At 41.7% G+C, this 101,461-nt stretch overlaps 4 protein-coding genes across 15 annotated transcripts; 3 read left to right on the top strand and 1 right to left on the bottom strand.

Moving 5' to 3' along the window:
- Positions 1 to 10,179: 10,179 nt before the first annotated feature.
- On the top strand, positions 10,180 to 16,653 carry LOC115158105 (interleukin-6 receptor subunit beta). Of its 5 annotated transcripts, XM_029706648.1 has the most exons (16): positions 10,180 to 10,491; positions 11,446 to 11,569; positions 11,972 to 12,144; positions 12,297 to 12,383; positions 12,524 to 12,576; positions 12,680 to 12,707; positions 12,884 to 13,006; positions 13,284 to 13,363; positions 13,496 to 13,721; positions 13,840 to 14,001; positions 14,154 to 14,252; positions 14,362 to 14,532; positions 14,644 to 14,802; positions 15,051 to 15,120; positions 15,283 to 15,358; positions 15,967 to 16,653. In XM_029706648.1, exons 1-16 carry the CDS (start codon positions 10,428 to 10,430, stop codon positions 16,285 to 16,287), a joined length of 2,016 nt encoding a protein of 671 aa, XP_029562508.1. In that variant the 5' UTR covers positions 10,180 to 10,427; the 3' UTR covers positions 16,288 to 16,653. The 5 variants fall into 5 exon arrangements, with proteins under 5 accessions (XP_029562508.1, XP_029562506.1, XP_029562507.1 ...); XM_029706646.1 differs by lacking the exon at positions 10,180 to 10,491 and having other exon boundaries at positions 11,240 to 12,144; XM_029706647.1 differs by lacking the exon at positions 10,180 to 10,491 and having other exon boundaries at positions 11,240 to 12,144; positions 12,683 to 12,707.
- Positions 16,654 to 28,181: 11,528 nt separating this feature from the next.
- LOC115158106 (kelch-like protein 26) lies at positions 28,182 to 33,501 on the top strand. Of its 4 annotated transcripts, none has more exons than XM_029706652.1 (3): positions 28,182 to 28,566; positions 31,155 to 31,337; positions 31,864 to 33,501. In XM_029706652.1, exons 2-3 carry the CDS (start codon positions 31,156 to 31,158, stop codon positions 33,443 to 33,445), a joined length of 1,764 nt encoding a protein of 587 aa, XP_029562512.1. In that variant the 5' UTR covers positions 28,182 to 28,566; position 31,155; the 3' UTR covers positions 33,446 to 33,501. The 4 variants fall into 4 exon arrangements, with proteins under 4 accessions (XP_029562512.1, XP_029562511.1, XP_029562515.1 ...); XM_029706651.1 differs by having other exon boundaries at positions 28,182 to 28,451; XM_029706655.1 differs by lacking the exon at positions 31,155 to 31,337 and having other exon boundaries at positions 28,182 to 28,451.
- Positions 33,502 to 43,594: 10,093 nt separating this feature from the next.
- On the top strand, positions 43,595 to 72,639 carry LOC115158107 (CREB-regulated transcription coactivator 1). 5 transcript variants are annotated; one of them, XM_029706657.1, is made up of 15 exons: positions 43,595 to 43,672; positions 43,799 to 44,009; positions 54,463 to 54,579; positions 55,115 to 55,240; positions 55,467 to 55,528; positions 55,785 to 55,879; positions 56,453 to 56,529; positions 56,611 to 56,654; positions 56,968 to 57,191; positions 58,554 to 58,702; positions 67,844 to 68,068; positions 68,639 to 68,737; positions 71,695 to 71,781; positions 71,928 to 72,102; positions 72,395 to 72,639. In XM_029706657.1, exons 2-15 carry the CDS (start codon positions 43,884 to 43,886, stop codon positions 72,604 to 72,606), a joined length of 1,818 nt encoding a protein of 605 aa, XP_029562517.1. In that variant the 5' UTR covers positions 43,595 to 43,672; positions 43,799 to 43,883; the 3' UTR covers positions 72,607 to 72,639. The 5 variants fall into 5 exon arrangements, with proteins under 5 accessions (XP_029562517.1, XP_029562518.1, XP_029562516.1 ...); XM_029706658.1 differs by lacking the exon at positions 43,595 to 43,672 and having other exon boundaries at positions 43,710 to 44,009; positions 72,458 to 72,639; XM_029706656.1 differs by lacking the exon at positions 43,595 to 43,672 and having other exon boundaries at positions 43,711 to 44,009.
- An 8,006-nt stretch (positions 72,640 to 80,645) lies between these two features.
- On the bottom strand, positions 80,646 to 101,180 carry LOC115158108 (thrombospondin-4-like). The gene is made up of 19 exons (XM_029706661.1): positions 100,972 to 101,180; positions 99,294 to 99,367; positions 99,141 to 99,192; positions 96,982 to 97,127; positions 95,189 to 95,326; positions 91,927 to 92,004; positions 91,643 to 91,795; positions 91,321 to 91,425; positions 91,090 to 91,197; positions 90,817 to 90,976; positions 90,608 to 90,726; positions 90,437 to 90,489; positions 90,047 to 90,240; positions 89,747 to 89,925; positions 88,889 to 88,937; positions 88,586 to 88,782; positions 87,524 to 87,696; positions 86,482 to 86,621; positions 80,646 to 81,684 (listed from the first exon to the last, which is right to left on the bottom strand). The coding sequence occupies exons 1-19, from the start codon at positions 101,036 to 101,038 to the stop codon at positions 81,626 to 81,628; spliced, it is 2,244 nt and encodes a 747-aa protein (XP_029562521.1). The 5' UTR covers positions 101,039 to 101,180; the 3' UTR covers positions 80,646 to 81,625.
- Between the last annotated feature and the right edge of the window lie 281 nt (positions 101,181 to 101,461).

Below are 101,461 nucleotides of genomic sequence, written 5' to 3' on the forward strand. Positions count from 1 at the left end.
CATCTGGCATTTGCCAGCACACGGTGCGAGGGTAATGGTGACGGTGTCATTTGTGGCACGAACCAATGCAAGTCAATGGTAAGTTAACTATATTAGATTTTTTTACACTTCATGTCCAAATCATCTATAGTAACTTAATTGAGTTAGCATACACAATACATTTTTAGACGCTTTAGGGTGATTTGGACATGAAGCACTAATATACAGTAGGTACCATTGTCATTCATTGGATTTGTGTCACAAATGCTATAAAGGTTACCATTTAAAAAAAAATGTGGTCAGCTAAACAAAACCAAAGCATGGATTTCTGTCATACCTTGATAAAAGGGTTCCAAAAGGGTTCTTAGGCTGTCCCAAGAAGAACCATTTTGGGGTTCCATATAGAACCCTCTCTGGAACTAAAAAGGGTTATTCAAAAGGTTCTCCTATGGGAACAGTCGGAAAACAGTTTTAGGTTCTAGATAGCACCTAAGAGTGTAGACTGTTTACAGGGTAAGGAAACCAATGACATATTGACATTTGAGTGAACTATCCCTTTAAGTCTATTTGAACTGATAAAAATCCGGCTAAATCAATGACGGTGTGCAATCTGAAATAACATGCAAATTGATGTGCATAATTATAGCCCGGGATAGCCGTCAGTAGGCAATTTACTGACGCACCGACAACATAATCACAAGCTGTTGCTCAAGATGAGGACTGTTGGTAGCCTATCCCAAAGCTGTTCCAGGAATTCCTCTCAGTCTACTATGCTATCACCAGAACCAGATCTACTCTGTATATTAGTCTCTATAAGATTTTTGTGTGTGTGTGTGTGCATGTGTGTGCATGTGTGTGCGTGTGTGTGTGTGTGTGTGTGCGTGTGCTCTTGTGTGCCCTTGTGTGCAGCGTATGTTTGTGTGTGTGCGTGTGTGCTGTGCATGTTTGTGTGTGTGTGCTGTAGATGTTTGCACGTGTGCGTGAGTGTGCATGCGAGCATGCATGTGTGTGCATGTTTGCATAAGTGTGTGTCTGGGCATGTGCGTATCTGTACTAATTAGGTTTAACGCTTATATCTTATTCTACAAAAATGTAGACAACATTGGTTACTAAGGCAGCACATGGTTACTGGTGGTTGCTAGGAGCCTGCGCATACTCCAGATTTGACCCTGTGATATTCAAAGCTTGCTTGGAAATGCACATTTTGGAATACCACCCTTAAACTCCCCCTCCGCTGAACATCCCCCCTGTATTCTATTAATCAAACCACAACTCTCTCTCAAAAGCACAATGTATTAAAGCATTGTCACATTAACTAATGGGATATTTAGTGTGAAACATTGACATTAGAAGGAAGAACAGGAGATCCTATGTTCACAGAGGACATAAGTGAAAATGGAGGACATAAATGAAAATGGAGGACACAAGTGGAGGTTTCCTGTTAATGCTTTTCTCTTGTTTTGAGAAGCTTGGTGCTTGGAACAGCTAAAGAGAACAGGTTCCCCTGTTACCATGGTGACAAGGGCTATACCTCCGCCTCACTCTTTTCTAACTATCTCTTCCCCATCCGGATGGACATTTAGGCAGAACAGAAAGCAGAGTGCAATAAGTGAGCCACAGCTAACGTTGTTTTCATATTTAGTAATGAATTCAATTGAACTTTACTGTCAAGATTTTTGAATAAAACAGCCATTAAAACAGCATTTCAAAAGACACAGGAGCATGATTCCTCTGGATTTTGAGTTTGCTTCATGTTTGGATTAATTCAATTCAGGTCCTAATATTATATGTCACAATTAGCAAAAAAGAAAACAGATTTGTGATCCGGTCTTTAATCAGAGTGATTCCAACAAAAGTAAGTACTGAGAATATCTTCACGATTGTGTCATATAATCTGAAAAGGCAGTTTTTCTTTAATGAAAATAATCAAATGAGTCAGCAATGATATACAGTCGGGCACAAAATTATTGGCATCCCTGATGAACATTAGCCAAAAAGACTGTATAAAATAAATAATACAAATACTCAGCTATATTGTATGCATAAAATATAATTTTTACTCATAAAACTGAAAACAAAATATTGATTTAACTAGTAAAAAAAAAAATCTAAAAAAGAAAGGGGTCAAAACTATTTTCAATACCTTTCAATATCTCACATTGCGAGGACAACGGGACTGAACTTTTTTCTAAAATGTTTTATGAGATTAGAGATCACATTGGGAGGGATCTTAGACCATTCCTCCATACACACTTAGAAAGAAAGATGCTGTCTAGAACCTGAAAGGGTTCTTCGGCTGTCTCCATAGGAGAACCTTCTGAAGAACCCTTTTTGGTTGCAGGTAAAACCCTTTTGGTTCCAGGTAGAACTATTTTGGATTCCACAGAGGATTCTACATGGAACCCTAAAGGGTTCTACCTGGAACAAAAAACTATTCTACCTGGAACCAAAAATGGTTCTCCTATGGGGACAGCCGAAGAACCCTTTTGGAACCCATTTTTCTAAGAGTGTACGGAATCTTTTCATATCCTTGATATCATTCAACTGCCCTCTTCAATTAATAACCACAGGTTTTCAATGGGAGACTGAGATGAGATGATTTTGTGGTAAATTAACAATTTCTTTGTGGATTTCGATGTGTGCTTGGGGATATTGTCTTGTTGGAATATCCACTTACGGCCAAGTTTCAGCCTCCAGGTAGAGGCAACCAGGTTTTAATTGACCACAAAATCTGAGATGTCTGCCAGGCATGCAGAGATGTGTGCTGCCACCTGGTTGCCAGAAGAGGGAAGGAGAAAAGTAGTTGAGTGTCATCCGCATAGCAATTATAGGAGAGGGGGCCTCCCGAATGGCGCAGTGGTCTAAGGCAATGCATTGCAGTGCTAGCTGTGCCACTAGATATCCTGGTTCAAATCCAGGCTCTGTTGCAGCCGGCCGCGATGGGAGACCAATGGGGTGGCACACAATTGGCCCAGCGTCATCCGGGTTAGGGGAGGGTTTGGCCGGCAGGGATGTTCTTGTCCCATCGAGAACTAGCAACTCCTGTGGAGGGCTGGGCACAGTGCACGCTGACACGGTCACCAGGTGTACGGTGTTTCCTTCGACACATTGGTGCGGCTGGCTTCCGGGTTAAGCGGGCATTGTGTCAAGAAGCAGTGCGGCTTGGCTGGGTTGTGTTTCGGAGGACGCACGGCTCTTGACCTTCACCTCTCCTGATTCCTTCGGGAGTTGCAGCGATGGATACCACAAAATTGGGGACAAAAAGTGGTCAAATAATAAAAAAAGCTACAATCGGAGAGACCATGTGAGGATATGACAGAGCCGAGTGACTCAGTATATAGATAAAAGAGGAGAGTGCCTAGAATCGAGCCCTGGGGGACACCAGTAGTGACAGCACGTGGTGCAGACACAGATCCTCTCCACGTCACCTGGTAGAAGCTGCCTGCCAGTTAGGATGCAATCCAAGAGTGCGCAGCGCCTGAGACATCCAGCGCTGAGAGGGTGGAGAGGAGGATCTGATGGTTCACAGTGTCGAAGGCAGTGGATAGATCTAGGAGGATGAGAACACTGGAGAGCTTTGGCAGAGCAGAGAGCCTCTGTGAAAGTGGTGAGGCTAGTGGTGAGTGAAGTGAGGAATAGGAGAAGGTTTCCGGAGATGGTCTGGAGGAGGGAAGAGGGGATGGGGTCAAGCAGGCAGGTTGTTTGGTGGCTAGTCCTCACTAGACACAGGATTTCATCTGGAGAGAGAAGGGAGAAAGAGGTAAAGGGTAGTTCTGTGTGAGTTGGACCAGTGAACAGGCTGAGTGAGTAAGGAGCTGAACTTTTTTCTAAATGGTTGATTCGTCTGCAGAGAGGGAGGAGGGAGGGGGAGGAGGTGGAGGATTAAGGGGGGAGGAAAAGGTGGAAAAGGGTTTCTTAGGGTTAGAGGCAAAAGCTTGATATTTAGAGTGATAGAAAGTGGCTTTAGCAACGGATGCAGAAGAAGCACAACCATGAAAATCTTTCAAACTTGTCACTGAAGCAGAGGAAAAATGTTGTGATATATTTCTCAAACATGGGATTTTTAAAAGCATGGGATTTCTTTAAAATTTAGAAAAATATCATAAAATGTACAAAATCAAATGAAAAAACCCTATCGACAGGAAGAAGTATTGTATTTCCCAAAATAAGATGACTTAAACTAATACACACACACACACACACACACTAGGGTTGAATGGCGAGAACCCGGTTACCGAAATTTACCGCCAAAAACCACTCCCTTTTCCCAGGATAAACAACTGAGAGAAACCGGTAAATTATAACAGCAAGACGTGAGGCCTTTTCTCTGCTCTCTGCATTATCAATCATCAATGCTCATGGTGGGGACGGACAGCCCACCTCAGTATGGAGTGCAGTTCACAATGCATCTCATTATGGTAACTTTTTTCTTGTGACAGGTAGGACCTACATTTGATGCAGCATAGCCTATGCTAAAGTAATATAAGGACCGTGTGTCTACCTTACACATCTCCATCTGGCTTTTGGAGGTCACCATATTTTTTTATTGTAATGATGTATTTTATTTTACTGCAGCTGCAGAGTTTTGAAACAGGCTATCACTCAAATATCGTTGTTTTAAATCAGAGCACGTGTGAGCAGTTTCTCTCTCTCCATCAATTTCATTCAAATTGCATCCAAAATACATAATCCTGTTCAAGATATACAGTATATATGTCCAAGCCTACCTCTTTCATGTAATAAAATCAATGCAGTATTAGCCTTATGTTTAGCTAATTAATGATAGCTTATGCATAATAAGCTTCTAACTTACCATTCAAAAGAAATGTCCTTGTTTTTGAAAGAAAAGCAAATTTTTTGTAAATTAAAATTACATCAAATTGATCAGAAATACAGTGTAGACATTGTTAATGTTGTAAATGACTATTGTAGCTGGAATCGGCAGATTTGTAAAGGAATATCGACATAGGCGTAGAGAGGCCCATTATCAGCAACCATCACTCCTGTGTTCCAATGGCACGTTGTGTTAGCTAATCCAAGTTGATCATTTTAAACGGCTAATTGATCATTAGAAAACCCTTTTGCAATTATGTTAGCACAGCTGAAAACTGTTGTGCTAATTAAAGAAGCAATTAAACTGGCCTTCTTTAGACTATTTGAGTATCTGGAGCATCAGCATTTGTGGGTTTGATTACAGGCTCAAAATGGCAATAAAGAAAGAACTTTCTTCTGAAACTCGTCAGTCTATTCTTGTTCTGAGAAATGAAGGCTATTCCATGCAAGAAAATGGGTTTCCATGACAGAGGAGCCGCACACAAGTCTGCGCAATGCCAAGCGTCGCCTGGAGTGGTGTAAAGCTCACCATCATTGGACTCTGGAGCAGTAGAAACACGTTCACATTCTTTGGAGTGATGAATTGCACTTTACCATCTGGCTGCTCCACGGACGAATCTGGGTTTGGCGAATGCCAGGAGAATGCATAGTGCCAACTGTAAAGTTTGGTGGATGAGGAATAATGGTCTGGGGCTGTTTTCATGGTTCAGGCTAGGCCCCTTAGTTCCAATGAAGGGAAATATTAACACTACAGCATACAATGACATTCTAGAAGATTCTGGGCTTTGTCGTGGAAAATTACATAATTAGTCATGCTATCCCGTGTTTTACTGCTTAAAGAATAGTCTCTTGTTATATGCTCGTGTTTTTTCTAACCTGATACAAACTTGACTTTGTGGGACAGAAAGACACATGTATAGAAACTTGCAGAAAGGAGCACATTATAGTGTTTGCTGAATGCAGTTAGATGGTTGAGCCCTTGGGCTAGCAACCTCGTGCTATGTTAAAATCTGCACAGACAACTAATTGCCTTTTACACACTATCTGCTGACTGCCACTCATACAAAAAATATGTATTTTTCTATAAAAGTAGAGATCCGACTATGTTTGTTAAGCTTTCAACTCTTAAGCATTCTTGGTGATGGTTGATTGCTTCATTTTTGCAAATCTTGTAAAATTGTTGTTTGAAAGAATCTCCAGTCTCTCTCTTCCTATAGAATTGCTTCCAACTTTTTGGCAACAGTTTGGGGAAGGCTCTTTCCCGTTTCAGCATGATAATGCCCCCGTGCGCAAAGCGAAGTGCAAACAGAATTGGTTTGTCAAGATCAGTGTGGAAGAACATGAATGGCCTGCACAGAGCCCTGACCTCAACCCCATCTAACACCCTTTGGATGAATTGGAAAGCCGGGCCTAATCGCCCAACATCAGTGCCCGACCTCACTAATGCTCTTGTGGCTGAATGGAAGCAAGTCCCCACAGCAATATTCCAACATCTAGTGGAAAGCCTTCCTGAAAGAGTGGAGGCTGTTATAGCAGCACAGTGGGGACCAACTCCATTTTAATGCCTATGACGTTGGAATGAGATGTTCGACAAGCATGTAGTGCATTTCTTCTTATACTTCTGAGGACTTTTTGGGGACCAATAATTGATTCCCAATTATAATCCTTTTTTCCCTAACCCCTAACCCTAACCCTAAACCTGACTTAGAGTAACTGGGTTGTGAACTCTACTGTAGATCTACCATGCAGACCTGATGGCCATGGACTTCATGGGAGTGAAAGGAATTGTATAATATCTGTCACATCTGCTCTGGTGTTCATCCGGTGTTCTCTTGACCTGCAGTTACTCCCCCTGTACACTCTCTCTCTCTCCCTCTCTGTGTGATTGTGTGGTTGGAGACAGGTGTGCTGGAGTCAGAGCAGATCCCTACCAGCTGCAACTCGTTCCATAATCAAGACCTGTACAAATACTCAGTCCTGCCACTTCCACTCTGCCAGATCATAATCTTGTTATATAATCAGGACAGCGGAGTCAATCACCACCTTCCGGAGACACCTGAAACCCCACCTCTTTAAGGAATACCTGGGATAGGATAAAGTAATCCTTCTAACCCCCCCCCCTTTAAAGGATTTAGATGCACTATTGTAAAGTGTTTGTTCTACTGGATATTATAGGTGAATGCACCAATTTGTAAGTCGCTCTGGATAAGAGCGTCTGCTAAATGACTTAAATGTAAATGTAATAATCTCTCCTCAGTCAGTTCATGATTCTAGCCATTTATGATTATTCAAGATCCTGTTACGCTGCTGTGCCTGTTTCCCTGCCTGACACAGTTTTTCCTCTCATTGCAGTTACCGCTCTGTCTCTGGCTCCTGTTCCACATCTCACTACCCAATTGCCTTGCTCTGGATTTTGCTCACCACCACTATCTTGGATTCCCCTCAGGACCTGTTTACCCTGTTCTACTCAGCTAACTCCAACCTCAGTCTCCACATCTGGTTTTTCTGCAACTCATCTGAGCTTCCCCAGATCTGCACTCCATATCTCCCTGTGTAACAATAAATATTTTGGTTCATTCATCCCTGTTTCCTCATCTGAGGCTCTTGGGTTCCCCAGTGTCGCTCCGCTTAACAAATATCTGTACATTGGAACACCTGTAATTACAAAAGTAAAATGATTCATGTTTTGCTTGAGATTAAGAGTCAGTGGTAGACACTTTGTAAGTGCATGAAGAGATCAATTGTACAAAAGCCATACAAATGCCTGTTTGAAACTATACTTTCAGTTTCTGTTGATACTATGTTCCAGTCTTACTTCTGATAGCACATGATAGCAATAGGAAGAAGGATTGGGAAACTAACTGCAAATAACAAACGGAACTCTGCCTAGCAGAAATATCTTTGTGTTAGCAGCTTTTAATTATGAGCTTATATGGTATTCAAGTTAAGGGGCGTCACCCTGGGCAGGGTGAACCTCAGTAGCATAGAGTTAAATAGGATCAAAACAAGCAAGTGTTAATAAGAGTTAAAGTTGAATCAACTCTGGAAATGTAACACTTGGTGAAGAGTTAATTTTACACTCTGTGTGGAGTGGGACCATGTTATCTGAGACAGTGTTACATGTGTGTCGTTCCATGAAATGAATGCCCTTTGTGTCCCTTATTTTAAGTAGAAATTGTGCACCAATATTGAATTTGTCACATTTGTTATAAGAATGAGCGGACCAAAGCACAGCGTGAGTAGAGTTCCACATATTTATTGAGGTGAAACTTCAAACAACAAATAAATAAACGCGCAGTTCATAGAACACATAGCACTAAACACAAACAATATCCCACAACGCAGGTGGGAAAAGGACCACACTAAGTATGATCCCCAATTAGAAGCAACGATCATCATCCGCCTCCAATTAGGAACCATACTCACACCAACATAGAAATGAAAGACTGGAACACCCCCTAGTCACACCCTGACCTAAAACACCATAGAGAACCCCGAGGGCTCTCTGGTCAGGGCGTGACAGAATTTTAAAAGACCTATATTCAATGAAGTGCCCTTTAATATAAACCACATGGGAAATTAAATAAATCCCTCTGTGACTTCCAGGAAGATTTTAACCCACTTAACCCCAACATTTCTCCAAGTTTTCACCATCATTGGAGTTATTTTGTTCCTTTGACAAAGTCATTTCTGAAGATTATTATTGTTCAAGATAGCATGCACAGGTCATCGCAGGTCTGTGGAGATCTTTACAATTGCTGTAATAACGAATAGAATCTCGAACGGCATTGATCTCTTGCACCATGTACTTTCAATGTAATCTCAATTGCAATCCAGGACATTTGGTGATTGTATTAGATGAAGCAGAGGGATAACACATTCATCTCTTGTATAAATAAATAAAATATCTGACATTGTATTCCAATTTGAAGTTTGCTGTGATTTAAAATTGTTGAAAGCGCAGTGATAGACATTTGGGGGAGATCTAAACCAAAAATCAGTAATTGAAATAAATTCATTAGGCCCAAAACTATAGATTTCATATGACTGGGAATACATATATGCATCTGTTGGTCAAAGATACCTTAAAAAAAGGTAAGGGCCTGGATCCGAAAATCAGTCAGTTTCTGGTGTGACCATTTGCCTCATGCAGCGCGACACATCTCCTTCACATAGAGTTGATCAGGCTGCTGACTGTGGCTGTGCGAAGTTTCTGGATATTGGCATAAAATGGAACATGCTGTCGTACACGTTGATCCAGAGTATCCCAAACATGCTCAATGGGTGACATGTCTGGTGAGTATGCAGGCCATGGAAGAACTGGGACATTTTCAGCTTCCAGGAATTGTGTACAGATCCCTGCAACATGGGGCCATGCATTATCATGCTGAAACATGAGGTGATGGCGGCGGATGAATGGCACGACAATGGGCCTCAGGATCTCATCACGATATCTCTGTGCATTCAAATTGCCATCGATAAAATGCAATTGTGTTCGTTGTCCATAGCTTATGCCTGCCCACACCATAAACCCACCGCCACCATGGGACACGCAAATGCAAATCAATTTATAACATTTTTGACATGCGTTTTTCTGGATATTTTTGTTGTTATTTTGTCTCTCACTGTTCAAATAAACCTACCATTAAAATTATAGACTGATCCTTTCTTTATCAGTGGGCAAACGTACAAAATCAGCAGGGGATCAAATACTTTTTCCCCCCACTGTACTGTAGGTTGTAATGTCATTGATCAACGTCTCAACCAAATATTACCCAGTTATCCACGTTGAAATGACGTGGTGTGCGCTGTGGAATTTGCACATAGAAATCTAACGGAATGCACCTTTAATGTGGAATAGGTACAAAGTGAGGTATAAAGTGACTAAGCTAATGTTAAAGAAATGTAGTCATTTCAGAGAAAATGGAAATCCAATTTGAGGATGTAAGAGATGAGACATTTCTCAAAATTTGCCCACGCCTTCAGCTGATTGCCTGAAAAGTCCTACCAAAGTGTCTTCATTCAGATTGGTTGAGCAAACCGTTGCAAAGCAATTTTTCTAAACCTCAGTGATGAGTGATGCTTTTAATATAAAAGAGTCCATCAAAGCCTAAGCTGCATGGCAGGGTTAGCTTGGGAGTGGTGTGTAAAGTACTTAGTGGATTCTTAGCCTGTATTTTACACAGAATAACACAATAGAATATAGATTATGCTTCTGAATGTGGGAAAGGTAAAGTAGGTCATTTTTTGTCACTGCAGATGATTGCAGTGGCCAACATCCTCTCTGAAACATTAAGTCAAGGTGGGGTTTCTTTTTTTAACCTGCCAACAGTCAGCACGCTTCCCTCCCCAACATTATGGTTTGTGGTTAAGAGACAACATGTTCTGCCCTTTTATCTGAAAAAGAACAAGGGCATGCAGACATTTCTCGCCCCAACAGTTTCATTTACAAGAGTAACTGAAACAGGTTTGAGGAGCTGTCGACGGCTGCATGGAACTGTGTTAACAGTCTAGCAAACCCAAGTCTCTTTGGTCATACGCAAGCTGATCAACCCTGGATTTGTCACCTGTTAGGAGACTTTACACACTAACTCCGTCAAGGGGTTGTTGAGGTGATGGATGCAAAGGAACACTGGTTCTTGCAAGGATTTCTGGTTCTTGCTATGGTAATAGCTCAAGGTATGAATCTTTCTCTCTACTCAGTCTCAGGGGTTTTCAAGTGGCTCTTGGCCCAGCGTCAATTCTGTTCAGCTTATCTCTGTAGTGATACAATTATCATACCACCAGAACCATAAAAGACAAATAAGAAGCATTTACTGTGATCAAAGTTTGACGTGAGGCTGAAGATTATGGTTAGCTTATCAGGGCAGCATGGTTTTCGCAAACAAGAATTTGTGGCAGGGCTGCTACTGTAAATGAACTGTGGAGAAATACAGATGAAAGATAAGCTAATTATATATTACACACTGATAGTTACAATTAGTAGTATTTCAATCAAACTTTTGTAATACCCATTTGTAATTTGGGGATGATTTTGCAAAGTAACATGTAATATAATAATGTATAGAATATATTCTATTCATAATATCTATTAAATTAACTTGACCCTCTCTGGTGAAAGCAAAGAAGTTGTACGGTGGGGTCTGAAATTATTATACTCCAAAATGACACAATACATTATTTACCATTCATTTCTATTGGGCACAAAATAATTTGAAACACAACCAAAACAAACTGTACATGCATCCAACCAGTTTGTAGAGTCACAAGCTTGATTTAGTCATTATGTGCTAGGAATATGGGACCAAATACTTAACTTTTGACTATAATTATAAAAATCTTTTAGGGGTGTCAATTGTTTTTTTAATTTTTTTAACAAAAATTACTTGTTAAACAAAATCTCTTTCTCTGAACAATTGTATTAGTATAAAATAATACAATTTCCCAAATGTTTTGCATACAATAATATACCTCAGTATTTTAATAATTTATTTTATACAGTCATTATTGCTCATCTTTAACAAGGGTGTCAATAATTTCAGACCCCATGTATACATACTACCGAACAGGACAGCAACTCACTGAATTGTTTTATATTTTTATTTAAACACTTTTTAAATTTCCTTTATAAAGGGGCAACTAGTAAATGTCCTTCTAGTCCTCTGTGCTACAAAAAAACTGAAAGTGCTACCATCTATACATGTGAATGGGAGACGTCTGAGTCTATGAAGAATGCAACCTACGAGCTTTTTTACAGGTAAGTTAACTAGCTATGCATGCTTGGGGACTTTCCATAAGTTACAGAGACAGTGATAGTTTATTATGACACCGGAAACCCAGCAAGTGCTGGGTATGCAGGGGCTAAACAATGTATGAGAAAATGAAGAACTCCTAAATAAAGAGCTACCTGTATATACATTGTAACAATTGTATTATAGCAAACAAAAAGGAAATAGGGTTGTGATATGCGAGCGCGTGCACGTTACGTTCACTGGCAGATAAAGCAAGACGGAGAGTTTGACAGTAGGAAGACAGTTCATTCTCAAGCACAAGGCAGTACTATCAACCTTAGTAGATCCCCAGGTAATAACATTTTTGATCGTACAAATATCTGTTCAGTGTGTGAACCAAATGTTGCTCTCATCCTTAATGTTTTTAGCCGCTCCAATTCCACTGAAAGTAGAACATCATTGGGCAGTAGTAGGAAGAGCTATATCTGTGTGCAAGACAATACAGTGCTCAACAAAGCGCTGGTGGATATATGGGTGGTCGCTTACATGGGCAACTGCAGCTGCCAGTCACTCAATACCACTGTTACACTTTCTGAAAGAGGTAAATCATTTTTAAAAACTGTTATTCTGTGTAAAATGCAGGCTAAGAATCCACTAAGTGCTTTACACAACTGACCACGGTATGATTTGAATCCCAAGATTCATATTGTAATCTTAGTTTTTTGTTTAACATTATTTGCTTTCTCCCTGCAGTTAAGTATGAAGCTCCCCAAAGTATGTCTATGGCAAGATCCTCCAGCAATCTTACCCTCAGCTGGGATAACAAGAACGGTAATAAAGGTAATCAGGGCCTTGCACAGACCTCTGGGAGATTAGCTAGTTTTATGTGTTGCAAGTAACGAGACTTAAGTTTACATTTTTTGGTTTGCAAACACAACCAATCTGAAAAAGCAATTTCTCATATGTGCACGTGCCTGAAGATGCTGTCATAGAGGTCAAGTTCAGAAGACTAGAGGAAACCTCAAGGACATGGGTGAGACCTCTTCTCTTCCTTGCAGCAATGCTCTCATTCATTCTTTTCTGATTCGTTTAGTATTTTTGCCTCAATTCATTTGACCTTGTCTCTGTTGGTCTAGAAGACATTAAAGAAAGAAGTCAAACAAGGTGAGCTCCTTTCAGTTTCATTTTAAGATCTTTTGAAATATAAGCAGCCACATTATTGTAATGTTTATTTAGTTATTTTACTGCAGTGTGGGTCTCAATAAAATGGAGTATTTGAAAAGTGCAAAGCTATCACAACTAGAGTGAGACTTGCAGTAAACCTGTGCTTGTCTGTACAGCCATGGTCACTCTGGAGAATCTCCAGAACCAATCTGCGTACCAACTACAGGTCAGACAAATGTCCAAGCATGTCAAACATCCCCTGTGGAGCGACTGGACTCCAATCCTGGACGTTCCCACTGGTGAGCAATGGATATTTAAATAGTCTGTGCAGCAGCCTACAGTGAAACTCACCAGGGTTGATGGCAATTCTATTCGAAATCAGTCAATTCTGTTCACATAGAGATGATGATTGGAAACAGTGGCAAGTTTTAAATTCATGAATTGAATTTCAATCTTCTGTATTGTCAGAATTTTTTATTGACTCTATGTCCCGAGATGAAGACATGTTCCTGGCTTTGCCCTTCTAGAATTGCAGAGGATGTACCATTTCTGGTTGTAACTGTGATTTTGCTGCAGAAATACCAAATCCCCCAGAGGTCGACTGGACAGTAGAGGATTTTAACAATGGTACTCGACTACTCAAGCTGACTTGGGGTGTAAGTTACAAAATGCTACAAAACATTGAAAATTAAGTAACATTCTAGACTCTGCTGGTTACAATTAGGCTCAAATTGTGTTTCAAAGAGTGTCATCACTTAATTCTATTTGTGTACCCTTGTGTCTTCCAGACACCACCTTATCCAGTCTCTATGCAGGTGAATTACAACCTCTCTCTCCATATTTGGCCTTGCCTACTAAAGCGAAAGAACTTCACCAGTGTCACTACCACTGAGATCAGTGTTTATGTGACTTACTCTGCTGTCAGTGGTGACATTAATGCCTTTAATAAAGTGGGAAAGTCATCCCCGACACATATCCTTGTCCCAGCAAAACATCTTACATTTCCCAGCAAGTGTAAGTATGTGTGTGTGTGTGTGTGTGTGTGTGTGTGCGCGCTTATGCTTCATTTACCTCTACACAATGATGTTAATTCCTTAAATCAAAATGTTGTTATTTCATTTCCAATTATTAGCTTGGCCTAATGACAGACTCATCCCACTCAATTATGCGCATGGCTTTATGAAATCCTGCCTGGAGTGGTACAAGTTAACAGACGGAGAAACGCGACCAGAAAAAGTGAATAGATCAAAACTAAATGGAACCGTGGAGAAAAAACTAAAACATATCAGAGAAAGTAAGGGGGGAACTTCGCCCCCAACATTTTGGGGGGAAGAATAGGACATTTCTGTGTTCGTTTTACTGTGCTTTACCAAGTGTGATATATCAAGATATACAGGTGGTATGTCTCGCAAACTGAGATAATAAACACGTCTGGTTTTGTTTCAGAGATGGACGACTATGTACGTTACTATTACCTCGTTCACAAACAAACTGATGGAAAGCCACACTCAACAGAGATGTGTCTCATGTATAAAAAGGAGGGTGGTAAGCTAAGCTCATATAAAACAAATCTGACTGTCACAGCAATGCTTGTATGCAGTTCTTTCCTACATAATAATGTATACATTATCTAACACGGATGTCTTGTTTTCAGCACCCAGTAAGGCACCTGATCATTTCACTGCTCCTATTCTTAATGTTACAACCAATTCTGCAATGCTGCATTGGAAACCTATTCCTGTGCCAGACCAGCGAGGTTTCCTTACGCACTATGAAGTCTGCTACACGAGGAGAGGCCCAAAAAACGAGTCACACATTGAAACTGGTAAAGTCCTCCTCCTAACGAAATGAGTCGATGCCCTGTGATAAACGTGTCATTTATGTAATTGTGTAATTAATGTATATAGATGAATATCGCATTTTTGTCTCTTATCAGAGTGTCACAACAGCTTTGCATCAAAAACAGAGTATCTTGTTCAAAAGCTGACACCTGGGTCCATCTACGACATCCATCTCGCTGGAGCAACAGCTGCCGGTTCAGGACCAACGACAACTATCAAAATCGCGACAAAGCCTCTACCCCAGTCCATTATTGGTAGGAATTAGGAATGTATTATTTTTATGGCACAGACTAGACCAGAGAACCAGCAAAAATGTTAAACTATTTTGAAATTATGAGAGTCCACATTCATGTTGTAATTGACTTTATCACTCGTGATTTTCACTTTTCAAATGAGTGATATGTGGATGCTGCCTGCATTGTTTTTCCCTACAGACTCAAGATGCTTATCGAACTCAACAACATAAAATGTAATAATTATCTCCTTTATCTTTTCCAATAAGGTTGGATCATAGCTGGCATAATTGTTTTAATTGCAATATTAATAACAGTTTGCTTGTTCATCATCAAGAGGTAAGCTGAAAATATATACTTTTTAATAACATCCGATCTTCAGGATTAGCAAGAAAGCCTAGTCTTTCAGGGATTAATATTTATTGTTCATTTTTCAATGACTTCGAAAACATTTCACACATCATTCTAAACAGCATCTATAACTTTTGTTCTAATTCTAAGACATAAAAGAAAGATCTTCCCACCAATACCACGTCCTGTGGTCGTAGAGTCGGTGAATTATCGAGCGAGGAATCAGGTCAGATCCTTTTAACAATTGACATATTTAGGATTGTGTTCAGACTTTACTGTGTAGAACCCTGCATTTTCCCTAAATGCCCTGCTTTGTAAGAAGTTAGACATGTATTTCAAGTCAGAATGCACGCAGCACATGATTGAACTGAAACCGAATTGAAAGTAGACATCATGTGACATGCTTTGATCTTTTACACTAAATCACAAATGATAAAGTACCATAGACATGATTGAGCCCTGTCAGGCTGCCATCATAAAAGGTAGGGTTAGTTATTGTGTCTACAGAGGAGCTCAGGTCTATATGAATACATTGGTGGGAGGAAAGCACAAACATGGTGAGAAGAATCTTCCCTTGGCACTCAGTCGCCACAAACCTTCCATACATTCCACAAACAATAATGCACCCCAAACTTATTAAATAGCTGGTTTACCAACTCAACTTTTTACAAAACATGTGAAACTGATGCGTTATAGGTGTAAAGCATAAATATCTGGTGCACGACTTTATGCGTGTGCTTAACTTGAACCTTTGTCCAAGTCATGTATTGATGCTGACATCATTGAGACATTGGCATGATTTGATCCTGAATGGGTATCCCTTTGTCCCAACAGAACATGTATGAGAAGGAAGAGGTGCATGAGCTGCAGCTACATGACAACTGCAGCCAAGAGCCCAACCCTGAGGAAGACGCTGTCCTGGAGGTGTCTGAGACACACGAGTGTGAAGACACAGACGAGAAGTGCCTGGGAGAATCCAGCACCCCAGTCAGTGACCTGCTGAGCCCTGATTACAAGGGCCCGGTGCTACGTCTAGAAACCCCTAATTCAAGCCAAGGAGAGATTGACTGTATGGTCACCATGTTGATGTACAGGAACGGTCTGGTCTTTGATATGAAAGCATACTCCACCGAGGATGTCGGGATCCCACTTTAGAGATCACTGCTGTAGCACTCGCTTGAAGCCTGTAATTATAATGTATGACCCCATTATTATGGTGTATTGTCACTTTCTATTGGTCCTGACTAAATAACAGCCATTTTGAGTCCGTTGAGAGAATTGACATATTATAAGCCTTATACATTGTAAAGGTTTATTCTTGTTTCTAACAAGTGCATCCTTTAAGTACAGTGTTAGCAACACTGGCAGAGTGTGGTGACAGTGGCCTGGCTGGGCCATTTAGCACTTTGTCTGTTCAAATGTTCAGGCTAGTTCATTAACAGATAATTATTCTATTATTGTGGACATGAAACTTATTTTTATTTTTTATTATTATAAAACATTTTACCCCCTTTTTCATGGTATCCAATTGTTAGTAGTTACTGTCTTGTCTAATCGCTACAACTCCCGCACGGACTCGGGAGAGGCGAAGGCACTCTCACAGCACGCATCCAACGTGTCGGAGGAAACACCGTACACTTAGCAACCTGGTCAGCATGCACTGCACCTGGCCCGCCACAGGAGTCGCTAGTGCGCGATGAGACAAGGATATCCCTGCCGGCCAAACCCTCCCTAACCTGGACGACACTAGGCCAATTGTGCCCCGCCCCATGGGCCTCCCGGTCGCGGCCGGCTGCAACAGAGCCTGGGCTCGAACCCAGAGTCTCTGGTGACACAGCTAACACTGCGATGCAGTGCCTTAGACCACTGCACCACCTGGGAGGCCCGCTAAACTTATTTTCTTGACAATAAGCAAAAACAACATGGAGAAAAACAACAGACAACTTAATTTACATACATTTCCACAAACATGAATGGCATCACACTTGCTCAGAGTTGAAACATACACAAACTCAAAAACATCTCCCAAAAACCCAGGTGGAAAAAAACCCTACTTAAGTATGATCTCCAATTAGAGACAACGAGGACCAGCTGCCTCTAATTGAGATCATCCCAAACAAAACCCCAACATAGAATTACAAAACTAGAACCTGAACATAGAAATAGAAAACATAGAAGAAAAAAACCCTGTCACGCCCTGACCTACTCTACCATAGAAAAGAACATCTTTCTATGGTCAGGACGTGACCGTACCCCCCCCAAAGGTGCGGACTCCGACCGCACCTAAACAAAACAACAACAAAAACCCCCCAAAAAGAAAAAAAAGAAAAGGGAGGGCAGGGTGGGTAACTATTGTCTATGGCGGCTCTGGTGCAGTACACATAACCTTCTCATCCCGCGGATCCTCCCACAGAGGAGGCGGCTCAGGTTTGGGGCGTAACCCCCGCTCTGCCCGCTGATCCCTCTGCTTCTGTGCCACCGGACCGGGATCGTCATCGGAGGAACCGGACTGTAGATCATCGCCGGAGGCTCTGTACTGCAGACCGCCGCTGGAGACTCTGGGCTGCAGACCGCCGCTGGAGGTTCTGGGCTGCAGGCCGTCGCTCAGGCCGTCGCTGGAGACTCTGGGCTGCAGGCCGTCGCTGGAGACTCTGGGCGGCAGGCCGTCGCTGTAGACTCTGGGCTGCAGGCCGTCGCTGGAGACTCTGGGCTGCAGGCCGTCGCTGGAGGGTCCGGACTGGGGAATGTCACTGGAGGGTCCGGACTGTGGGCCGTCTCAGGAGGTTCCGGACTGTGGGCCGTCTCAGGAGGTTCCGGACTGTGGCCCGTCTCACGAGGTTCCGGACTGTGGGCCGTCTCACGAGGTTCCGGACTGTGGGCCGTCTCAGGAGGTTCCCGACTGTGGGCCGTCTCAGGAGGTTCCGGACTGTGGGCCATCTCAGGAGGTTCCGGACTGTAAAACGTCGCCGGAAGCTCTGGACTGGGAACTGTCGCCGGAAGCTCTGGACTGGGAACTGTCGCCGGAAGCTCTGGACTGGGAACAGTCGCCGGAAGCTCTGGACTGGGAACAGTCGCCGGAAGCTCTGGACTGGGAACAGTCGCCGGAAGCTCTGGACTGGGAACAGTCGCCGGAAGCTCTGGACTGGGAACAGTCGCCGGAAGCTCTGGACTGGGAACTGTCGCCGGAAGCTCTGGACTGGGAACTGTTGCCGGAAGCTCTGAACTGGGAATGCGCACTGGAGGCCTGATGCGTGGGGCTGGCACAGGTGGCACCAGACTAGTAACACGCACCTCAGGGCGAGTGCGGGGAGTAGGAACAGGACATCCCGGACTGGGCAGGTGTACTGGAAGCCTGATGCGTGGGGCTGGCACAGGTGGCGTCAGACTGGTAACACGCACCTCAGGGCAAGTGCGAGGAGAAGGCACAGGGCGTACCAGGCTGAATAGACTCACTGGAGGCCGGGTACGTGGGGCAGGCACAGGATATACTGGGCCGTGGAGGCGCACTGGAGATCTTGAGCGTAGAGCTGGCACAACCCGTTCTGGTTGGATGCTCAACCTAGCTCGACAAATGCGGGGCGCTGGCACAGATCGCACCGGCCTGTGAATAACACGGTGCTTGCTTCGTCACTCGCTCCCCACGGTAAGCACGGGGAATTGGCTCAGGTCTCCAACCTGACTCTGCCAATCTCCCCGTGTACCCCCCAAAAAAATTATTTGGGGCTGCCTCTCGCACTTGCCTCGTGGTTGGTACAGTGCCACGTAATATCGCCGCTCCGCTCTCGCTGCCTCAATTTCCTCTTTAGGACGGCGATACTCCCCAGCCTGCCTCCAGGGTCCTTTCCCGTCCAATATCTCCTCTCAAGTCCATTTGTCCTGCTGACCACGCTGCTTGGTCCTTTGGTGGTGGGAGAGTCTGTCACGGTTGTCGTAAAGAGAAGCGGACCAAAGTGCAGCGTGTGTGTCATTCTACATTTTATTTTCACTGTGAAACTTTGCAATACATACATAAATAAATTGAACAAACAAAACAACAAACCGTGACGCAGAGTAGAAACATACACTAACTCAGAAATATCTCCCACAAACCCAGGTGGAAAAAAAAACCTACTTAAGTATGATCTCCAATTAGAGACAACGAGGACCAGCTGCCTCTAATTGGAGATCATCCCAAACAAAACCCCAACATAGAAATACAAAACTAGAACCTCAACATAGAAATAGAAAACATAGAGAGAGAAAAAACCCTGTCACGCCCTGACCTACTCTACCATAGAAAATAACATCTTTCTATGGTCAGGACGTGACAGTGCGGCTGCTTGGCCATGGAAAAACATTTTATTAAGCTCCTGATGAACAATCCCACGTGTGCCACCCTATGGGATTCCAGTTGTGATACAGCCTGGGATCAAACCCAGGTCTGTATTGACACCTCTAGCACTGCGATGCAGTGCCTAAGATCGCTGTGCCACTCGGGAGGCCGTACAGACGAATTTTATGCGTTACATTCTTTAGCACTCGCCGGTCCCGTTCTGTGAGCTTGTGTGGCCTGCCACTTTGAGGCTGAGCCCTGGTTGCTCCTAGGCGTTTCCACTTCACAATAACAGCACTTACAGTTGTCCGGGGCAGCTCTAGCAAGGCAGAAATTTGACTAACTGACTTATTGGAAAAGTGGCATCCTATGACGGTGCCACGTTGAAAGTCACTGAACTCTTCCGTAAGGCCATTCTAATTACAATGTTTGTCTATGGAGATTGCATGGCGGTGTGCTCGATTTTATACACATGTCAGCAAAGGGTGAGGCTGAAATAGCCGAATCCACTAATTTGGGGAACAGTGTTTCAACATACTTTTGTATATATTGTGGAAGTTTTTACATGTCTGGTGAGCCTATTAACAGTAGGGGCTGTAACTCTGAGCTAGATGCTGGATGTGACATCCAGTATAGAATCTGGCTCAGAGTTACATCCAGCATCCAGCATCTGGCTCAGAGTTACATCCAGCATCCTGCACAGAGTTACATCCAGCATCCGGCTCAGAATTACATCCAGCATCCGGGCACAGAGTTACATCTGGCATCTGGCTCAGAGTTACATCCAGCATCCGCCATAGAGTTACATCTAGCATCCGGCATAGAGTTACATTCAGCATCTGGCTCAGAGTTACCTCCAGCATCCGGCACAGAGTTACATTCAGCATCCGGCTCAGAGTTACATCCAGCATCCAGCATCCGGCTTACAGTTGCATCAAGCATCCAACTATGAGCTGAATGCAACACACTTCAAAATAAGAGTTATGCATATGTCATGCCAAAATAAAAATTCTGTGACTTCCAATTTCAAAATAAGAGTCCCCCAATTAGTCATGTATGTTTTTAATGTATATTTAATTTAATTTCAATAGTAATATAAAACCTCAGTGGAGAATGTCAAACATGTTTACTGCCAAGGCACAGATATAAATTAAACTCAATGTCGCTGTTAACCCACCCCTTTGTTTGTGTTAGCCCAACTCATGTTACGTTGATCCTGAACAGAACAGACGCATCTACGTTTGCATCTATGTCGTATCGATGACTCCTGCTTAAAATGTGACATTGTCTGAAATACATTCCACAAAGTTATTCCAGTCTCAGTCTCTTCCCTGGGTGAAACAGTGTGAGCTCCCACCAGATATGTACTGTATAAACAGGCATAGCTCCCCATGCTCTTGTTTAAACCTGGTCAACACACTTATCCCTCTTTTATTTTTTATTTTTTTTATTTCACCTTTATTTAACCAGGTAGGCTAGTTGAGAACAAGTTCTCATTTACAACTGTGACCTGGCCAAGATAAAGCACGGCAGATTGACACATACAACAACACAGAGTTACACATGGAATAAACAAACATACAGTCAATAATACAGTAGAATTTTAAAAAGAAAGTCTATATACAGTGCATGCAAATGAGGTAAGATAAGGGAGGTAAGGCAATAAATAGGCCATGGTGGCGAAGTAATTACAATATAGCAATTAAACACTGGAATGGTAGATGTGCAGAAGATGACTGTGCAAGTAGAGATACTGGGGTGCAAAGGATCAAGATAAATAAATATGTACAGTATGGGGATGGGGTAGTTGGATGGGCTATTTACAGATGGGCTATGTACAGGTGCAGTGATCTGTGAGCTGCTCTGATAGCTGGTGCTTAAAGCTAGTGAGGGAGATATGAGTCTCCAGCTTCAGTGATTTTGCAGTTCGTTCCAGTCATTGGCAGCAGGGAACTGGAAGGAAAGGCGGCCAAAGGAGGAATTGGCTTTGGGGGTGACCAGTGAGATATACCTGCTGGAGCGCGTGCTACGGGTGGGTGCTGCTATGGTGACTAGTGAGCTGAGATAAGGCGGGGCTTTACCTAGCAGAGATTTGTAGATGACCTGGAGTCAGTGGGTTTGGCGACGGGTATGAAGCGAGGGCTCAGGAACATTCACCGTCTTTTTGGTAAGCAACTCTTGTCACGTCCTGACCAGTAATAGGGGTTATTTGTTATTATAGTTTGGTCAGGACATGGCAGGGGTGTTTGTTTTATGTGGTTCAGGGTGTGTTTTGTGTATGTGTTTAGGTAGATGGGGTGTTTGGTTTATGTGGTCCGGGGTTTGTTAGTCTATGTTCTATGTTAGTATTTTTCTATGTTCTATCTAGTCTATTGTAGTTCTTTGTTTAGTTTATTGGGGTTGGACCTTCAATTGGAGGCAGCTGGTTATCGTTGCCTCTGATTGAGGGTCCTATATTTGGGAGTTTGTTTTCATGGGATTTTGGTGGAAGATTGTGCTTGTTTAGCTGTGTGCCTGACAAGACTGTCCAGTTCGTTTGTGTTTTGTATACGTTTATTGGGTTTCCCTTCTTCACCAAATAAAAAGAAGATTAGTATATATTTTCCCGCTGCGTCTTGGTCTTTACCCTACGACACCCGTGACAACTCTACAGTGTAGATTTGGAATTGTGTTTTAGGTTATTGTCCTGATGAAAGGTGAATTCATATCCCAATGTCTGGTGGAAAGCAGATTGAAACTCTAGGATTTTTCATGTGCTTAGCTCCATTCCGTTTCTTTTTTTGTCCTGAAAAACTCCTGTCCTTAATGATTACAAGCATTACAAACATAGCACGATGCAGCCACCACTATGCTTGAAAATATGGTGAGTGGTACTCAGTAATGTGTTGTATTGGATTTTCCCCAAACAAAACACTTTGAATTCGGGAACAAAAAGTGAATTGCTTTGACACATTATTTGCAGTATTACTTTAGTGCCTTGTTGCCAACAGGATGCATGTTTTGGAATGTTTGTATTCTGTAGAGGCTTCCTTCTTTTCACTCTGTCAACTACAGTAGGTTAGTATTGTGGATTAGCTACAATGTTGCTGATCCATCCTCAGTTTAAAAAGTCACATTGGCCTCATGGTGAAATCCCTGAGTGGTTTCCTTACCCTCCGGCAACTGAGTTAGGCAGGGCGCCTGTATCTTTGTAGTGACTGGGTGTATTGATGCAACATCCAAAGTGTAATGAATAACTTCACCATGCTCAAAGGGATATTCAATGTATATATTTTTTCACCCTTCTACCAATAGGTGCACTTCTTTGCGAGGCATTGAAAAACCTCCCTGGTCTTTGTGGTTGAATCTGTGTTTGAAATGCACTGCTTGACTGATGGACCTTAACATATAAGTGTGGGGTACAGAGATAGATAGAGGTAGTCATTCAAAAATCATGTTAAACACTATTATTGCTCACAGAGTGAGTCCACGCAACTTATGTGACTGGTTAAGCACATTTTAACTCCTGAACTTATTTAGGCTTGCCATAAGAAAGGGGTTGAATACTTATTGACTCAAGCATTTCATTTTAAATTAATTTGCCATCATACATTTCTAAAAGCATAATTCCACTTTGACATTATGGGCTATTGTGTGTAGGTCAGTGACCACAAATGTCGAGGAGATACGACACCACGATGGTGTGACAACAGCACCTCCTTCTCCTCTTCCCTCGCCTTTCCTTCCGTGTCCTCCTCGTCGCTGCAGGACGATTCTCAGATCTCTCCAACTGTCAGGAACACCCTTGATTTTGTGGAAATGCACTGCCCCGTTGATTTACATTCAGCTGACTAAGATTTCTCCATAAGAATTCCCATTCAGTTCCTGAACTAAGTGGAATTGTGAGTGTAGAGCTCCCTAGGGGCGCCATCCTTACCTTTACTTGACGAGAACTCAGGCTTAGAGATTCAGTTCACTTCATGGATCTCCTTTCTTGCCAAAAGTGTGACTGGGATTCAGAAAGATTCCACAATTCAGTTATATAGCAATGCCCTAGTCGTTCATGTGTTACTACTGCCACCTAGTGGTGCTTTAGATTAGTCCCTTTATGTGTAGTAAACTGTGCAGTAAATGATGCCTTTACAGTTTATATTGTAAATGGTGTCAAGTAATGTCATTGTATAATTGCTGTATATTATTCCTGATATTATTCCTGGCACTCGCATTCTGCTTCCTCCTATATCTTGCCATCGTTGCGTTCTGACCAACGCCCAGAGGCGAACACACCCAAACCAAACTAGAAACCTACGAATAATACAGTCTTTAGCCTTCCATTACACATAACATTTGTAAACTGACCAGAATTTCCTATAACTATACCACACAAAAGTAAGATGCACAACCCTTACGATTTAAAGTCTGCAAATGACCTCCCTAAACATTGGTCTTTCTTGACTGTCAGGTCATCATTGCAGCTGGCAATATCACCTAGATAGAAAGAATAAAGAAAAGGAAAAGTTAGGAGCAATTACATAGAAGAATCACATAGGACCGAAGGCCAAGGAGGGTCATTGTTGATTTGCTTTCAGTTTCGCAGGAGAGACAGACAGAGACAGCCAGAGAGGCAGACAGCCAGAGAGAGAGAGAGAGAGAGAGAGAGAGAGAGAGAGAGAGAGAGAGAGAGAGAGAGAGAAACATTGATAGGATTAGGCTATTACATGATAATCAAATTTTCCCAATACCTATCATAAGGTTGCTACTTGCTACAACCTAGCCTATGAATGAAAGTTTACAACATAGAGTCGAGAGGTGACAGACATTGACACCTTCAATACCGCCTTGCACAATCTTATCTGCATCTAGCTTATCTAGGGTGTAATCATTAGTCCAACAATTTTAAATGAGAGTTTCTATTGGACAAATTCAGGTATGTTTATCCCCATTTGTTCCGTTTACTTCCGTTAAGAAATGTTTTTCCACAGAATCGGCAAAGAATACACCCCTGATCACATCAAACATAGTTCAGTGTACGTACATACTCCAACCAGAAGCCATGGATTACAGGCAACATTCGCACTGAGCTAAAGGGTAGAGCTGCCGCTTTCAAGATGCGGGACTCTAACCCGGAAGCTTATAAGAAATCCTACTATGCCTTCCGACGAACCATCAAACAGGCAAAGCGTCAATACAGGGCTAAGATTGAATCGTACTGCACCGGCTCTGATGCTCATCTTATGTGGCAGGGCTTGCAAACTATTACAAACTACAAAGGGAAGCACAGCTGCGAGCTGCCCAGTGACACGAGCCTACCAGACGAGCTAAATCACTTCTAAGCTCGCTTCGAGGCAAGCAACACTGAGGCATGCATGAGAGCATCAGCTGTTCTGGACAACTGTGTGATCACGTTCTCCGTAGCCGACGTGAGTAAGACCTTTAAAGTCAACATTCACAAGGCTGCAGGGCCAGATGGATTACCAGGACATGTGCTCCGGGCATGTGCTGGCCAGCTGGCAGGTGTCTTCACTGACATTTTCAACATGTCCTTGACTGAGTCTGTAATACCAACATGTTTCAAGCAGACCACCATAGTCCCTGTGCCCAAGAACACGAAGACAACCTGCCTAAATGACTACAGACCCGTAGCACTCACATCCGTAGCCATGAAGTGCTTTGAAAGGCTGGTAATGGCTCACATCAACACCATTATCCCAGAAACCCTAGACCCACTCCAATTTGCATACCGCCAAAACAGGTCCACAGATGATGCAATCTCTATTGCACTCCACACTGCCCTTTCCCACCTGGACAAAAGGAACACCTATGTGAGAATGCTATTCATTGACAACAGCTCAGCGTTCAACACCATAGTACCCTCAAAGCTCATCACTAAGCTAAGGATCCTGGGACTAAAAACCTCCCTCTGTGTCACGTCCTGACCAGCAGAGGGAGTAATTGTATTATAATTTGGTCAGGACGTGGCAGAAGAGTATTTGTTTTGTATGGTTGGGGTTGTGTGTATTATTAAAGGGGTGTTTGGTTTATGTAGTCTGGGGTTTGAGTATATGTTCTAGTGTTGGTTTTCTATGGTTTTCTAGTCTGTCTATTTCTGTGTGGTTTGTGTGGCTCCCGATCAGGAACAGCTGTACTTCGTTGTTCCTGATTGGGAGTCATATTTAAAATGCTTGTTTTCACCTGTTTAGTTGTGGGTAGTTATCTTTAGCACTGCTGTTACTTTAGCCTGTTAAACTGTCTTCTATCGTTCTTCGTGTTCACGTTATTTAATAAATAATCAAGATGAGCATCCACATTCCTGCTGCGTTTTGGTTGTCCCTGCCAAACGACACCCGTGACACTCTGCAACTGGATACTGGACTTCCTGACGGGCCGCCCCCAGGTGGTGAGGGTAAGTAGCAACACATCTGCCACGCTGATCCTCAACACTGGAGCCCCCCAGGGGTGCGGGCTCAGTCCCCTCCTGTACTCCCTGTTCACCCATGACTGCATGGCCAGGCACGACTCCATCATTAAGTTTGCAGACGACACAACAGTGGTAGGCCTGATCACCGACAATGACATCCTACCCATGCTAGATTACGGAGAATTTATAGATTGGCCGGTAAAGGTGCTCTCGAGCAGCTAGATGTTCTTTACCATTCGGCCCCCAGATTTGCTACCAATGCCCCTTATAGGACACATCATTGCACTCTGTACTCTTTTGTAAACTGGTCATCTCTGTATACCCGTCGCAAGACCCACTTGTTGATGCTTATTTATAAAACCCTCTTAGGCATCACTCCCCCCTATCTGAGATACCTACTGGAGTCCTCATCCTCCACATACAACACCTGTTCTGCCAGTCCCATTCTGTTAAAGGTCCACAAAGCACACACATCCCTGGGTCCCTCCGCTTTTCAGTTCGCTGCAGCTAGCGACTGGAACGAGCTATTGTCTCTACCTTCTTGCCCTTTGCGCTGTTGTCTGTGCCCAATAATGTTTGCACCCTGGTTTGTGCTGCTACCATGTTGTTGCCATGTTGTGTTGCTACCATGCTGTGTTGTCATGTGTTTATGCCATGCTATGTTGTTGTCTTAGGTCTCTCTTTATGTAATGGTGTGGTGTCTCTTTTGCCATGATGTGTGTGTGTGTGGTCCTATATGTACAGTATATCTTTTTTAATCCCAGCCCCCATCCCCGCAGGAAGCCTTTTGCCTTTTGGTTGGTCGTCATTGTAAATAATAATTTGTTCTTAACTGACTTTCCTAGTTAAATAAAGGTTAAAAAAAATACAGTTCATATAAGGAAACCAGTCAATTGAAATAAATTAATTAGGCCCTAATCTATGGATTTTACATGACTGGGAATTCAGATATGCATCTGTAGGTCACTGATACCTTAAAAAAAGGTAGGGGAGTGGATCAGAAAACCAGTCAGTATCTGGTGCGACCACCATTTGCTAATGCAGCGTGACACATCTCCTTCGCCTAGAGTTGATCAGGCTGTTGATTGTGGCCTGTGAAATGTCATTCCACTTCAATGGCTGTCTGAAGTTTCTGAATATTGGTGGTAACTGGAGCACGCTGTCGTACACGTCGATCCAGAGCATCCCAAAAATGCTCAATGGGTGACATTTCTGGTCTGGTGAATACACAGGCCATGGAAGAACTGGGACATTTTCAGCTTCCAGGAATTGTGTATAGATCCTTGCAACATGGGGTCGTGCATTATCATGCTGAAACTTGAGGTGATGGAGGTGTATGAATGGCATGACAATGGGCCTCAGGATCTCGTCACGGTATCTCTGTGTATTCAAATTTCCATCGATAAAATTGTGTTCATTGTCTGTAGTTTATGCCTGCCCATACCATAACCCCAACGCCACCATGGGGCACTCTGTTCACAAAGTTGACATCCGCAAACTGTGAGGCCGGTTGAACATACAGCCAAATTCTCTTAAACAACATTGGAGGTGGCATATGGTAGAGAAATGAATTTTAAATTATCTGGCAACAGGTCTAGTGGACATTCCTGCAGTCAGCATGCCAATTGCACACTCCCTCAAAAGTTAAGACATCTGTGGCATTGTGTTGTGTGACAAAACTGCACATTATAGAGTGGCCTTTTATTGTCCCCAGCACAAGGTTCACCTGTGTAATGTTCATGCTGTTTAATCAGCTTCTTGATATGCCACACCTGTCAGGTGGATGGATTATCTTGGCATACCAGATATGCTCACTACCATTTGAGAGAAATAAGCTTTTGGTGCATATCGTAAATTTCTGGAATCTTTTATTTCAGATCACGAAACATGGGATCAACACTTTAGGTGTTGAGTTTATATTGTTGTGTGTTCAGTGTACATGCCATTCCACATTTATTTTGGGTTATAATCATGTTATAATGCTCATATAATGCTGAATATATGTTCATTCATACCATTGTTATCAATCAACTGCATTACACATTACAATAATTCGAATTCAGATGCTAATCTGGTTGACGACACTAGCTAGCTAACCAAACCATTATGATGGTTATCTAGCATATTAGCTAACCCGACTGCTACATCAGCAATAACAGCCGAGTGTAATCATAACGAATGCCTTAAACAGCAGTCCAAAACTACATATATGCCTGTTTAAATATATATATATATATATATATATATATATATATATATATGAAATGCACAGGCAAATGCAAATCACTGTGGAATCCGTCTAGCTAGCTGATTACACTCCTGTTCCTTGTTATATATGTGCAGTGGTTTTCCCAGACCAAGACGTCCTTGCATTCACAAAAGTACACAGTTGCGCGCGCGCGCTCAGTGCAAACCCGAAAAAAGTCCCAGCACAACAGAACATTTACATCTGGTGCAGAGATCACCATATTTTAGCACGGGGGAAAGTAACATAATTGGCTTATCGATAGGCCAGATGCGTTTATTTTGTTATGTCTTTGACCTACTGCTACATTAGAAAATGGCGGAGTCGGATGGTGGGGATTTCGCCTCGAATCGTCCGCAGAACAGGTGAGGATGACACTCGTGGTGAAATCAATATGGGAAAACTGTATGTAGACCAAAAGGCAGCCAGAGATAAATGGGCATGTGATAGGCCTACATGACATCCAGGAGAACATACCGGGTAAGGAATTAAACATTTTATAAATGTCAAACATTGGGCGAGAGGACGTTCGGGTGGATTTTCAAGGAAAATCCCGAGGATACTGGCCTTTTTGCATGAATTGTCATATCTTTGCAGATTGATTCATTTATTGTACATTGTATCCATGGTAGGCTACATTATAGGCTAAATATTGCCAATGATAAGGTATGAGTAAGAAAGAATGTTAGGCTACCTGTTTGGAATTCTGTCGTAACATTGTTACGTTCATAGTTACAGATCCCGCTCCAGGATAAAGGGATTTAAGGGTGCAGTTGAAATCGGCGAAGGGCTATATATTTTGGGGGTTCTTGTATTTGAATTATATTGAATTCTTCTTATATCACGTTATACCACAATAAACATACATTTCAAATGCAGAGACTCCGAGATCATTGTGTGCTTTTTTTTAAAGTGACAGGTTGGCGCAAAATCTGTAACCTATATCCGCTGCGCGTATCAGCATAAAAGATGGGCCTTCTAGCAGTCGTAAGGACAAATATTCAGCAGGAGGCAGGTAGAAGTGCCAATTAGTGTTGGGTTTATTTACACAGCACTGGTGTTTCAAAGGTGACGGTGATATTTACAAATATCTGAAAATGTCACCATGCAAAATAAAAAGCCTCTCATCAGGCAAAACCTGTCGGAGAAACCGGACACATGCTCTCCAAACAAAGACAATTAAGAAATTGACAGTTAACTGGTACACGCAATTAAATAAATCACAAGTGTTGCGCAGTTTGTGAGCTCTCCAAACAACTTTCCACTTGGAGAATGAGAATGATATTAGGCTATATTTAATGAATTACACACATTTCTGTAACCAAACATTCTAAATTAATGGGGGACTATGTTGTGATTAACATTAACTTCACTGATGAATATATATTTCATGGGGCATTGATAAACATTGACAAACAATGAAATTGAACGTTCAGCTGTCCACTAACCTTTTGGCGATGCGGGGGCACAAACTTCTCCGCATGGACCTTTTTTGATGCAGGTAAGGGAGAATTCTCTCCATGACAACGCACAGTGGACACGGGTTGTCTCCAGACTTCCATGTCACACCCAGGAACATTTTGCGGTGCGGTCATTTTCTCTCCAAGCCCGGGGAAAGGAGGCACACCATTTTCTCTCCAGGTTGCGGAGAGAGCTTGGTCATAATCAGTGTCAGTCAATGTCCGGATGAAAACCTCATACACCCCATCACAGGGCAGACACTCCTGCAGAGCACCCTCCATAGGAACACCAGAGGAGCAGGAAGGAGACAGTCAGGCCTCCAACACTGCATCCTCAACAGGGCCTGACTGGTAACCTTGACCCCGCCCTTGTAAATCAAATATTACAGGCAGAGGCGTATCACGTTATTCACTTAGCCTACCACAGAGATGAGAAGTGTTTTTCCCACTTTCTATGGAAACCCAAAGGATTCACACCTAACTGCCCCCGTGGCTTTCCATAGCCCACCTACACACTCCGCGGTGCACTCTGCCCATTGTGCTGACGCAGCGGAGATACCAATTTTTTTATGCACCAACCTGTCACTCAATCATCTGAACTTTTTAGCTATTTTTATATAGGGACATACAACTAAAACTGAGGGGGCACACGTTTGAACTGAGGGGGCTAAGCTCCCTTTAGCCCCCTCATGCATCTGGATAAGCAAATTTCCTCTGGCAGGTGCAGCACTGCAACACATTGCATAGTCCCTATTTCTTCAGCATCAAATGAAAAATGTTATGGCCTACTGTATTTAATCCGTCACTTATTGATTTTAATGTAGCCTATAGCTAGTTTTTAGTTTGACTTTTCTTTTCTTTCTTTTTTATTACAAATATATAACTTTTCAGTTGTGTCTTGTCAACCAAACCCAATCAAGAATTTGTCTCAAAAGAGCCAAGCAGTCATAATTATCTGATTTCATTAGGTTTAATTGATAAGCTTGAAACATGAAACTGACTAGCCTTCTGCCAGTTACCAGAGGCACAGTCAGTCATACTGTAAGTCACCACAATAATTGACACACCACTTCCCGCATGTAGTCTATATATTGGATAAATATGTAGGCAATTTCATTCTATTTAACAGAATATAATGTTTCAACATAAATTGTGAGTTACAGTTATAATTTACCCCCAGGTATCATAGACAGGCAGCCTATACTACTATTATCCATTGAGAAGGTCATATCCTCACTCAATATCTAGTGAGCTTAAATTGTCCTGAAAGTGGTGAACAATTCAAGATATTCTCTAGTGTTTAAGGGATATACATCACCATTAACACAGGCTTTGTGCTCTGAATACAAAAGAAGGCATTTCTTCAAATGTAGCAGCTGAATAATTGAAAAGAAAAGGGAGTTGAGATGAGGGTGATGATGCAGCTGCTGGGAAAACGGATGGACAAAGTGCAGGAGAGCAAGAGCTCAGCACGGTCACTGATGCTACAACAGGATCAGTAAACTCTGACAAGCATCCTAGAAGCTTAATTGGCAGAAGATACGTGGAAATACTTTTTAAAATACCCTATTCTGATAAACTGATAGTGATAGGCCTTTTCTCTTCCAGTATGGCTAACCAGAATAGCACCCTGCGTTGCACGTTCTCAGCCCCAAGCCATAGCGCCACTCTCCTGCAGGGCTTGTCGGTCCTGCGAGTCCAGGGGCAGCTCCTGGATGTGGTGCTGGCCATCAATGAAGAGCGCTTCCAGGTTCACAAGGCAGTGCTGGCCTCCTGCAGTGACTACTTCAGGTGAGACTGACGCTGTGTCTCCAAAATGGCTTCTGCTACTCGTCTCCTTTCCTTTCATCTGCACTGGACACTGGATGTATTCTCTGACTATAGTGATACACTGACCGGTAAAGAGAGACCCAGGTAAAGAGACGTACAAATCAAATCATTATACAGATGTAGAGGTGAAGGGAAGAGTGTGATTGTGTTGGTGAATTTGGCCTTGGTGTGAAATAATGATACATCAAAAGCTGAGTCAGATGAGAGGCATTAGTGGAGAGAAAGAAAGAGGAATTGGTACAATATGTGGAACTGATAGGAAGGGACATAATAACATTACAGGTGTACAATGTGCAATGTGAATATGTTTAAATGAATAATCTGATGTTGTTGTCCTGATGTTGCATGGCAAGTAGGGGAGTGGTTCCGTGTCTAATTTACCTCAGATTAATATGTTGTTTAGAATGGGGGGGAGGCCAGCACAGGAGGCCAGCACTGCCTTAACATAAAGACAGTTATTTAAATGTCTTTCTCACTTACCTTGCAGAGCCATGTTCACCGGAGGCATGAGGGAGTCAAACAAGGACACCATTGAGCTGAAGGGCTTGTCCGCCCGCGGCCTGAAACACATAATTGACTTTGCTTACAGCGCAGACGTCACACTTGACTTGGACTGCATTCAGGATGTACTGGGAGCAGCTGTCTTTCTCCAGATGGTCCCAGTCGTGGAGCTCTGTGAGGAGTTCCTCAAGTCGGCCATGAGCGTAGAGACCTGCCTGAACATTGGCCAGATGGCCACCACCTTCAACCTGTCCTCCCTCAAAGAGTCTGTGGACACCTTTACCTTCCGCCACTTCCTGCAGATCGCGGAGGAGGAGGACTTCCTGCACATTCCCATGGAGCGCCTGGTCTTCTTCCTGCAGAGCAACAAGCTGAAGAACTGCAGCGAGATCGACCTGTTCCACGCTGCCATCCGCTGGCTGCAGCACGACGAGGCCCGCCGGGCCGGAGCCAACAAAGTGCTCTGCCACGTACGATTCCCCCTCATGCGCTCCTCGGAGCTGGTGGACAGCGTGCAGACGGTGGACATCATGGTAGAGGACGTGCTGTGCAGGCAGTACCTCCTGGAGGCCTTCAACTTCCAGATCCTCCCCTTTCGTCAGCACGAGATGCAGTCCCCTCGGACCATGATCCGCTCCGAAGTAGTTTCGCTCATTACCTTTGGTGGGACACCCTACACTGACAATGATCGTACTGTGAGCAGTAAGGTGTTCTATCTTCCAGACATTGCAGCGCGTCAGTTCAAGGAACTAACGGAGGCGGAGACAGGTTCCAGCCACGCCTGTGTATCGGTGCTGGACAACTTTGTTTACGTAGTAGGCGGGCAGCACCTGCAGTACCGCAGCGGCGAAGGGGCGGTAAACATCTGCTTCCGCTATGACCCGCACCTGAGCCAATGGCTGCGCATCCAGCCGATGCAGGAGGGGCGTATTCAGTTCCAGCTCAACGTTCTTCAAGGACAACTCTACGCCACTGGGGGGCGCAACCGATCTGGAAGTCTGTCGTCCGTAGAGTGCTACTGTCCCAAGAAAAATGAGTGGACCTACGTGGAACCACTGAAACGCAGAATCTGGGGCCATGCGGGAACTCCCTGTGGTGACAAGCTTTACATCTCAGGCGGTTACGGTGTCTCGGTGGACGATAAGAAAGCCCTGCACTGTTATGATCCCACATCTGACCAATGGGACTTCAAATCGCCCATGAACGAGCCCAGAGTGCTTCATGCTATGATCAGCGCCAAAGACCGTGTTTACTGCCTGGGCGGTCGTATGGACCACGTGGACCGCTGCTTTGACGTCCTGGTGGTTGAGTATTATATTCCAGAGAATGACCAGTGGACCACTGTTAGCCCCATGCGAACAGGGCAATCTGAGGCAGGCTGCTGCTTGTTGGACAAAAAGATCTATATCGTTGGAGGGTATAATTGGCATCTAAACAATGTCACAAGCATCGTGCAAGTGTACAACACAGAGGCTGATGAGTGGGAGAGGGACTTGCACTTCCCTGAGTCTTTTGCAGGAATTGCGTGTACGCCGATCATACTTCCACAAACCACCACGCAACGGTAATCCCTCCGCCCAAAGTGACTGTGACAATTTGATTCCATGGGTGATTCCTCATGAAACTGAAAACCAAAAAAAGACCATGATTTGGGGCATTTTCAGTCAATTTAATCCACAGAAGGGTCCTTTGGAAGAAGGATGGATGACACATACAGTGCCTTCAGAAAGTATTCACACCCCTTGACTTTTTCCACAACTTGTTTTGTTACAGCCTGAATTTAAAGTTGATTCAATTTGGATTTTGTGTCACTGGCCTACACACAATACCCTGTAATGTTAAAGTGGAATTATGTTTTTAGAAATGTTTACAAATGAACAAAAACCTGAAATATCTTGAGTCAATAAGTATTCAACCCCTTTGTTATGGCAGTTGCATGTACTCACTCTGTGCGATAATAGTGTTTATCATGATTTTCGAACGACTACCTCATCTCTGTACCCCACACATACAATTATCCATAAGGTTCTTCAGTCGAGCAGTGAATTTCAAACAGAGATTCAACCACAAATGCCAGGGAGGTTTTCCAATGCCTCGCAAAGAAGGGCACCTATTTGTAGGAAAAAAGCAGACATTGAATATCCCTTTCAGTTAGCTCTAAGGCAGACATTGAATATCCCTTTGAGCATGATCAAGTTATTAATTACATTTTGGATGGTGTATTAATACACCCAGTCACTACAAAGATAGAGGGGTCCTTTGTAACTCAGTTGCTGGAGAGGAAGGAACCACTCAGGGGTTTCACCATGTGGCCAATGGTGACTTTAAAACAGTTACAGAGTTAAATGGAGAAAACTGAGGAGGGATCAAAATTGTAGTTACTCCATAATACTAACCTAAATGACAGAGTGAAAAGAAGGAAGTCTGTACAGACTAAAAATATTCCAAAACATAGATCCTGTTTGCAATAAGGCACTAAAGTAAAACTGCCCCCAAAAAATGGCAAATAAATTAACTTTATGTCTTGAATACAAGACAATATTGAATGTTCCTGAGTGGCCTAGTTACAGTTTTGACTTAAATCGACTTGAAAATATATGGCAAGACTTGAAAATGGCTGTCTAGCAACGGTCAACAACCAACTTGACAGCTAGAAGAAGAAAAATATTAATGTTCAAATGTTTTACAATCCAGGTGTGCAAAGTTCTTAGAGACTTACCCAGAAAGACTCACAGCTGTAATCACTACCAAAGGTGATTCTAACATGTATTGACTCAGGGGTGTGAATACTTATGTATGTTTGATATTTCATATTCAATAAATGTGCAAAAAATTCCAAAAACATGTTTTCAATTTGTCATTGTGGGTTATTGTGTGTACATGGGGGAGATTTTTTTATCCATTTTTAAACTCAGGCAGTAACACAACAAAATGTGGAATAAGTCAAGGGGTATGAATAGTTTCTGAAGGTACTGTATTTGACATTTGTATCTTAACACATAATTGAGAAATAATGAATTGAAGTTGGAATATTTGTGACATTTTCGCCTTAACTATGCCTCCTTTAAGACTCCATAATGTTTCATCTGTTAAGATCTGTTAAGATGTTGCTATAATATAGGCCACAGTGTATTACTTCATCTTCCATCCTATGGTTGAGGTCCATATGCTACATTATAATGAACTGTGTTTGAAATGATGTGAAGGCCAGAGCTAGTGTAAATGTATTAGTGGCCTTTTAATGGAAAATAAGTGTTAGCTCTAAGGACAGACTTGCTTTCAAATAGGTAATTATTGACATTTCAATGTAGTTTTGGGTGTTACATAAAATACTTAAAGCACTACCCACAATCAAAAACCTATTAACAGATTTGCAGGATAACATTTCTACATTTGTGCCATGCTTCAAGGAAGCATGTTTCTATTAATTGGCTGGGTAAATACATTGAAATAGTCATTTTGCAGGGTTTAACTTAAAACAAAACAAAAATTACAACAGATTTGATGACAGATTAGACTGCATGGGACCCGTAAGCCTTGTTCACATTGAAGTTACTCAAATTAAATTTTATTGCATATAGCCGATTAGAATCTGTTCTTTTTCCTGCAGTCTGAACAGGCAAAAAGCACATGGAATCGGATATTTCAAGACACATTTAAAACCTTCGTAGGCGGTTTGAAGTCAGATACAAATCTTATTCCTGGCCATGCGACTTGTGTCTGAACCGTCAAATCTGATTTGCCCTTGTGTGGTTTTTAGACTGCTATTTGGCATATCTTGTTGCTTGCTAGCTACTCTGTTGACAGTTTGACAAGAACATGTGGTATCTAACTAGCTTGTTAATTGTATACAAACAAATTAGTGAATGTGCTAGAAAGCTAAACAGCTACCTAGCTAGCTAGTTGACTGCTGTGGCTAGCCAAAAAGGACTTGTTTTGAAAATACTTGTCTTAACCTTTTGAGGCTTAAAAAGTGTTCTTACACTATGATGTTGAACATTCAAATCAACTGGGAAACGTCCATGGGAGGCATTGTTGTCACCTTAGCTTGCTACATAACTTCTGATGCTTCGATCTGCTACCATTTCTCTCAAGCTGTCTACGCATACAATTTGATGCATACGTTCGATAAATCCAAAGTGTCCACCACACAGAATGCACTGCAACTGCTTCTGCAACGCAATGCTGCAAGGCAAACGCAGCGTTCCATTGGAAATTAATGTACAGTACTGGTCAAAAGTTTGGACACACCTACTCATTCAAGGGTTTTTCTTTATTTTTACTATTTTCTACATTGTAGAATAATAGTGAATACATCAAAACTATGAAAAAACACATGGAATCATGTATTAACCAAAAAAGTGTTAAACAAATCAAAATATATTTTAGATTTTAGATTCTTCAAAGTAGCCACCCTTTGCCTTGATGACAGCTTTGCACACTCTTGGTATTCCCTCAACCAGCTTTACCTGGAATGCTTTTTCAACTGTCTTGAAGGAGTTCCTACATATGCTGAGCACTTGTTGGCTGCTTTTCCTTCACGGTCCAACTCATCCCAAACCATCTCAATTGGGTTGAGGTCGGATGATTGTGGAGGCCAGGTCATCTGATGCAGCACTCCATCACTCTCCTTCTTGGTCAAATAGCCCTTACACAGCCTGGAGGTGTGTTTGGTCATTGTCCTGTTGAAAAATAAATGATAGTCTGATAGTCTAAGCGCAAACCAGATGGGATGGTGTATCGCTGCAGAATGCTGTGGTAGCCATGCTAGTTAAGTGTCCTTTGAATTCTAAATAAGTCACCAAGAGTGTCACCAGCAAAGCACCATCTCACCATCACATCTCCTCCTCCATGCTTCATGGTGGGAACCACACAATGCGGAGATCATCCATTCACCTACTCTGCATCTCACAAAGACACAGTGGTTGGAACCATCAGACCAAAGGACAGATTTCCACTGGTATAATGTCCATTGCTTGTGTTTCTTGGCCCAAGCAAATCTCTTCTTGTTATTGGTGTCCTTTAGTAGTGGTTTCTTTGCAGCAATTCAAGCATGAAGGCCTGATTCACTCAGTCTTCTCCGAACAGTTGATGTTGAGATGTGTCTGTTACTTAAACTTCAGGGAACATTTATCTGGGCTACAATTTCTGAGGCTGGTAACTCTAATCAACTTATCCTCTGCAGCAGAGGTAACTCTGGGTCTTCCTTTCCTGTGGCGATCCTCATGAGAGCCAGTTTCATCATAGTGCTTGATGGTTTTTGCAACTGCACTTGAATAAACTTTAAACGTTCTTGAAATGTTCCGTATTGACTGACCTTCATGTCTTAAAGTAATGATGGACTGTCGTTTCTCTTTGCTTATTTGATCTGTTCTTGCCATAATAGGGTCTTGGTCTTTTACCAAATAGGAATATCTTCTATATATAACCCCTACCTTGTCACAACACAACTGATTGGCTCAAACACATTAAGAAGGAAAGAAAATCCACAAATAAACTTTTAACAAGGCACACCTGTTTATTGAAATTCATTCCAGGTGACTACCTGATGAAGCTGGTTGAGAGAATGTCAAGATTGTGCAAAGCTGTCATCAAGGCAAAGGGTGGCTACTTTGAAAAATCACATATATTTTGATTTGTTGAACACTTATTTGGTTACTACATGATTCCATGTGTGTTATTTCATAGTTTTGATGTCTTCACTATTATTCTACAATGTAGAAAATGGAATGAGTAGGTGTGTCCAAACTTTTGACTGGTTACTGTACTTCTTGTGTACCAAAATGCAATGACACTGTCGGTGTGATCGAGGCGTGAGGACACACGAGCACCACCACCAATCAGCCTATACCATTGACAATGTCTGGAGTTAATGGAGCAGGTGTGGATATAGTCCAAGCTATCTTATGAAACACGTATTCCAAACTATCTTATGGCAGCTCAATTGTTTTTGAAGTCCTGTGTGAGTGCATGAGAATATCCGTGGTTAGTGCTCCTTATGTAGGAATTCTGTAGGCTTCTTGCATTTTCTCTAAAATGTTATACTGTGTATAATCAATACTGTAGATCAGAATGAAGTGATTTTGTCTCGTCCAACTCTTGCAGTGTTTAGTTGTGATGAACAAGTGGGGGTGGGAAGGTACTGGTCAAGTGGCCAGATTCGAAGGCCAAGTTACATTTGTGTCACCCCCTTCTCCTAGCTCCTACACAAAAGGACTCCATAGGTGTGAGAAATAGGGTGATGCCTTCACCTATCTTCAAATAGACATAGGCCTACTGCATTCACCTATCCAATCCTGCCAGAACTGTGAAGGCCAAAGAGCTAAAGGCAAGGGGCTGAAATTCATGTAAGGGGACCTCCTGATTTGAAAGAACAAGCACAACACACAAGCAGTGAGGATATGTGATTATTGTCCTGTGTATTTCTCCCTTTAGTATAGTGTATATGATAAAATGTTAGTATAATGAGGAGTAGCCTATTTGTGAGACTTTCAGTATTGTATGCACAACTGATTGTTAATGTATTTTACTCCTTGTAGACTGTGTTGACAGTGGTGAGACAAGCTTATAATGCAAAATCTTATTTGGAAGCACAACATGGCCCTCGTTGAAATATGTTTTGGTTTTGAAAATTTCACCTGTTTGCCTCACCTGTTCTGATGTTTTGTATCATAGTTAGCTTAGTTAGTGCACTTAAAAGCACATAGTTAGCTTTTAAGTGCTTTATAAGTGGAGTCCATTGTTATCCGAGGAGAATGTAGACCTTTTCTGCCATTGAAATCCTTGGGTGGGCCACCTAATTGTTTTTTCCGGGACTCCTAAGTAAAAAAAAAAAATGGGGTAAAAAAAGCATTTTATCCATTTTTTTTAAACATTTATTTTATAAATGGAAAAAAGCTTTCAGTGTAAACTTAAACGATTAAAACCAGATAAGGTATATAGAAAGATAATGGACATATATATTTTTCAATAATATCATATTTGAAAACTAACAATCACCAAAATAAAACTTAGTCAGGGATAATTGGAAATTCTAAAAACTATTAATCTAGCCATATTGATTTTGTTAATATGTTTGAGCAAAAGAACACAGCATTATCCATGGCAAAATGCATAGAATTGCAGGAAATTTGCATTAAAACTGCAAAATTGTCACTCCATCCATGGCAGAATATGTAGAATCGAAGGGAATTAGCTTTAAAATGCAAAAATGTATCTCAGCGGAGATAAATTTCTCCGTGGAGAAATTGGTTTAGAAATGCCTCTACAATGCCTCATAACCTTAAAGCTGAGATCCGCGATAGGCGAAGCAGCTGCCCCTAGATGCATTTGTTATTGTTTTGAGGAAATGAGCATCCAGCTAAAAAATCTATGATGTCCAACGGGGAAAAATCAGTGTCTGTTGTTTGAAGTAATGTCTGTTGTTGTAATATCGCAAACAGATGTGTTCAATTTCACCGCTATGGATTCCAGCTTTAATTAAAGGTGTTACATGAACTGAAAACAGCATTCAGGTGTTGTAAATGAATGTATCATTTTTCAAAGAACAACAAAATCTTCATGGGATGGCAGATTAATGTCAATTGAAGACAAGTGAAACCTTATTCCCAATCGTAGAAAATTCTACTTGACCCATCACTGAAACTGTGAAATACAAGACCATACCATAATGTGTTAAATCTTATGAGCTTTTCCTCTTTCTTATACAGTACTGTAATACAGATGTGATATGTAGATTGTACACATTCTTTTTGTGATCAGCATACTAATCCTTTTGTCATTTGTGTAAGTGTTTTTTACAGAACATTCTATTGAATAAGATGTTGAGAAATGCCCTTGCTCCAGAGCTTCATGCTTTAAAAGTGTGTCAGAGGACAACATGCGCTTATGAGATTATTCATATTTTTGCCTTTCTATACTTGACCATACCCTGTATTTAGCTAAATACTGTGCATTTAAACTCCAGCATCACTGTAAATGTCACAAAGACATGAATCCCAATATTTCCTGTCAGTCAATTATAGGCCTACTGTATCTGGACAACTGATCAATTTGGTATAGTCAATTTCAGTTTATCTCTGTTCATCATGACCCTGATACAATTCCAAGGATTTGATTTATCCATTACTGGTATTTCAACTTTGGTAGAGCAATATCTTTATTTGTACCAAAAAAATGTATGATTAGTAAATATTCAAAAAAGTAGCATGCACATATCTGCCATGTGTCCTTCACACATTCTGTAATCTACTTCAAAGGATACTGTGGCGAATTTGTAATCTCATTGTGTATCTGTGAATTTGCCATCCATGGTTTTGACAGAACAGGTGTGTGTATGTGTGGGGTCCAGCACTTGTGGACCCTATTCCAACTAAACTACTGAAAGAGCTGCTTCCTGTGCTTGGCCCTCCTATGTTGAACATAATAAACTGCTCTCTATCCACCGGATGTGTACCAAACTCACTAAAAGTGGCAGTAATAAAGCCTCTCTTGAAAAAGCCAAACCTTGACCCAGAAAATATAAAAAACTATCGGCCTATATCGAATCTTCCATTCCTCTCAAAGATTTTAGAAAAAGCTGTTGCGCAGCAACTCACTGCCTTCCTGAAGACGAACAATGTATACGAAACGCTTCCGTCTGGTTTTAGACCCTATCATAGCACTGAGACTGCACTTGTGAAGGTGGTAAATGACCTTTTAATGGTGTCAGACCGAGGCTCTGCATCTGTCCTCGTGCTCCTAGATCTTAGTGCTGCTTTTGATACCATCGATCACCACATTTTTTTGGAGAGATTGGAAACCCAAATTGGTCTACACGGACAAGTTCTGGCCTGGTTTAGATCTTATCTGTTGGAAAGATATCAGTTTGTCTCTGTGAATGGTTTGTCCTCTGACAAATCAACTGTAAATTTCGGTGTTCCTCAAGGTTCCGTTTTAGGACCACTATTGTTTTCACTATATATTTTACCTCTTGGGGATGTCATTCGAAAACATAATGTTAAATTTCACTGCTATGCGGATGACACACAGCTGTACATTTCAATGAAACATGGTGAAGCCCCAAAATTGCCCTCGCTAGAAGCCTGTGTTTCAGACATAAGGAAGTGGATGGCTGCAAACTTTCTACTTTTAAACTCGGACAAAACAGAGATGCTTGTTCTAGGTCCCAAGAAACAAAGAGATCTTCTGTTAAATCTGACAATTAATCTTGATGGTTGTACAGTCGTCTCAAATAAAACTGTGAAGGACCTCGGCATTACTCTGGACCCTGATCTCTCTTTGAAGAACATATCAAGACTGTTTCAAGGACAGCTTTTTTCCATCTACGTAACATTGCAAAAATCAGAAACTTTCTGTCCAAAAATTATGCTGAAACATTAATCCATGCTTTTGTACCTTCTAGGTTGGACTACTGCAATGCTCTACTTTCCAGATACCCGGATAAAGCACTAAATAAACTTCAGTTAGTGCTAAATACTGCTGCTAGAATCCTGACTAGAACCAAAAAAATTTTTCATATTACTCCAGTGCTAGCCTTCCTACACTGGCTTCCTGTTAAGGCAAGGGCTGATTTCAAGGTTTTACTGCTAACGTACAAAGTATTACATGGGCTTGCTCCTACCTATCTTTCCGATTTGGTCCTGCCGTACATACCTACACGTACGCTACGGTCACAAGACGCAGGCCTCCTAATTGTCCCTAGAATTTCTAAGCAAACATCTGGAGGCAGGGCTTTCTCCTATGGAGCTCCATTTTTATGGAATGGTCTGCCTACCCATGTGAGAGATGCAGACTTGGTCTCAATCTTTAAGTCTTTACTGAAGACTCATCTCTTCTGTGGGTCCTATGATTGAGTGTAGTCTGGCCCAGGAGTGTGAAGGTGAACGGAAAGGCTCTGGAGCAACGAACCACCCTTGCTGTCTCTGCCTGGCCGGTTCCCCTCTCTCCACTGGGATTCTCTGCCTCTAACCCTATTACAGGGGCTGAGTCACTGGCTTAATGGTGTTCTTCCATGCTGTCCCTAGGAGGGGTTGGTGCCCCCCCCTCCCTGGCTTGTGCCGTGGCGGAGATCTTTGTGGGCTATACTCAACCTTGTCTCAGGATGGTAAGTTGGTGGTTGAAGATATCCCTCTAGTGGTGTGGGGGCTGTGCTTTGGCAAAGTGGGTGGGGTTATATCCTTCCTGTTTGGCCCTGTCCGGGGGTATCATCGGATGGGGCCACAGTGTCTCCTGACCCCTCCTGTCTCAGCCTCCAGCATTTATGCGGCAGTAGTTTATGTGTCGGGGGGCTAGGGTCAGTCTGTTATATCTGGAGTATTTCTCTTGTCTTATCCGGTGTCCTGTGTGAATTTAAGTATGCTCTCTCTAATTCTCGCTTTCTCTCTTTCTTTCTCTCTCTCGGAGGACCTGAGCCCTAGGACCATGCCTCAGGACTACCTGACATGATGCCTCCTTGCTGTCCCCAGTCCACCTGGCCGTGCTGCTGCTCCAGTTTCAACTGTTCTGCCTGCGGCTATGGAACCCTGACCTGTTCACCGGACGTGCTACCTGTCCCAGACCTGCTGTTTTCAACTCTCTAGAGACAGCAGGAGCGGTAGAGATACTCTCAATGATCGGCTATGAAAAGCCAACTGACATTTACTCTTGAGGTGCTGACATGTTGCACCCTCGACAACTACTGTGATTATTATTATTTGACCATGCTGGTCATTTATGAACATTTGAACATCTTGGCCATGTTCTGTTATAATCTCCACTCGGCACAGCCAGCAGAGGACTGGCCACCCATCATGGCCTGGTTCCTCTCTAGGTTTCTTCCTTGGTTTTGGCCTTTCTAGGGAGTTTTTCCTAGCCAACGTGCTTCTATATCTGCATTGCTTGCTGTTTGGGGTTTTAGGCTGGGTTTCTGTACAACACTTTGAGATATCAGCTGATGTAAGAAGGGCTATATAAATACATTTGATTTGATTTGAAATTTGATAGATGTCCCCCTCTGGTGATACCTTGTTCACTCAGTTCATTGTGTCATTCGTATATTGAGTGGCTTTTAATAAAACTTCTTGAAACTTCAAGAAATAGATTGTTTTCCAGTTGTTTTTTTATTTTGTCAACCAAACCATTCCTATAAATCGTCATATGATGCAAAGCATCATCATCATTATCATCGTCGTCACAGTTTTTGCTTACTGAAAGTGCTCTATCTTGTTGAAAACTTGACTGCTGACATTACATGTTTGTTTTTTTTTGGGGGGGGGGGATTGTCCTAATGAACAATTTACTAAAATATAGTTTTTAAGTGAACTATCACTTTAAACATCATTGTCCTTTGACATATTTTTGGGCGTTTCCACACGTAGTTCTGAGCTATAGTTCGAATCTGAGTTCGATTATTTGTTAAATTGTATTTTTTTTTATTTGGTCCAGGTGGTTTCACATTGCCTATCCTGGTATAGCCCTGTCTCCCCCCAATCTACACCCATAAATTCTCTGCTACCCACATAATGTTCAACAGATATCAAGTTATGGTACTGTGTGCAAGTCATCAAATGCTTGCAGTCAAACAATCAATACTGCACGCCCCTGGTTCTTTTCTGGTATTTGGTCCGGACTGCGTTCTCATCTGCAGTGAACCGCACCGAGGTACGAACGGAATCTGACCGAGACCAACCTTTTTGAGCGAACCACGGTGCGCTCGAGTGCGGATAGTGTTCACACCAGTCCAAACGAACCGAACCGCTCCAAACCAATTTGCTGTGAAAGCCCACAGAGCCCAACATACAAATCAAATACACACGGTAAGTCCTGATTTAATGATGTGATAATACTCATCATTAGATTTCCAGGAAATAGAAAATGGTATGCAGTATGCGATATGTTATGTAGCTAGCTAGACATTTACGTTTGTATTTTTCATTTCATAGCATAATTTACAGTACGCGCGTAATGACGACAAACCATCGTATCCAAGCGTTGTGCGTAATGTCCCATTGAGAAGAACAGCAAAAGATGGCGAGCTCAAACAATCCACGTAAATTTAGCGAGAAAATCGCTTTACATAATCAGAAACAGGCGGAGGAGACTGCGGCTTTCGAAGAAGTGATGAAAGACCTAAACATTACTAGAGCTGCACGGGTAAGTGCCTTGTTTTGTTGATTAATTACGGTATGCAGCTTGGCTAGTTAGCCAGTAACGTTAGCACGTTTTTATGACAAGTTGTTTTTAGCCAGCTGGCAGTGGCAAGCAAAAGTGGCCGATTGACTGCATTCGCAGTTAAATATCTGTATTCTGATAACCATTATAGATCGGGGCGTTATTTTGCAAATGTTTTAACCCAGCTAGCTAGCCAGCTAGTGTAGTGAACTGTCTTTGTTGATGTTTGCTAGGTATGGTGGGCAGCCAGGTAGGCTAGCTAACTAGGCTCTATAGTTAGCAAGCACCTGCTCATACATAGTCAAATTGCCATGCATCATAAACATCAAAAGGTTCAAAGTATCAAGCTAGATATCGATACTATCTAGCTAGCTAGTTACCATCTAGAATTTGCAATGAAAACTGAACATGTTTAGCTTGCACAGTTCGACTCACTCAGTAAAACTGGTGTGTATTTGACACTGACAGAACACCGCACTAGCTAGGAGGGTACAGCTAGCTAACTCCAATGTTGACAATGCAATGGAGTTACATCCACCATAGCTAGATCACCACAAGCCATGGTGACAGAATTTCCCCATTCAATTGTTTTCCCATGCATGTCAGGCAATGGGTTTGCATGTTTACAAAGTACCAACCCTCCTTTGACAGTAGCTATATAAAAAAATATCGCCTAGTCGGACCATTATTACTGTTCCAGCTGGCTGGTAGGCGTTATTGTAGGTAGGGAATGTTAAGTGTAGCACAGATAATTTCCTACCAAACTTTAACTGGGATACTTCCTCAATTCCCGACTTGGAAGACGTGTCTTCTAAACGTCCATGTCTAGTTGCAGGGGGTTCGTTTGAATTTAGAAAATGCTAAGACATACACATTACCAGGCAAATATTTTTTGGGGATATTTACAATATGCTGGCCTATGGCCTAAACCCTCCTGCCGAACCATCTATAATTTATTTATAAATGGTTTATCTGGGCTTCTGAAAGGACTGATCTTTATAATACACTAAACAAAAAATATAAACGCAACAAACAACAATTTTAAAAGATTTTACTGAGTTACAGAACATATAAGGAAATCGGTCAATTGAAATAAATTCATTAGGCACTAATCTATGGATTTCGCATGACTGGGAATACAGATGTCTGTGACCAACAGATGCATATTTTAAAAAACAAGTTAGGGGTGTGATCCGAAAACCAGTCATTATCTGGTGTGACCACCATTTGCCTCATGCAGCATAGAGTTGATCAGGCTGTTGATTGTGGCCTGTGGAATGTTGTCCCACTCTTCAAGTTTCTGGATATTGGCGGGAACTGGAACACTCTGTCGTACACGTTGATCCAGACCATCCCAGACATGCTCAATGGGTGACATGTCTGGGGAGTATGCAGGCCATGGAAGAACTGGGACTTTTTCATCTTCCAGGAATTGTGTACAGGTCCTTGTGACATGGGACAGTGTATTATCATGCAGAAACGCGCAATCGCCTCAACAATGTGCCTCAGGATTTCGTCACTGTCACTGTGTGCATTCAAATTGCCATCGATAAAATGTAATTGTGTTCATTGTCCGTAGCTTATGTCTGCCCATACCATGGGGCACATATTCAGCTTCCCTGAGACGGTTTTTGACAGGTTGTGCAAACCCAGAGTTTCATCAGCTGTCCCGCAGGTGAAGAAGCCGGATGTGCAGGTCCTGGGCTGGTGTGGTTACACGTGGTCTGCGGTTGTGATGCCGGTTGGATGCAACATGTAAAGTGTTGGTCCCGTGAATTTGTACACAAACTGTCAAACAGTCTCAGGGAAGCTCATCTGTGTGCTCGTCGTCCTCACCAGGGTCTTGACCTGACTGCAGTTCGGCGTCGTACCCGACTTCAGTGGGCAAATGTTCTAAATCGATGGCCAGTGGCACACTGGAGAAGTGTGCTCTTCATGGATGAATCACGGTTTGAACTATACCGGGTAGATGGCAGACAGCGTGTATGGCGTTGTGTGGGCGAGCAGTTTGCTAATGTCAATGTTGTGAACAGAGTGCCCCATGGTGGCAGTTGGGTTATGGTGTGGGCAGGCATAAGCGACGGACAACGAACAAATGTGCATTTTAACGATGGCAATTTGAATGCACAGAGAGACCGTGACGAGATCCTGAGGCCCATTGTCGTGCCATCACCTCCTGTTTCAGCAGGATAAGGTACGGCCCCATGTCGCAGGGATCTGTACACAATTCCTGGAAGCTGAGAATGTCCTAGTCCTTCCATGGCCTGCATACTCACCAGACATGTGGCCTCTCGAGTGGCGCAGGGGTCTAAGGCACTACATTGCGGTGCTAGCAGCATCACTACAGACCCGGGTTCAATCCCAGGCTGTATCACAACCAACTGTGATCAGGAGTCCCATAGGGCAGCGCACAACACCTGCACAGGATCGGTACAGCCTAACATCACACCTGCGGGACAGGTACAGGATGGCAACAACAGCTACCCGAGTTACACCAGGAACGCACAATCCCTCCATCAGTGCTCAGACTGTCCGCAATAGGCTGAGAGAGGCTGGACTGAGGGCTTGTAGGCCTGTTGTAATGCAGGTCCTCACCAGTCATCACTGGCAACAACGTCGCCTATGGGCACAAACCCACCGTCGATGGACCAGACAGGACTGGCAAAAAGTGCTCTTCACTGACGAGTCGCGGTTTTGTCTCACCGGGGCTGATGGTCGGATTCGCGTTTATCGTCGAAGGAATGAGCGTTTGGGACCTGTTGGATTGGAGGGTGAGTGCTAGGGCCATTCCCCCTAGAAATGTCTGGGAACTTGCAGATGCCTTGGAAGAATGGTAACATCTCACAGCAAGAACTGGCAAATCTGGTGCAGTCCATGAGGAGGAGATGCACTGCAGTACTTAATGCATTTGGTGGCCACACCAGGTACTGTTACTTTTGATTTTGACCCCCCCCCCCTGTTCAGGGATACATTATTCAATTTCTGTTAGTCACATGTCTGTGGAAATTGTTCAGTTTGTCTCAGTTGTTGAATCTTATGTTCATACAAATATTTACACATGTTAAGTTTGCTGAAAATAAACTGTTGACAGTGAGACAATGTTTGTTTATTTTTTTTTGCGGAATATATATATTACACTCTCACACAGACTGAGTGTACACAAAATTAACAACACCTTCCTAATATTGAGGTGTCGAAAGCTTGACCATTCTTGATTTTATTTATTAGGATCCCATTAGCCGATGGTGAAAGCTAGTCTTACTGGGATCCGACACATAACGAAAAGTCTTTACAATTTGCATACAGTACATTTAAAAACATGTAGTGTGCATGTGTGTGCATTTATCAGTTACACATACAGTCATGGCCAAAAGTTTTGGGAATGACACAAATATTAATTTTCACAAAGTCTGCTGCCTCAGTTTGTATGATGGCAATTTGCATATACTCCAGAATGTTACGAAGAGTGATCAGATGAATTGCAATTAATTGCCATGCAAATGAACTGAAACCCCCAAAAAATTCCACTGCATTTCAACCCTGCCACAAAAGGACCAGCTGACATCATGTCAGTGATTCTCTCGTTAACACAGGTGTGAGTGTTGACGAGGACAAGGCTGGAGATCACTCTGTCATGCTGATTGAGTTCGAATAACAGACTGGAAGCATCAAAAGGAGGGTGGTGCTTGGAATCATTGTTCTTCCTCTGTCAAACATGGTTACCTGCAAGGAAACACGTGCCGTCATCATTGCTTTGCACAAAAAGGGCTTCACAGGCAAGGATATTGCTGCCAGTAAGATTGCACCTAAATCAACCATTTATTGGATCATCAAGAACTTCAAGGAGAGCGGTTCAATGGTTGTGAAGAAGGCTTCAGGGCGCCCAAGAAGGTCCAGCAAGCGCCAGGACCGTCTCCTGAAGTTGATTCAGCTGCGGGATCGGGGCACCACCAGTACAGAGCTTGCTCAGGAATGACAGCAGGCAGGTGTGAGTGCATCTGCACGCACAGTGAGGCGATGACTTCTGGAGGATGGCCTGGTGTCAAGAAGGGCAGCAAAGAAGCCACTTCTCTCCAGGAAAAACATCAGGGACAGACTGATATTCTGCAGAAGGTACAGGGACTGGACTGCTGAGGACTGGGGTAAAGTCATTTTCTCTGATGAATCCCCTTTCTGATTGTTTGGGGCATCCGGAAAAAAGCTTGTCTGGAGAAGACAAGGTGAGCACTACCATCAGTCCTGTGTCATGCCAACAGTAAAGCATCCTGAGACCATTCATGTGTGGGGTTGCTTCTCAGCCAAGGGAGTGGGCTCACTCACAATGTTGCCTAAGAACACAGCCATGAATAAAGAATGGTACCAAGACATCCTCCAAGAGCAACTTCTCCCAACCATCCAGGAACAGGTTGGTAACGAACAATGGCTTTTCCAGCATGATGGAGCACCTTGCCATAAGGCAAAAGTGATAACTAAGTGGCTCGGGGAATAAAACATTGATATTTTGGGTCCATGGCCAGGAAACTCCCCAGACCTTAATCCCATTGAACTTGTGGTCAAAAACCCACAAATTCTGACAAACTCCAAGCATTGATTATGCTTGGAGTGGCCCAGAAGTGAATTGACAGCATGCCAGGGCGGATTGCATTGGTGTTGAAAAAGAAGGGTCGACACCGCAAATATTGACTCTTTGCATCAACTTCATGTAATTGTCAATAAAAGCCTTTGACACTTATGAAATGCTTGTAATTATACTTCACTATTCCATAGTAACATCTGACAAAAATATCTAAAGACACTGAAGCAGCAAACTTTGTGGAAATTAATGTCATTCTCAAAACTTTTGGCTACGACTGTACATGTCAGTACATGCACTCAAGGCTTAAAAATCATTCTTTAACTGGTCTCCTCCCCTTAATCTATATGGATTGAAGTGGATTTAACAAGTGACATCAATAACGGATCACAGCATTCACCTGGTCAGTCTGTCATGAAAAAGCAGGTGTTCATAATGTTTTGTACACTGTTCGTGTGTGTGTGTGTATATATACAGTACCAGTCAAAAGTTTGGACACACCTACTCATTCAAGGGTTTTTCTTTATTTCTACTATTTTCTACATTGTAGAATAATAGTGAAGACATCAACTATGAAATAAAACATATGGGAAAATGTCGTAACCAAGAAAGTGTTCAACAAATCAAAATATATTTGCCTTAATGACAGCTTTGCACACTCTTGGCATTCTCTCCACCAGCTTCACCTGGGATGCTTTTCCAACATTCTTGAAGGACTTCCCACATATGCTGAGCACTTGTTGGCTGCTTTTCCTTCACTCTGCGGTCCAACTCATCCCAAACCATCTCAATTGGGTTGAGGTCGAGTGATTGTGGAGGCCAGTTCATCTGATGCAGCACTCTCCTTCTTGGTCAAATAGCCCTTACTCAGCCTGGAGATGTGTTGGGTCATTGTCCTGTTGAAAGATTATAGTCCCACTAAGCCAAAACCAGATGGGATGGCGTATTGTTGCAGAATGCTGTGGTAGCCATGCTGGTTAAGTATGCCTTGAATTCTAAGTTAATTACTGACCGTGTTACCAGCAAAGCACCATCACACCACCTCCTCCATGCTTCACGGTGGGAACCACGCATGCTGAGATCATCTGTTCACCTACTCTGCGTCTCACAAAGACACGGCGGTTAGAACCAAAAATCTAAAATTCGGACTCATCAGACCAAAGGACAGATTTCCACCGATCTATTGTCCATTGCTCGTGTTTCTTTACCCAAGCAAGTCTCTTCTTCTTATGGTGGCCTTTTTAGTAGTGGTTTCTTTGCAGCAATTCGACCACGAAGGCCTGATGTACGCAGTCTCTTCTGAACAGTTGATGTTGAGATGTCTGTTACTTGAACTCTGACACACTTTTGGGGGGCTGTAATCTGAGGCTGGTAACTTTAATGAACTTAGCTCTGCTGCAGAGGATAACTTTGGGTCTTCCTTTCCTGTGGCGATCCTCATGAGAGCCAGTTTCATCATAGCGCTTGATGGTTTTTGCGACTGCACTTGAAGAAACTTTCAAAGTTCTTGAAATGTTAAGTAATGACGGACTCTCGTTTCTCTTTGCTTATTTGAGCTGTTCTTGCCATAATATGGACTTGGTCTTTTACCAAATAGGGCTATCTTCTGTATACCACCCCTCCCTTGTCACAACAAAACTGATTGGCTCAAACGCATTAAGAAGGACAGAAATTCCACAAATTAACTTTTAACAAGGCACACCTGTTAATTGAAATGCATTCCAGATGACTATCTCATGAAACTGGTTTAGAGTGTGCAAAGCAGTCAAGGCAAAGGGTGGCTTTTTCGAAGAATCTGAAATATTATACACTGCTCAAAAAAATAAAGGGAACACTAAAATAACACATCCTAGATCTGAATGAAATAAATAATCTTATTAAATACTATTTTCTTTACATAGTTGAATGTGCTGAAAACAAAATTACACACAAATAATCAATGGAAATCCAATTTATCAACCCATGGAGGTCTGGATTTGGAGTCACACTCAAAATTAAAGTGGAAAACCACACTACAGGCTGATCCAACTTTGATGTAATGTCCTTAAAACAAGTCAAAATGAGGCTCAGTAGTGTGTGTGGCCTCCACGTGCCTGTATGACCTCCCTACAACGCCTGGGCATGCTCCTGATGAGGTGGCGGATGGTCTCCTGAGGGATCTCCTCCCAGACCTGGACTAAAGAACTCCTGGACAGTCTGTGGTGCAACGTGGCGTTGGTGGATGGAGCGAGACATGATGTCCCAGATGTGCTCAATTGGATTCAGGTCTGGGAAACAGGCGGGCCAGTCCATAGCATCAATGCCTTCCTCTTGCAGGAACTGCTGACACACTCCAGCCACATGAGGTCTAGCATTGTCTTGCATTAGGAGGAACCCAGGGCCAACCGCACCAGCATATGGACTCACAAGGGGTCTGAGGATCTCATCTCGGTACCTAATGGCAGTCAGGGTACCTCTGGCGAGCACATGGAGGGCTGTGCGGCCCCCCAAAGAAATGCCACCCCACACCATGACTGACCCACCGCCAAACCGGTCATGCTGGAGGATGTTGCAGGCAGCAGAACGTTCTCCACGGCGTCTCCAGACTCTGTCACGTCTGTCACATGTGCTCAGTGTGAACCTGCTTTCATCTGAAGAGCACAGGGCGCCAGTGGCGAATTTGCCAATCTTGGTGTTCTCTGGCAAATGCCAAACATCTTGCACGGTGTTGGGCTGTAAGCACAACCCCCACCTGTGGACATCGGGCCCTCATACCACTCTCATGGAGTCTGTTTCTGACCATTTGAGCAAAGGCATGCACATTTGTGGCCTGCTGGAGGTCATTTTGCAGGGTTCTGGCAGTGCTCCTCCTGCTCCTCCTTGCACAAAGGCGGAGGTAGCGGTCCTGCTGCTGGGTTGTTGCCCTCCTACGGCCTCCTCCACGTCTCCTGATGTACTGGCCTGTCTCCTGGTAGCGCCTCCATGCTCTGGACACTACGCTGACAGACACAGCAAACCTTCTTGCCACAGCTCGTATTGATGTGCCATCCTGGATGAGCTGCACTACCTGAGCCACTTGTGTGAGTTGTAGACTCCGTCTCATGCTACCACTAGAGTGAAAGCACCGCCAGCATTCAAAAGTGACCAAAACATCAGCCAGGAAGCATAGGAACTGAGAATTGGTCTGTGGTCACCACCTGCAGAACCACTCCTTTATTGGGGGTGTCTTGCTAATTGCCTATAATTTCCACCTGTTGTCTATTCCATTTGCACAACAGCATGTGACATTTATTGTCAATCAGTGTTGCTTCCTAAGTGGACAGTTTGATTTCACAGAAGTGTGATTGACTTGGAGTTACATTGTTGTTTAAGTGTTCCCTTTTATTTTTTTGAGCAGTGTATATTTTGACTTATTTAATCCTTTTTTGGTTCCTATGTGATTACATGTTATTTCATAGTTTTGATGTCTTCCCTGTCATTCAACAATGTAGGAAATAAGAAAGAAAATCCCTTGAATGAGGTGGTGTCACATTTTGACTGGTCCTGTATACATACATACATACATACACACACACACACACACACACACACACACACACACACACACACACACATACATACACGCATACCGTAATTTCCGGACTATTAAGCGCACCTGAATATAAGCCACACCCACTGAATTTTGAACATAAATAAGCCGCACATGTCTATAAGCCGCAGGTGCCTACCGGTACATTGAAACAAATGAACTTTACACAGGCTTTAACGAAACACGGCTTGTAACAAAAATAAATAGGTTTTAACGAAACACGGCTTGTAACAAAAAAAATAAAATAGCAGTAAGCTTTAGTTGTCTCATGCTGCTGTTTCCAACGTCTTATCATTGACTCATTAAGACCAAGCTCCCGTGCAGCAGCTCTATTTCCTTTTCCAACAGCCAGATCAATCGCCTTCAACTTGAAAGCTGCATCATATGCATTTCTCCGTGTCTTTGCCATGATGAGGGTGACAAAATGACTACCGTAATCAGAATGATGGGAAGTTTGAGAGCGCTCGATTTAATCTAAACAGTAAACAAAAAAGTTGTTTGACCTTAACCGGTTCGGCAATTTCATTGGTCTAATGAAAGCTTCATGCCGCCAAAAAAGTGAGCACGTCACAAAGTTTTTTGTTAGAAAAAAAAATTGAAAGCGGGTAAAATCCATATATTAGCCACATCATTGTTTAAGCCGCAAGGTTCAAAGCCTGGGAAAAAAGTTGCGGCTTATAGTCCGGAATTTACGATACATACATACATACATACATACATACATACATACATACATACATACATACATACATACAGTATCAGTCAAAAGTTTGGACACCTACTCATTCAAGGGTTTTCTTTATTTTTACTATTTTCTATACTGTAGAATAATAGTGAAGACATCAAAACTATGGAATCACGTAGTAACCAAAAAAGGATGAAATAATCAAGATATATTTGAGATTCTTCCAAGTAGCCACCCTTTGCCTTGATGACAGCTTTGCACACAGCGGTCTAAGGCACTGCATCTCAGGGCTTGAGGTGTCATTACAGACCCTGGTTTGATCCCGGGGTGTGTCACAACCGGCCGTGATCGGGAGACTCATAGGGCGGCGCACAATTGGCCCAGCATTGTCCTGGTTAGGGGAGGTTTTGGCCGGGGTAGGCCAGTGTAAAATAAGAATTTGTTCTTAACTGACTTGCCTAGTTAGTTAAAATAGTGCTTCATATCATGATGATACTCGTCTCGATCAATGAGAGAAGATTTTAAATAGACAAGATGGCGGCATACACATTTTTGGATTACTTCATGTAGTAAAACATTTTTTTTTTTTTAACTGAGCATTTCCTAAATTCAAACGAATCCTCTGCAACTAGACGTGGAAGTTTAGAAGGCACGTTGTCTTCCAAGTCGGGAATTTGGTCAAATTCTCTGTGCTACGCTTAACTTTACCTACCTAATAACTCCTATCAGCCATCTGGAACAGTAATAACAGTAGGACTATGCTGTATTTTTAATAGCTGCTTTGACAGCACCTAAGAACCTCCTCCCCCTCCCCAGCACCTAGTGTGTGTGTGTGTGTGTGTGTGTGTGTGTGTGTGTGTGTGTGCACGCTGAGGTTTGACAAATTTGCAAGGTTTGAACTTTGATGGCAGATACTGATAACATGGGATGAACTATCCTCTTGTAGACCTTTTAGTAATACGTGCAATGCAAATAATTGACTCGTTTCGGTTGGTTCATGGCAGTCATTCTTGTCAGTCTGATTAAAAAAAAAAAAAACAATGTCCATGTTAGTCTTTATTCATCCCCATAAAATCAGGCCTTTGTTTAATCCATCGTTCATGCAATTCATTAAAGCAATTGGTGATCTTAAACATTTAGTAGTTATTGCCAGGTGTATGGTGGTGAACCTGCCCATTATGAATATCATAAAGGAATGGTTTAGGAGTACAGAATGGATTTATGTTGTGGTTTTACAACATGGCTATTATAAAAAAATAAATCTAATTGAAAAAATAGAAACACCATTTTGACAAATCCAAGTATCCATCATTACACGGCGATGTCTTTCCTTATGAGATTGACACCCTCCAGCTATTAGGCTTAGGCCTACAGACTTTGTCCACACAGTGTTGACATTGCACCAACCTGATACTACCTCGAATCAATTAAGATATGAACAGTTTATGGGCCCATATTAACCTATGTCTTATCTCATCTGGCCTTTTTTAGATGTGGTCTAGTCTATTTTTAGCACTGTGGAACGTTTTCTATCAATATTTTGTGTGTAATCTTTCATGTATCAGTTTACACATCCATTCATGCTTTCATACAATTTTATTTTGCACAGTTGCAGTTACAGAAGACCCAGTATTTGCAACTAGGGCAGAATCGTGGACAGTACTATGGAGGCTCACTGCCCAATGTCAATCAGATTGGAAATAGCAACATTGACCTGCCTTTTCAGGTGAGCTCACAGCTTCTCTATCAGTTGGTAAAATGTTGTTTTTAATTTGCGTGATACAACAATTAAATCTCACCTGAGGGAAATTGTATCTTTCAGAGCTTCCATGATAGGCTAAGATTCACCCTCGCGTTACCCTATATTGTTAACAAGAATCCAATTCAAGAGACTTCTCTAGTATTTTACAATTTTGAAGACTTGTCCTGCCTTATCAGTATCGATCCACTGCATTTGTCTGGAAAACCAAGTCTCAGAAGAAAGCTAAATATGAGCATCAGACACTCTCACCCCATCTTGAAATGTTTAAAAAGATTCCCAAAAAACACATACAAGGAGCCTTTGTCATTGCTTTCTATATCATGGCTTTCCATTTATTTTAAACATTTTTGCTAACTTGAGTATGAGGGCCCATAGCTTGACCCATTTGAAATGAATACATTTGCACCATATTATATCAAGACATTTTAATTTACATTTTTTGTGTGTTTTCAAATGCCCAATTTTTCTTGTATGGTTGATTTTTGCGTATCCTGTCCAGAATTCCGCTTTGGACACCAGTCGGTCGACCAGGCATCACGGGCTGGTGGACCGTGTTTACCGCGATCGGAACCGTATAACCTCGCCCCATCGCCGGCCCCTCTCTGTGGACAAACATGGCCGCCAGATATCCTTTGTGTGCACTCAGTTTATTTTGGATTAGAACAGAATGGTCTTTACTAAACTTTTACTTAAAACAAGTACTAATTAAAACGGCGTGTGTCATTGTCAGATCATGCTCACAGTTAGACTTTGCACTTCAGTAGATGAATGCTGATAGGTAACTTGACCATTCAATTATATAGGTTTGATTTTATATTTCACCACCATTTTCATCCTTAACTGAGGTCCACATTGACAGCTGCCCCTATAGCTCCGTGTACCTCTCACCCCCACCGGATACCAGTTGGAGGAGGTAGGTCATTAATGTCCTCCTATTCAAAAAAAATAATACAAATAAACAAGTGTTTTTAGCAATTTCATCTACATTCAGGGAAAACGCAGTACATGCAACGTCTTTGTAAATTGCAATTTTTCAAATAGAAATGGCATGCTCAATTGAACTGATATTAAGTTTTACCTAGAGTCTGACACAGCATGCCAGATGTGAGGTTTGAGAATTAGGGGCCACAGAGACATTTTGTTGACCTTCATTTGTTCTAATGCCACAGGACAAACTCTGACTCAGCACTACACCAGAACACCATGAACCCTGCGCCCCAGGATGCGTTTGCAGGGGGATCACAAGAGCTCCAGCCTAAACGAGGTAATGGACGATTCAGTCACATGGACAAGGAACAGCTTCTATTTATTCAGGCCTGATTCGATTTATTCATGTATGAATCCACATGTCCATGAAAAGGATAAGCCACTGTGAAATCGTCTGGATAATTTATGACATGAAGGTGTTGTGTTCCACTAACAGTTTTTGTCCTTGTTGGAGCAGCTATTCTCTTTCGGTGAAGCGATCACATTTTGATTTGTGTTCAACCAACCACTGCTTACTGATGAGGGAAAGATTGTTGTAGTATTTTGAATTATGTTGTGCTAAACAAAGTCATTTTCTTGGATATGAGCTTATCTCCTCTGGGAATGGTCTCAATTGAAATTCCTCAAGATGACACGTGAAAATAGAGCTATAAATATGGTCTTCTGAAAACTGGAAGTATCTAGCTACCTGTCATGAAGATCTACCTGTTGTTTTTACTGTCCCCAAAACCATTATGCAGTTTCATTTCACTACAGGAAGAATGCTACACTGAAAATAATGCAATCAGTGTTGATTTGAATTGAGCTTAGTACCTTCAATTGTCATTTATTTGACTCTTTCCCCATTTAGTGCTGCTGCTTACAGTGCCTGGGACTGAGGAGTCTGAATCAGATGCAGACAAGGATACACAGTGGGATAACAAAAAGGTAAAGGAGCGAACATGTAGCCTAGTTGTATCAGTGCTTGCTCAACATTTTAGGGCTTTTAAAAGTGTACTTTCCCTTTAGAATGACTCATCAAGAACCAAGTCCTGCGAAGTCCCTGGGATCAAGTGAGTAATTGCTGCATCGTTCATCTGAATATGGTGCTCCGGCAGGACCAGACCATGTAGAAAGGTGCTTTGTGAGAAAGAGCTGTCCAGGGCATGCTTAGAATGAATTATGTCCAAAGACGAAGAGAACATGGGTCTGTGTGAGAGAGGACCTATGACACCATATGACTAGCAACTGTTATTTTAACACACACAACAACGAGAAATGTCATCATTCATAAAAACCAACAATTAAAAGTCATTTTATAATGGATTTTCTTTTGCCTAGTGCTGTTTTAGGAAATATGTATACCTTTTTCTTTCTCCCCTCTAGTATATTTCCATCACCAGATCAGGAAGTGAACACGTCATTGATCCCGGCCACGCTCAATACGGGAGGCTCCCTGCCTGATCTGACCAACATCCAGTTCCCCCCACCTCTGCCCACTCCGCTGGATCCAGACGACACTGTGGCGTTTCCTTCCCTTAACTCATCCAACAGCACAGGCAACCTGACCACCAACCTCACCCACCTCGGCATCAGTGCTGCCAGCCACGGTAAGTCATCGATGGTGAAATTAATGTGGCAAATTTTGATATTCAGATAAAAATGTAACCAAGGATACTCTACGGATTTTCATAAAAGCACCAAGCAAGTTCTGTAACCACCTGGTATGGCATCTGATTGTAAGGTGCTACAGAGGGTACTGGGCCGTACACACTACATCACTGGGGCCAAGCTTCCTGACATCCAGGACCTATATACTAGCGGTGTCAGAGGAAGGCCCAAAAAATTGTCAACGACTCCAGTCACCCAAGTCATAGACTGTTTTCTCTGCTACCGCACAGCAAGCGGTACCGGAGTGCCAAGTCTAGGACCAAACGGCTCCTTAACAGCTTCTACCCCCAAGCCATAAGATTGCTGAACAATTAATCAAATGGCCACCTGTACTACATACATTGACACCCCCCCCCCCCCCCCCTTTGTTTTTACACTGCTGCTACTCGCTGTTTATTATCTATGCATAGTCACTTTACAAATTACCTCGACTAACCTCTACCCCCGCACATTGACTCTGTACCGGTACCCCCTGTATATAGCCTCGTAATTATTTTTATTTTTTTCACTTTAGTTTATTTATTAAATCATTTCCTAGCTCTATTTCTTGTTCTGCATTGTTGGTTAAGGGCTTGTAAGTAAGCATTTCACGGTAAGGGCACTGCTGTATATGGTGTATGTGACAAATACAATTTGATTTGTTAGGGAGTATTTCTCTTTTGCCAATCTAATCCATCCAAGTGACAGGTTTGGCATATCAAGAAGCTGCTTAAACAGCATGATCATTACACAGGTGCACCTTGTGCTGGGTACAATAAATGTGCAGTTTTGTCACACAACACAATGCCACAGATGTCTCAAGTTTTGAGGGACCGTGCAATTGGTATGCTGACTGCAGGAATGTCCACCAGAGCTGTTTCCAGATAAGCCGCCTCCAACATCGTTTTAGAGAATTTTGCTGTATGTCCAACCGGCCTCATAACCACAGACCACGTGTAACTCAGTAAAATATTATAAATTATTGCATGTAGTGTATTTGAGGAAGAACCATTCATTCAATACTGAAAAGATTTCACAGAATGATTATGCATCAAGTTACAGAAACGGCATTTTCCAAGCTTAGGAAAGCTAGATGGGTGGGTACTTTATTACATAGTGATTGGCATATGTAGACGATTGCCAAAGTCAGATAAACATACAGCACAATTCACTAGAAAATCTGTTCAATGTAGTTGTGAAAATGTTACATAGCATTGCAGAAATGTACATTGCAGAAATGTTAAGTTGCACAGCAGCGCCCAGAATGAAATTAGCTGTAATTCAGAGAAGTCAGTAGTGCCTGTCCTTTTGTGTCTTGGCAGGGATCACTACCACCTCTCAGCCTACCATGACTGTGGCGGCCCAGCGTAGGCAGCCCACCCTGATCCCCCTAACCCTTAACGCAGACCCCCAGCCACAGCAGTCCCCGCAGCAGCTCTCCCCCACGCTGTCGCCCCCTCTCAACATCCAGGTGAGTAGACCCAACGTGACCATGCTATCCAATACCTGGACAGCAGGGCTAAGCATTATTACAGACTAAAACCTAAACGTCCCTTGTTGAATACAATTATATTTTAACTTTGCTCTACCGATTTTGTCCGTGGGGTTGGCTTTTATATAGGGCACATTTTATAATAGTGCTGGAGTTGGCTAAACAACTATGTAGACAGAAATTAAATTATAACTCAACCTTAACTTCAAAAGGAGAACTGGTGGAAGTATTTTTCTCTTACATGGCTAAATCCCAATTGGAGGTGAGCAAGCACTGCCTGGCAGATATGGTTTGGCCTCGTTTCCTGGAATGACTCGGCTAGCAAATATCCCTCGAGTAATTTAGTGCTTTCAATTGCTCTAAGAAGGCATTCAATCACAATGCTCCGAGTGTGAGCTACTTTCAAATGGAAAACAATAATCCTCCTCCGCCCATGGCTCTAGTCTCGACTGTTACCTGTTCTGACCATGACCTAAGAAAATCTTTATACAACATACTAAGCCTTTGTGCCACTGGGCAAAACCTAGATCCTCACAAGATATTCAGCCACTCTTGTAATACTGAGTGTACAAAACATTAAGGACACCTTCCGGATATGGCTTGGAACCTAGGGCTGTGGCGGTCATGAAATTTAGTCAGCCGGTGATTGTCAATCAAATAACTGCCGGTCTGATGGTAATTGACCCTTAATTAACATAAACACATTTAGCATCTCCTGGCTTCCACGCATAGCCTACAAGCCACTGGTGTAGACCTTGGAACATGTACATTTTAAAAAGTCTATTAAATCCATGTAATATAGCCTACAACTTCACAATAATTGTAAAACATTTTTTAGACAGGTCTAAAGAAGCATGATATGAAGAAAATATAGACTATTTCAGAAGAACAGAATCGAATACTCTGAGTTGTCCTTATGTTAGGCCCTGATCTGGCTATGCCATATGGCTGTCGGCTACACTAGTTCATTTAGCAGACAAGATTTGGTTAGAATTCCGTGGCATTATTTTATAGTATGAAGAATACAATTGAACATAGCTGAATTAAATAGAAAATATTATCTCTAAACGATTTGAGGAAGTGCGAACATGAGGCTATTCTGTGTTGAGCAGTTAACAAAGAAATTGCTATAGTTGAAGTCGGAAGTTTACATACACTTAGGTTGGAGTCATTAAAACTCGTTTTTCAACCACTCCACAAATTTCTTGTTAACAAACTATAGATTTGGCAAGTCGGTTAGGACATCTACTTTGTGCATGACACAAGTAATTTTTCCAACAATTGTTTACAGACCGATTATTTCACTTATAATTCACTGTATCGCAATTCCAGTGGGTCAGAAGTTTACATACACAGTTGACTGTGCTTTTAAACAGCTTGGAAAATTCCAGAAAATGAAGTCATGGCTTTAGAAGCTTCTGATAGGCTAATTGACGTCAATTGGAGGTGTACCTGTGGATGTATTTCAAGGCCTACCTTCAAACTCAGTGCCTCTTTGCTTGACATCATGGGAAGATCAAAAGAAATCAGCCAAGACCTCAGAAAAAAATTGTAGACCACAAGTCTGGTTTATCTTTGGGAGCAATTTCCAAACACCTGAAGGATACTGCGTTCATATTTACAAACAATAGTACACAATTATAAACACCATGGGACCACGCAGCTGTCATACCGCTCAGGAAGGAGATGCGTTCTGTCTCCTAGAGATGAACGTGCTTTTGTGCGAAAAGTGCAAATCAATCCCAGTACAACATCAAATGACCTCGTGAAGATGCTGGAGGAAACGGGTACAAAAGTATCTATATCCACAGTAAAACGAGTCCTATATGGACATAACCTGAAAGGCCGCTCAGCAAGGAAGAAGCCACTGCTCCAAAACTGCCATAAAAAAGCCAGACTACGGTTTGTAACTGCACATGGGGACAAAGATCGTACTTTTTGGAGAAATGTCCTCTGATCTGATGAAAGAAAAATAGAACTGTTTGGCCATAATGACCATCATTCTGTTTGGAGGAAAAAGGGGGGAGGCTTGCAAGCCGAAGAACACCATCCCAACCGTGAAGTACGGGGGTGGCAACATCATGTTGTGGGGGTGCTTTGCTGCAGGAGGTGCACTTGACAAAATAGATGGTGACATGAGGAAGGAAAATTATGTGGATATATTGAAACAACATCTCAAGACATCAGTCAGAAAGTTTAAGCTTGGTCGCAAATGGGTCTTCCAAATGAACACTGACCCCAAGCCTACTTCCAAAGTTGTGGTAAAATGGCTTAAGGACAACAAAGTCAAGGTATTGGAGTGGCCATCACAAAGCCCTGACCTCAATCCTATAGCAAATTTGTGGGCAGAACTGAAAAAGCGTGTGCGAGCAAGGAGGCCAACAAACCTGACTCAGTTACACCAGCTCTGTCAGGAGGAATGGGCAAAAATTCACCCAACTTATTGTGGGAAGCTTGTGGAACGCTACTTTGAAGGTTTGACCCAAGTTAAACAATTTAATGGATATGCTACCAAATATTAATTGAGTGTATGTAAACTTCTGACCCACTGGGAATGTGATGAAAGAAATAAAAGCTGAAATAAATAATTCTCTCTACTATTATTCTGACATTTCACATTCTTAAAATAGTGGTGATCCTAACTGACCTAAGACGGGATTTTTACGAGGATTAAATGTCAGGAAATTTTAAAAATTAAGTTAAAATGTTTTTGGCCAAGGTGTATGCAAACTTCTGACTTCAACTGTATATGCTTAATTTAGTTTTTTATGTAACTTTGGTTGTGATACAAATCTTGGGCTATATGTTTTGATTGTTTATACATTCTGCATGATTCGACTCTAAAAAGTATTGTGAAAGGCATGAGCTCTGCTTTGTTTTTTGCCCAGGCTGTACCCACTTCGTCAGTTTCTCATTCGCAATTTGACAAGCACTTGATAATGCCTCGAATTTCCCGACTGCATCCCCTTTGTGTGGCCGTAATGCCCCCTAAAAATATCCATGCCTTTTATGGCCGTTGTGCCCTGGACTGAAATAGTAGTAATTATAATTCCCTTCTCATAGCTGCATGCCGAAGCACCTCTCACTTACGTGGTTCTCCGTCACGTGATCGGGTCTATCCCACAGGCTACAAGTGAAGACAGACACATCAGGGACGCAACTGCGCGTGTCCATATCCAATTCCGAGGCGCATATTGACGATATAGGAAGAACTGTCCACATTTACGTTTCGTCAGGCATCAAGATGAGTAGGCCCAACGAACGGCAAAAGCACTAGCATATGTTAATCTACTATCCCCCATAGTACAAAAGTTGACCTATTCTGTGTGAGAAATAAGTATTACATATATACTGCTCAAAAAAATAAAGGGAACCCTTAAACAACACATCCTAGATCTGAATGAAAGAAATAATCTTATTAAATACTTTTTTCTTTACATAGTTGAATGTGCTGACAACAAAATCACACAAATAATCTATGGAAATCCAATTTATCAACCCATGGAGGTCTGGATTTGGAGTCACACTCAAAATTAAAGTGGAAAACCACACTACAGGCTGATCCAACTTTGATGTAATGTCCTTAAAACAAGTCAAAATGAGGCTCAGTAGTGTGTGTGGCCTCCACGTGCCTGTATGACCTCCCTACAACGCCTGGGCATGCTCCTGATGAGGTGGCGGATGGTCTCCTGAGGGATCTCCTCCCAGACCTGGACTAAAGCATCCGCCAACTCCTGGACAGTCTGTGGTGCAACGTGGCGTTGGTGGATGGAGCGAGACATGATGTCCCAGATGTGCTCAATTGGATTCAGGTCTGGGGAACGGGCGGGCCAGTCCATAGCATCAATGCCTTCCTCTTGCAGGAACTGCTGACACTCCAGCCACATGAGGTCTAGCATTGTCTTGCATTAGGAGGAACCCAGGGCCAAATTCACCAGCATATGGTCTCACAAGGGGTCTGAGAATCTCATCTCGGTACCTAATGGCAGTCAGGCTACCTCTGGCGAGCACATGGAGGGCTGTGCGGCCCCCCAAAGAAATGCCACTCCACACCATGACTGTGCCACCGCCAAACCGGTCATGCTGGAGGATGTTGCAGGCAGCAGAACGTTCTCCACGGCGTCTCCAGACTCTGTCACGTCTGTCACGTGCTCAGTGTGAACCTGCTTTCATCTGTGAAGAGCACAGGGCGCCAGTGGCGAATTTGCCAATTTTGGTGTTCTCTGGCAAATGCCAAACGTCCTGCACGGTGTTGGGCTGTAAGCACAACCCCCACCTGTGGAAGTCGGGCCCTCATACCACCTTCATGGAGTCTGTTTCTGACTGTTTGAGCAGATACATGCACATTTGTGGCCTGCTGGAGATCATTTTGCAGGGCTCTGGCAGTGCTTCTCCTGCTCCTCCTTGCACAAAGGCGGAGGTAGCGGTCCTGCTGCTGGGTTGTTGCCCTCCTACGGCCTCCTCCACGTCTGCTTATGTACTGGCCTGTCTCCTGGTAGCGCCTCCATGCTCTGGACACTACGCTGACAGACACAGCAAACCTTCTTGCCACAGCTCGCATTTGATGTGCCATCCTGGATGAGCTGCACTACCTGAGCCACTTGTGTGGGTTGTAGACTCCGTCTCATGCTACCACTAGAGTAAAAGCACCGCCAGCATTCAAAAGTGACCAAAACATCAGCCAGGAAGCATAGGAACTGAGAAGTGGTCTGTGGTCCCCACCTGCAGAACCACTCCTTTATTGGGGGTGTCTTGCTTATTGCCTATAATTTCCATCTGTTGTCTATTCCATTTGCACAACAGCATGTGAAATGTATTGTCAATCAGTGTTGCTTCCTAAGTGGACAGTTTGATTTCACAGAAGTGTGATTGACTTGGAGTTACATTGTGTTGTTTAAGTGTTCCCTTTATTTTTTTGAGCAGTGTATATAGTCTGGGACAGTTCTGGGATGCAATAGATCCCAAATGAATACAACTAGCATAAAAAAAAAATGTTTTAAGCAATGATCCTGACACAGCAGATGAGAACGTTTCGCTTAAAATGTTGATACACTATTAGGCAATTTCTTCATGTTGTAAGCGCATCAACGCGCCCACGGCAGTAAGCTATAAGCACGACTGTTCCATTAGCAGGGGGAAAAAAACATTCTCAAAAGTGACCATAAATGCCATTATGCATGTAATGCTTTTATTATAAAGGTGCATTTTTATGGTGAAAATGATCTCCCCCAAACTTGAAACGCACTCTGTGTGTGTATGCCAGTTAGGCTCTACACCTGTTCTAAAGTGGAGAAATGTTGGCCAAGTTATTTGGCCACTTTAATGTGATACAAACCTTATCAAAACATATAGGCCTATGGGCTAGGCTACATGAGGTGTGATTTGAAAAGGTTGTGCAAAAAAAGCATGCATGTTTCTTGCCTTAAGCTGAACATCATTCACAAGTGATGGGCTAATATTGTCACCATCACAATATTCCTGATTTAATCTTGTCTTTACATATGCAAAATAATATTTGTTTTGATTGAGAATGGACCATTGTCATGCACTTGTCTGGGAACGGGCAGCGGGAAAAAATATAGGACGCTTTTCCCGTCGTCCATTTTCATGCCAGCCTGGTAGGCTATACTCCTGTTGTAAAGTGAAGCAATGTGCTTAATATTAGGGAAGTTGAGAAATAAATATAGTACAGGCCATCACTCTGTTTTCTCATGCAATTGCATAGCCTATAGAAATGTTGCGCAACATGAGCTCATGGGCTCTCATAAAGTGTTTGATTAGATTTTCAATTACATTTACATTGATGTCAGAGTGATTAGAGGGACAATAGATTGTTGAGTACCAGGCAGTTAGCAAGTTTGGTAGGCTGCTTTTTATTTATTTATTTATTTATTTATTTCACCTTTATTTAACCAGGTAGGCTAGTTGAGAACAAGTTCTCATTTGCAACTGCAACCTGGCCAAGATAAAGCATAGCAATTAGACACATACAACAACACAGAGTTACACATGGAATAAACAAAACATACAGCCAATAATCGGTATCGGCGTTGAAAAATCATAATCGGTCGACCTCTAGTATGTTTGGCAGCATGAGTGAAGGATGCTTTGTTGCGATATAGGAAGCCGATTCTAGATTTAATTTTGTATTGAGATGCTTAATGTGAGTCTGGAAGGAGAGTTTACAGTCTAACCAGACACCTAGGTATTTGTAGTTTTCCACGTATTCTAAGTCGGAGCCGTCCAGAGTAGTGATGGCCATCAGCAGCATCAGAGCTTGGAGAAGCCTAGTTACCGTGACTAAATGATCATGTGGAATTTGGCTGCCATCATGACTAGTGACCGCCAGTGTGGCGATAGTACGGTCACCGTAACAGCCCTAGTTTCACCCCCCCCCCCGCCCTCAGAACAGCCTCAGTTCATCAGGGTTTGGACTCCACAAGGTGTTGAATGTGTTCCACAGGATGCTGGTCCGTGTTGACTCCAGTGCTTCCCACAGTTGTCAAGTTGGCTGGATGTCCTTTGGGTGGTGGACCATTCTTGATACACACGGGAAACTGTTGTGTGGAAAAACTCAGCAGCGTTTCAGTTCTTGACACAAACTACTACCATAACCCATTCAAAGGCACTTCAAATATTTTTCTTGCCTATTCACCCGCTGAATAGCACACATGCTCAATCCATGTCTCAATTGTCCCAAGACTTAAAAACCCTTCTTTAACCTGTCTCCTTCCCTTCATCTACACTGATTTCTATTGGATTTGACAAATGACATCAATAAGGGATTATAGCTTTCACCTGGTCAGTGTATATCATGGAAAGAGCCGGTTTCCTTTAATGTTTTGTACACTCAGTGTATGTTGGAGGAAAATGTAAGCTCAGCAAAAGGTGATTCATATTTTCTTTATTTTTAAGTCTTCATCTGGGTGCTATATACTGCATGAAGATATACAGTAGGTCATGTACAGGTAACTGCCAAAATAATGGAAACACGAGTAAATGAGGGAAGTATATTGAAAGCAGGTGCTTCTGCACAGGTGTGGTTCCTGAGTTATTTAAGCAATTAGCATACCATCATGCTTAGGGTCATGTGTAAAAATGCTGGGAAGACTATTATATTTGGCTCCCATGGCTATGCCCCCGTAGGGTGATAAATCCTCCATTCACAGGGCACAAGTGGTCACTGAATAGTTTGATTAGCATTAAAACTATGTTAACCATGTGCCATGGCCGGCTGTCACCAGATCTCAACTCAACTGAACACTTATGGGAGAATCTGGAGTGGCGCCAGAGACAGCGTTTTCCACCACCATCAACAAAAACACCAAGCGATGGAATTTCTCGTGGAAGAATGGTGTCACATCCCTCCAATAGAGTTCCAGACACTTGTAGAATCTATGCCAAGGTGCATTGAAGCTGTTCTGGCTTGTGGTGGCCCAATGCCATAAGACACTTTGTTGGTGTTTCCTTTTATTTTGGCAGTCACTTGTATGTTAAACCAGTTCGTTTTTACTAATACACTTTGGAAGACTGTCAAAAATGCGTAATTGATTTTTTTTAAGCACAGTGTTTTCCACAAGCACACGGAGTAGCCCCTATAGAAAAAAGTAGCCAGCCAGGATCCCCTGAAAAAATGTATCTCTAAAATAAATAGAAGAGATGCTCAAATAAGTTCTGGGTCCATACATGTTAAGAGAAGAGAGAACGACACCAGTGAAATAATTTTTGCAAGTGTTTGCAACTCCCTTTGTGATTTACAGTACGGTATGTCATTCATTCAAAAAAAATATACTTGTTTAACAACTGACCCACAGAATTCTTCTTAAAGAATCTTGTAAGAGTCTGCTGACTTCCACATGCTTCCATTTTCTCAGCTATCTGCAATACAGGTAGGAGTGAATGAAGCAGGTGTTTATCATGGACTTGGCTACACAGAAAGCAGTAGTTGACTACTCCATCGTAAACGCTGATTAAATAATTTGACCTATGCCGATTGTACAAATTATTATCAATACCTGCTCTTTCCATGACACAGACCATGTGAAAGCTATGATCCCTTATTGATGAAGTGGATTTAACAAGTGACAATCATTGTAGATGAAAGGGAGGAGACAGGTTAAAGTAGGATTTTTAAGGCTTGAGACATGGATTGTGTATGTGTGCCATTCAGAGGGTGATTGGGCAAGAGTTCAACAGTTTCCTGTGTATCAAGAATGGTCCACCACCCAAAGGGCATCCAGACAACATGCCACATGGGCCAGCGTCCCTGTGGAACGCTTTTGAAGCCTTGTAGTCAGTCCATGCCCCGACATATTGAGGCTGCTCTGAGGAAGGTTGTTCCTAATGTTTTGTACACTCCGTGTATAACTACGTTATATGATTTATGCATGACAAGGATATGAGATTGACTTTATTCAGTCAGTGCGACACAATTGCGAATGATAAAAAGTAGCCTTGTTTAATTTAAAGCTGCCGTATGTAACTTTTTGGGTGACCTGACCGAATTCACATTGAAATGTAAGTTATAAAACTGTCATTCTCATTGAAAGCAAGCCTAAGAAGTGGTAGATATTTTCTGTGCGCTATTTCTGTGCATCCCGTTCTTAAGTTTCGTTTTTGCGTCTTTCGGTTTTTTACACCAGTGCCAAACAGCTGAAAATATATTTTTGGTTATGGAAAATATATATCACAACGGTTTAGATGGTACAATAATTCTCTGCGCTATACTTGCTTTTTTTGTCACACATAAACTGAAATAAGGTGAACTATTAGCATTTTTGCAACCAGGAAATGGAGCGATTTCTGCTTAGTGCACCTTTTTTAAGTGGAAAAAGTACGCGGCTGAAATTGTGTGTATAGCCGGCGTTAGTGGAAAACACTGCTAACAAAGAGCGGTGCGTTAGTTACCTAACTGTAAATAAGTTAGTTGTTTCACCTGTTAGTTAGCTAGCTTACTAAAATGAATTGCATTTTAATTTATCAACCGCTCCTACACTATTTTGCTAGATACTGTAACCTTGTCCTAACACTGTCAGATACCTTGTTTTCATTGTTTCACCCCAAAATCTTGGCCTCTTTAGCCTGGTAAAGTTGTTTTTGTTTTTCTGTATCATTTATCAGGCAGTGGCGATGGAGGCCTTGACTCTGGAGCAACAGCTATCCCAGTATGCTTTCTTTAGCCAGCTGACGGTGCAGGCCCAGGCTCAAGTGCTCAATGACCTGCAGCAGCAGGCCCTGCCCCAGGGCATCAGGCTGATCACCCTGGCCACCACCACTGCCCCAACAGCCACCCAGTCCTCCCCGGACAGCCAGATCCAGACACCCGCAAGCGTCAACGTCAACTCGGTGAGTCAAACACTCTGTAGAAAGAGGACACCGGGGGGGGTGTGGGGTGTGTGTGACCTGACAAGTTCCAAGAAAAATAGTGTTGTAGTCCTTGTTTCGTTAAATGTTCTAAAGACTTAATGAACATCTCAGTGCAGACGCCTCTTGCACTAAGATGCAGTGCCTTAGACCGCTGCGACACTCGGGAGCCCTTATAGCCGCTTAACATAAATTAGTTTTATTTTGGAGGACAACAGGTAGAATGACTTAAGATCTGTGAAATTTCTTTACCCAAGTTTCTTCTGTTGAATTGAGTTTCCTGCTTGTCATTACCTTGACTGTTGAACACTTGACTTCCTTACTCATACCCAGTGAAATTCTAGCTTCTACAACCTTTGGTTCACTTCAGCAATGGCTGATTTGCTTTTAGTTTTTGTGTTTTTTCATTGGGAGTGAACTGGTCTGTGGATAGATGGTGTAGTAGTAGTTGCTTAAGACTGAGCCCACCCCAGACTGTCCTTGGGACCTTCTCTGTGTGCTCTTGCTAGTGTTTAGAAATTCTGCACCGGTTAACACTCTTCCCTCCAACAGTACCGCAATCAGACAGGCTCTCCGGCCAATCAGTCTCCAACCTCCCCAGTCTCCAATCAAGGCTTCTCCCCGGGCTTCTCCCCTGGCGGCTCGCCTCAAGTAAGGGCGAAACCACCAAGCTGCCTTGTTGGGGGAGGGTTTTTTGCCTGGAATTGGCTGTAATTGGTCCAGCTGCTACTCATCCCAGCCTCTCGCTCCCATCCATGGTGTCAGCAATCCCACCCCCATTTCCTCTCCTCCAGACCACTGCTCGATGTCTGCTTATCATATTGGCTCAGGTCTTTGAGTGTTGTCGCATAGCAGCTTTTTGTGTTTTTGCTTGAACCAAATGTACACAACATGGCCAAAAGTATGTGGACACCCCTTCAAATTAGTGGATTCGGGCTATTTCGGCCACATCCGTTGCTGACAAGTGTATAATATTGAGCACACAGCCATGCAATCTCCATCGACAAACATTGGAAGTAGAATGGCCTTATTGAAGAGCTCTGTGACTTTCAATGTGGCACCGTCATAGGATCCCACCTTTCCAACAAGTCAGTTCATCAAAATTCTACCCTGCTAGAGCTGCCCCAGTCAACTGTAAGTGCTTTTATTATGAAGTGGAAACGTCTAGGAGCAACAACTGCTCAGCTGTCACGCTTTACCATCTGGCAGTCCGACGGACAAATCTGGGTTTCGCAGATGCCATGAGAACGCTACCTCCCCGAATGCATAGTGCCAACTGTAAAGTTTGGCGGAGGAGGATTAATGGTCTGTGGCTGTTTTTAATTGTTCGGGCTAGGCCCCTTAGTTCCAGTGGAGGGAAATCTTAACCCTACAGCGAACAGTGACATTCTGTACTTCAAAATTTGTGGCAACAGTTTGGGGAAGGCCCTTTCCTGTTTCAGCATGACAATGCCCCCGTGCACAAAGCGAGGTCCGTACAGAAATGGTTTGTTGAGATCGGTGTGGAAGAACTTGACTGGCTTGCACAGAGCCCTGACTTCAACCCCATCGAACACCTTTGGGATGAATTGTAACGCCGACTGCGAGCCAGGCCTAATCGCTCAACATCGATGCCCGACCTCACTACTGCTCTTGTGGCTGAATGGAAGCAAGTCCCCGCAGCAATGTTCCAACATCTAGTGGAAATCCTTCCCAGAAGAGTGGAGGCTGTTATAGCAGCGAGGGGGGGGGGGACCAACTCCATATTAATGCCCATGATTTTGGAATGAGATGTTTGACGAACAGCTGTGCACATACTTTTAGCCATGCAGTGTATGTCCTGTGAATATGTAGCACCTACCTGGAACCTTAATTATGATTATTTTTAGTTTTGGATAGTCCAACCTGTTTGTAGCAGCTTTGGTTGTCTCCTGTTGACATGATTCATTTTTGGGGGAAATGTCCTGTTAACAAGGCTGTTTCAGGTGTGAGAAATGGGTTTAACTCTTTCTATACTGAACAAAAATATAAACGCAACATGTAACGTGTTGGTCCCATGTTTCATGAGCTGAAATAAGATGCCATAAATATTCCATATGCACAAAGCTTTTCTCTCAAATTTTGTGCACAAATTTGTTTATATCCCTGTTAGTGTACATTTCTCCTTTGCCAAGATGATCCATCTACCTGACAGGTGTGGCATATCAAGAAGCTGATTAAACAGCATGATCAGTTCCCAGGTGCACCTTGTGCTGGGGACAAAAGGCCAATCCAAAATGTGCAGTTTTGTCACACAACACAATACCACAGATGTCTCAAGTTTTGAGGGAGCATGCAATTGGCATGCTGACTCCAGGAATGTCCACCAGAGCTATTGCCAGGGAATTTAATGTTAGTTTTAGAGAATTTGGCAGTACGTTCAACTGGCCTCACAACTACAGACCATGTGTAACCTCGCCAGCCCAGGACCTCCACATCCGGCTTCTTCACCTGCGGGATTATCCGAGACCAGCCACCCGGACAGCTGATAAAACTGAGGAGTATTTCTGTCTGTAATGAAGTCCCTTTGTGGGGAGAAGCTCATTCTGATTGTCTGGGCCAGGCTCCCCAGTGGGTGGGCCTCTCCCAGGCCCACCCATGGCTGTGCCCCTGCCCAGTCATGTGAAATCTATTATATTAGTGCCTAATTTATTTGTTTCAATTGACTGATTTCCTTATGAACTGTAACTCGGTAATATAGTTAATTGTTGCATATTGCGTTTATTTTTGTTCAGTGTAGTTCTGTTTGCTGCTGTTCCTGTGAAAGATCCTACCTTTACAGCTGGCTACAGTAATGTGATCTTCCTTGGGAAACTAGCTTTATATACTGTAACTGTATATGTTCCACTTATTGTTTTTTTTGTTTTTTTTCTCAATTCCAAAATTTGTTTTGTTATATTGCCAAACTTTGACTAGTAATTAGGCTTGAAAAGTGGATACGTCACAACATTTGTCAAATGTAAGTATTACTGGCACAAGTCAGTTTTAAAGGCATGAAACTGTGTTACAGTTGCTAGCAGAGAGAAGCTGCAGAAGCTAATTAACTTCACCCCAAAGTTAGCCTAGCTAGTTAGCTAGCAAAAGTCACTTGCATTTGTTTGCAGTCAGTTTGCTAATAGCTACTGCTCCAGCACTGTTTTGCTAGCTCATCCCTCTAAAAATTACAAGATGGCTCATTCTGCAGTTATATTGTGACATTTGTCTTTTCTAAACAAGGGCCTATTGCTCTTGATTTTTTATGTTATTGTTCAGCTGTATCAAATCTTACTGCTGAAACATTTATGTGGATGTGGCTGTTATGAATCATGCATTCTATGGTTCATTTTTAAAACATGGTCTGAATAGGCATAATAAAGTGTTATCAGATGCTAGTGTCTATGCAGTCATGAACAGCCATTTGCTAACGGTGCTTGAATTGACTAGCTTGTGGATTGCCTCATGCTTGTGCTTTTTGTGATGTTTCATGACTTCATGTTCCCTTATATCCCTCAGATACCCAAGAAGAAGGCTGTACTGATTAGCTGTAGGCCTATTAGTTTCCATAACCCATTTTATTTTTACTCTAATCAGTGGTCAAATGTCTCTTTCAGCACATTCCAGTGGTGGGCAGTATATTTGGGGATTCATTCTACGATCCGCAGATAGCATCTCGGCAGACCAATGCTCTCTCCCACCAGGTGACTTAACCCACATCAAACTAGGACATGAATTTCACTGTCTCTATTTTCACTGCAACTCTTATCCATATTAGAAATTGTGCCTGATCTCTATATTCTATTACCTAACATCACTTATTAAATGTATGTTTCTTTCACTTGCCTAGCTCGAGCAGTTCAATATGATTGAAAACCCCATCAGCTCCAATAGCCTATACAGCCAGTGCTCCACCCTCAACTACACACAAGCAGCCATGATGGGCCTTACAGGGAGCAGCCTGCATGACTCCCAGCAGTTGGGCTACAGTAGCCATGGCAACATCCCTAACATCATTCTCACAGGTACTGAGCAGCAGCTGAGTCAATTAGCGAGCCTGTCATGTAATTTAACTTAGTCTAGGCTCTGTACACCTAATAAAGGGATTCGTTCATCCTGGCTTGATTATAGTGAATTGTTTTATGAAGGTTGGCCAGTATGAGGAAAACATGTGTTTTTGTTTAAGTGAATTGTATTTCGTTTTTCTCTTGTTATAGATTCTTTGAGTGAAGACTGTTACTTAAACAATATTGGTAGTTATCTAGCAGCTGCTTTGATTTACAAATGTCAAATGTTTTCCCAAATGTTGCATTTTAGTCACAGGTGAGTCTCCACCCAGCCTCTCTAAGGAGTTAACCAACTCACTGGCTGGTGTTGCAGATGTCAGCTTCGATGCGGACTCTCCCTTCCCGTTGGACGAGCTGAAGATCGACCCTCTCACCCTGGATGGACTGCACATGCTCAATGACCCCGACATGGTTCTGGCTGACCCTGCCACTGAGGACACGTTCAGGATGGACAGGTTGTAATGTAGAATACTGGCTGTGGTCAACAAAAAATAACCCTGGTAAGAAAGGGAAACGAGGCATGGTGGGGGTGAATCATCTCCCCAGTTTCATGGCCATTCAGCTATCTGATCTCACCTCACCCTCAAGTCCTTTCAAATAATATGCCATCAAAAACCATTGTAGAGAAGGACATGCAATGACTTGTTGGGTTTGGGAAGGGCATTGCTGTCATTTCCAATGAGATTGTTGGTTGGTCAGAGCTTTGCTAGCCTGCTGCGTTTTTATATATATATATACATACATACATACATACACACACACACACACACACACACACACACACACACACACACACACACAGTTGAAGTCGGAAGTTTACATACACTTGGGTTGGAGTCATTAAAACTCGTTTTTCCAACCACTCCACAAATTTCTTGTTAACAAACTATAGTTTTGGCAAGTCGGTTAGGACATCTACTTTGTGCATGACACAAGTAATTATTCCAACAATTGTTTACAGACAAATTATTTCACTTATTCACTGTATCACAATTCCAGTGGGTCAGAAGTTTACATACACTAAGTTGACTGTGGCTTTAAACAGCTTGGAAAATTCCAGAAAATTAAGTAATGGCTTTAGAAGCTTCTGAAAGGATAATCGACATAATTTGAGTCAATTGGAGGTGTACCTGTGGATGTATTTCAAGGCCAACCTTCAAACTCAGTGCCTCTTTGCTTGACATGGGGAAATCAAAATAAATCAGCCAAGACCTCAGAAATAAAATTCTAGACCTCCACAAGTCTGGTACATCCTTGGGAGCGATTTCCAAACACCTGAAGGTACCACGTTCATCTGTACAAACAATAGTATGCAAGTGTAAACACCATGGGACAACGCAGCCGGCATACCGCTCAGGAAGGAGACGCGTTCTGTCTCCTAGAGATGAACGTACTTTGGTGCAAAAAGTGAAAATCAATCCCAGAACAGCAAAGGACTCTGTGAAGATGCTGGAGGAAACCAGTAGAACAGTATCAGTAAAATGAGTCCTATATCGACATAACCTGAAAGGCCGCTCAGCAAGGAAGAAGCCACTGCTCCAAAACTGCCATAAAAAAGCCAGACTACGGTTTGCAACTGCACATGGGGACAGAGATTGTACTTTTTGGAGAAATATTCTCTGGTCTGATGAAAGAAAAATAGAACTGTTCGGCCATAATGACCATCGCTCTGTTTGGAGGATAAAGGGGGAGGCTTGCAAGCCGAAGAACACAATCCCAACCGTGAAGCATGGGGGTGGCAGCATCATGTTGTGGGGGTGCTTTGCTGCAGGAGGGACTGGTGCACTTCACAAAATAGATGGCATCATGAGGAACGACAATTATGTGTATATATATTGAAGCAACATCTCAAGACATCAGTGAGGAAGTTAAAGCTTGGTCGCAAATGTGTCTTCCAAATGGACCATGACCCCAAGCATACTTCCAAAGTTGTGGCAAAATCACTTATGACCACAAAGTCAAGATTTTGGAGTGGCCATCACAAAGCCCTGACCTCAATCCTATAGAAAATGTGTGGGCAGAACTGAAAAAGCGTGTGTGAGCAAGGAAGTCAACAAACCTTACTCAGTTACACCAGCTCTGTCAGGAGAAATGGGCCAAAATTCACCCTAATTATTGTGGGAAGCTTGTGGAAGGATACCCTAAACGTTTGACCCAAGTTAAACAATTTAAAGGCAATGCTACCAAGTGCTAATTGAGTGTATGTAAATTTCTGACCCACTGGGAATGTGATGAAAGAAATAAAAGCTGAAATCAATCATTCTCTCTACTATTATTCTGACATTTCACATTCTTAAATAAAATGGTAATCCTAACTGACCTAAAACAGGGAATTTTTACTAGGATTAAATGTCAGGAATTGTGAAAAACTGAGTTTAAATGCTTTTGGCTAAATAAAGTGTATGTAAACTTCCGACTTCAACTGTATATATCTTATTACTTATATCCCACCATGTCACAGCTGAAAAGATTTGATCTCCTTTTGATTTTATTACATTTTTATTTTTTACAACTGCATTTTGTGATTTGAAAAGCAAAAGGAAGGTGAGCTGCACCATACCTATCATGAATACTGTGTACAATATGTACAACATCCAAGTTATTTCTGCCCTATAATTGAAATGGATTCTTTCCCTACCCACCATAACAGCTTTATACTTCACACTCAAAGCTTTATTTTTATTGACAACCGAATGTTAATGTTTGCGTTTATGTGCGTTGGATTGTTGTATATTGAAATATGTATTTATTGAAATATTTATTAATTTAGTTTTAATGTCTTTTTATTATGTTGCATTTCAAAATGTGTTTTGAGTTCGATACCAAAATTGCTCTGTTGTGGTCATGTTGTACATACTGCACTGATGTTATTTATTTATTTTTAACCTACATACTGTATTTAGTAAGGTACTCTGTTAACTTAAGGAGTACAAATCCTCCCCATATTTGCTCATAAGCTCTGAGTGCCAGATGCTAAGACCGCTTGCTAGATAGAATTAGCTGCGGCCTCTTAAAATATAGCATAGGGTCTGCAGGTCTTTTTATCACTTACATGGGCCAGAAATTGTTGGGTTTTGTCTTGTGCCAACTCTGTTGTTTTAAGTTTTGTCATAATTAATGGGAAACATGCACAACAGATCCTTGCATTTAGCAGCTGATAAGGTTAAGCAAATGTGACAATGAAAACACTGTAAAGGCAAATTCCCAAAACAAGATGGCCATATTTTTCCTTTTGCGTGTTGAAAATGGATATCCAGATTGAATGCCTCCTGAAAATCTGAAGGATACAAACTCCTCAGAGACCTATTGAACTTGTCACTGTGAGATCACCTGATTTTTGCCTTACAAATTGAGTATTATACTGTTTAAGTCTTAACTAACGTGACAATGTATTTTCTTAACTTCTCGTAAGGTTTTCTTGTATTTGAGAGGACTTTTAACTCCTAGTCAGTGACTATATTTGTTATGTAGTGTAAAGTTTGACAAATCACTGTACTGTATTTTTTACTGGTACACTTTCTAGCCAAATTCTTGATGATTTTGTAAAAAAAGCAAATGCTGGATTCAAATTTGTGATGGAGAGTGCAAATATGGGTAGGGTTTCTGCTTCTTTAAAGGGAAACTGACAAAAATGCACAATCATTTTGTGCTCCTTACCCCAGATTTTGGTAGAGAATTGTATGAAACAATTACAATATTACTTATATATTATATTTGGTTATTCCCTCCAGATTAGGGCTGGTAGAAAACAAACTGAACATTCAGTTTTATGCACACAGTGAAAGTAGTCCCAAAAAGACATGTAGAACTTCACAAAAGTGGTTAAAGTTGACAGAGATTTTGTCCATACACCAATTTGTAGAGCTGAAATGCTTCTTGCTTTTTATTTTACTCCATCTTTCCCTCCGATTCATATTCAAACATTTTTGTTTTGAAAACTAATATAGTGGTTGGAAGTAAGTCACTAGATTGCAAGTTGGCTAAATTGAGCGTTCTATGGGCTGAGATCGTTTTCATACTCAAGGCGTCATGTCAACTGTTTATTTGTTTGAAGAACACTATCAAATTTATTTTTCAGTTCACCTTTGAAATGTTGATAGCTGTGTGGGATCATGTTTCTATTGTACAATGTATTGTGTGTGTGTATATACAGAAATATGTTAATTTAATTTACCTATGTGGGAAGAGGCATATTGCCCCAAATATAATGTACATATAACAAAAAAAGGAATTATGGAAACAGTTGGTTTACGTCATACCTCAAAGAAATATTGTTCTTGCAGACACGATTTTAAGGGTTCATGTTCATTTTATTCTTCATTGCCTGTTGACTTGTTTATTAATCACAGATTGTTTGGCTTTAATAAGATTTGTGATTCCTATGCAAATCAGAATAAAACATCTGACCATTGCATTAGAATAGGAAATAGATATAGATGATATGTATGTGTGTGTGTGTGTGTGTGTGTGTGTGTGTGTGTGTGTGTATATATATGTATACATATGTATGTGTGTGTATATATATGTATACATATGCATGTATGTATACATATATATATGTGTGTGTGTGTGTGTGTGTGTATCACACAAACTTCACTTTGAGCCAAACTGCAATACGCATGTATGATACTTACAGTGCCATTCAGATTATCTGCAAACAAATGTTTGAGTTCATTTTTCTTTTTCAAGACAATTTTGTACATCCTGTACTGTACATAGGCTATAGCTGAAACAAATCGACTGCATGACAAAAATGAAAGTGAACCTCAGAAAAAGGCCTTAATTTGCTAAGCAGGATGATTTAAATCATGCTCTACAATGTAAAACAGTGAAACGCCCAGTCAAAACGGATGTATGTCAATTGTTCCTAATGATTCACTTAAACAGTTTACTTTTCAGAGGACTGTGTTACCTCCATTTCTGCATAATGCTAGCTCATTGCTGAAATAAGAATGTATTTGTGTAACATAGTCTTGGAATGTGTCTGTTTCACTGATTGACATGAACCAAAAGCATTTTCATTGAGTCCCTTTTCTCACCATCTACTTCTTATTCAGTTGAGTTGGCTGTTACTTGCTTTAGCATCTAGTTCTTCACTGTAGCACCTCACTGTGTGTGAGTCAAATTGGCAGTTGTTCCTATAATGCGAACCTATTGGAAATCCCGTTTTCATAATGCATCAGATGCCAAGGGATCTGTAGACTCTGTCTGAAGATTTCAGACCTCAAAGCTGTCTAATGTTGAGATGAATCTGTTTTTAAAAAAGCGGGCTCATGAGTTTGTGAGAACTTCCGTCAAAGTCGGAATCGACTTTGAATTTCCTGATCCAGAAAGAGTTATAGCCTAATCAAAAACAATGGCAACAAATCCTCCAACTCTAACCGGCTTCCTTGCAGGTAACTCAACTCATATCCTGAACTTGTAAATTCACATCCTTGTCACGTTCTCCTACAAAGATCACATCAACATGATATATGTGGATAAAAGCCCAATAGTTGATGTGATTATAGCATGTATGCTGTAATTAGTTTGATACACTTCCTGTCATCAAATGACTGCCCCAATTACTGGGCTTCAAGTGTAAACTGAGAGCCAAAGACTGCAACCATGATGGAATAAGAGAATATGCATTGTTTCCATTCATTTAAGACTAAAGCCTACTCTGAATATCTGGATCTACAGAACATAAGGCCAGGGGCATGGACTCATTTTGACGTAAGACCACTTTTGAAATGTAGAAACTTCTGTTGATTTTGGAGTGAACTGACACTTTAATGATCTGGCAAGAGTAATAACAGTTTCACGAGCTACTTAAAAATGGCACTTATACAGCTGCGATCAAATATATTGGCACCCTTGAACGATTCCATTTATTCTCATCAGCTGAAAAAGAAGAAAACTGTTGGCGTTAACAAGTATATTTGATTTATAACTGCACAGGACCAAGAAAAGAAACATCCAACAGGGAAATTAAGATGTATTACTTAAAAGTCAAAAATGGCCTGGACTAAATGATTTAAAATTCAAATTAGTTTGGTTGGAGGCAAGTGATTCTTGTTAAGGTTGTAATTTATCTACGTTCTGCTCCATTGTAAAGTGCAAGGGTGCCAGTATATTCAACTGCAACTGTACTCCGTATTGGCGGTAAAACTTGACGGTCGAGAGCTTACTGTCAGTTGTGTGACATGACTGATGTTATAAGTGGTCCCTATTGTTGATGCTGGTTTATTACAAATGATTCAACACTATATCATGTTGACTTCAGCAGTATAAATATGAACTACGGCTGGTCATGTTCCATCGTGACTGCCGAATCAAGTCTAAACTGATATCAGTTACTGTGACTGCATAAGACATATTTTAAGTAAGGTTTATGACAAGTTTTTATGTTGTATGTGTTGTTCTTATTCTGTTGCTTTTGTCACTTTATTTGTGGCCACCTGCCTTGTGAATGTGAACAGTGACTGTTCTGTCAATGCTGACTGTTGTACCCTAGAAAGCATATTATCTTTTTTTATTTATTTTTTTTAAAGCCTGTAACAGTTTGGAAGCATATTCCTCATTCTGTAATGCCAACCCAGAAAGGGCTTATTCCAATGCAGCTTGTTTTCCAATCATGTTAAAAAAGGAATAGCACTCAATGTATATTTATTTGTCAATAGATATACCATACTGCTCTGCATATGCATGGGAAATGGCAATCAAATACGGTGATGTGGACTCCTGTTTTGACAGTAATTATTACAATACACTGACTGAAGTGAGCATGAAAGGAATTCAGCCTTGTGGGAATTGGCGAGCAGTATCTTGATTCTCACTGAGCTTACTGTCACTGCCAGAGTACCTGTCCCCATACATTCTCTCAACTAAAGGTGAAGGAAAGGGATAATTATATTTTCTGTCCCATAATTTGAAATGGATCCATATGAATCTAAATAATTTCCTCCTGTAGAACGGTGCAGTTGAAGTTGGGTACCCTAAAATGCCACTTTTGGCAAGTATTTCCAATTCATAATGTAAAGAAAATCTCTCTTATAGGAATTCCCTGGTCAGCTTTAAGTGGGTATCACATATTTAACTATTGTCCTGTAAATCATATTCTGAGATGTATAGTAATTATTTGTTTCTATGTCAAACTCCTTTTATGTGATCCCTTTGTAAGATAAACTGAATGTGGGAGGCATCTTTTCTCGGTACATAGTCTCGATTTTTTTGCAGAATATATAAATGAAAAATGTCATTTCACCAAGGTTTACTAAGTGTGGACATGCATGATGTTTGAACTATTCTATATTTTATTGTCCTTGTTATGTTATTTATATTTTGTAATCTGTATTTCTGTATGTGTTTTTAAAAGATCATTTTGAATACCTGTGCATGTTTTGTGATTTTCGGTCCCAAACTTTTGATCAGTACTCAAAGCAGTTTCTCATGACTTCACAGTTTCTCTCTAGTTAATGTAGTGAGGAGAAAGTGTAAACCATTTTTTGTTACAGTTTTGACCTAAAAGGTAAGTCCTATATATTCAGTATATGCTAAAGCAAAATAACAATTGTCTGGTTCAACATTTTATTAATTGATCACATGCAATCTAATGCATAGCCCCCCCCCCCCCCCCTCTCATAAAAAAGTTAGTCCGCTCACAATGTAATGCACATTTTCTGGGCACACCCGGATTATTCAGAACACACACAGCTATCTTCACATTTCTATGTTGTTGACAGAGTAGTAGTAGTAGACATAAAGAAAAGTCCCCTGAGAACTGGAATTATTGGGGAGCAAATGTCACAGGAAAATGTTGTCATTGTTGGTGGTGACCAATATGGCAGCCTCCATTTTGCTGAGTCACATCTCACCGGGTCCTTCTAAAAATTATTCAACTATTCAATATGGGCCCAATTCCGACCCGAGTTAAGCGTGCATAAATGGAACGTAATTACAATTTTATGCACTTTTCTCTATGCTTATTGTGACCTTGAACTTAAGCATGAGAATAGCATGCTGTTCACCTGCTATTCGTTTTGGGTGGAGATCAATAAATGATGGTGTGTCTACAGATACGCTGTATTCTGACCTTGACTTAATTCCCTAATAATTCTTCCACCCTTACATATGAGGAAATAATGAATAAGGTCTAGCGAACCTACCGGTTTCAAGTGGAAAAAGCATTACTTAATTTTCTCCGATAGAAATAACACCATTCTCCATGCACTGTAATTTACGACTTGATAAGCGCTAGTTAAATGTGTAATCTGTTTGGATAAGGGAACTATAAATATAAATTACACTTGTTTTAGATATTTTACCTTCCAATTGCTGGAGACAAATGTGAAACCAGTCATATGGCTTCAAACTGAAGCATATCAACTTTCCCAAAGTAAAGTTTATGAAAGGCCGTGCCATTATGCAGAATTTAAATTGTACAGCCTTTTTTGGATAGACTTGCGTAGATGGGCACTCGCATGTCTTAATTATAGGCTACCGCGACTTTCTGTTTCCTATTTCTATCATGTTAAATATTAGCCACTATCAGTATCGACCGTCGGTACATATTCAACTGCCAGTTTACTGTTAGTTCCCTTCAGTTGGTATAGCATACATTATCATTCCATTTAATTACATTGTTTTGTTTACCTGCATTTGCTTCCTCTGTAAACGCTGTCATGGCCATGTGGTTGTTGCCGAGGATCATTAGTAACAGTTAGGCTAATTAAATCATTATGGAGCGGAGTGCAGACCAGGCAGTAACAGTTTGAAGCCTACACATGGTGCAAAACTTGGCTGTCATCACACAGTTCCATGGTTAGTGCAGGCAACAGACAAGGGTATAGTCTACTATTGTACACTATTCTCCCTAATCTTCCAACATTAGCATGGGTTAAATAACAATGTGGCAATTTTCTGAATGAATCAAACCACTGTTTTCTTTTCCGCGTAAAGGCTCTCCAAAACTGTTTTTATGATTCATATATATACTTTCCTAACCCTTAATAATCTACAAGATCAGAGTATTTTTTTGAATCTACCAAATGGTGCTGAAACAGAGAATGATATGCATATATTTAGATGGCTTTCTTTCATTGATCCCTAATATTCAATATATTCTATTGAGTCTGTCAACAAAATTCTAACTAAAAGTTACACCATATTTAAAGAGATGGCTTAAGATAAATGCACTGAAAACCCTATTGAATGAAAAGGGAAGCATGCCTGCAAAGCCCTTTACGTACCTTCATAAGGAAAGTCTGAATACTAACTACTGAGAAGTGTGTATGAAAGGCATGCGTAGGAAATTATGCCTTAAGTCCAAATCGGCCCTATATAGCCTTTAATCAAAAGTAGTGGACTATATAGGAGATAGGGTGCCATTACAGACACAACCATGCACTGTTCAGCTGGGAGCCATGCGTTCCAGAATGTGGGGGTTGTAGATGGAATGTCCTCCCAGTCTTCGTTTGGGCAGAAGTGTGTGCATGCTGTATTAGAACTGCAGCTGAACGGGTTGGACTTGGTATGAGTCAAAGTCGCCGAGGATTGTATCTAAAGGGAGAGGTAGAGAAGTCGATATGGAATCCTTGCATGGCAATAGGCTTACCTACATGAGTCGTAAGTTAGTTGGTGTCTGTAAAGTACATCCAAATGTCTACAATACAATACCAATCATCCAACGGACCAATATAATTAAGACTCAAACTTCTCTCTCGCCTCAAACTAGTCGTATGTGTACCGAGAGGTCATTTAAATGCAGTCTACTGTATATACTGTATGCCTTCAGAAAGTATTCATACCCCTTGACTTATTCCACATTTTGTTTTTCAAAATGGATTTGACTTTTTTCTCTCTCAGCAAGTTTAGTGAAAATGAAATACAGAAATATCTCACTTAAGTATTTACACCCTGTTGCTATGACACTACAAATTGAGCTCAGGTGCATCTAATTTCCATTGACCATTGTTGATGTCACTACAACTTGATTGGAGTCCACCCATGGCCAATTCAATTGTTTGGACATGTGTGGTTCTTTTATAGATTATTTCAAAAGGTCCCACAGTTGACCCTGCATGTCAGAGCAGAAACTATACCATGAAGTCCAAGGAACTGTCCGCAGATCTCCGCGATGAGGCATATACTGTATCTGGAGAAGGGTATGAAACCATTTCTAGTGTTGAAAGTTTCCAAAAGCACAGTGGTCTCCATATGGAACTACCCAGACTGGCTAGAGCTGGCCACCTGACCAAACTCAGCAACTGGGCAAGAAGGACCTTGGTCAGGAAGGTGACCAAGAACCCAATGACTACTCTGACAGAACTACAGAGTTCCTTGGCTGAGATGGGAGAACCTGCCAGAAGGGAGCCAATCTGGGCTTTATGGGAGAGTGGCCAGACGGAAGCCACACATGACAGCATGCCTGGATCTTGCATAAAGGCACGTGAAAGACAGATCATAATTCAAAAGATTCTGTGTTCTGATGAGACAAATTTCTTTGGCCTGAATGTAAAGCGCCATGTCTGGAGAACCAGGCACAGCTCATCACCCATCGAACACCATCCCTACCGTGAAGCATGGTGGTGGCAGCATCATGGTATGGGGATGCCTTTCAACGGCAGGGACTGGGAGATTGGTAAGGATTGACGGAACAGTGAGTGGAGTGAAATACAGGCAAATCCTTAATGAGAACCCACTTCAGACAGTGGTGGCTCCTCAGAGGAGGAAGACCATCCTCCTCACCGAATTTCATAAAAATAGTGTAACAAAGTTATCCTTTTTAGAAAAAAATATACTAAATATATTCACGTCACCAAATAATTGATTAAAACACATTGTTTTGCAATGAAGGTCTACAGCACTCTAGGGTAGCGTCATGGTGTAGCCGGAGGACAGACAGTGTCCATCCTCCTCTGGGTTCATTGACTTCAATACAAAACATAGTTGGTTCTCACCCCCTTCCATAGACTTACACCATAATTATGTCAACTTCCAGAGGATGTCCTCCAACCTATCAGAGCTCTTATGTCATGAACTGACATGTTGTCCAATCAAAGGATCAGAGAATAAATCTATACTGAACAAAAATATAAATGCAACATGCAACAATTTCAACGATTTTACTGAGTTACAGTTCATATAGGCAAAACAGTCAATTTAAATAAATGCATTAGGCTCTAATTTATGGATTTCACATATGGGCAGGGGCGTAGCCATGGGTGGGCCTGGGAGGGCATAGGCCAAACCACCTGGGAGCCAGGCCCACTCATTGGGGAGTCAGACCCAGCCAATCAGAACGAGTTTTTCCCCACAAAAGTTTTTTTTTCTCATTCAGACAGAAATACTCATCAGCTGTCCAGGTGGCTGGTCTCAGACGAGCCCGCCGGTGAAGAAGCCGGGTGTGGCAGTCCTGGGCTGGCGTGGTTACACGGGCTCTGTGGTTGTGAGGCTGGTTGAGCATACTGCCAAATTCTCTAAAACGACGTCGAGAAATGAACATTCAATTCTCTGGCAACAGCTCTAGTGGACATTCCTGCAGTCAGCATGCCAATTGCACTCTCCCTAAAAACTTATGACATCTGTGGCATTGTGTTGTGTGACAGAACTTGATATTATAGAGTGGCCTTTTATTGTCCCCAGCACAAGGTGCACCTGTGTAATGATCATGCTGTTTAATCAGCTTCTTGATATGCTACACTTGTCAGGTGGATGGATTATCTTGGCAAAAGAGAAATGCTCCCTAACAGGGATGGAAACAAATTTGTGCACAAAAGTTGAGAAATAAGCTATTTGTTCTTATGGAAAATTTCTAGGATCTTTTATTTCAGTTCATGGGACAAACACTACATGTTGCATTTATATTTTTGTTCAGTATAGTACTGAAAATGTAAACTACAGCTAGCTAGCAAAAATGAAAGAGAAGCGAGAGCGAGAACTAGCTATCTTTCTGTCTTCGGTTGCAACACTCACTACCAAGTTAAAAACTGCCTCTGGGAACAACGTCTGCCTAAGAACTGTTCGTTGGGAGCTTCATGAAATGGGTTTCCATGGCCGAGCAGCCGCACACAAGCCTAAGAACACCATAAGCAATGCCAAGCGTCGGCTGTAGTAGTATAAAGCTCGCTGCCATTGGATTCTGGAACAGGGGAAATACGTTCTCTGGAGTGATGAATCACGCTTCACCATCTGGCAGTCTGGTGGATGAATCTGGGAAAATGCTACCTGCCCCAATACATAGTGCCAACTGTAAAGTTTGATGGAGGAATAATGGTCTGGGGCTGTTTTTCATGGTTCAGGCCCCTTAGTTCCAGTGAAGAGAAATCTTAACGCTACTACATACAATGACATTGTATTCGATTCTGAGCTTCCAACTTTGCTGCGACAGTTTGGGGAAGGTCCTTTCCTGTTTCAGCATGCCCCCTTGTGCAAAGTGACGTCCATACAGAAATGGTTTGTCGAGATCGGTGTGGAAGACAGCTGATGTGTTGTGAAGTCAAAAAGTGAGAGGTGGAGAGCGCGTAGATGTGAGAAGGAATTATCCAACGATCAAAGGAGTCAACTGTGTCAACTGTGTTTGCGTGATCAGGGGTGTATTCATTCCGCTGATTCTTAAATGGAAAGAAACGGAGATAAACATCAGCGGTGTAAAGTACCACATAAGTAGTTTTTGGGGGTATCTGTACTTCCCTTTACTATTTATATTTTTGACAACTTTTACTTCACTACATTTCTAACGAAAAATATGTACTTTTTACTCCATACATTTTCCCTGACACCCAAAAGTACTTGTTACATTTTGAATGCTTAAGGGCAGGAAAATGGTCCAATTCATTCACTTATCAAGAGAACATTCATGGTCATCCCTACTGCTTCTGATCTGGCAGACTCATTAAACACAAATGCTGTGTTTGCAAATTATGTGTGAGTGTTGGAGTGTGCCCCTGGCTCTCCGTCAATAAAAAAAGGAAAGGAAATTGTGCTATCTGGTTTGCTTAATATAAGGAATCTTTTATTATTTTAACTTTTACTGTTGAAACTTAAGTACATTTTAGCAATTATGTTTACTTTGGATACTTAAGTATATTTAAAACGAAATACTTTTAGACTGTTACCTAAGTAGTATTTTACTGGGCGACTTTCACTTTTACTTGAGTCACTTCCTATTTTAAGCTATCTTTACTTTTACTCAAGTATGACAATTGAGTACTTTTTCCACCACTGATAACCATACCTGAATTTGTCCAATAGAAACTATCGTTTGCAACTTTTGGACTAATGATTACACCCTAGATCAGCTACATGCAGGCAAGATTGTGCAAGGCAGTACTGAAGTTGTCAATGTTTATCACCTTGATTACTCACAAATTTCTCTCCACCTGTGCACCTATGTTGTTAACTTACATTCATAGGCTAGGTTGTAGAAACCTCATGATGGGTACAGGGTAAATCAGAGTATCATGTAGTAACCTAAACCTATCGATGTTCCATTGAGCTGGATGAATAGAATATGAATGACAGTCATCCAATATGCTGTAATAGAAATAAGGCCATGCTCATAAAAAAAAAGAATCATCCTCCCTCGTCTTAAACGACACCGACCGTCACAGAGTGCAAACGACCTTTGACTGGGACGAAGATTTACAAGCATACAGCCAGAGCACCGCTGGAATGGCTTCACAACAAGAATGTGAATGTCCTTGAGTGGCGCAGCCAAAGTCTAGACTTGAATCCCATTGAAAATATGTGGAAAGAATTGAAGGTTGCTGTTCACCGCCACTTCTTATCTGACTTAACAGAGTTTGAGAAAATCTGCAAGGAAAAACGGGAGCTGATACAGACATACCCAAGACGACTCAAAGCTGTGATCACCGCCAAAGGTGCTTCTATTGACTCAGGGGTGTGAATACTTATGTAAATTAAATATTTCTGTATTTCATTTTCAATAATAAAATACATCTACAAACAATTTCACTTCGTCATTATGGGATATTGTGTGTAGATAGGGGAGGGGAAAAAATATATTTAATCCATTATGAATTCAGGCTGTAACACAAAATGTGGAATAAGTCAATGGAGTACGAGTACTTTCTGAAGGCGCTGTAAATGCAGCCACAGTATCACTTAATGACAATGAGAACGGATAGAAGCAGACACGAAACACAAGTAAATGTAGATCCTCTTTTGCCAGAGAGCAGTATCATCCATTTCTCAATACAGGAATTCTATTATCAGGATGCTGCAATGCAATACTTCTCTAATTGATTCCCTAAGGTCCCCATCCTCCTCTACTTCCTGCTTGTGAGAAGGGTATTCTAATAAGGGGGGTGGGGTTGTCATTAGTGTGCTGCTCACCATTGCAGCGATAGCGTAGGTTAGCCCAGATGATGTTCTCCTGGGAGAAGCAGAAGACACCCAGTCTGCCTCCTCTCATGGTGGTGTCTATGATGATACCTGTGTCTGCCACTATCTGAGGACCCTCATAGAAACGCACTCTGAACATGACACACACATGCATAGAGCGAGACCAGTTAGGAACACCAAAATATGACAAAGGTTGCGTTTACACAGGCAGTTCAATTCTGATCTTTTAACCAATCAAATCAGATATTTTGCCAATCATTTTGCCAAAGATCAGAATTTGGCTGCCTGTGTTAGTGCAGCCAAAGTAAGACCATCTCCAACCCGAATAGTTGTGTCACGACTGGACGATGTAACCTATTGTGGTAAAGAATACAATATGGATAGTATGATGATAAGAGAAAACATGCACCATAGTCATTTCATGTTGTTCAAGTTCAACAGTATGTGGTCCAATCAGTTGTACACATAATGCCACAAATTGTAATTTAAAGGTCCAATGCAGCCGTTTTTACCTCAATATCAAATCATTTCTGGGTAACAATTAAATACCTTACTGTGATTGTTTTCTGTTAAAATTGTTTAAAAAATTAACAAAAATAGATTCTTAGCAAGGAGCAATTTCTAAAACAAGAATTTAGCTAGGACTGTCTGGGAGTGGTTTGAGTGGGGAGGGGAAAACTGGACATTTGCTGTTATTGGCAGAGAGGTTTGGAACTCTTTCTTATTGGTCTATTAATTAATTTACCGCGTGGTGATGTCACCATGGAAGGCCAAAACTCCCTCCCACTAAAACAGGCAGAAATTTCAGGTGGTCTTTTCAAATGAGCTTTTACACTAAAATTGTATTATTTTAAATTTTCACAGTATCATTCCAACCTCATAGTGTGGAACTATATATAAAAAATAGGAAATCACGTTTTTGACTGCACTGGGCCTTTAATGTATTATGACAGGAGAAGGTCACGTCATCATTGGCAAACTGCACCAAAAGCCATCAGACGCCTATGAGGTGTGTCTGATAGCAGCGCACTACCTGATGTAGCCATCTTGGGGCCTGTGTTGCAAAAACCAGCGGTAGGAAGTCTTGTCCTTCCAGCCCACGTTGCGGACGTCTTTCCACAGCAGTTTCACCTGGTCACTGGTGTCCCCAGTGTGCCAGAGGGAGTTGCGTAGATTCTCCCCTGGTCCCGTGTTGGACTTCACAGCCTAGTCGACAACACAATTGCACAGGCAGCACAGTTACAGAACTGTAGATCTCTTCCAATGTGTCAATCTGGGCAGGTGTATTAATATTTAAACTCAAAATGTATCTATTCTCCGTTGAGCTGTTTTTAGTCCAGGGGTAGACTTAATATTAGGTAACTGGCCTTATGCGTATTACTTAGAAAGGGCTAGTTGTGTGTAGGTCAGTCTGTTAATAGAGTAGTGGCATGTTTGCATGAATTTGTACAGATGTATATAGGATCTTAATTTGATCACCCTGTAGTTGGAGGAATTCAAGGTTTAAAAAGGCTTCTAGAGTTTGTCATTTCCATTTAACATTTAAGACTTGATTTGCCCTAAAAAAAAATGTAAAGTCATACAAAAATGTCCATTAATTATAATAAAAAATGTAAAAATATTTTCTGGGTAACAATTAAGTACCTTACTGTGGTTGTTTTAAATTAAAACGGTCAAAAAGAAGAAGAAAAAATGCTTCTTAACAAAGAGCAATTTCTCATGAAAGAATTTTGCTAGGACTGTCTGGGAGTGGTTTGAGTGGGGAGGGAAAAACTGAACATTTGCTATAATTGTAATAGAAAAAAAACAGAAAAATATGCACATCCAAATTAAAACGTTGTGTTTATTGTACGTCTGATTAAATCACCATAGGAGCATATCAGAGTTATATCAATTATGTTGAACCAACGTGGAATAGACGTTGAATTGACGTCTGTGCCCAGTGTTTTTTTTTTTCTTCCATTAATTATAATCCACACAATAACTCAAATTTCCAGTTGCTGCAGGATTATTTTCCTGCTGTGAGAACATAAGTGACTTTTACTACATGACTAGATAATAGTCATATAAGATGTGCATATAGGATTTTTTGTACCTTCAGTTGGATCCCTGGTTCTGCCACAGCTCTGAATGGATTGGCCTGCCAATAGGTTTGCACAACCTGTTTCCACATCACCACGTAGAAGGAGGAAGAGTCCTGGTAGCCAAAGATGAACCCTGCATAGTCGTCGTCCGTTACGGTATTCACATGGAAAGTCCCTTCGAAGTCAACACCGTTGAAAGCTGTGTAACCTTGAAGGAATGGCGTGCGTTTGGGTTAGGATGCGTTTGAGAACGTCATGTACAACTCGGTTTATTGAATGAATCCGACTTGAGACAGCGTGATTGTTGCTCTTACCAACAGCCAGTCCAGGGTCACTGTTCATAGTTTGGACGATCTCTCTTCCCTGTGGAAAGAGAAACAGAGAAGATTATAGAACTTAAGCAGTTAACATGTCTCTTCCCACTGGTGACACATTTAAAAAAATTAAAAAAATATTATTATTTAACCAGGTAGGCAAGTTGAGAACAAGTTCTCATTTACAATTGCGACCTGGCCAAGATAAAGCAAAGCAGTTCGACACATATAACAACACAGAGTTACACATGGAGTAAAACAAACATACAGTCAATAATACAGTAGAAAAATAAGTCTATATACAATGTGAGCAAATGAGGTGAGATAAGGGAAGTAAAGGCAATAAACAGCCTATGGTGGCGAAGTGAATACAATATAGCAATTAAAACACTGGAATCGTAGATTTGACAGTAGATGAGTGTGCAAAGTAGACATACTGGGGTGCAAAGTAAAAAAAAAATACATTGGATGAATCAACGTTGTTTCCACCTCATTTCAACGAAATTACGTTGAACCAACGTGGAATAGACGTTGAACTGACGTCTATGCCCAGTAGGTTGGCATTGATTTGTATCTACTGTAACACCCTTGGACTTCTTGTATTAGATTTAATTCATGCATCAATACAGATGTAGGATCTTAATTTGATTACCCTTTTATTGCTGAGATTTTTTCCTGCAAACTTGAAGTGTATTTGAGTTTTAAAAAGGCTTGTAACATTTAGAATTTCCACTTAGAAATTTCAGACTTGATTTGACCTAACAAAAATGTATCAACCCCTACAACAATTGCTACAGGATTGTTTTCCTGTTATAGCAAACTGTCTGAAATTAAGATCTAACATCTGCATACACATACCTGATTGAGCACCACCCAGTTAGGGTCTATCTGTGCGTCTCCCTCTGGGTCCAGCACCACTGTCTGGTAGGGCCTGAAGTCTGTGAGAGTGACCTCGGCGTTCTCCGGGCACACATCGATGCTGTCAATGATGGTGTCGTTGTCAAAGTCGTTCTCACACACATTCCCAACACCATCACCTGTAACAAGGAGATTGACGCAATATGTGACTTTTAAGTCACTGGATAATATTACTGTCAACATTACACGGATATACTGGAGAACTTTTTGGAAACTAGACTTAAAAAGTGCTGAACTCACCGTCAGAGTCCTCCTGCAGAGGGTTGGGGATAAGGCGACAGTTGTCCGGTCCTGGGGGCAGAAGGTCAGGAATACCATCATCATCATCATCGTCGTCACACTCGTCCCCCAGGCCGTCCTTGTCCGTGTCCAGCTGGGAGCTGTTGATGACTGCAGGGCAGTTGTCCTGAGAGTCCTGGTGACCGTCACCATCACTGAGAATAGTAGAGAAAAACACAAGGAGACCATTTTACAGTTATCCCCACTGTTGTGGGATTCTGAAAGTAGATGTGTCAAACCAAAGTCATTACATAACATATAAAATAAGTAATGACGTACCAATAGATTGGAACACCACGCACACTGGTTAAAGGCAGGGAGGTAACAAGAAAGCTAGTAAAACTACTATACCTGTCCTTATTGGTGTCACAAGGGTCTCCGATCAAATCGTTGTCCATATCCAACTGTATCAAACACAAAAAATATCACTCAAACATCGAGATAGGTTGTTATTCTGGTACAACATGCAGTAATGACTAGGATTCATACAAGTACAGCTAACATGGAAATCAGAAACCAGACCTGGTCAGGGTTTGGAACATAGGGGCAACTGTCACAAGCATCTCCGACTTTGTCCCCATCTCGATCCTTCTGGTTAGCATTGGGAACCCTTTTGCAGTTGTCCAGATTATTGGGTATTCCTAGAAGTAGGTAACAGTAGTTGACATGTCAATTGACATGAATGACCGAATTAGGCTTGTCACGGTCAAAAACTCTACATGCGTACTTACTGTCGCCATCAATGTCTTCGTCACATTCATCACCCAGTCTATCAACATCAGTGTCTTTCTGGTCGTTGTTTTTGATCATACGGCAGTTGTCACAGGCGTCTCCAAAGTCATCTTCGTCCACATTTCTTTGGTTGACATTTGGTACCAGCACACAGTTGTCCTACCAAAGAGGAATCAGAGCCTGTCTTTACACTAAGATACGAAATCAGTGTAAAGACCTGGTGTAAACATGACACAGCAAAACATCAGTTGCTGGAGAAAGAGATCAGTAACCTGTGTATTTAAGATTCCATCGCCATCTGCGTCCTCATCACAGGCATCTCCTTTGCCATCCTTGTCTGCATCCTCTTGGCCAGAGTTGGGTACTGTTAGACAGTTATCCTAAAAGTATGCATATAAAGCATATGACAACGACTTCATTTTCCCACTGTATTTTCCCTTTGCGTTCAAAATAGTATAGTCGTGGACTTCCATAGCCTTTTCAAGGACATTCAAGTGTATTACCTTGGCACAGTTCCTCTCGGTGCATTCCAGTTTCTCATCAGGGAAGCCATCGATGTCAATGTCAGAGCTGCAGAAGTAGCCATTGCCAGCCCATCCCACCCCACACTGTGAATCAGGATCAAGTCAAAGTTATGGACTGTACTGTATAGTATATGGAATGTCAGTTCGCATTCAATTCCATTTCAGCTACAGCAGCTGAATCAATAACGAGCAATCTGTATCCATAAGAATGCTATAGACAACATGTATTAAAGGAGCAGTATACATTTAGGCTGTATTTAAATTCATATTGATCCATTGCAACAGAATGTTATGGCATTACCTGACACTCTATTTTCCCATCTCGTTGGACAATGCACTCTCCGCTGGCATGGCAGGGGTTGAGCTGGCCCTTACCACACGCTCTCTCAGGCTTACAGCCCTTGCGCTGATCCCCCACATAGCCTGCCTTACAGGGGCCACACTTAAACGAGCCCTGACAACAACACGCACAACCACCACAGCAGAAACTTAGTTCCCCCCCCCTCAAAACCTCAGAGAGGAAATTCCTCTGGATTTCCTAATGAGATATATATTTGAGTCGCATCGACTTTTAATGATACTTACAGGTGTGTTCACACAGTTGGAATTTTCCACACAACCTCCATTATTGGGTCCTTTGCACTCATTGATGTCCTTACAGACCTGGGTAGGATTCAAATACAAAAGAAAGCCCTAATGCATAAATCTTCCATCTTCAAGCAAAACCTTACATGTTGCCAGCGAGTCGTTCTATGGCCTAATGAATAAATCTTCCATCTTCAAGCAAAACCTTACATGTTGCCAGCGAGTCGTTCTATGGCCTAATGAATAAATCTTCCATCTTCAAGCAAAACCTTACATGTTGCCAGCGAGTCGTTCTATGGCCTAATGAATAAATCTGCCATCTTCAAGCAAAACCTTACATGTTGCCAGCGAGTCGTTCCATGTAATTTCAGCAAGCCATGATACACACAATCTCAGATTGTTCTGAAATTCTTTTTGTAGTTACAAAAAGATAAGATTGGCATTCCTGAAACATTATTTTGTTGAATTGTAATTTTATCTCAGAAATGTTGCTAATTGAGTGCATCCAAATTGGCCATTTTAATTTATAAGATTCAGATAATGTCCAATAAATATAGTTCCCAACATCCGATTTGGACCAAACTTTTTTCCTAACAGTAAGTTAGACATTAGGAATCCCAAAAAATTGTCAAAAGTCACCCACGGACCCTCTACACTCCATACCAAGCCCACCCCAACAACCAGTATACAGTATCAGTTCTCTGTTTGACAAGTAGTATTAAACTGCGTATTGCTTCTTCATACTATGTAATGTATTCCCTGTGAATCTGGTTATGTTTTTTCCCCCTGTTCAGAGAAATTACACAGGTGCATCTTGTGCTGGAGACAATAAAAGGCCACTCTATAATGCGCAGTTTTGTCACACAACAAAGTGCTGCAGATGTCTGAAGTTTTGAGGGAGCGTGCAATTGGCAAGCTGACTGCAGGAATGTCCACCAGAGCTGTTGCCAGAGAATTTAATGTTCATTGCTCTACCATAAGTCGCATCCAATGTCGTTTTAGAGAATTTGGTGGTACGTCCAACCCAGCCTCACAACCGCAGAGCCCGTGTAACCATGCCAGCCCAGGAAATCAAAATCTGGATTCTTCACTTGCGGGATCGTCTGAGACCAGCCACACGGACAGCTGATGAAACTGTGAATTCCTACTCAAACTGTCTGCAACCACCTCAGTGAATCTGCCCTGCGTGCTCATCGTAGTCACCAGGGTCTTGACTTGACTGCAGTTCGACTTCAGAACCAACTTCAGTGGGCAAACGCTCACCTGGCATGCTGGAGAAGTGTGCTCTTCACAGATTAATCCCGGTTTCAACTGTACTGGGCAGATGGCAGACAGCGTGTATGGAGGTTTGCTAATGTCAACGTTGTGAACAGAGTGCCCCATGGTGGAGGTGGGGTTATGGTATGGGCAGGCATAAGCTACGGACAACGAGCACAATAGCATTTTATCGATGGCAATTTTTGAATGCACAGAGATACTGTGACGAGATCCTGAGGCCCATTGTCGTGCCATTCATCCACCGCCATCACCTCATGTTTCAGCATGATAATGCACAGCTCTATGTCGCAAGGATCTGTACACAATATCTGGAAGCTGAAAATGTCCCAGTTTTTCCATGGCCTGCATACTCACCAGACATGTCACCGACTGAGCATGTTTGAGATTCTCAGGATCGACGTGTACGACAGCGTGTTCCAGTTCTTGCCAATATCCAGCAACTTCGTACACCCATTGAAGAGGAGTGGGACAACATTCCACAATTAATAACAGCCTGATCAACTCTATGCGAAGGAGATGTGTTGAAATTGTTGTATGTTGCTTTTTATATATTTTTTCAGTATAGATGCCACTGTTCCTGCTATACTGTCACACTTTTTTTTAATCCATTTTGCACGTCTCTTGTGTTTATTAAATAGATCACCCTCCCAAAAAAGTGCAACTTTGGGTAGAAAACCAATAGATTTGGCTCATGATGAAAATATATTGTGTGGTCATGATCACAATTCAAGCCAGTCCTGCATGAAAGCAAATCATTTTTTTGTTCTTTTACACTTAATATTTGTCCAGGAAATAGCCCATTTGTGTGTGTGATTTATTACCTTAAAAAAGGGCTGGATTAGTTACTGTTAAACCATTCCTGGTGAACAAGCAGACCATTGGTTACATCAGTTCAATGTTATGGTCTCTAATGATCTTCAATAGTAAACGTCTAAAACACACACTTTATAGTATTTTGCAGTTGTAATGGTATTGGATTGCGTTGGGTTCAATGTTGAATGTCACTAATCACAATACATGTAGAAATGTTTCCTGATCATTTTGAAAAACAGGCTGCCATGCAATTCAGTATTTTATTAGGGTTGTCACAACATTTGAATCCCTAGCCAATTTCTCCATTATAGTTTCGGGCTTGTAGGAAAAGTCTTCATATGAGAATTGCATAGTTATATCCCTCTCAAAAAGCAGCCACTTGTTGGACTATTCAAGAAGAGTTGGGTTGAAGCATTAGGTTGCTATTAGTGCAAACTGGATTGCTTTAATAGAGGACTGGCTTGAATTGTGAGGATGACCACACACTTTTGGTAATGAGTCAAATCTATTGGTTTTCTACCCAAAGTTGCAAAGGAAATGTGATCTATTTAATAAACACAAGAGACCAGCAAAATTGATAAAATAATGTGGTGGTATAGCAGGAACAGAGGTATCTAGTGGTCAAAACCTGGTACTTTCACAATACATTATGGTAAATAATGCAAGTGACTTCATTGACTAATTTCTCTGAACAGGGGAAAAAAATCATCGCCAGATTCACAGCGAATACACTTACATAGTATGGAGAAGCAAAACTCCAAGCCACAGCTTCATACTACTTGTCAAACATAGAGAACTGATACTGTATACTGGTTGTTGGGGGGGGGGGCGTGGGTGGCTTTTGACCCCCCCAAAATTGATTCCTCTTACTCATTGGTAGGAAGAAGTTTAGTCCAAATCGGATGTTGAGTACTATTTTTATTAAATATCTGAATCCTATAAATTAAATGGCCAATTTGGGTGCAATCAATTAGCTTAATTTTGCAGAGATAAAATTATATTTCAAGAAAATGTTCTTCAGGAATGCTAATTGTATTAGTTACTAATTACCCAAACGATTTCCGAACAATCTGAGATGGCGGGTGTCGAAATCCTCTTTGTTGTACGTTTTGAAGTGGAAAGGCCCCAATGTCAAGCTCATAAGCTTCTTTGCTTAATTCAAAATTGCTACCTGTTTGTTGTTAGTGGCGTAGGAGAGGCCTATTCCCTGCACCCGGGGGCTGGTGTAACCAGTGGGACAGGGGCCACAGCGGAACCCTGGAGAGGTGTTGATGCAGCGCACACCCATGTGGCAGGGCTTCAGGACACACTACACACACAGGAGGAGAGCGGAGAGAGGGCAGTAATATACATGTTCAATATTTGAATTGGGATTTGCCATTGAGATAATCTAACAGTTGATTTAAAGAGTGACTGCCTTTTAAAAGCAACAAATCCATTTGAAAATGGCCTATGTGGCAGCGATATGAGCCAGAAACAGTTATTCTAGTGTCAATATTTACTACACGGTGTAAATAGGATCATTTTTAGGAAGATCCGTGCATCACAACGGAGTAAGGTTGTGTTTTGATTTGACGGTGTCCATTTGCCCGCTAACATGGGGTGAACAGCTGCGGTGATTGCTGTTCATCCAATAGCATAGACAGTAAGACAGACCTACCCAGCAGCTCCGACTTTGTTTACATAAGAGAACATGTTTTTTTGCTTGAGAAATACTGCACCAAACAACTTAGTTAAATGTAAAATTGCACAACTGAAACATCCTCTGCAAAAACATCAAGATTAATTCCAGATTTCTTGAGTTATCTTAGAATTATTCTGGGGATTTTGAGGAAGTTAAATAGGCTTCCGCATTTACAGTGTGTCATGAGGGACAAACATCATTAACCAAACGTGGAATCGTCAGGAAACACACCGGCAAGACTGAAATCTAGTTTTTCAAATGAGCAACAGGGAAGCACACATGCCAATGCGGGTGTTCAGAGGCTCTTTAAAAACCAAACAATATACACAATAGTAACACGTACTGTGTAAATGATCGTATTTCAGTTTAGACCCACTACAACAGGGTTTCCCCAGTGGCGGCGCGGGTTTTTTTATTTGGACCCCCAACTTTATTTGGCCCCCCTGAGCAAAAACTAATAATTATGTTGTATTATTTGGGGGGAATTTTCATTGTTGGACATAAAACACTGTAAAAACATCAGAAAATCAACTCAAAGTCATTTTGGAAATGTGTTCCCAAAGTAATCGCACTCATAATAGAAAGACGTGATTGTATACAAATGTATGCAAGGTTTGAAATTATTAGGATTTAGTCAAATATTATATCTGTTTGGGCTTATGTTCCTGCCCCCCATCAATCCACTCAAGAAGACAACAGCTCGCGGCTGAATCTAGTTCAGGGTTTCCCAATGTCAGTCCATGGGACCCAAAGGGGTGCACGTTTTGGTTTTTGCCCTAGCAATACACTAGCATTTGACTCCCAAGTGGCGCAGTGGTAGAGCATGGTGTTTGCAACGCCAGCATGGTGTGTGCAATGACAGGGTTGTGGGTTCGATTCCCACGGGGGGCCAGTACAAAAAAAAGAAAATTTAAATGCATGAAATGAATGCACTCCCTACTGTAAGTTGCTCTGGATAAGAGCGTCTGCTAAATGACTAAAATGTAAATTGTCTAAGACACTGCATCTCAGTGCAAGAGGCAGTACCTGGTTTGAATCCAGCCGTCATTGTAAGTAAGAATTTGTTCTTAACTGACTTGCCTAGTTAAATAAAAAAATAAAAAATATACAGCTGATTCAAATAATAAACTAATCATCAAGCTTTGAATTTGAATCAGCTGTTTAGTGTTAGGGCAAAAACCAAAATGTGCATCCCGAGGACCGAGTTTGGGAAACACTGATATAGTTGATGATCCCTGCACTACAGAATACTATGTGACATTTTTTGGATCCTGTCCTACCTCATCCACATGTGTGCAGTGGGTACCATTGACCTCCATGCCCTCAGGGCAGGGACCACACTTGATGCCCCCGGCGGTCTCAATGCACTTTACCCCCATGTGGCAGGGGTTAGGGTAACAGGAGGTGCGAGGGGGACCTTGCATGCCTAGGTGAGAGAGGATGATACACCAACGATCAACCATGTACACCTGGAGCACTCTCCTGTAAAACGTCTCCATCTACTGCAGGTTAGGAAACATGTCCTTTTCTATTTGTTTCCATTTCCATTACAGATCCATTTAGCATTACATATTCATATGTTTATGTATGTACTGTATATATTTTAAAAAGTACATGAGAGCACAATGGTATGATTAATGTACCATACTTACATACAATTGAGATAGCAATCATGCTGTTGATATTGATATATATGTAATGTACAGTGCCTTCAGAAAGTATTCACACCCCTTGACTTTTTCCACCTTTTGTTGTGTTACAGCCTGAATTTAAAATTGATTAAATTTAGATTTTGTTTGTCACTGGCCTACACACAATACCCCATAATGTCAAAGTTAATTAATGACTAATTAATTAAAAATGAAAAGCTCAAATGTTTTGAGTCAACAAGTATTCAACCCCTTTGCTATGGAAAGGCTAAATAAGCTCAGGAGTAAAAATGTGCCTAACATTCACGTAATTAGTTGCATGGATTTTTTTATGACTACCTCATCTCTGTCCCCCACACATACAATTATCTGTAAGGTCCCTCAGTCGAGCAGTGAATTTCAAACAAAGATTCAACCACAAAGACCAGGGAGGTTTTCCAAAGCTTCCTAAAGAAGGGCACCTATTGGTGGATGGGTAAAAAACAAAAAAAGAAGCAGACATTGAATATCCCTTTAAGCATGGTAAAGTCATTAATTACACTTTGAATGATGTATCAATACACAGAGTCACTACACAGATACATGCCATAGAGAAAGGAAACAAATCAGGGATTTCGCCATGAGGCCAATGGTGACTTTAAAATAGTTACGGCGTTAAATGGCTGTGATAGGAGAAAACTGAGGAGGGATCAACAACATTGTAGTTACTCAACAATACTAAACTAATTGACATAGTGAAAAGAAGGAAGCTTGTACAGAATAATATTCCAAAACATACATCCTGTCCTGGATACAAGTGTTATGTTTGGGGAAATCCAATACAACACATTACTGAGTACAACTCTTCACATTTTCAAGCATAGTGGTGGCTGCATCATGTTATGGGTATGCTTGTAATGGTTAAGGACTGGGGAATTTTCAGGATAAAAAATAAACAGAATGGAGCTAAGCACAGGCAAAATCCTAGAGGAAAGCCTGGTTCAGTCTGCTTTCCACCAGACCCTGGGAGACCAGACACACCTTTCAACAGGACAATAATCTAAAACACAAGGCCAAATCTTCACTAGTTGCTTACAAAGAAGACAGTGGGTGTTCCTGAGTGGCCAAGTTACAGTTTAGACTTAAATCTACTTGAAAATCTATGGCAAGATCTGAAAATGGTTGTCTAGCAATGATCAACAACCAAATTGACAGAGCTTGAAGAATTTTGAAAATAATAATGAGCTAATGTTGCACAATCCAGGTATGGAGAGCTCTTAGAGACTTACCCAGAAAGACTCACCACTGTAATTGCTGCCAAAGGTGTTTCTACAAGGTATTGATTCAGGGGTGTGAATAGTTACGTAAATTTGATATTTCTGTATTTAATTTTGAATAAATGTGCAAAAATGTCAAAAAACATGTTTATGATGGGTGAGAGAAAAAAGCATCAAAGCAAAGGGTGGCTACTTTGAAGAATCTAAAATATATTTTGATTTGTTTAGCACTGTTTTGGTTACTACATGATTCCATATGTATTATTTCATAGTTTTGATGTCTTCACTATTATTCTACAATGTAGAAAAAGTAAAAATAAAGAAAAACCCTTGAAGGAGTAGGTGTGTCCAAACTCTTGACTGGTACTGTAATTATATATTAAATATGTACATATTCATGTATGTACTGTATTAAAAATACAATAACTTTATTTTGTGCCTAAAAGAGCGCTAGCCTGATTAACAGATACACCACAATGTTTACTGACATTCAACTGGAATATCTATTTCTGCAGGCAGGCCAAGGCTACTCACCACAGCCTTTACACTTTATCACTGTGTTCTTCAGGAAAACAATCTCTTGGATCTGAATGGAGGTACAAATACACTATTAGTTCACATTATACTGTATGGTACCTTCTACATCCTCAATGAAAGTTGCCCTATATGTCCAAACAGTGACTTCACCTGTTGCTTCAGCAGTTCTTTAATCTCAGCCAAGGCTTGATTCGTTCCCTTGATCTGATTAATGATTTCCTCATCTGAGTTTGAAAATGAAAAACATTTCACAACGCTTTATTAGCGATGGATGTGCACGCACAGCTATGTTTGTTTCATGCATTAGCAATGGACAGATCATCTTTGAAAACATACTCCCACATGTATTCCTATTCCAGCACACTCTGTTTCAACCAAAGTCAAAGTAACTCAAGTCAGTAGACAGAATAGTGATTTCAGGTAAATGGGGTGTTATCATCATAGGTTGCCAAGATAAACTGAAACTAATGTCAACCTCCTCATGTTGAAACTGAACGTCAGACGGGTCACAAAGCTCCTGCTCGTACCTCATTACTCTTCCTGTGACATTGTCTTGGATGCACATCTGTGGCTGACGCAAGTCATCAGTATGCAATGTGTTGGGGATGCACTATGCAGATGTCCCTTTACAAAACAACATCATCCACTGCCTATTCATCATCTTTACTACCTGCACTACTATCCCCTTGCCACAGGAGCTGGCATTCCAAGACTATCCGTGGGCCTGAATCACATGCATACAGAAATACAGAGACTAAGATCTTGTGGGTTTTGTGCCAAATCGTTTTTCGTACCGCTACAACACCAATTTTCAAAAATATGGTGGTTTGGTTTAACAGTGGCTGGCAAGAATCATGGCAACGTCAATCACTTTAAGTCTTAATTTATGGACTCCTGTGGAAGTTAGATTTACAGGCCCTGGGGTCTGGGCCTTTCCAAGGAAGAGGTGTCCCAGATTAATAGGATGCTGGGATAGCCTGACATGTGGGGCCTGTTGTGGAACCTACTAGATGTATTCATTGACCTGATGTATTAAACTCCCCAGGGAGCTGTATTGTGTCAAAGTCTCCTGAGCATTGAGGAGAGAAAGTGTGGTCTTCCCATTAGGATCTGCAATGTTTTCTGAATGAATTCCAAGCAAACATACTCCAAAGATACTGGCAAGAAAACACTACCAATGACACTATCAGGGTGATTTAGTTACATTGCCTGACTGACAAGTCGCTCACCAGCATAAGCTGCCAATTTGTTTTTCAAAGTGTGAAAGTGAATCAACCCGTTGGCCATATAGATGATAGGATTTACCAATTCAGTTTTGCAAATTGATGCTGAATTCATTTATTGTGTTCTATTTCAGGAATATGCTAAATCAAAGTACTTACATTGAATTGGGATGATTGCAAATAAACTTTCCATTTTAGACAAATATGATCTGACGTGCCATTGACAAGACATTTATTTGACATTTATCAGAGGTATAAAATAGCAGACTTCCAAAAAAGTATTTTCATGCCTCTGAAGTTGGTAACACAAATTAATTAATAAGCATTAATAAAGAATTTACTTTTTCATTCATTGTAAACATTTAGATGCATTTATAAGCATTATAAAACATTACAATTCGTATGTATTTATAACATTTATAATAATTTATGAAGCATTTATTCAAATTTGTAAATGACTTATTCATGACACTGTTATCATGGTGTTACCAGACCCACTTCAAAAGACTTTTGAATCTCTCCAAACATTTTTGACATACATTTTGTGCTATGAAGTTTTTGTTCACTTAACCTCTTTTAAGATACTAAAATATTGGTAGACATACCTCTCTGACCAGCTACTTGGTCACTGCTCACACTCAGCGAAATCACCAATACCAGAATCCGCAGCATGTTCTCATTTGCCCATCGACGTCTCTACAGCGAAAGACAGGTAAGTGTATATGAAGTCCGGTGCCACTGTGTAAAGTCTGGTGCGGTTCGACCAGGTCCTTTATCCAAATTCTACCCTTTGTCTTCAAGAAGAATCAGGGATGGTTCCTGTAGCAGGGTTAAGACAGTCTGAGAGAGAGTAGGATCTGGCTCCTCTGCTGCCTGCCTTTTTATACATGTCTCCTAGAGTGACATCACCTCCAACCATGAGGTCCTCTGGAAGCCTTCATTTAGGAATGTCCCCGTCACACAGAAGCCCATCACTGGCCCAAAAGCATGGTCCTCTTAACTTTGTTTATTGATAATGATGATACACATACAAGGGTTGTCATTTTCTGATTGTAACCAGATTACAACCAACTGGTCTCTATTACAACCAGGTAA

The sequence above is a fragment of the Salmo trutta genome, chromosome 22, assembly GCF_901001165.1.
Source record: "Salmo trutta chromosome 22, fSalTru1.1, whole genome shotgun sequence".
Lineage (NCBI taxonomy): Eukaryota > Metazoa > Chordata > Actinopteri > Salmoniformes > Salmonidae > Salmo > Salmo trutta.

Bases quoted from the DNA above. Each gene is read 5' to 3' on its own strand.
- LOC115158105 (XM_029706646.1), top strand. From the start codon at position 11,778: ATGCGAGCGCGTGCACGTTACGTTCACTGGCAGATAAAGCAAGACGGA. The intron at 14,803-15,050 runs GTAGGAATTAGG...TTTTCCAATAAG, and splicing joins TCTACCCCAGTCCATTATTG to GTTGGATCATAGCTGGCATA. The intron at 15,121-15,282 runs GTAAGCTGAAAA...TCTAATTCTAAG, and splicing joins TGCTTGTTCATCATCAAGAG to ACATAAAAGAAAGATCTTCC.
- LOC115158106 (XM_029706651.1), top strand. From the start codon at position 28,402: ATGGCGGAGTCGGATGGTGGGGATTTCGCCTCGAATCGTCCGCAGAAC. The intron at 28,452-31,154 runs GTGAGGATGACA...TTTCTCTTCCAG, and splicing joins TCGAATCGTCCGCAGAACAG to TATGGCTAACCAGAATAGCA. The intron at 31,338-31,863 runs GTGAGACTGACG...CTTACCTTGCAG, and splicing joins TCCTGCAGTGACTACTTCAG to AGCCATGTTCACCGGAGGCA.
- LOC115158107 (XM_029706657.1), top strand. From the start codon at position 43,884: ATGGCGAGCTCAAACAATCCACGTAAATTTAGCGAGAAAATCGCTTTA. The intron at 56,655-56,967 runs GTGAGTAATTGC...TCTCCCCTCTAG, and splicing joins TGCGAAGTCCCTGGGATCAA to TATATTTCCATCACCAGATC. The intron at 58,703-67,843 runs GTGAGTAGACCC...ATCATTTATCAG, and splicing joins CGCCCCCTCTCAACATCCAG to GCAGTGGCGATGGAGGCCTT.
- LOC115158108 (XM_029706661.1), bottom strand. From the start codon at position 101,038: ATGCTGCGGATTCTGGTATTGGTGATTTCGCTGAGTGTGAGCAGTGAC. The intron at 90,727-90,816 runs GTAAGTACGCAT...ACCTACTTCTAG, and splicing joins CGAAGACATTGATGGCGACA to GAATACCCAATAATCTGGAC. The intron at 89,926-90,046 runs GTGAGTTCAGCA...TCCTTGTTACAG, and splicing joins TCTGCAGGAGGACTCTGACG to GTGATGGTGTTGGGAATGTG.